Genomic DNA, 144,179 nt, shown 5'->3' with positions numbered 1-144,179 from the left:
GCCTTTGTACTACCTGTCTGGCAGGAAGGCAAACATCCCATCATATCCGTACTGTTTCACAAACTTCGCAAGTACTGCCTTTACGTGTGCAGAATTGGAACAGTAAGATGGGGACATGAAATACACAGAAAGAAAATGAAATAAAATATTTACCAAGGTCAACCCTTGGCAAATATTTTATGTAAGGATTTTGACTAGGATTCTTCTTTGTCGAAGACTATTGTCATTTTAGAATATATATTTAACTGTAAAGTGTAAATTATGTTGAAATCTTTGACTTAAATGAGATGAATATGAATACTATGTTAAAGCACAGAAGGGTAAACTGCTTAATAAAGTGTATGAGTCACCTCTTCTTGATATTTAAGTCAACAACAACGCAGAACAAAAAGGACATATCTGATCCCAAAGGAAAGCGATGACCTTGAATGCTCCAAACCCCCATACGGATACAGATAGATGGAGCACACCTACCCACTACGGAAGAGTATTTATCCTGCAAGCACTGTCAGATAAAGCAGAAGAACAGGCAGTAACATCAGCGGGGCTATAATCAACCAAAGGAAATCTAGGTTGACTGAAATTCTGCTCTGTAACTAATTGATTGGCTGGTAGATGATTTTTTTTTTTTTGCCAGTTATCTTAACTAAACCTATTATGAATAAAAAGGTATTTCTAGTGCACCAAATTATTCTTAACCTAATTAACTGACTTAAATGACTCGAAACCAACCAGCGTGAACCACATTCATATGATTTCCAAAAATAGAACGAGCCCTCAAAGCTGTCACGATGGGATGCGATTCAACCTATATTTCACACAAAACATTTATTATTTTATGAGCCCAAACCACCTCAGACTGACTAACCCCAACACACACCTCAGGTTTCCCCCTTTTTCTTTACGCTGATATACAACTAAGAAGGCTCAAGAACAACATTCTACCTAAAGAACCTCAGAAAACTCCAGAGTACCTCCTGGCCTAACCTCCTAACACCAGAAGAATGAGAACTGAAAGCTTAGAAGCAGAAGACGGACACCGTCAAAAGGTTCACGCGAGACGGCCAGCAGCGGAGATCCTTGGTTACGGCCCTCCGTGCCAGTGGACATAAAGGGAAATAAAATAAGTAAATACATACTGAGATATCATGGTATTGCATTTTTGCAATACAAAAACATGACAATATACATCATGGAGGTTGAAAATAAAACGTGACCTTCTCAGCCATGTGAAATGAGGCACACAGCCCGGTGCTACATCCTAAGCCAACTGCATATAGATGCTAAGTAAATTTGAATATTTAACTTATAACTTTGACTTCTCTTATGTTTCCTCGACTGATTGATTAAATCTGGAGGTGGCAGCGTGCTTCGCTGCCAGAGCTTCTTGAAGGAGTTGCCAAAGTCTGGCATTACCAATTCCTTATAAATAAGCAATTATACATCTTTTACTGACAATGTTAGTTTAGAAGTTTTATCCATTAAAGCCGCAACAAATAAGACATGTTTAATTGTCCCTTTATCTTCAAACATCGCATCCAACTTTAAGCCCTCTAACGTTACAGAGTTTTCTCTGTGTGTGTCTCATTAGTCTCATGTCTCTCTCTGTGTGTGTGTGTTTCCCCTGATTGAACTCTTCCTATTCACCTGCCCCGTCTTACCCAGCTGCCTCCAATGGCCTCATCACCCCACTATATATATATATATATATATATACACTCCCCTGTGTTCCCTGCACCAGTTGTCAGATTGCCATTGGTCTTCCCTTGTGCGTGTCTATCGTGTCAGTGACAGTCTCTTTACACAGTATACAGCGCACAGTCATAATTAACATTGTTTTCTAGACTTCGTTTCCAACCTTTGAACTCATTTTCATCAACTTGCTCAGTGAAGTCTCAGACAATTTGTCCTTCTTGTTAACCTTGCAGGCTTGTTAATGAGTTGCATTTCAGATTATTTGTCCTTTTCGTGGTTAATTAATTCCATTCTGCAGACAATTGTTACTTTTACTTAGCGGAGACATCTTTTAATATAAAACCAAATGAATGAAGGCTTGCTGCACAAGTCTTACTAGTCAAAATCGGATCGTGTAGGAGTTTGTGTGTTTTTCACAAAAACACTCGGGGTGCATATCCGAGAACTCTGTCATCATCCTCATCGTCGCCCTCCCAAACAGCGTGATGTCTGGCCATGTGGCAGAACCGTTCCCACTGACACTTTTGGCCACTGCCCCCCCCCCTTCCCTGCATTCATTTGAATCTATTCATTCAAGAACATCCCTTGCTTAACGTTTGCATATCTTTAAAATGGTAATCCTAAGTAAGGGAAGCACTAAGCTCTGGTGACTTTTTCCCATTTGCTCAACACGGTACCCCTCAAATCATCTGCAGCAGTCTGCCAGCGCACACAGGACCAGTTGCCTCCCCTTGACTTCAGTGGCAGTAGCAATCGATTTGTATGATCCATTCCTTGCTCCATAACCCGTCTTCATCATTCAGAAGTGCATGTTCTGGGTTTTGCCGTGACAGATGGAAACCAGCAACCTCCGGGTTGGAATTGCTGCAGCAATGCACCATGACCACTCCTCTGTTTGAAATGAGGAACTGACAGAGGTGATTCATGAAACAACATAATTGCTGTTCCATTAAGCAAATGATATGCTGCGTCTCCATTTGAATGGTCTCATATTCAATGGGATAAACTATACCATGGTCCTCCGGTTTTAGCTGAGGAAGCTTTGTGGTCGCCCATGTCTTGCAGCATGTTCTCTCTGTAGATGCTCATCTGTGTGTAGAATCACACTTGATACTCAATATACTGCAGGGACTAATAATGTTGAATTAATTGCAGTCCAATTGACCATACGTCAAAAGTAGATAAGTCATAGTCGCATTATGTATTCAAGTTTAAAGTGGTAGAATTCTATGAGGTTGAATGTTATCGTCAATGTTAATGTGTGGGTGGTTGCAAAGGCTCTACTCCCCACTGATTTCTCTCATTGTTTGTGTACAAACTGCATGAAATGCAAGTCTCATTCATTTTATTTAAAAGGGACCATGTACAGTTCAAACATAAATGTCACCATTTGATGCACAGTACCAGATTATGGCTTTAGCTTGTTTTTAACTGTAGTCCCTTGACAGGTTATCAGGAATCAGGAAACGTTTATTGCCATCATATGTTAGACATACATGGAAATTGTCTTGGCGGTTGGTGCATGACGGAAGACAGTACAATAATGACAACATAGTGCAGCAATAAGATAAAAATAAAATAAAAGTATAATAAAATATATGCTATGGATTAGTACGCTAAAGCTAAAGCTATGGGTTAGTTAGTTTTTTTTATGACAAGAATAACACAATAACAAACAAGTACAGGGTGAAAGACATAATACAACATTACAAGCGGTGAAAGGAACGCACAGGACACAATAAAAGTTATAGACCAGCACATTAATTGTAAGTAGTAAAGACCATAATATATTTGCTCTATGAATACAGTGTTGAGCAGCTAATAATAATAGTCTTTTTTTTCATGGTTGCGGATCATTTACTTTTTGAAAATCATCCAGAGCACCCACGAGGCCTCCCAAAAGGCAGAACAGGAGTTGCACCCTTGCATCTGGCACGGAAACAGTGGACCATGTGCTCCATGCTCTCGCCATCTCCACAGCAGAGGACAGGCTGCTGAACATTATGGACGACCAGCATGAATCCCTGGCAGCCATCTACGACTTCCAGAACTGCGGTGCTGGATTTTGACAGGACCACACTCGGGCTGTCCTGCTCAGGGAGGATACGACAGTGTGACGGATGAGTCTCAAGATGGGGGAGGGAGGGGTGGGGAGGGGGATGCCTCCGGGGTTGACAATTTTCCCACATGACCAATCTGTTGGCCAGCCATAATTTCCTTTGTGAAATAAAGTTAATTCCTAATACAGATAGAAGTATAGGTTACTTTATAGATAACTTTTATTTTTTAACACCGGCAGTTTGCCATTCTTTAAACACACCAATGATAAGGAGCTAAAAAAACCAACAACTTGTGACAATAGTTTTTATGTATAAAGATGATCACGCTCACCTTTTCATTGATTGATTGATTTTTGGAAATGGGCTTTAGCACAAGGCAGTTAACCGTCTGGACGACCCCACAGGGGGGGGGGGGGTTTGCTGCACTGCAACGGCATCACACTCTTCATTACGGTCGCTTTTAGGTGTTTGAAGGAAACCCAGGTGTTTCTTTTTCTGGTGCGGACAGTCTAACTCAGGAGGATACACATTTACTGTGTGCAGTTTTTTATGGAAAAATCATGTTGGATTTAGCATCAGTGGGTGCACTTGTTTGGCTGAACCAGAGCTAGAATCACAGCAAACCTTTATTTAACCGCAGCCTCATTTATCCCTACACGTTTATGTGTTGGGATGAATGAAGGATACACGGCCTGTCGTGTTAAAAGACAATGACGCCTTTCACCTTTTGTATCCTCGCATCCTTATGGTTGACATACACTTATTGTAAGTTGATTTGAATAAAGGCATCAGCTAAATGACATGTAATGCAACACACTTACTGAAATTGCATTACCTGATATTGAGATGCTATTTTGATTATGTTGCATAAGCATTTTAGGTAACTAAACAATTTGTTTGTTTCATAGTACCTGTGTAAAAATGCGATAACTAAGTGGGATCATGTGAAATGAATTGCTTTAGTATTGCTATGTTTAACGACTCGATTACAATGCATGTTGTCGGTTTTTCTGTAGGCTATTAGGAACCTACTTAAACATCCCCGACTGTCTCAAAAAATCGTAAAAAAAAAGAGGACAACAAAGCAAATCCGTCCCGTAGACTCTGCTTCAGGCGTGCTTTATGTTTTTGACTAAAACTGTGGAGATTTATTGAGAATATGAATGGTTACGATGAGGGCATGAGGAGGTCGGGGGGGGGGGGGGGGGGTGAGCTCCTAGTTCTTATGGAGTGTGCACGTGTGGGTGGATGCACGAGAGCCAGGACATGTCTGTCTGAATATGAAAAAGCACGTGTAAATATTTGGGTGCTGGCAGCAGAGAAGAATGCATGTTGACAATTGCGAAAGCTTGGGGTATCCCGATGAAGCATTTCCTCCCGACACTCGAGAGAACTTGGATGGTTTTGCGCTTGGCGCAGTAATGCATTTTCATGAGGAGCATCTGTCATAAGCTTTATACCTCACTGCTACTGCGGCCCATTGAGCAACCTACCCCTCTCCTCCCCCCCCCGCATCATGGATGAACCTGGCTGACGGTGACTTCACCAAGGCCTGTATCAAATGCATTAATCTTAAGGTCAGAGAGAAGGGAGTTTTGTTCGGTCCGACATCAGTTTCAAGTAATGAATGGCGTCCAACAGCAAAACAGCTTCTTAAAAAGATGACCTTGCACTTCACGGAAGATGGCGGATTTTAAAAAACGGAACAGTAATGCCATTTGTGGGTCCTAAGTGACATTTCATTATCCCCTTTGAGAAATAACACTTTGTCCTGATGGTGTGGCAGGGCTGGTGCATTTTTAAACACATATACCTTATTATTGGATTTAAGACCATATTCCTATTCTGCATAATTGTCAGGCATAACCTTTAGATAATGCTGAATGACCTTTTAGCATACTGGCAAGCCTTGCTCTCTGGGTAATCTAACCCATCAACATTAAAATCATTTACCAGGTGAGGGGGCTGATAAAACTTCCCCAGCTTTGATAATACCACAAGGGCAGCAGCAATTTGCAGATACAAATCAGAAAATTATTTTGCATTAGCAATCATCTCTAGGTATTTACATTTGCCCACGGGGTTGCAGAGGAAACGTATTATGTTCCATGTACTGCACTTCAGTCAGTGGCTTTTATTTAATAATCGACCAAAAGGAAATTAGTTTTATTGATTTGTTTGCATTGTGACAACATTCATCTATGCGTGTTCAGCTCTGTAGTTCAATTCTCGGCGGGAACAGACATAGACAGAGTTGTTTATCAGCAAATATTGTGGCAAACCTTTTGAAAGTGCCTTCAGGTAAGCGAATGAGGAGCTTGGGAAGGAAATACACTTCATGTCCAAAATACACTTCATGTCCTGATACCCATTAGCACAACCAGACCTTCGAAAATCCTGTTCCTACTGAAAATTAATACAGTTTTGATGTTGCGATTCAGAGGTGACTGAAGGCCAATACTTTTCCTCATATTTCATCATGTCGTTACATGTCTTGAAGTGCAATTTCACATTGCCAAAACAAAATATATAATTTAACATGATTAGAATCTGAGACAGAGGCACGAACAACACATGATGATAACTTCGGTATTGTTGCTGAAATGCGCTCTTGCTGTTCTTCAGCAGCATATACACAAACCACGTGGTCGGCAAAAGCTTTGAAGACTGGAGGTCAGGCAGTCACAGCTATGATACACTGAAGCATCATGATTGGATTCTGTATTTTTTTTAATTCAAATTTCACTCATGCATTTTAAATAGGACTGAGGGGGCAACCTAGCAACAGCGAGAGAAAGAGAAATAGTTGGAGTCCATGAAATATTGCAGATGTCTGTTTTTAAAGCAGCAACATATGGTTATTTGATAGAATTGAAACTGCAAAAGTAAATTGTATTTTCTGTGGCCCACACTGATTACAATAATGACCTATATATAGCGCCTCTTAATTATTATGAATTTCGCTTTTGTTTCTCATTGTGCGTTTTAGATCTAGTGCTAAAATATGACGTGCATCTTGTGCCTTTCATTTACAAATTTGTCAAAATAAAATGAATCCGCATAAAGGGACCGCAAGGTGAGCCAGTCAGCAGCTGCAAGAGTGTGAAGCCAGAGGGCAAAGTTGAGACACAAAATCACAGAATGAAACTGCAGCCTTTCCAGCTGGGCTTTGGGCATAGAACAGTTGTCACGCCAGGAAAAAAAAAAATACTTTTATTGCCTTCTGCACCGTGCCGACAATTTGGGCAGATCGACAAATAGATTTTTGGATTGCTGCATTTCAACACGCACGCTCTTCACAAACTTCTTGTTAGAAGGCTGCTAGGTGGGTGGTTCATTCCAGATCTCCTCACCAGCAGAACTGCGTGGGTGGAAGAGCATGTCTGGAGACATCGAGGGGAATAAAACAGTGCCAAGGTTGTAGCTCATAACACTGTGTAAACACATGGCAGTGACACACACACACACACACACACACAAGCGCTCATCAACACGAATGCACACAAAACACTCAAGTTGGCGCGGTGGCGAGCTGCCGTGGCTCGAAACGAATGGACGAGGGGCATTTTCACCAAACGCCACCCAGCCCCAGGCCTGATCGTTGCAATCGAATGGTTCATCCCTGATTTAATTTATGTTACCGTGCCCCCTGTTTCTGCTCCGTCTGAAGCGCCGGGGCTACGCTGCAGTGTTGGTCGAGGACCAGAACACTGCTGAACTGATAATAATAAACCTCTCAGCGCTTTCTTTCACTTTATTACCTGCGAAATATTTCATCACGTTGAAATGTTGTCTGTTTGAGAAGGATAAGTCGACAACACCCATCGCGTGAGTGAGAATAAACAAAGCAAATTAAAAGTAGACACAAATGACTGATCTCTTGTCTCACTCGTGATGGGTCTTGATCTTGTGTTTGACTGCTGATTAGACTGACAGAGCCACTCTGACTCACTGAACTGGCTTCAAAGCGGTCTGTGTGCGCAGGGTGTATGTATGTGTCTCCTGCTGGTGTGTGTTGATGCTGATGCTTGTGTTTTTATGGATGAGTGTGTGTGTGTGTGTGTGTGTTTGCATACATGAGCAGTCCAGCCATTCATCATGGTTTCATTTCTCAGCTTCATGAATAATGTCAGTGTTTATGCATCTCCTTCAAGTCCCAAAGTATAGGACTGCAGTGCAGCTTCAGCAAACTCCATTCATTGTAAATCAAAATGAATCAATTAAACTGAATCAATTCACTGCACCAACGCCCATGTATACTCGCCTAAACTGTGCATCAAAATAATAAGAACTACAAAGCGTACGCTTGAGCACTGAGACTGCCAGCATTTTTAAACTGTCTTTATTCATGCTCATGTAAGAGTAATGGGCCAGAAAAAAATACTAAAAAGCTGCATTTTAAATATAATTTGAATTGAGGAATCGAATAGTTTTTACACACCAAATAACATTCGAGTCGACAATAAAAACTTTTCGCTTTATGGAAACTATAACATCTAGTGAGATATAATTATCTCTGTAATCCAGATGTGGGCAAAGCACATCAATGACAACCCCTTACAGGGCCACCATTAGAACAAGGCTAAGAATACAACTAATCAACTGATCAATCGGTGGACTGAAATGAACTGCAAGATAGTTTGACTATTCATCTTTTCAATAATTTACTCATGAAACAATATCTCTCGTCTTTCTTGTGCTTTCATTAATTAAGTTAATGAAATGCATATTTAGTTGATGAAATGAAAGCATTCTCAACCCAGTGTTGGCCTTAATAAAACAGTCAGTGTTTTTATATATTGAATTGAAATTTAATAAATTGATTTAACCTAAGTAAGGGAAAAACATCATAATTTTTCTAACCAAAATCAAAATATTACAATTATTTATTAATTTGAGGGACAAAGTATTTTTCAGTGTACTTCTTCCGAGCACTGCTTTCACTTCCACGCTGTTCTACATTCCAGCTCACATACACATCTTAGCATCAGAATAAAAATGTTATTTACAGCGCATCTCCTAGAGGCAAAGAGAAATTGTACGAGAAGTAAAAGAACACTGCTTTCACTTTCAAGTTGTGCTACATTCCTGATAATTATTTTTTTTTTACTCTAAACTGCACCAGCGACATTCAGAAAAGTGTTTAAATGCCGCCGCCATAGGGTGCACAAAGCCATGAAAGCTTGATGGCTCTGCCTGGAAGTTTCAGAGGTTTTGTGCACATTAAGCGACCAAATTGCAGTAGATTACCTACATTAAATCATGGGGAATCCAAAACTAAAGATTGCGATTAATATTTGATTAATTGTGCCGTTCTAAGACAAAAATGGCAACAGAGGAGGAATCCAAACGCTTCCTCCCACCAGCCGAAGACGGCCCTGCACTCAGTCAAGACACGGCTTATCAGATGTCAGCAGTACCCCGGGAAGAACTACCTATTTTTCCTTCAAACACTAAACTCTGTCACCACCGGGGCCCGGATAAAGCTTGAAAGCATATCAAATTGGCAGAGGTTCCATATGTCCTAAGCAGAGAACAATGCCTCACCTTAGAAAACAGCTCTTGCTCAAAGTGAACATCATTTGCTCAAAAGACTGAAAAACAAGACAGGCACCGTCTCCGACTGTCATAGCTGGCTCAAGCTATGCCAAAACATTAGGAGCAGGAGACAGTTTACAAGATGAAAGGAATACATGTTTATTAAATTATAACCCTAACAGAAAGAACTTCAATAATAAACTGAAATCATATATCCAAAAGCCATAAGGATCCTATGAGGTGGGTAGTCAGTAAGTCAGTGTTGTAAGTGTGGATGTGTGACAAAATGGTGTGGTGCGTGTATGCATGAAGAGAATAATTCAACACAACTCAAAACGCATGGAGAATACTGCCGGAGCGAAGGCCGGGGCTGCCTCCTCTCGAGTCCCCCCCTCCAACTGGCAGGAGCCTGGCATATATAGACCTCAGGAGAGACACCGGGCCCAGGTGCTCTCCATTAGCCATCAGGACAATGCCCCACCCAGGCTCACCTGTAGGGAGACAGTTAGGTAGGCACCATCCACACACACTCATTATGTGTGTGGGGCATCACACCCCCCCCCTTAAAGTCGTGGTCTCACTACGAACCACAGTTCCCCACTCAATACTAACAAAAATACCGGAGTGATCACTTCTATTAACATAAAATTAAAAAATAACCAAGTAAGTGCACATCCATCAAATTTACAATGTTAACATTACCTCATACTAAGTTTTAACTAAATCTTAAAATACTTTTAGACGTTCCTAGAAGTTTAACCCTCAGAGTGTAACCACTCTTAGCCCTGCACCACCTGGACTCTCCTCCCCCCTTGACAGCTGGATCCTGATGTTTCAGCTAGCAATAAGGCTGTCAGGAGAAGAACAGGCCAGGGGCCACACCGCCAGTCTCTACAAAAAACAAACAAACAAACAAAAGAACATCAGAGATTAGATAGGGCTCTAAACAGGAGCACGAGACAATGCATCTGCCACCACATTATCCCTCCCTTTAATGTGCCTGATATCCAGAGCAAAGGACTGCAGAAGCAAAGACCACCTAATAAGCCTTTGGTTCGGACACTTAAGTGAATTGAGAAATGTAAGTGGGTTGTGATCTGTATAAACTATAACTGGTACCCCAGACCCAACATACACACTAAAATGCCCCAAAGCCCACACCAGTGCCAATGCTTCCTTCTCAATCACAGAATAATTAAGCTGATGCTTATTAAACTTTTTGGAAAAAAAACAGACCGGCCTGTCCACCCCTCCACCGTCAGCCTGCAACAGTACTGCACCTGCTCCAAAGTGACTCGCATCAACCTGCAGCTTGAACTGTCGATCCATGCGAGGAGCTGCCAACACTGGAGCAGAACACAACAAGATCTTAGCATTTTGGAACGCTTGCTGACAGCGGGAGGACCAGACAAACTTGACCTTGTCCTTTAGAAGATCAGTAAGAGGACAGACAACAGACGAAAAGTTTTTGCAGAAACTTCTATAGTATCCAATTAACCCCAAGAAGCGCATAAGTTCCCTCTTAGTAGTAGGACGAGGGTAAGACTCCACAGCAGCGACCTTTGCCTGTACCGGCCGGACCTCACCCTGACCGACCACATGGCCAAGGTATGTGACTGTTGCACGAGCAAATTCACATTTTGCCAGATTCACTGTCAACCGCGCTTCAGCCAACCGCTGAAAGAGAGCGCGCACACGAGCAATGTGACACTCCCAGGTGTCACTGAAAACTACACAATCATCCAAATAAACGGCCACGCCCTCCAGGTCACCCACGACCCTATTCATGAGGCGTTGAAATGTTGCCGGTGCATTTCTCAACCCAAATGGCATAACTTTATACGAATAAAGACCAGATGGAATAATAAATGATGCAATCTCACGAGCTCTCTTTGAAAGCGGGACTTGCCAATATCCTTTCAACAAATCAAACTTGCTGACAAATCTGGCCGACCCAACCTGATCAATACAATCATCCATTCTAGGCAACGGAAAGGCATCTGGTCGTGTCACGTTGTTAACTTTCCGAAAATCTGTACAGAACCGAAACGACCCATCAGGCTTAGGAACCAAAATGCATGGCGAAGCCCAGCTAGATATTGTCGGCTCCGCAATACCATTCTCCAACATATATCGGCACTCTGCATCCAAAACCCGCTGTTTGTCTACAGAGACCCGATAAAAACGCTGTCGAATGGGTTTTGAATCAGTCAATGCAATATCATGCTCTATGAGATGAGTTTGCGAAGGTGCATCACTAAATAAGGTTGGGAATTCCGCAATCAAATCAACCAACTCTATGCGTTGCGACATGGAGAGATGACACAACAGGTTATCTAACCTGCCCAGGGTCTCAGTGTTTTTCAAACGCCCATACACCAATGTGTCATCAAATGTGGTGGTGTCCTTGCCCTCACCAACCACTTTAGAGACAGGACCCATGCTGGCTGCCAAACACACAGGCAGAATTTCCTCAGACTCACGACCATAGTATGGCTTTAACAGGTTCACATGAAATAAATGAGAAGGTTTACGACGGTTAGGAGTTGCAATGAGATAATTTTCATCTGAAAGTTTCTCAACCACAGTATGTGGACCTGTAAACTTTGCTTGAAATGGTGAGTTGATAATTGGCAAAAGAGCCAGAACCTGATCACCCGGACTGAAGTCCCTTCGTTCAGCCCGCTGATCATAAGAGCGCTTCATTTTCACTTGAGCCCTTGCCAGGTTCTCTTTAGCCATTGAACCCGCCACATACAACTTCTGCCTGAACCCATTGACAAAGTCAATCAGATTTTTGGGAGGGTCGGGCGCCTTAAAATTGTCATGAAGCAGTGCAAGCGGCCCACGAACTAAATGACCAAAGACCAACTGATTTGGACTAAACCCGGTACTCTCCTGCACTACTTCACGAGCAGCCAGCATTAACCATGGCAAGCCATCCCCCCAATCTTTTCCCAACTCTGTACAATATGCCCGCAGCAACGATTTCAAGGTCTGGTGAAACCTCTCTAGCGCCCCCTGACTTTGAGCATGATACGCCGAGGACTTAGCATGTCTTACCCGGAGTTGTTTCAAAATCTGGGCAAACATGTGAGAAGTGAAATTTGAACCCCTGTCGCTCTGGAGAACCCGCGGAATGCCAAATATGGAGATGAACTGTGACAGAGCTTTAACCACAGCTCTAGTTGTAATGGAACGCAACGGATAGGCAGAAGGATACCTAGTCGCCTGGCACATCACAGTTAGCAGATACTTAGCACCAGACGCCGATGGAGGAAGAGGACCAACACAATCAATTATGATATGTTCAAATGGCTGTCCGATAGCAGGTATGGGGTGTAATGGGGCAGGCTTAATCGCTTGATTTGGTTTACCCGTCATTTGACAGATGTGACACGTTTTAATATATGCTGCCACATCCCGTCTTAGCCTAGGCCAAAAAAAATATTGCAAAATGCAGTAGTATGTTTTCCTTACGCCTAAATGCCCTGACTGGTCATGTGAAAGTTTCAAAACCAAATCCCTGTATTTAGCTGGCACCACCACCTGAAACACCGGTTCCCCCACCCCATAATCTCCGCAAGGCACCCACTTCCTCACCAGCAACCCATTATCAAGAAAGTACCCATTAGCACTATCCTGCACCTCACTACCTGTCAGAATTCCTTCAAACAGGCTGTTGATGGATGGATCGGAGAGCTGCTCTGCAACCAGCTCTTCCCGCGACACAGAAATAGGCACATCAGACCAAGAAAATTTTGAACCTGTCTCAACTTCATTACGCTCAATTTCACGAGCCCTGGCGCGCGTCACAGCCGCTGCCGCAAAAACCTGCGGAAAATCCCGCTCGCTCTCATCTGGACCATTGCCGACAACTGGACAAGGACTCACCAGTGGTGCTGGGGGCACATTAGCCCACACGAGGCCACCAGCATGCATATTTCCCAGGAGTACATCAATGCCCGCCATCGGAAACTCCTTGCGCAATGCCACCTCCACCTCACCATGGACCAAGCCACAGTTTAGCTCAATTTTGTGTGTAGGAGAAGAGATTATGGACATGCCCATCCCACGGCTCAACATAGCATCCCCCGTCGCTGATTTAGATGAAAACGGCAGAATAGACTGCAGAACATATGTGCCCAACGCCGCCGTGTCTCGCAGGATGTTCACAGGCACCTTTTCTCCGGACCCGACAAGAGAGACAAAGCCCCTCTCCACAAATGGTCGGTAAGCCACATCTACCCCACCAAGACTATCGCTCGCCTGTAACGGACCCCCAGAACCGACATCAGCCACAGCAGGTGCCACAAATGCTGCCGATTTCACGTTTGTTTTATTTCTCTGTTGGAGTGCATAACAATCAGTTTTGATATGACCTTTCTTCCCACAGAAATGACACGTTTTTCCCCTGTCACGAGCAGCCCAACCTTTCTCATCCTCCGTTTTAACCCTACTGGTGAACGGTGCGTTATTATTATAGCTGGGTGCACTATATTGGCTGGGTGCAGTGTCCCCCCGGTGCGTATTTTGCGCACCTCGCGGTACCCAATCTCGGTGAGTCAAAGCATATTGATCAGCCAAGGCGGCCGCCTCCCCCACAGTTTTAACCTGCTGTTCGGTGAGAAACGTTGCTATGCGATGTGGAATAGCGTTTTTAAACTGTTCTAACAGCACCAAGTCACATAACGTCTCATATGTCGTTCCACCTGCAGCGCCTCGCCAACGGTTAAAGTTGAGCACCAAGTCCCGTGAAAACTCCAAGTACGTTTGTTTTAGGTCTTTTCTGCTATCTCTAAAACGCTGACGGTAGCTCTCGGGCACCATTTCATACATTTTAAGAACAGCAGCTTTAACGGTGGTATAACTTAAACTATCAGTTACCGATAACGCTGAATAAGCCTCTTGCGCCTTCCCAGTAAGGACGCATTGCAGCATGACAGTCCGATCAGCATCAGGCCAACCTCTTGCATCCGCCAATCGTTCGAACAATGAAAAAAACGTTTCCGGCTCTCTCATTGAACTTTGGTATCAAGCGCAAATTTCCCACCAAATCAAAATGCTTGTTCTCTGAATTTGAAGCTCCACCTTCACCACCCAAGAACCTCTGATCCATTTTTCCCACTTTCACGAGTTCTAATTTCTCTCTCTGCAACTTAATATTCAGTTTTTCATTTTCAAGTCTCTCTTTTTCTAGCACAACTTTCTCTCGCTCCATTTCAGTTTGATACCTTACCCTATCCATCTCCAATGTAATAAGCATAAGCTCTTTCTGTTGGTCAAATGTTAACCCTGGATTTGTTTTTACACCTTTAATAGGTAGGCTTAATGGCTCCGCAGCAGCCACCCCACCTCCCGGCGTTTCCTCCAGGGACGGCAAAACATTTAATTCTTCCAAATTAGCAACTAAAATCATCTTTAGTGTTGGTAATTTACGTCTCCTGTCCCCAATGTCAATGTGGTAATGGTCCGCGATTTCCAGCAACTGATCCTTTGTACTGTTATTTAAAAGATCAACTGATGGTGATGCCACAAACTCATCAATATGAGCCATCATTAATTGGTTGGATAATTGGACACCGCTTTGACACACCGATGCAACTTTAAACAAAGGAGTGTCCCCTATCTGCCTAACCAAATCTTCACTAACTCAACCCTAGCTCTTCATGGGGTTCGGCAGGGGTAATTATGCACTGAATATACGCTGGGGACAACGCAACTTTTAAACATCACGCTGTCAGCCACGTACTGTGCTCCCGAGACAACTGCTACTACTGCGTTCCCCCAACACTATCAAAAAAAAAAAAATTATCCACGAAAGTTTAAAAAACTAACGTGGCTCTGCCTGACCTGGGACAAAGAGTAGCTCCCGTACTTATTTAAATACTCAATAACTTAACATCGATGTGTCATCAAACTTAATTGATCCATCCAATTAACTCAACCAATGAAAAGTCTAAGTTATAATAACGGCAACGGAAACCCGCACGCAACGCCAAACAATTTGAATCTTTTGAACAGCATCACATTGCTTAACTGAAATTCAAAACTTGAAAATGTGATACTCACTGATTCTGGACGAGCCCCCATTTGTCATAGCTGGCTCAAGCTATGCCAAAACATTAGGAGCAGGAGACAGTTTACAAGATGAAAGGAATACATGTTTATTAAATTATAACCCTAACAGAAAGAACTTCAATAATAAACTGAAATCATATATCCAAAAGCCATAAGGATCCTATGAGGTGGGTAGTCAGTAAGTCAGTGTTGTAAGTGTGGATGTGTGACAAAATGGTGTGGTGCGTGTATGCATGAAGAGAATAATTCAACACAACTCAAAACGCATGGAGAATACTGCCGGAGCGAAGGCCGGGGCTGCCTCCTCTCGAGTCCCCCCCTCCAACTGGCAGGAGCCTGGCATATATAGACCTCAGGAGAGACACCGGGCCCAGGTGCTCTCCATTAGCCATCAGGACAATGCCCCACCCAGGCTCACCTGTAGGGAGACAGTTAGGTAGGCACCATCCACACACACTCATTATGTGTGTGGGGCATCACACCGACATATCGGGATAAAGAAACGGCAGACGGATGACAGCCTTCAGCTATTTTCAAATCCTGGGTTCATCCTTGGATTGAAATCAAATGAAAAGGGATGGGGAAAAAAAAAGATGGATGGAGTTCAAGGATGTCTGACAGATGGACAGTGGAGATGCAGGGCTCGCCCCTAGCCGTCGTCATTAAGTTGCATAATTGCACAGATAATGATTCAGTCTGCCTTCAAGTGAAAACACTCCGTGACGCACCGCAGAGAAGACTGTGTCATTTGACTGCAGAACTGCAAATGTCATTCTGAGGAAAAGTGTTTAGTAGTGTCTGCGACGGATGAATAAAGACGTTACACAAGCGGTGGCAGGTCTTCATTGTCAGGCTGGTGGGTGATAAAGTCCCCACGGTCTCCGCCGTGGCTTTTCACCAAAAAAATAAAAAATGCAGTCAAAATGCGTTGCAAGTTTGTCCTGTGCTTGTAACTCTTGATTGGAATTAGTGCACAAAGAACAATATAACTAATAAAACAAAACTCCCAGCATGCAGCTGTGGAAAAAGGAAACCACAAACAAACAAAAAAAATAGATTGGTCCCCTTCATTTGCAGCATTGCATTGTGAAACCGACTGCTGACACTTGGCTGATACACGTTGATTCGTCTCTGATTCCCCTGCAGATGCCGAGGCAGGTGAGAGAAAGGATCCGGGGATGAATGGACGCTCTTTAAATCTCTATGATATTGTATTTATGTTAACGTTGTAGTGAAAACGATGATGGATAGAGTTTTTCTTCCAATGGAAAACTGACTGCTGTCAACGATCTCTGTGTTTATACCACTGTGCACTGCAGGCCCACTGCACTCACTGCTTTGTTCCTCATCTTTGTGATGGGGGGCGGGGGGTTAACCACAGAAACACATGAGAACATCTTAAAAGCATTTGGCTGCAGGCACCTCATCACATGTTGCTTGACCAGAAACAGTGCCCCGTCTATTTCAGCCGGCTTAAAAAAAAATAAAAAAATAAAAGGCACTCAGCACAAGTTAAAAGATGAAAGGATATTTGGATGAAGTATCAGTTCAGTTTGATCAGCTTAACTGATCAAACTGAACTGCAAACGTAAACCTTACTTAAAGTTAGCCGGTCTAATTGACGCTTCGTCACTGAAGCTACGCTTTAACTTGACTATTAAGCAGCCAGTTGAAAATTTCACATAATGATGTTAAATTGCATCTGGAACATTATAGAGGAAGAAAAAAAAAATCATTCCTCAGTCTCTAATGTATTGGCATCCTGTGACTTGTTTAGTGTTTGAACTATAAATATATGCGGTGAACTGTTGGTGTTCTTTCATTACTGTGCTCTAACAAGCATTGACTCTGACATCAGTGACAATGGCCATACATCCTCCCTCTCGGTTAAGACAAGGAATGAAATTTAGAGACTCCCCGGAGGACACATTTGTATCCAAGGCTTCAGGCCGAGCGTGTATCATGGGTAAAAAATGACTAGAGTTCCTCAGTCCCTCATCTTGACACTTGTGCAATGAAAGCCGTTCCTGGTTTGTAACACACTGGAGGAAGACAGACACCATGCGTGAGCTTTTAAAAGACCCGTGGCTTCCTCATGGCTTGTTCTTTACTTTGCTTCAACATCTTGATTTTATTTTTTTATTTTTCATTTGATTTATTTAGAAACCTGTGCCCCATCAACAACCTCGATGCTGCGAAAGAAAAGAGAAAACTATCAAATCGGTGACCGTTGCGGCCCCAAGGATTTTATTTGATACGTTCCAGATGAGTCATAAAGTACGACTGTGGAGGACGTACTGTTTAGGGAAGAAAGATCTACAGAGCAAAAAAAAGAAGACCAGGCATCATTAAAACCGTGTTGCTGTTTGCTGTGTCGTCCCACCATGTGGAGGTCTAATTGCATCCCTGTATTCTATTGAAAAACATACAAAGATTTCTTTTGTAGGAACATTTTGATCAGATGCAGTTATACAACCATTCATTGAGCTTTAAAAGGGAATTTTATTGAATTTACAATACAAAAGAGTCAGCCTGATTTCATTAATAAGCACCTACTTGTAGGCCATTTTTAAAAATTGGACTAATATCCCAATTTCTAGTAACACATTTAGACAATAATTTGAATATCTAATTTTGTCTTTTAATGGATTCCAGATTATGAAACCCATGTGAATGTAGTTTACCTGGACCACGAGGGCAGCCTGTTGGCAGCACATGTGATCAGAATAGCCTCTTTTCGCATACTACACCAGATGAAGACACGGATTTGCACACACAACCTCATTGCGTGAACGAAAACACGCGGTATCGGGCTACAACGTGAATGAGTTCTGACATGGGGTGATACTAATGATGCAAGACCTGAGGCATACTGACAGGTCTGCTGTAGGGGGGGGGGGGCAAACCAGAACTCCAGGCTTGTTGATGCTTACCGCCGACACATATTGACTTCTCCCGAAGCAAGGCCTCGCACGCTCGTGCTGGTGATTACCACAAACTTCTTGTTGACACGTCGGGCCTGTCGGGCATATTCAGGGGTTTTGAGGCCCCACTTCGTGATCATCACGACTAGCTGGCGAGACTTAATAAGGAAGGAATAGGTTCCTTTGATCGATTTGATCCCCGATTTGCGTGCCACGACTGGATTACATGTTCTCATTTCCTTCAGAGGTAACAGTAACACCCTCCCAACCCCCCCCCCCCCCCCCCCCTCCCCCTCCCACCCCCCTGAGCTCCTTCGCCGGCTTCTGCTTTCTTTGATTATCCAATTAGTCAAAGTCTCTGTTTTTCCCTGTGTTTATGTCCCTTGGATTCTATGGCATAGCAAACATCCTGAAATGGTGGCAACCTTGTCTCTTTAAAAACGCTGTACTTTTTACATCACCATGCACAGTATTTGCAAAAGGACAACACGCAACTTGGGTAAACTGGTCTGGGTGTTCAGGGACATGATATCAATACAACATTTTAATACAAGTGAGAAACTTTTTTTTCATGCTGTCAAATACGAAAAGGAATTCATAAACTTCAGTCATGAAGCCAACATTTCATCCGACCAACTTCACTACTTGCAAATATCCAATACACATCAAACGACCCCATCAATCGACAACATATCAAACAAATGACATTTTAACTCTTGCACACAGCAATTAGTTAAACAAACAATTGAAGACAGAACATCACTTCCAGAACTTTCATGCACACCATGAGTTTGATGCTAAATGATTACAGGAGGATTGAATTAACTGAGGGCAATCCTTGCAGCTGGCTCGCCCGTAACATCTGTCAGCAGCAGTCGTGTCATCCGACCTGATGGCAGAAGACAAGTGTGCAGAGTATGATTAACGCACAGGATCCTCACCACGATCAGTCTCACCATCACACCCGGCTGCACCGTACCTGCAGACAAAGTATTGGCACACTTTGTGTTTGCATGAACGCGCGTCACGGACCGAACATTCCAGCAGACATTCTTTGTGCGTCGTTCTTGATTTTTTGGAATCAAACCTGACACTTTTCTGAGTCACAACTAAGTCAAGTCAGAGCGAACGTACACCATCAGGAATCAGGAATCAGGAAATGTTTATTCATTGCCATCATATGTCAGACATACATGGAATGTATGACGGAAGGCAGTACAACAATGGACAACAGACAACGTAGTGCAGCAATAAGATAAAAATACTAATATAATAAAATAAATGCTATGGGTTAGTACGCTAACAGAAAGTGACAAGTGAAAGTGAATGTACATGAGAGGGAGAGTCATGCACGCACTACTGAAATCGGCACAACCTACTTTTTCCCAATGATTTTGAATAATCAATGTCAGTAGACAAAACACCTCCATGGATTCGCTTTAAAATTACATGAAAAAATAATTTTTAAGGTAAAATGTTGCCTCAAAAAAAATGAGCAATTAATGATATTTTGGTGGCTCAAAGAAAAGAAATCCCATAATTCTCCTCTTTACTTCCACACGTTGAGTGTGAACAGGTGCCACTGAAAGAGCCCCATAATACGAACTAATAGACTTTAATAGGCTTTGAAAGGGAGGCTTAGTAAGGTCTAGCCAAACGGGTCCAGTCTACGGATTACTTCCTGTTTGCAACCCTTGAAGCATGATGGAAAATGTGGACTGTGACCCAAACTCAAAAGCCTTTCAACATCGATGCTTCCTTGAAACAGACACCTTTTTATGAGATAAATCCCAGACAAAGTCACATTTTCTCTATACTAGTCAAGGGGATTATTTTACTTTAGGTGGATGCTCATTATCCATTAATATTGTTGCTTAACATATTGAAAATTTTTGCTGAATTGTCAATCGTGGTCTCCAAAATATAACACATTATTTAAAAAATATTTTTTTTATACTACAATGGGGCTGTCCTTACAGGCACTTTCCACAGAAGTGCATACTTTAAACTGAATATATATAGTGTAGTAATATTCTAGGAATTCATTCCTTTTTAATGTATTTCACTGTAGATAATACAACATTTCTGGGATGAACATGGCTCCAGTGACTGGATAAATTAATGGGATTTTGTGAAAGATATCCCTTCTGAGAGACATGCACGAAGGTACGTAAGATACAAAGTCTAATACAGAGGTAAGTGGTTAGGTACGCGATAGCCATATTGCATATATATATATATATGTATATATATATATATACATATATATATATATATTTTTTTTTGCATCATATATACATACACTCACCGGCCACTTTATTAGGTACCCCATGCTAGTAACGGGTTGGACCCCCTTTTGCCTTCAGAACTGCCTCAATTCTTCGTGGCATGGATTCAACAAGGTGCTGGAAGCATTCCTCAGGGAGTTTGGTCCATATTGACATGATGGCATCACACAGTTGCCGCAGATTTGTCGGCTGCACATCCATGATGCGAATCTCCCGTTCCACCACATCCCAAAGATGCTCTATTGGATTGAGATCTGGTGATTGTGGAGGCCATTTGAGTACAGCGAACTCATTGTCATGTTCAAGAAACCAGTCTGAGATGATTCCAGCTTTATGACATGGCGCCTTATCCTGCTGAAAGTAGCCATCAGAAGTTGGGTACATTGTGGTCATAAAGGGATGGACATGGTCAGCAACAATACTCAGGTAGGCTGTGGCGTTGCAACGATGCTCAATTGGTACCAAGGGGCCCAAAGTGCCAAGAAAATATTCCCCACACCATGACACCACCACCACCAGCCTGAACCGTTGATACAAGGCAGGATGGATCCATGCTTTCATGTTGTAGACGCCAAATTCTGACCCTACCATCCGAATGTCGCAGCAGAAATCGAGACTCATCAGACCAGGCAACGTTTTTCCAATCTTCTATTGTCCAATTTCGATGAGCTTGTGCAAATTGTAGCCTCAGTTTCCTGTTCTTAGCTGAAAGGAGTGGCACCCGGTGTGGTCTTCTGCTGCTGTAGCCCATCTGCCTCAAAGTTCGACGTACTGTGCGTTCAGAGATGCTCTTATGCCCACCTTGGTTGTAACGGGTGGTTATTTGAGTCACTGTTGCCCTTCCATCAGCTCGAACCAGTCTGGCCATTCTCCTCTGACCTCTGGCATCAACAAGGCATTTCCGCCCACAGAACTGCCGCTCACTGGATGTTTTTTCTTTTTCGGACCATTCTCTGTAAACCCTAGAGATGGTTGTGCGTGAAAATCCCAGTAGATTAGCAGTTTCTGAAATACTCAGACCAGCCCTTCTGGCACCAACAATCATGCCACGTTCAAAGTCACTCAAATCACCTTTCTTCCCCATACTGATGCTCGGTTTGAACTGCAGGAGATTGTCTTGACAATGTCTACATGCCTAAATGCACTGAGTTGCCGCCATGTGATTGGCTGCTTAGAAATTAAGTGTTAACGAGCAGTTGGACAGGTGTACCTAATAAAGTGGCCGGTGAGTGTATACTGACAACATATTTTCTCTGCCTTTATGGTGTATAGCACGTCTGTAATGATGATGCTGTTGTGAAGACATTGTTATACAATTATACACATTTAGAAGTCTGAGTGAAAGGCTGAATTCAGAATACAAGTAACATATACAGTATATATATATTGGTATACTCTGCTGGGAGTAAAGTGGATCCAATGTTCAGCACGGTGTGTGTGACTCCACTGCTCACACTGGAGCTGCACCATCGGGGCAAAAGCTCCAAACACACAGAAACACACATACTGTTTTTTTTTTTATTATTATTATTTCAAGTTCCCACTTCAGAGAGAAATGCGTCTAGCATCTCAGCTCACCTCAGGGATTACAATAGCGCGCAGTTAAAGTAAACAAGTGCAATGTAGCATCTTAGATCCCAGACGGACTGACAGACAGGAAGCAAAGACAGAAGGAAGGACAGTGGGTATGTAGATGGGAAACATAGCACGCATTTCTGCTGCAAGTCACGCTGTCACAACATTGACTAATGTTGGGGTTTGTGTGTGACAGAGTAAGCAGCTAAAACAGATGATAAAAGTCCTCCATAAATCTACGTGGAAAAGGACTGTCTGGGGCTTCAATTTGATATCTGAAACCGAACACGAAGTAAAGAAATTCTGAAGGGTAAATACAGAACTGAATGTAGGACACAGGCAGCAGATAGGAAGCAGTGACAGATAATTGCCAAGCAAGAGCAACCGAGTTGACACATTTATCTTGAATTCATAAGTAAACAAAAGCAGTGGCTTTTAAATGAACCCCCCCGTTTCTCAAACCAGGGCTCATTGGTGCACGACAGTGGGCGAGACGTCCATTTTTCAATCCTCCGGTGAGTCCTCAGTGTGAAGAATGAAGGGCGCTCGTCAGTGAGAGCACGCGGCCCGCTGCCGTCACACAATTTCTCTGTCTTGACGGCCTGATCTGCGGCATCGTCACGTCTCATTATGCCCTGATGTTATCGCTCACCGCAGCTTGAGGACAATACACAACAGTGCAGATTAGCGGAGTTAAAAAAAAAAAAAAAAATTCCAATTAATCAGGAGTTTAGTGGGAAAGTTTCAATTTAATCTCCCAAAGGAGGAGGCTTCATGTACCTCATTGAAGCGTGTCAGAGTTCAGGGGTTTAAGGGATTGTGGCACAGGCTTACCGCGTCTGGACAGGGACAGTTATTGAGTGCACTCGTCCTTGGGGTCGGACAAGGGCTTACGTGCTAGTGATGATAGTGACAGTGGCAGTGTTCCCCCGATTGCGTCCTACAGTGTTTAGTTTTGCAAAAGGAAAGGAATAAGGATGCAGGGAAGGAACATCCATTGAATTCAATTAGTGCCAAAAAGGATTAGTTGAATAATGAGAGGGCCAATCAGCAGTTTGATGAATTCATTCATCTTTTGTGCAAAAAACGCCACAAATCATTGCGGTGTCTTAACTTTTCTGTTATTCTCTGCTGTTGTTCATTAAATATAATAAGCTGTTGTGACAAAAGAATCAATTCAGAAAGGCATCACAACCTTTTCACATTGTGTGGAGAAAATAACAGATCAGTTTGAATAGATGGGCTCATTTGATAAAGGGCCCCTTTTATTTCAAATTCTTTTACTTTGAATGTGTTAATCTTCTGTTTTTGTTTAAACCAAGGTAACAAAGTGCCACATCCAGATTGCAGATTGCAGTGTTCTTTGACTTTTCTTTCCCTTTCTTTCCACCAGGAATAAATTAAGTAATTACGTGAAATGATGAATTTAACATTGATCGATTACAGAATTCATTTTTGCTTTGCAGTAGCACCATCTGGCTGGAACACTGTTTGTGTTGAATAAGTTTCAACATTCATGCATATCTTTGCGGCATTATCTTCTTTTCGAAGGACGCCGTTTTGAATACTTCTTGTCAGTCCTTTGGGTGTCATTTAAGGATGATGGACCTGGAAATGTACAGAAAATATCCAAACATAGTCCAAATTTCCCTCCTTAGATTCACTCTTTATATTGGTGATATAACTGTGATTAAAAAAGGCACGGCGTTCTCTAATTAGTACATTTCATTGGAAAACTATTGAAAATCAATAACAATCAAGTACTGTTTAAAAGTTACCCGTGTTTTTGTAACATTTGGTCAAAATGATCCCACAAAAGTCATTTGTGCTGGATGCGACATCAGTCAACCCGGAGCCAGTCTTTATCTCAGCCACAGCACGAGGTGCTCTGTTACGTTGCTAAATCGCTTTCATCAACTCCTGTGTTCATCGCTCACGTTCTACAGATCAGAATCCCCTTTTTTTGTAGCTTTCCGCTGTTCAATAATTCATTTCCTCTCCTCTTATCATCGTCTTCTTGATTCTCTCTCTTTGGCACTTCACTCTGAGAACTTTGACAGACACACTTAACATGCTAACACGCCCTAAATGATTTGTCCGTATAATGTGCTTCCTCCTGCGTAAGTGATTCACATTTCGCACAACTTTTCAAAGTCACCACATCACTAAGCTGCATTGTTACTAAGTATGTACCCCAAATGATACCTCCTTACTTAGTACTGAACATTGATAGGATATTAGACTAAGAGGGAATCAGCATATGTAGTGTGTGTAAATATATATATATATGCATATATATCGTTGATTTATTGCCTTAAATTCACGCCCCAAACATACATTTCCACGCGTCATTTTGAAGCAGTGCTTGTTTGAAAACCTGCTTTTTGGGGGGGGAGGGGGGGCGCTCTTCGGGTACATTTTCAGCCGAGGCCCTTTTATTTTTTAGATTTTTTTGCTCGCGCTGCTGAAGGCACGCGGTCATGATTGAGGGCCTCTCTTTGAATCGATGATCCTGGACTACGCAGTACCAAGGACAACAACGGATCCCCAGATCTCCGCCTGAATCAAGCCCTTCACGGTGCACACGGACGGGATTCCGCGGGTTGGACGATGGACGCGGATGCGAAGCCGCGATGAGGTGCCCGCGGGCCCCACAGAGTCGAGGCGACGGTGGTGAAAGAAGTTCTCATCAGTCACCCATTGCCTTCTCCATCTCGCCCGGAGCTACTCTGGCTGCACATGCTCTGAATACATTCACCACTCGCGTACGCGCTGGTGCTGATGTTCGAACACGTTCATGTAAAGATGTATTTGATTTTTTTAATGGCATGTTTTTACGAGACTGCTGGACATCTACTGAATAATCATCCAGAGCATGGAACATATTAATGCTTATTTGTTATCTGGCGTGGCGAAGCCCTGAGCTGATCTTCCTGACTAGCTAAGTGGCTGGTTGGGATAGATTTTACTCTATACAAGCAGCGTGGGAGGTTTAGAGATTATTAAACTCCCTACATAGTCTGCTGCTCATCTGCGTGGCTGTTTATCTGCTTATCATTTGCCATTACTGTGATTAGGTCTTTTTTTTTTTTTTTTTGAAGCCACAACAGTCGTAACGCAAGCTCAGAACAGCATGTGAAGATTGAATGATGTTAAATAGGGCAAAAGTAAAATGGACCATGTGAACAGCACAATCTCAGAAGAGAAATGAGTCGGGGCTCGGGTAGAAGTGAATGCTGTGATTGCTCCCTTCAAAGAGCCCCGGTATTACCAGGACACAATGGAATGACCTTTTTGTGATTGCAAACCTCTGTTAACGGTGGACCCCAGTGGTCTCAACCATGGCCTTCTCTTTATTTTTAACGTGCTGCGCTTTTGTCATTCTAATTATGTAATTCACGCTTTTTCACACCGTCTCATTGAGTTTACGGGTAAAGATGTTTGTTATTTCAATTGAAACAATACTCATTTTAGTATGGTTCTTACAGTTTATACTCTGTCCTCGTTTCAGACATATCGGTGAGAAATAAAACATTTCTTGGCTCCGATATTCACCATCTGGCTGCTCTTTGAAAGGGTGACAGCTTACGACACGGTGGTTTGAATTACTCATTTGCTGTGGAAGTCCTCGTGTGACATGAGGGGCCACAGGAAATGCAATTTGAATGCACAACTTTGGCACCCATTGAACGTGAATGTCTTTTGAATGAAATCATGACAGTTTTTCATTGCTTGCAGGTAGTTGTGCCTTAAATAAATGTATTCAGCGTTCCAATGTAATCTTTTTTCATTTCTTAAAGATGAAGGAACCTTAGCAATATTCCTATCAAGGAGAACATGCTCACCAATTGCGTGTGCGCCAGAAATAAATCCCACTCTATTGCTACTAATCAAGTCATCAATGAATAATCCTAATTCATAGAAATCCGTTTTGGTAAAGGAAGGAGCGTGTGCGAAGAAACAACACTTCAACAGGGTTGACACAGTGCTACACATTCATTTTACACCAACAGTTTTATTCTACCAGGGAAAGCAATCAAGAGCCAATATGCTAAGAATGTCGAGCTATTGTGATTGCCAACACGCCTTGGACTACACTGAACACCAGATGTCACCGAGAGGAACTGCTAAATCAATGGCGTGGCGTGGGGAAGGGACCACGTGGGCAAGCCAGCAATGTTTCACAAGTTGTGTGTCTTAAGTGCGTGACTGCCTCGTTCAAAAGTGTACATTTCCAGAGCACATTGTGTGTAACAAGTTAACGAGGCAAAGGCTCCACTTATGGCCTGAGAAATGCAGCCTTCTGTTGCTCTGATCTGAAGAGAAGAAGCAGTGGCAACAGGCTCTACTGTTCATTACTGTTCGTTCTTTACTGGCCATTTTGGTGCTTTTGTACACACAAGAACCAAAAGCTACAGAGATTTGGAGTGTGAAAATAATTGGGAGTATACAGCGTAGGAGGGAGCTTTCTTAGATTTATCAAAGATATGTCGACCTCTTAAATTTAAAGCCAAACCTAAAAAATCTTCCATCAAAATCTTTATCTCGCAAAGGAACACTAGCAACTTGTACTATTTTTAAGGATTCAGATTTGATTTATTTTGTCCCTTTTAAAAGTTTAACTGAATTAAAATGACAAATGTGAATTTTCTTTGGCATTTAAAAAATGTGATACTTCACCCAGTCGTGCATGCTTACGTTTTGTATCTCATTAATGCTGAACCGAACAATTATCCTTTCCTGAGAAAAGCAGGGATGGATGTTCTCTGTCCCAGTCGCTGTAGCAAGGATGATATTCCTGCAATGTAGCAAATAAATACACACTAGACACCTGCCAGATCTCTGGTGCAAAAAAGGATAAAATATGCCGGCATAGACAAAGTTACACACATAAAACTGTGTCATGACAGGTTATAATTCTCTAATCAAATGAATGATTCCTGGGGACCATCTGCGAAACAAGAGATGCGTCTGCGATTTTTTTTTCAAAAAACTAATTAAACAGTCAAGCGCCCGCCACCTCTATCGAACCCGAAATACAAGCTGTCACCAATCACACACCCAAACTCTAAGACATCCTGACACACAGCGGTCAGCAAAGCCTTGATCTCGGTGCCAGAGGAAGCTGTGGGCCGAAACTCCACAACATTAAAAAAAACAAAAGTGATCCTTTGACTACATTTGAAGAGACGCTTTTCAGTTCTGACTTTTTATTTTCTTAAGCCGTAAACCATGCAATTTTCTTGATTGCTGTCGGCCTTACGCAAACCGTAAGTGTGTCTGTTTGAACAACTTTTAGTTCAGCAAATCCACAAAGTGAAGCTCCCTTTGTCACAAACCTTTTGTAAACTTGACAACATAAACATTCTAACTGGGCCCTTTTCTGATACTCGTTGGAATGTTTAGGAACTGACAAGAAGTCAACTTGAACCAAATCTGTTGCCTTAGCAACAGAAAGGCAAGGACAAAATCAATATGGATCAACATAGCCAGCCAACATGGGTCTTTGAGGAAGATCATTATAAAAAAAGTGTTTTTTTTTACAGTTAACAACCCACAAAAATAAACCATGAACTACTTACAGAAACAAAATACAGGGGTATTGCATCAGCCTTGACAGTCTCCAGGGAGAGTATTAGCTACTAAATATCTGTGTTTGGATTGCAATATAAATCCATATAGCATGTGCCTGCATTGGGTCGGCATTCGTTGTGTGTCTTCCTTTTTACCCCCTGCCTCCTGTATGCACTCAGCGCATTGTACATCAGTGGATTTACTCCAAATACCCCGGCTCCCCCCTACTGCCAGTCACCCCCCTCTATTTTCTGCATGTTACGTGAGTAGCATTGATGTAGCATCCCATGACACCGCCCCGGGTTTCTTATTCAGGAGGTATGTGGCTTCTAAGTAGCCATCCATCAGAAAACCGGTGCCCCAAAACCAGTTCTAATTGTGCTCAGGGTCTCAGGCGGCTGCTGCCAATTGCTTCAGATTAGGCGGACGACCAACCCATTAATTTCCAATCCATTGTTTTGTGAGCACTGTAGCACCAGTGAACTTGAGTGTTGTTTGTTCCCTACCCTTCACCCTAGCATGTGTCTTTCTCTCCCCTGCTTTCTGTCTAACTTTGCTGGTCTTCCTGCTCTAACTTTCTTTTTTTTACCCTCATCCCCTTTTTTTTTTCGCCCCCGCTCTGAGCCTGGATACATGAAAGCAGGGCGGCCAGCCAGGCCCAGCCACACTGTAGGACATGCTTGTTTGTCACGGATGCCTCTCAATGGATGAAGAGAAGAGTGGCAGACAGCGTCGCTCCAGGCAACGCATCCATCTTTGGGTACTTTGACATGAGTCACTTGTTACTTCTGTCTTTATGTCGGTTCTGAATGTTTTGTAGTGCATAGAGCCAGCGTGTTTGCACCGACAGATATATCACGCTATCTATTAAACTGCATTAAATTCATAATTAAAAATGCACATTGAGTGGCCAAACATAGCTTGATAGGTCAAGGTCATGTAAAAAAAATTAAAAAATCCTGGTTTTGGCAAAGTGATAAGGAAATTGTGTATGAATTAAATATGAATAATTTCATATAATGGTTCAGTAAAAAGTCCTGTTGGTACTTCTTATACTTTTTTTTAGATGGAAAAAACAGTCACTAAAACTTTGCTCCAGTAATAGTTCAGACATTTCAAGGTCAAATGGCTCAGAGCAACAAAAATATACCACATACCTCAACCAAAACAACATCTCTTTCTAAACTTTGCCCCTCAACTTCTGGTTTGGTCAACCAACTCCTGAGAAAGAAATCTCTGGGTGCTTTGGTTTATTTATCTTTAATTTCACAACTGGGCAGTATGAGACCTGCTTGTTTGCTTGATATGGGGGGGCCTACATCATATAGACGGTCAATAAAACTCAATAGGGTGCAACCATATAACCCGAAGCCGAACAATTAGCTAAACGCTAGATGTGTTGATACTCTGTAGATTTGGCTGTTGCCCACAAAGACCTCTAAACGCTACAGAAAGTTTAATTACAGAGACATTTATGCAATGTTAATATTGCTTAATGGACCTTTTCATTACACCTCTTCTCCACCAATCATTGTTAATCTGTAGCACTTCGAGCTGCCTTCCTCTCCTTCTGTTCCTCTACCTTGATGTCTCTTGGCCTCTGTCGCTCGGCCCCGCTTACCTTCTCTTTTTTGCAGCCCTCCTTCCACTATCGCTCTCTCTTGATCCCTCCAGCAATATTGCACGTCTTCGTAACCCTCACTTTGCATCCTTCAGCCCCCCCCCCCCCCCCCAACCGCCCCCCGCCGCTCTTCTCTTTGAGATGTGGCTGTCATGAGATGAAAAGCACATTTTTGAGTCTCTCCCCCCCCCCCACACCCTCACTCAGTCCATCACCCTGTCTATTTGACTGCCTTTCTCTCTTCTGCTCTCTCTGCCCTCCTAAATCAAGCAGAGGGAGACACAGCCAGGAACTGTTCAAACAAAATGCTAATGGTCTGCTAATGGGTCCGTGCTTTCCAAAGATTTGGCAGGTAGCTGGTAAGGCAAACTAGAGAGTCTTTACAAAGATTTACGCTGTGCAATGAGCACTCATAGCCACCTAGCACACCTGCTTTATTCGGAGTGAATGGTGCTGTTGTTGAACAAAATATTAGATCACACAAGCCGTGTGCTTTGAGGATGATTGTATGATGCCTGCCTCTGATATGGCAGTAACAGCAGATGGTTTGGGGATTTTCAATAATTTCTATTTTCGCTAGGTTTACATAACACAAGGTTGGGTGAAAAAATTAAAGTAAAATCTGTGTAGCCTCTTGCTAAGGTGTTTATGAAACAGGAACCATGCACTAAAGGATCAACATCATGTGAGCTGGGATGATTTAGGTGATATTATCTATAGGCTGATACTCATTTGCAGTCCCTGGACAGGTAGGTTGGACAGAACTATCATCAAGCACCCATTAGATTAGTCTCTGTCACACTGACTGTAAAGACCCGAGTGCGAGAACACATCAGCATATAACTACCAGCACAATAATGCAGTACAACCATAACATGACTGTTCATCAAAAATCCTAATCACCGACATGTTCTACGGTCCACATGATTTTGCACCATGGCAGAATACTGAAAAATGCTCAGCTGTCTGTAAAGCCTAATTCAGTTATTAATGGCGGTAAATGATTTGAAGCAGATCGACAGGTTCTGTTAATTTGCGCAAAGCAGGGGCCCAAAAGTCAGCAAATACTTGATGGAGACTAGAACTGCAAATTATCTTGAATAGCAATCAAAAACAACAATTCCAAGTGACTTTATCCGTCCCTTTGGGGGCAATTATATGCAGAAAAGTTATAGAAAGTTTGGTATGGCTGTTTCAAGCATTTTTACTTCTCACCAACATTCATCTAGCTTATTTTTTCACATAAGGTAATGAATAAAAAAGACAATTTGAAGATATACTTCACTGTTTCCCCAGGGTTTCTACTGCCAAAGATGCCACCAAACCCCTCAGCAAGGAGACTAACTTAATAACGTCTTAGTTGCTTCATGCATTTTCCGTATGTCCTATATTTCACTCCCTTTAATGAAATCTCCACGTGTTCTAATAAAGTCAAATAGGCAGTTGCTTTTAATAGCCTGAAATTCCTGTGCAAAAAAAGCAATGCATCAGCAGCAATTGCACAAACAACCTCTTCTTGCTGAGCCATCGCTTGACTCCAGATCACTGTGTCCTAGACAGTCCTAGAGTGCCTTTCATTGTTGAAACATGGGTCATTTCATTTTTGCAACAACAAATACTGCATAATTACGACTTAATCCTATAATTGAAAATAACAGTAGGATTAGAACAGCTTTAAAAAAATCTAGTAATATGAAAATGAAACATTAGCCGGTTATTTGATAATTATTCAATTTCCAACAAATACAGCAAAACAAAAGAGTTTAAATTTATTCAGAACATGAGTTTAATAATTTGTATTGTGCCGTCTTTTCCATTTGCAGGTGTGTGTCTCACTAGCAAAAAATTCTCATTTCGTGTGCACATGCGCGATAGTGTATACGGTACGTTTGTATGTGGGTACAAACACTTACATTACATGTCATTTAGCTGACGCTTTTATCCAAAGCGACTTAAATTACATTATAACCCATGATTTAGATTTTTGGGTTGGGTGTCTTGCTCAGGGACACTTTCGAACATGGCACATGGGGCACCATCACCCAACACTGTACCTTGTAATTGCTGGAGAGCTAAGACAAACTGTACCAATCTGTCTGCTCAGCTACATTTTGTGAATACCATTCATTACAGAACTAGGGAATGCAAATCTGAAGTCAGATGGAAAACCATTCAAGCAGGTCCGTCACATTGAAAATGCAACCGGGCAGGAAGTTTCCTGAAGTGCTGCACTGTGAACATCACAAGTAGAGACTTCCGGAAATAAGCCGTGGCTACTGTTATTCTTGATTAACCTGTCGTAAAATACATAAGTATGCAGGCCCAGGTTGTGCTGTAAATGGAACAAACCTCTTACCACTAAGGTGGGCACTCAGTCCTTTTTGAAAGTCATTCCTCAGCATTATCGATTCATTCCCTGCTCGGTGAACTGAATTACATTCGATCCAATTTGGTTTCCCACCTTTTCTCCTCTGCAGGACAGGGGGCTTATTTGCATGAGGCTGCAATTGAAGTTCGGCGGGTGGAGACAGGAGGACAAAGGAGAAAAGGGTCGGGACCGCAGGGCCACAAACTGGATCTTGTATATATTCCTGACCATCTACATTTTTTACATTTGTGCACACCCATATATATATTAATCAATCAGAAAAACCTTTCTTAAGTTTCAAGTTGTGTGAGGTAAACACTGAACGAATAATATTCCCCACAGCATGAAAGTAGTTACTGCTTCAGAGTTGCAACTGCCTGTCACACTGCTGGAACCATTAGCGCTGTCCTTGGTCGTCATATTCTGCTAGAGAGAGGGTTGTCTTGGTAACCTTTTGATTTCCAGGCATGTCTGGGTGGAGAAGAAACTCTTTGGAATCCAGTTTCTCACTTAGATAAATCACACATGTATCCAACACCAATCGGAATTTTACGGTTGCACATTCAGTCTGGTTTCTTGTGTCATGAATCACACGACGTAAGCATTGCCGCGCGTGTATGCTCGGGACAGCCGGCATCATAATGATGTGTGGACGGACCCCCCCGCCCCCTCTTGCCACATTTCCCTCCTTTCAGTAGTACACATCTGGTAAAGCCGGGGGCTGCTGACAGGACAGCAGGCTTATTAATGATTACCTTCAGCAGGTGTTCCCCCGTACTCCATCCTCTGACCTTTCCCTTTGAAGAAAACAGTCGATGGACTGCAACAGCGCCCAGTCAGATGCCCTCTCTCCTCCTCCTTCCACTCCTCCTTATGCCCCGTGAAGCTTGTGAGGAGGCCAAGCAGGCTAAAAGAAAGAAAGAAAGAAAGGAAGGAAGGGAAGTGTTTCATCCAAAGCCTTCTTTTTATAATGCGTTTTAAAAGGTGACGGCGTGTTTGCCATTTAAGGAAAACCATAGTGTCTGAAAAAAGCTTATTTTCGGAGCTATAATTCAGGTTGTGGGATTATGCTTTTGTTTCCCTTTCAAATCTGTATCGCCTCCTTTCATTTTTCTTTTCTCTCTCTCTCTGCCCCATTTTGTTACATGCCAAACAATGATGCACAAATATGTGTCAACATTTCCCAAGGACGATAACTTAGGAATTGATTGCATATCTTGATAAGCACTCCAGCTCTGCCATTATGAAATAGGGCCTTATCCCCAAGCAGTGCTTAAAAGGAGATGAATTCACCCTTCATATTTTAAGACAGTCAAAGGGGTTAGCTATCCCCACATCACCCTCTTTTTTTTTCTGCTGACAAAAAACGAATTAGTGACAGGTTTTAACGACGGCTCATCGGTTTTGTACCTGTGTGAAAAGTGAGGTGTTATCTAACTCCCCAGCTCCCCGGTGAAGAGCAAAGCATTAGCCCGAATATCTAATGTTTTATACATCTGCTGTGTGTTCAGAGGAGATATCATGACTGCCGTAATGTTTCTGTCTTTTCTCTTGTTTGAAGCTACTGACAGCTTGTAGCCTTAATCTCCATTCTGGGAAACCAACAGGACTTCCCTCACTTAGACACTATTACAATATAAAGGATGAACCTGGATGTATTTCACTCTGTTAAGCATTTATGGGTCTTAAATTAATTGAATTAAAAAGAGAGAATCTTGTTTTGTAACTTGGAAATTGACATCATTTTGATTGGTGCACCCAATACTATCTTAAACATATAATATGACTAACTACTATTAGTGTGTGTGTGTGTGTATATGTAGTCACAGCAGAAAGGTAAATAAATGGTGGCCCTCCTCTCGAGGAAGATTCATTCAAAATATAAATTTACTTCGACTACTAAATTCTTATCGGGCCTAACAAATTCCCCATTAAAAAAAATTGTATACACGTAATTGAGATGTGTTTTTTTACTATATAGGTAGGCTAGTTCAACGTTTTTTTTTTGCTGGCGTCAGCTAATCATCATTGTCTTCCTCATTTTCGCAATGCAAGGAGTTTCTCAGACATCAATATTGTTGATATTTGTGAACGTGGGAGGAAACCCAACCGGAACACAAGCAGAAACCGTGAGTCCTCAGCTTCAACCAATGAGCCACTGTGGGCCTGCGTTTCACAAGTCTCAGACCTACACCTGTTGGATGTTGTTGTTGTGCGTGCTTCTTGCAGCCATGACCGTGGAGCAGACTCCTTCCTCGTAAGCAGAGCAGGCCGTACCGTCAGGCTGCAGAACCCTCTCCTCAGGACGTCCCCTGCGGGTCTTCCAGAACAGCGCTGCACACTTTCTCGTTGCTCTTGTAGCCGGAGCAGAAGCCTTCAGTGACGGAGACGCTGCTTTAGCGGCCTCTCTTTGTGTGGGAGAAACCACTCTTTCTTGGCTGCGGTTCTGGAGAGCGTCACACTCGGCCGACACGACCGGAGCTGGTTCCTGCCTCTTTTTTTTTTTTTTTCTGTCGTAGCCTCGGAAGCAGAAGGATCGCAGACTCCGTAGGAGTTTGAGGTTGAATCATTGTGATCATAGACAACACAAACACACACATTCTCTTCCAGAAAGATTGATTTGTAAATCTAATAAACCTTATAAACACACTTGCCCAGATAGTTTGTTAAATATGGATACATTAAACCACAATATAATGTTAAGGGGTATGTATTAAGGACAAATCCTTTTCAGAACCCCAAGAGATTCATTAACCTCATTGCAGACCAAACCAACCTTATATTTCCAAGTTTATTATCTAACGGCATACTTTAACAAGATGATGTTTTTATTATTTTCTTTGCTCGGCCATGTTTCTTTCATGCAATTCGTTTTACTTTTTGAAAATGAGTGGCAATGCACTTGTTAAAAATCAGTCAACAGTCAAAACATGACTACAATCAATATTTCCGAAGCAATGTATCAATTGTAAATGTAAGACTAACGTGACAATGCAAAAGGGATGTTCAAGCGTCCCTTGGCCTTACAGAGCTTCATAGTGATATTTTCTTAAAGTATACGTTGTGCGCCAGACGGCAGAATGATGTCAATTTTACCCTGTCAAATTTAGAAAATGACCCTTTGAACAGTGAGTGCTGACCTGACTAGCGCCCCGCTACAAAATCAAATACAAGCCCACAACAAATCCTGCAGAATAAATACTAAACAAGTAAAGACAAGCATAGTCAACTGTAGGTCACTCAACTTAGGAATAAACAAAAAATGTCCAGAAAGGAGTCCAAAGAAGCAAATACAAAAATGCAAATTGGTTGTGTGAGGGGAAGTTGAAGGTGTGTCTGTGGTTGAAAGTGTGTGGTTGGGGTCGAATACGTAGGCGAGGAGGCCCCCCCGATCGTCCACGAGAGTCATTTTCTCGCCACCTCCACCTGGGATCTGATGACCTTCAGCGAAGCCTTGATGGTCACAAAGATTTGTATCTATTGCTATTGTCTTTTGGCACCGAACGTAGAGAAACTGGATGATCAATTCAGTTTCCTTTGTTTCCGTCTCACTCCTCCGTCTCTGCCGTGCAGCCTCTGTCAGTTGAGTGGAAGGTGGAAAAGGGCCAATCCGTGCCTTCTTCTTGTAATGTATTGCCTCTTTAGCTAAATCAGGTCACCATCTGTTAAAAGTGTAATTATTTTAACTTCAACTCTTGCTTAATTACTTCTACTGGCTAAAACAATGTTGCTTTTGGGCACATATTCATCACTTTGATGGAGCCGAGTCCTGAGTGACAGCCTGACATGAAGTCATTCTGACAGCAACCAATTACAGTCTGTTGGATGAGAGAGCGCATATCAATCTAACCTCTCTGTCGTATGTTTAGTAGCAGCTGCATACACCTTTAACTCTGCAGATGTATGTATTTTTTTTGCAAAGAATGCAAAGAAATAACATTTTTAATAATAAGTTTAAAAATTGGGGTTAATATTGTTGCTGCTTGGTCCCGGAGACATTGCCGGAATTCCTTCGCCCCTCAAAAAGATGACTGACACTTTTTATGTGCTACGAACAATTAACCAAATTGACTTGGATTCAAAGAAAGGCCAGAAATGTCAATAGGTATCAACTATCTTGAGTAGGCCAACTTAAACAAACACTTCAAAAGGTCACAGGAAAATAATGTGATTCTTTTAAAGGTGAAAAATGTGAATATATCTTTCAGTATCAGCAGATGGAAGCTGTCTAGGGAAGAAATTTGTGAAAGCGTCCAATGCATCAATATCTTGTAGAATGATCTCTCAGAGGCAGAGTATAAGCTTTTACTATTGCAGACCCTTTGTAAACAGGACATTAAAAAAATGATTAATCGTGGTGCTTCCAGTTATGTTTGATGCTTTTGGGAAGTTCATTTGATTAATAATGCCGAGGGAATTACCGGGCCTTATGTGTGCATGTGTAAAGCATCATGAGGATGAAACCGGCAACGTCTATGTGAAGAAAGTGAAAATTGCCAGATTGTCCAAGGAACCATGTTCCGTGATGGAAATTACCACTTGATACCAGTGGAGCGGATTGATGCAGTGTTTCATGTTTCTGTCTCGGACTTTGTATTGAGAGAAAAAAATACCTCAAAGTGTACAGAATTTCCATTTGCTTCCCAAGATGCTTGTTGAGATTGTTTCGTAGTGCCATTTTGGGGGACTTGGTAGGGCTCGAGATCTGGAACAGATTATTAAGTACTGAAAGAGGGGGCAGCAGTGTGCCTTGCCACGTGTACTCTGCTTTGAGATTCATTTGGAAACAAACAACCAGCGTGGTTCAAGTGCGGATGTGTTTTACATAGAGACTACACCAGCAGTAGATGTTCTTGTTTGGTGAGAGTATTCAGCTCAACGTCTCATTCGTCATTGGCCTGGACTCCACAGCTGCTCCGTCCTGTTTTGACGGAGTTTTGTACCCATGTGAGTGACAAATACACATACTTTCCAGAACCCACCAACACCCAAGTCGACCATGTCAGTACACGAGGCGCTTACAAATAACAATACACTGAATAAGCCAAGCCTCACCATGAGAATCGCAGTTTAGACAAATACGCAGAATCTTTGATGTACGGTAAGATTCAAAGGACAACTGAAATCAAGTTAAAAACATGTGTGAACAGAGTTGTTTGCTTGTAAATAAAACCGTGGCCCATTGCGAGGTCATCTTCAGATTCAGCTGAAGATTTCTGCTTTAAAAGGAGCTCTGGCTGCATTCTTCTTCTTCTTCTTGTTTTTCTTCGTTCTATTTTTCACCCGTACTGTTCTATCACGTTCTGTTTTTTAGGGGCACGGAGAGCTTTCCACTGACTGGATTTTTAAGACTGTCTGTGAGGATTTGCCATCTTAAAAACATGACGAACTGTGACAGCATATTTCTTGGCCGGTCTGTTGCTGCAGAGAAAACGTCTAGAGGTGCTTTCTGATACTTGGGAATTCTAGACAAAGCATTGAGTTTGAAGCCTCAACTTCTTATGAAAATAAGTTGAAAGCCCTGTGTTTGCACAGTGCAATCCTGACATGCCAGAAATAATTTACAATACCGGTGCAAAAGAGCTGAACACATCAGAAATTAAAGACTCAGAGAGATCGGATGGTTTGGGTTACCTTGAAGAAGCTTGTGCTTTAAGACCTGCAAGAACCAGAAGTTTGAATTACACCCTCGCCTTTTTGTCACCGCTTGATGAGTGGGCCTTCAGCGCCATTAATCACACACAGAATGGCAGACGTCCTCCTAGGCATTGGTCAGGCTCTTGCTCTATCTTCTTTCCCTCACCTGGACCAAACCTCCACTCTCCCTTTTTACCGCTAGAAATTACTGTGCAAAAGCAATTTCTGTTAAATCACTTCACACGCTGGTCTATCAATGTGACGGGTTATCAAGGTCAAGCGTGGTAATCAATGCCTTGGCACATCAACAAGAAGTATTGCTAGTTACAAAGCCTTGCTCCTCTTGAAGGCTACTCAAAGGCAGGATTTAGAGTTGCATAATTCCATTCAGCATAAGAGAAAAAAAAATACTCAATCAGAAAGCGGCCCTGTGCAAAATAAAAAAAACCTGTGCAGCCAGAGTTTTGGAAGATGGATGCTTTTTTTTTTTTTTTCAAGGAAAAAGGATATAAAAGTATAATGGAATTCCTGTGAATCTCTTGCCTGAACCCAACCGCGAAAGGTCAACCTGTCCAAGGTGCATTTTCTTCTGGTGAAGCATTGCAAACTCACATCATTTCTAACACCTTTTTTAATACACAAAAGCCTTCATTAATCTTAAAAACGGCCCCAGTGTCCAAATGCCTATTTTCTATTTTTGTACTTTCATGATATCTTACCCTGAACACAGAGAATTTCACAGCGGAATTCTCTGCTGCCGCACATCCCGTAGAACACCAGTCGCTCACCTCATCATGATGACATCTCCTCCCCATCTCATTAAAGAAAAGGAGTATTTTCTTTAATGACCCAGCACTGGTGAGTGGTTCCAGAAATGTAATTGGTGAGGAAATTTGATGACGTTACTTTATTAAATGACTTCTTAACTTTCTCCTCTTGGAGCCCACATCTTTTCTTTTGCTCAACAATGGCCACGATACCACCGTAATATTACAACGACGGCTATGTCAGGATATTGGGCTGAATGTTACCATTAGGAATATTTTTCATGTTAAATATAATGCTCCCAGGTCCCTACAATAAAAAAAACCGTTATAACAAGTGTTGCCTATTGAGATTATTTCATAAAACCCGTGTTTGTGGCAAATGTGACATGTAATACTCTTGGTATTGTTGCCAGGTTGCTTTATATTCGTGTTTCAACATACTTTTTTTGGCACTAGTGGTTGACAAAGGCAATCCGGCTTGTTGACTCGGGATGAAAGGGTTCGGCGAGGAGACGCATATATGCAACAGTTACTCAGACATGGACTAGTCTTGACCTACGTGTCACCCCTGACTTTATCTCATTTAGTGCTTCTGAGAAGAATGCTAAGCTGTTAGAATCCCTCCATTACAGGGTGCTGTGGGTAATATAAATGAAGATGTACCTTATTGATTTTTCTGCTGCAAATGTCTGCAAGAACCTTCGTCTAGGACATCTGTTTCTAACGCAATGGGAAACATCACAAAAAATGCTGTCCAATCAAAGGGTACGTGTACATGTATATGGTTGTTTTCCATTTTTGTCTTATATAATGAATACTAGTGCAAAATATGAACTGTAAACATACGAATCAAAACAGGGCAGTGAACCCAACCTCCACTCCATTATTCTTCATATTCACATTAATGATGTTGAGCTTGGTCAGGAATACATTTCCAAATCAGCTTCATCTCCGTCTTGCTGGAAACCATCTCCCATTGTCACCCGGGGTGTTCCCATGTGCTGTTAGTAGCTTTTACTCTGTAGAGTAATGCTTATAAATCCTTATACATCTCACTGAATCGAGTGTATTTTTGTGTAATCCATGAAGCAGAAAGTGTAACGATCAACAGATGTGTGAGCTAAATAACATAATGCATGCAGTAAATGCAGTTTTTACAACTATTAAGCACTGTTGGCTTAAACGGTGTGTGGATTTTAGCTGAGTGTCTCCTCAGACAAATCTTCCTTGTGTCGCCGGGACCGACTGGTTAATTCTGGCATGAGAAACCCTCCTAACGCTCTCTGCCAAATCAGGATCATCTCAAGGTTTCAATGTGACAACTGTGTTCTATTCACACATCCATAATGTGCTAAAAGGTACGCCATCCCTCGCAGGCTGCAGCTGTATTTTGATTGACGTATCTGGCCTTGTGTACGGTGGCAAAATAAGAATCTCGCCTGTAAATGTGTATCTGAATACAAAGCTGACCCTGGATACACATTGATTATTTTAAAGCGCAACAACATTCCTTTTATGGTCTCATTCTGCTGTTGAACGGGGGTTTCTCAAGACCCACATACACATGTTAGTACTGTTTGTCCAAGCTTTGAAACATTTTGATCTGATCCTCACACCAATCCAACCCGAGCCCTGATCCTCCCGGGTTTCTTCTTCTGCGGTTGTGTAGCACTTTTTAAAGTAATTGCTTTCTCCATTGTTGCGTTTGGGTTCGTATAGTGGGCTCAAAAACCTCTGTTTACGTTTGGATCACAGAGTGCGCGGCGGTGGAGGTGAACAGTTGAGAACGTGTGACATGATGGATGCTCCGGGCAGGTGTTGTGGAAAAAACGTGACTCCACTTCACACCTGACGGAGCGGCGAGCTGTCCCCTAGACGGCTGGAGTTCCTAAATAAAGGCGCTGACAACACTGCCGGCTTTACTATCTATCTCAGTCAGATAAACACTCCCGACGTAAAGTAGGACACCTGCATGGGGGTTTAAATGACAATTGTTTATGTTGAAAAATGATACTTGTATCCTGCAGATATGTAATAACTTCTAAGTCTGAATCTGGCCAAAGCTGCAGAATCTTAAAATGGTTGCAAACAAAATGTCAAGCACACACAGTGTCTTCTTTCTGTTCGGAAATGGCAACATCCAAAAAACTGTAAGCTCTAAACACAGCAACATTGCAAATCTTATCTCTAAGCAGTGAGCTCCACAGAAGCACACATGGGGAGGGGGGGGGGGGGCGAAATGGGACAAAAGAGTGTACTTCCGCTAACCTTTTTCTTAAAGCGCCCCATCTCTTGGTATTTAGGCATCAAAACCACCACGGAGAACGGTGGACAAACAAGGGGACTGCCCCTGTCTGACCCCACTAGAATTGGAATGACTTGATATTCCCCAGGCGCACGACACAGGGTACTCCGATTAAAAGGCTCTTATTCACCGTGACCTTTCCCTCGCCGTCTTCCCTCAGAGGAATCTTCCCTCCTCCTGCTGCCATCTCAGTGACAGGACGTCCAAACCAAAACAAAAGACCAAGTGCTGGAGTGACACAAAGTCAATATGGGTGGTTTGAGCACATCACAGAGTCCTCTGTGTTATTCGTGTTTACAAACCAGATGTGTTGGGGGAGAGCGTGTGACCAGGGATGGGACATGTTGATATATGGCCACTGTTCCGATGCATTTCTGACAGAATGTGCAGTATTCGTTAATGTCATATGTTGAGGTAGTACATTTTTGCATCTTAAAATTACCATTTTTCTGTTTTTTGGGATATTGTTTCAATCGTATACCAGTGCAACCCTGATTGGGTTTCAGTCTCCATCTCTGTCCAAAACAGTGCTGATTATTACCTTTTCTCCCTCTGTCTCTCTACGTGACCCGTCACCTTCAGTATGCCACGTCTTTGAGTTCCTTCCATTCTCTTATTTTGAAGCTTTACAGTGAGGCTTCAGATCCAGCAAGGTTTCGACAGCCCTCCCAAGTCAAAGGTTTGTGAGAGGTACAGTCACTTACAGATATAGAGGTTGCGTGTTAAAGTCACTGAGGTCAAACAAACACAAATTATGACTTTAGGAGAGAAAAAAACAAACGGTGATGCATCATGTGCTGCGTTCGTTTATTTTATCTGCGATTAAATCCCATCGAGTTGTGTTGCACATTCCCACAAATTTAGAGCTGTGATGATGTTTTACTCATCCACAACAAATGAACAAGTGGACACAGCAAAGAGCACATTCAGGCACATATTTCTTTTGCTGAGTATAAGAAAGCTGCGGTTAAAATATGGTGTTTATAGTTTAAAGGTACTCTGCAGGTCATCCAATGCAAGATTAATGAAAATATTACGTTTAGTAAGAGTATGTGGATATGTTCCTCCCTGGAAGTTTCTTTGAAGTGTAGTAAGTAATTTCTGTTTTGTTGCAAATTCTCCATTACACTGGTTCTGAAAGTGAGTTTGAGCAATAATCTCTACCCCTTGCTCCTAAATATCGAACATATGCAAAAACAAATAACAACTGCAAATACTCACTCTCCCTCCAACACAAACACACACACACACACAGTCTCTTTGATGTATGGATGAAACATGGAGAATAATCATAATAATTTGATTTGGACGCACATAAACATGTATGTTGTTCCCCCTAAATTCATTACGGCTGGGCTTTTGGCTGAATGCTTTGTTTGTCATTGTCCAATTGGTCGGTGCCACCCGCTAGTAACTTTATCTCTCAGTCCAGCTTTCCCTCAACCGTGGCCAATTCCTCGCTCCCTCCACCCACAAAAAAAAAAAAAAAACTGTCCTCTTTGCACAAGCCCCCCTCATTCATTCTAATTAAGCCAACTGAAACGAAATAGCAGAAGCTTTGTTTACGAGGAGCTAGCTGTGCTCAGCATTCTGTGCACGGAAGCACTTGTCTTTACAGCCAGTCAGGGATTTATCTCGAGCTACACTTACTGCTTACACTCATTTACATTTGTGTTTTCCTTTCCACCTATTTACATATCTTCCACTGTGGGTAAAAGCTTGCCTTCACAGAGCAAATTTATCAATTACCTTTTAAACCCTAACTAACACCGGCAGTTCCAAAAGGATTGTTTGCGCACGCGGATTTGGAGAGATGCACGAACGTCGTCACGTGCACGAAAGGCAGCGATGCCAGACGTTCTGACTTTGACCGAAATAGGCAAAATAACCTGGCAGACAAATTCAAAGTAAATCCTGAAAATATACTTGAGCTGATACGAGATCAAACACCCACCAGCATGGCACAATGCAATCTGTGAAAGCTTACTTTTCAAAGAGCTACAAAAATATAGAAAATTGAGATGAGATATCATCATCTCGCTCATTTCTTTGACAACAAACAACACAAACAAAACTGTCAGAAGCAAAATATATCTTCATTTAATTGATCATTGAAATCGAGCGTGAATGCTTGGCTTCAAAACATAATTATCCCTGGTGTCCCGGGAAAAAACTAGTATTTACAGTACATATACTGTATTTACTAGTGTTTTTTAAATACTGTATTGCATTTTGCTGTGCTAAATTGAACTTATATTATACAATATGGAACTCTACATAAAAGCTATACAGTCATTGTGCTGAAATAACCTTTATAGTGTACTGGTTTGCCAGTAGGGTTGGTCAGCTCTGATCGAGGAAGCAATTTTCATGTTACTCTGTTGTGCCAGTAAGAGAAAACCTACCAGAGGAAAATAAAGTGCTACCTGTTAAGCATTCCATTGTGGCCCATCACACATCACATCTCCAGGAAAGAAGCTGAAGGAGAAAACACTCGCCTCTTACTTTGGAGAAGCTGAAATTGGAGCACCACCGACGACCTGCTTATCTAGAATCAGGATGCAAACAAGGGGTGTGTGTGTGGGGGGGGGTGCAAAACCGATCCAAAAAGTGTTGTTGGTTCTCTCCGACTACAAAGAAATAGATATTGAAAACACTCCATCTGGAATGAGGCTCGATCGAGAGGTGTAAGTATGCTTTTGAAACACGCCAAAAATGAACATGCCAACCCGGTTTGCATTGATTATTCCTATTTATGTGATGTGCAAACCAAACCACAAAAAGGAAACATGAAAGAAAACAATCCACTTGCTGCTCAGTAAAATCCCTTTTTCCAGATCGATAATACCTGTAATTGTTGCTGAGGTGCAACTCGCTACATCGTTTCCTCCATGACAAATCTGCATTGCCTTAATGTTGGTTATGTAGTGCAGTGTGAGTTGTGCACATCAGAACCAACAGCCAAATACACATTCAGCCTGTAAAAAAGCAAATGTTAAAATAAGAAGTAATTGCAGACTGTTTCTTTTTTTTTGCTGGAGCGAACAGAGAAAACATAAGAAGAGTCAAAGCCACGTCGTGTTTGGACCGTAGCTCCAGAGGTGTGTGTGTGCATGTTTAAAGAAGTGGATCACACAGCACTGCCTATAAGTCAGAGGATTACCCCGTGGTCCAGGCCCCGCGGATGCTCGGCGAGGTGTGGGCAAGTTGCACGGCTGCTTGTGAGCGAGTGAATGTCTGCGCGTGGGTGAGAAACGGGGAGGGGAGGCACAGCCCTGGACACGGTGTCGGTGCCTGTAAACAACCCTGTGTGCGGCACATCGCCTCGGGGTGTGAGAGTCTGAGGGAGAAGGCGGCTTACTGCGAGTGTGGCTTCGGGTTCATGCTCTCGTGTAGCTGCCTGAATTTCCACATGCCCCAGAGGCTTTATAGGCTTCATGTCAGGATCACTGGCAGATTTGTTAACATGGTTCTAGCACGGGGTTTTAAATATAGATACATGTTCATTTGAAATGCAAACAAGGTGTGGAAATAGAATTGTACAGTCCAAGTCAGTTCATTTCTGTGCCTCTCCCCATGTGTGGCAGCCTAAGTGTATTTATTTTAAAAGGCAGCGGCATGTTTCCTAAGTGCTTTATTGCTTCCGAAACGGCACAGCTTCATTAAAGTCATTGCTGGTTTCATTACAATTATTTTGAAAGTTGCTTTACAATGTGAGTCTCAATCTTCTTCGGTTCAAAGGCAAAACAGTCCGTGTATTCAGAGAAAATAAAGATACCACCATCTGGTGGTGGTCAACGGTAAGCCATTCGTTAGAGTAATTAAATGTAGTGGGACGTTTCCCTGCAGCCACTCGTTACACGGCGTTAGCGGCACATCTAACACTATAAGGAAAACTATGCTGGCTTAGTTTATCTTTTTAGTTTAATTCTAGGCACAGGTCAGCTGTAGACAATTGCCAGTTGGTAGAATACTCACGTAGTGCTCAGGGAGATTCAATTAAACAATTTATCTTTTATGGTCTATAAACATATTAAGATCATTATTAAACTCCAAAAATGTTCTCCTGTTTGCAGGTAATTTATTCTATTTCTAAAGGATAGTATTGCACTGAATGCCAAAAAACACATTAAATAATAACTACATTACTATGAAATTGTAATAATCTGTTTCTGTAGTTGTGAACTGCAAAAGATCTGTCTGTGTTAACAGTTGAGATAATCTCATTTAATCTCATTCTGTAGCATCTTAACTCTTGATGTAAATATTTTAGCCATTTCACATGTTGCAGCATGTTTACATTACATGTTTGTCGTAACTCTTTACGGATGCAACAAAGGATCAAAGTATTCTGAACCTGTCCTAAAAGTTAGCCAGAACATCAAGAGGACATTTTTCTGTTTGTTTGTTGTTATTTTACAATAATTGAGATTTGAACACACAAGGAATGGATTTATTCAACATGGATTTATTTAATAAGGGTTATATTACCCTTCCCAAAGTGTTCACAAGACACAGCACTAGTTGTTTCCTAGCTCCATACGACGTGATCACGTTTTACGTTTGTGAATAGATTAATAGAGAAACAAAATGCAGTACGCTCGACAATCTCAGTCTGCAGAATAAATTAACTTGATTATTGAGCAATGCACGTAGGAAATGAAAGATGCACTCTCATTTGAAAATGAATAAAGCAATAAGCAGTAAGGTTATAAATCTTAAGAGAAAAAAGGAGCCGTTCTTTGTTACAATTTCCAGTCCTGCAGTAAAATCAGTTAGTTATTAGCAGATAATGCTCCAGCCAACACTAACATGCTGATGTAATGAGAGCCGAGAGCTGACACACCATCACGTGTATGGAAGCAATTTCCTGACAACAAAAAACATAAATACATTTCTTTTTACATTCAATCTGCAAAGGCAGCCAGATTTATAGAATATATACCCTTAAAGTTACATATGATTCTGGCATTTCTTTCTTAGTAAAAGTAAAAGATTGAATTCATATATTTCAATTTTACACTATAAACATCTATTCCATTTGAGCCATTTACACATTAATTTTTATAGAACAGAGCTGCAAAGAGTGTTTTTTCCCCCCAGGTGATTGTTACATGCACAATTTTGTTGAAAAGAACTGGGTTTTTTTTTTTTCCTGAGACGCAAACAACCTGTAAAGACATTCAGGCAGCCCCACACAGACCCACTCGCCACATTACGAATCCTTTGTGAGTCCAAATGGCTCCATGGTCATATTTGGAGATGATGGCAACCCATAAACATACATTGTGTGCTCTGGCTCCTTTTCTGAAAACAAAATTGAATTTGTGCGTTAGAAACCACAGGAAAGGCCACAGATGGAAGAAAACAGCACTATTTTCATCATTTTGCCCAGCAATAAAGGTTATGTATGACTCATAACATCATTATAGTATGATGTCTTCGATTATTTTGGCTTATGGTGTTTCAGGTCAGCCATAAGACAAGCTCTGCTGAATCAGATGGAAGTAGTAATGTACAAAAATAGCATTTTCTGTGTTTTTCGTTTAAAAAAATAGAAGCGGCCACATTCGATTTTTACCAACTATTCTGAGATTATATATAATGTTTATTCTGTTAACTATTAATACAAGTATTTCCATTTGATTCTACTTTTTACTACTATTAGGATCACGTTTTTAGTCACTCTGCTACATAATATTAAGCTGTCAACAACAGTCAAATGATTGTGCATGTTCACTAATGCATAGAGCACGTTCAACAACATTGGAATTAAACTCAAATTCAGCTAAAACACAGAATATCCTTGTGTGTTATATATTTCATGGTTTTTAATGAGAGTGTTCTGCCAAGTGGGTTGAATAAATATCCAAAATGACTGGTCCTCAGTGATTGCTGTAGGTTGTGTATTCCAACACTCAATAATAACAGCAACAATGCCAAAAGGCTGTTTGTTATAAAGGGACCAGACAACACAAAGAGCAATTGTTATTTCTTCTTTATTAAGATAATTTCTGACAAAACATATATTTCTGCAGAGACTACATACATTTGATTAGTAGTATCTCAAGAAATAGAACCATTTGAAATGGCACAAAGACTTGCATTACAAACATTGCATTCTATACTTGATTGAATCAAAGGAGACACGCTGACATGTTGACGCTTCAGCTTTGGGTAAAAATTCAGAACGTGGACATTGTTAAGAGACTGGAGCAAGGATCCATTCACATAAATGTAGGCAGTTTCTATTGTACACCCACACAGAGACAGATATTGTGTGCACACACACGCGCACGGTGTGTTTACTGTGTGTGGACTGTCTGTGGGTGAGGAAGCTGTTGTCAGAGGTAATGAATCTGCAGGGTTAACAAGTGAATTGACTGGTAGCCTGTCGGATTTTACTGTCAGCGCTCAAACAGAATCAGTCAGAGTGGCAGCTTTCAGCTGCACGTTGTACGATTAATTGATGAAAGTTATCAATAACCACGACATTTTTCACTGTTTTAAGTTTGAATGTTCCCTGCGGGTGTTGAATATTTTGCTGAGATCCTCCTGTGTGGCGAGACATTCTGTCTATCAGAATGCACTTCCCCATCAAACCCACTGAAGATAGCACAATGAATGCAATACAATGTCAGGATGTCAGTATCGGCAGAGATATTCCATGTTTTTTGAACAGCAGGGGAATCTTGGAGTCGGAGCAAAAGTCAAACAAGGGTGAAAAAAACTACTTTCTGTCTCTGACATGTGCTGTGACATGCACAGTCTGTGACTACATTGTAATCAAAACTCAAATCTATATGAAATATAAAAACACAAAACAAATGTTTGCATTTGACAAGTGCCTTGATTAGGAATTGTCCCAGTTCTTCAAACACATAAAATAAAAAAGCCCACTAATAAAAAAAAAAAAAGGTTCAGAGTGAGAACATCATACATACAACATTTGCACAAAAATAAATTGTAAAAAAAAAAAAAAACTACACGTAGATAAACAAAGTTTACCTCATCATATTGCACATATACTCAAGTTGCAATTTGTACTGGCCCTCTTTTGTCCTCGCACATGCAGACACACACTGAGCTACAGGGGTGTAAGAGCATCACGTACAGTGAGGAGACAGATTACAAACTGGCGTTTTGGAATACACCGAAGAGAGGGGTAGTCTATTTCATTGTGTCAAATCTATAAAAGGAATTGTTTTAACATCAGATTTGTCTCAAATTACTGTGGATACCAATTGCTTACTTATACATACATGGGGGATATTTGTTAAGAGGTAACAGAGTGGATGAAAAAAAAAAAATCAAAGTTACATTTACATTTGTACATTGAAATGAAAGTAGTGGGTTCCCGGATCAACCGTCACTCCACAGTTGCAGCCCTCACCAGTCCTTATTATGCACGTATGCAGCTCTGTCTAGCATTAGCACTGCAGCGGCTGATGCAGCCTATCAAATGTAGAGAGCAGAAGTAAATCACTTGAATGAGAAATCCATGCCTCTCCAATGACACGTCATCACTAGGCACGTCATGTGACAGCTGTAAATCATGCTAAGGTTGAATTTGTGGGGTTAAAGCAAAATCATTAATAACACAACGGGGTCCAATAAAGGCTGTATTCGGAGCTGGTGACTTTAAAAATGAGGGGGAAGTGGGCTTGTCCAACTTGACCATATAGATTTATGCACCAAATGACCTCTGTTCAGTTCACGTGTTTTCACCTAGAATTTAGGTTTTCTATCCCATTCTTTTGTTGTTCATTATGAAATCCTATTTTAGGTACCAAAAGATCCCACACAAGGGATGCAGGTTTCTCGTAGTGTGGTTACGTCCATAAGAGGTCTGAAAGGGAAATCTTGTTTGTGTGGTCATCTTACAGTGTGATGGCATTACTATCAAAGTCTTTAAAAATGGAAAAACAAGTAGGAGACTTTATACACTTTAAAAAGTCTTGATCTTCGAATATTGGAGGAGCATTATGGTTTATACACTATAATCATTGGTCAATGTAATTCAAAAGGGGAAGGATTCCATCAGTCTAAAAATAATTGATATATATATGTATATGATACATGATTTATATATATATTTACTAAAATGTTTTTTTGTATTTATGAGTTAACGTATGTTACAGTTGTAATGGAGAAAAAATGCATATTGGGAAAAGGAAAAGTACTGAAATTTCACCTCTAGAAGGACTATTTTTTTTAAACTTCGCCCTGTGGGTTTAGCTGTATGAAAATTGATGTGAGTTTTGGTATCAACTTCTCATTAATGACACATAACTCAGCTGTGCTGTAATGTACATTACAAAATTGATTATTTCTCAGTTCACAAGAAGTACTTTTTTTCTTAATGGTCCATTATTTATTGTGTCCTTTGGGCCATAAATATAACTTATGACTGGTTTTGTTGAGTGATTGGAAATCGTGTATGTATTCTCTTAAATTATAAATGGACTGGAAGGAAAAAAAACTGACTTTAATATGAAGGCCCTGATACGGCTATTGCATAGTATGAAAAAATGGCACAAGAGCTACAAGGTTACCGGATAGTAACATAAATTTAAACAAAAATTGAAAAAAGCAAGATAAATTCAACAGTGAAATCTAGCAATAACTTTACACTTAACTCTAAATATTAGGAGGTAGCTGTTAACTATTGACCTTTCACTCCAATTAAGACAAATGCTCCCTTTAGGTGAGCATTTCATCATCAGGTTGAGCTTTTCAGTCTCACGTTGTTAATAACTTTTCTAGACATGGCCACAAAGCCCTTTCGTATTTTCATTGCTTAGATGTGAAAGCAAAACAATGTTTCATCTACTTTTCAAAGTATGTCTTTAGACTAGCCTGTCTCCTGTCTAACCATTATTGTGCTGCCATCACACAAGCACAATTCATTGAAAGGAATGCAGGGAATTTCCTGTTAGCTCTTGGGGGGGATATGGTTTGTTTTTCCTGTTGCTGGAAGCCAATTCTTTTTTTTTTTTTCTTCTCTTGCCCTTTTTAACTTCCTGTCTAGGAGCTTGACTTTACCGAGAGGCCGCAGAGGTGAGCGTCAGAGGCCATTGATTAGACTTCTGTCATCTGTCACCCAGCTACCCGCCCCTCCCGCCTCCGATCCTCCAAAACGCCCAGGTCACATCCACTCCCGGCTTCGGCTAGTGCTTTTAAATGAGGACTTTGAAAAGGGGGCAGGGAACGGCAGAAAATGCTTTATGAGCATTAATTATTAAAGAAAAGAGAAAGCACAAAACCCATATAGGTGACTTTGAAAGGGAGGCGGTGGCTCTGCTGCTGTGGTGGAGATCACCATAATCTCATGCCATGCTGCTGGTCGGCGTGCTTTGGGTGCTTCCGATGCTGGCGTTGGCGCTGCTGTCCTCAGAGGGGGAAGGGTTGGTGGAGACGGGTTGTCGTTTTGCTCCTGAGCAGGGACACCCTGAGGAGAGGTGACAGGAGAAGCCAATGAGAACCTGATAAACATTACAAAACAAAAACAGAGAGAGAGAGAGAACCTTACCAGGTAGATTCGCTGCAGTTGAGCTTATATCCAGTCCAGTCGGGTACCCTGAAATAAGCAGAATAAGACAAATCCAGACAAATATCTACACCAAAGCAAAAAACACGTTACTGTTGGTCAAACATTTACCTGTTTTAATCTTGATAAACCACAGTGCTCCAATGAGTAACACTCCAATCAGGAACCCTCCAAACGCGATGCCCAGAACGCCCGGTAAGCCGAAATGAAAGCACGGTGGGGCTGAAACATCAATGAAAAACAACGTATGCAAGCTTCAGTTAAACAGCAACAATCAGAACAATCCTGATGGTTAATCATTAACGCCAACGCAATGAGAAACACATCGGCAGAAGTTACAGTGGGTGAACGGATGAATATTGCCTTTGTCTTTCCCTGCATGTGATGGTGCAAGTTGTCCAAGTAACAGAGGGGAGATTTTACTCGGTAAGTACAAAAAAAACGAAAGGTTTCACATGGGAACAGCAGGGAGTTCAAGGATCAGATCGGCTGATTTCTCAAGAGAATCGTAGCAAGCACGATGCACCAGTTGCCAGCACCAACCCTTGCAGTGTTACACCCACACATTATACTCGCATGTCTAGTGAAATATTTATTTTCAGCCAACAAAATGTAATTCAAAATGGAGTTTCCTGGCATTTTTCTTTTTTTTTTAAATCCTAGTTTCAGATCCAGCGGCAATGCCGGTGTCTTTTTTCATTGAGAAAGTCAACACGCAAGTTTTAAGTCTCTGCGGGTTGATTTTCGTTGTCGCACGAGCCAAAAGCAACAGCTGCCTCACAGTTGGCTTTAAGGGTTGATTGTGTCCAAACCGCCTAATCGTGAGTAAAAACATGAAATCTGTCACCGCTACAGCGTGGTACTTTAACGCCACGCTTTCCCACTCCTAGTTTCTATGGCAATAAAAGCAAAGCCCTTGCAGTGGCAAACTGATCTCTCTGCTCTAATTAATAATACAAACTCTACACCCACATGCAGTTGCCCATTGGTGATGTTCTTTGTGCTTCCAATACATCCAGATCGGAGCCAGCAGCTGTGGCATAAGATGTTCCCTCAAAAACAGACCTTGAAAGAACAGGCAAAGAATAAAACTCACTCAAGCCAACGACACTGCGGCACCGACATCCGTTACTAACCTGACAAAATCATTTCAATTTTGCCTCGCTCATTGTGGTCTGGCAAGGTCATGAATTGATTAACTTAAGAATAACAGATAAGGCATTACCTCAAGTTCTACTACCAATTTCAGTGGGAAGATCAATTTTTAATTAATATTTCACAAAAAGCCGTTTGAGCGTTTGGTATTTTGCTGAATTGATTATATTAATTATTAGTTGACTTATTGTTTTAATGAGTTAGAATTAAGTTTGGATCCTGCAACCTGATAAATAACACCCATATGTGTCCATGATACTAGTCGCATTTCAAGAAAAAACAGTGCACAAACACTTGCTCGCCCTCCTCCCTTTTTCTTCTGCTACCTGCAGAGATCCTCCCACAAGAACATTTGGAAGAAGCTAATCATCACCTTTGCGCGAGATTGTCTCACCTCCTGCCTCCTGGTGGAATGTGCCTGGTGCAATGCTCTTCCTACAACACGGCTCCCCTTTTCCCCCCGAGACGCTAGGTCTGTTTTCTAGAAACTTTCCCTCTGCTCCGCGGTCACGTGTGGACGTGTGTGTGTGTGTGTGTGTGTGTGTGTGTGTGTGTGTGTGCTGGACAACGTGCGCTGCAAGTGATGAGCCCGGATGCACGCGACACCGACACCAGAACACATTAACATTAGCAAAGTACAAAGTCTGATGTTTTACACGTGACACCAGAAGGTTTCCTCAGTTTGCTTTCTTTATAATAAAATACAATTGAGGAGAACTACATGAACGGCTATCATTGTGATCGTAACAATGATAGAATAACAAATAAGAACTGACTCTTCGACCGTGACCCAGATTGTTTAAACAGTGACATCTTGTGGCCAGTCGGGGGCGACTGCGAGGAACGTTGCTCGACGACGCCAGAAACATCACGGCGACTTGAGCCGGCTTTCTCTTGAGACTTGAGACGACCCCCCCCCCCCCCCCCCACCCCCACACACACACACACACACACACAGACACACTTTAATCAGTTGCTGTGCTAGTGTCAGCAAAGCTGAATAAACAAGAGCAGGAAGCAGAAGCTCCAGTGCAGGTGGAGAGGAGGAGGCAGACTGCGGGGAGCCCTCTGAATGAAAAACGTACCACGGCGGAGTGATTGGCGAGTGGCGCACTCGGCCCGGGGCCCAGCGAGGGTTCGTGACAGAACGCAGGCGCCTCGTCCGGGCTGATATGACCCTTGTATCTCTGACACTGGCAAATGAATGGAACACACCTAACAAAACCGACAACTGGCTTTTATACTCCCCTTGTGTTCAGAAAAAAAAGAATTGTAATTGCAGACGCTAAAGCAAAAAACAGCAGAGAGGACAATAGGATGAGTCCGCTGCTGACATAACACGCTTTATCTTTCTCCTCTAGAAGGAAATGGAGGATGAGGGAAGCCTGAAGAATAAATATATCTATTATCAGGCTTACAAAAGAAGTCTGACAAACTTCGGGTCACGCGCCATTTAATCACGTCGACTTCCTTGTGTCTTTTTAAAATGAAATAATTTTGTCATTGTCCTGGAAATGAATCATCCGTCGAGGGAACACTTTTTTTTTTTTTGTTGTTGAAGGAAAACATCTTTCTTTGCTCGGGTGAGCTGTGTGTTTGGACAGCAACACAGTCAGACCCCCTTGGAAACAAAGGATTTCGCCTGCGTCCCCGGGGGGGGGAGGGGGGAGGGGGGGCATTGCTTCTGATTGTGGCCACAAGGTCAGGCCGCAGAGCTTCCTAAAGGACGAGGCCCAGCCGGGAAACCTCTTGCTTTGCTGCATATCCTGAGTTCACTGCTATGACAACCGCTGAGCTCTGGAAATGTACTGGCCAAGCACCACAGTAGCTACTCACCTGAGAGCTTATTGCCCCATCAAATAATTTTGGAAACTTTTTTTTTTGTCCCCAAAGGATGTTCTTATTTAATGTATTTGTGATTTTTTTTATTTTTATGTAACTGTAACGAGTACATTATTTTAGGAAAAGGAGAAAAGTCAAAATCAGACAACTAGACGGACACATGTCTGGCTTAAGATGCCTCTTATCTGGACTCAAGATCAAAACAAGTCTACTGATTCATATTTTGGATTTTATACTGGACTCACTTGGTGGTTGCAAAGACGGTTGGGTAACCTCCAGATTCCTCTTCACTCTTCCTTCGTGTACACATTTCTATCAAGGTAGGATGAAGAACAAAAACCCACAAGGTCACTTTGCGTGTCAAAACAACATTCAAGCCTCACTTTTCTCCTCTGGTGCGACAGTCCTATTGAAACGCTCCCACCATGAACATCCACGCTAAAGATTTTATATCTTTATATGCCGTGTTAAATTGCGCTGTAAAAGGAGTTGACAGACTTCAGTACCTCACTGTGATAAAGTTTGACGGAGCATTCCAAGTCCCACGTGGTGGACGTCAGCTCCTGGAGCTGTTCTAAGGTAAAGCTGAGCCGGGTGCTGTTGGGACAAGAATTTGAGGGGCAGGCCTCTGGCTTGAAGGACAGCGGTTTCATTATTACGGGACATGAGCCCATGGATCGCACGGAGCAGCTGATCACCCTGATGGTCAGGATGATGTTTGAGTGCATTGAGATCTACGGGAGACAGAGAAAAGATTCAAAGAAAATGAATAGAGCACCCGAATGGGCATCAGCTGGGTGTGGTAACGTATTACATGTGTAGTGAGTATAAAACTGCCCAACAGCTGTGTTTCCATCAACAACAAAAAAAAAAACATCAGAGTGAATTTGAATATGACCATATGTTGATTAAGCTGTCTTTGTGTACGAGTTTTATTGAGAGATGGGGACAAAAACTGCCAAATGAGAGAATCGTTTCTTACCTCGGCATAGATTCTCTTGTCGCTCTGCACCTTGGTGGCAGGGTCCAAGGGAGAACGGTAGTCTGGAGAGGTGTGCAGCTGCATCAGCAGAGGCACAGGGGCATTGGTTGCAAGGGGAGTCACTGGTGCTGGAGACGTTTCTACGACTGGAAGAAAAATGGGTTGCAATGAGAAATAAACCATGCACATCCATCTGATCAATTTCTATGTAACTTAGTAAGGGGGTAGTTGTTCTTTAATGTGCACATTATGCTATTTTGCCTCTTTTCTTTTGGTCCTTAGCCTACTTAGGACAAAACGTTCTATCAAATTCAGCAAGAAAGGCTTAGACAACGGATCAAAAAAATAACTAAAAAGAAACTCAGGGTCATTCAAATTTCACCATAGCCCATTGTGTATGTAAAATAATACACTGAATGTAATAATGATGATTGTGAATATTACAGCAGTCATTATCCTGCAAATCTTCCCTCAGTGCTAACATTATATATTAATATCATGCGTGGGCTTGTGGCCTTTTTGCAGCACTCCATCTACTCTTTGTAGAAAATGCATCAAAGCTGAAAGCAATTTTAAATTCCTTTTTTTTTTTTTTTCTCCCTCGTTGTCTTACCTGCAGGCTTTTCTTTCATTCCAAGGACCAGTTGAACCCTAGAGCGCTGTGGTCCGAGCTCAGTGTAGCTGGTGAAAGTGGTTGCACTGAAATAACTTAACGCCTTCCTTTGCACGTCCTGTGCACTGTCGCTGTCCAGCTGAACTGACGGCGGCATTGTATGGTTCAACGTGAGCAGCAGGACGGCGTTGTTGGACTGTCGAGAAAGGAGACGGGTTCAAACGAATCTCACACTATCGACAGGTTCACCTCACATGTGGTTGTGAGAGAATAAATGTGTCAACTCGCCACGTGTAAAGCTTACACCAAATTGGGTCTGCTGCGGGTTGATGAGGGTCCACGTGGTGCCCCGAGGACCTCTCAAGAACACGCTGGTGCTTTTGGTGTCAATGCGAACTGATACATCGCTGCGATATGATCGAAAAAAAAATCATTAGCATTCAAAAAAACACATTCATTAAAATGCCATGTCCACGAATCTAAAAGTTTTTACCGAGCGGTGGAAGTTTCCAAGACGTTTATGATGTGAAGCTCTTTTTCAATATTGGGGATCGTTGGCTGCGGGGAGCACGATTCGACCAAAGAAGCCTTGGTTTCTGCGTGAATTTCCATAAAGTGCTTCTGGGACACATCTTCACTTCGGAGTATGCAGGAACTAGGGCCGGATTTGGTTCCTGTAAAATCCACAACTTTTCATTTAAAGAAGAATTACATTCATGGGTAAATTTTGAGTCATCTTATTATAAAAAGAATGACATCGTGTCATTAACATTTATTCAACATCTAGATTCAACATCTCTGTTCACTGGTGCTGACAACAGAAATGCAGTTTAGTGTGTTCTGTAGCCAGAGCCCAATCTGCAAGACCAAACCGTGGAGGCCGGACGCGCCTTCTTCCCGCTACGGGAGATGTTCCATGAGCAGTCTACCGAGAGCAGGCGATGCTCAGTCTTTGACCAAGTAATGGTGACTGATGGTTTACGGCTGCACCCTGGGGCAGCGCCCACATATCGCTACACACAATCTGTTTCAAAACGCCGTGCTTGGAACAGAGGCGATGTATCCCACAGCACCTCGTATACCTTGTAACTAATAGCTGGAGCAATAGCTGGAGCCATAGCTGGTGAAAGACACAATCATCTCATCTGGGCCAACCACTGACAGGACTATGACTACTTCAAAACACAGGTCAAGCCCCGTATTATGCTAAATTATGTGTATTTTTTATTTTTATTTTCCATTATGAAACCGATTCACAAATAGCGTGTATTGAGTTTTAAACACTGCTGAACAAGCCTCATATTTTTCACTAGCATTACATTTCAAATCAGATTGAGAGATTAAAAAAAAGCTGAGGAACCTTTTAATTTAATTTGGAATGCTGCTTTATAGACAACATCTGATCCTCCATACTGACAAACTTCGTCTCCAGTTAGAATTGATTTCTTTTCATCTATCTGTAGCCAAGGTAATGAAGAAAAGTATTCTGAGGTCCTCTGGCTTGTGTTCGCACAACTTGACGTGGGCACATTTGGGATCAGCGTGTTGATGTCATACTGTACAGAAAAATAATAAGTCTTCATTGAAAAAGCTTTTAAAAGCTATTTATCTTTAGAAAGCGATTTCACAGGATTAAAAAAAAAAAGGTTAGCGACTCATTTCATCGAAAGAGCTCAGGAACCAAATCTCACCCTTTGTTGCATTCGCTGTTATGGAATGCAGATTACTGATGGTGGTGAATGAGGTCACGCCCCCAAACCTCTGTGTTGCCCACTTGACCAGCTCCTTGGGTTGAGTCGGGAAGCTTTGGTTGTGGATGTTGTTGGGATGGTTGCATGAGGGAAAACTAACCGTGGAGGGTGTGTTAATCTGCAAAAGTGGAGCCCAAGTCGTGGCAATTAGTTTCGTTGAAATCCCATTTCAAGAAAGCACAAAGTCAGAAATGACGTACAGCGTGTCCCAAGATGGCACAAGACCCTCCTGCTACAACAACACAGAATTCAGTGAGTCAGCTTTACATCTATTTATATTCACCTTGGAGCTTCTCGCATTTTGTCGAATCAAACACTTTTTCCCGCCCCTCTCACTCTCCACCACAACTTTTTCTTACACTCCACCCAACTGCCCCTCTATTCTTTGACCAGGGTGCTGTTAAGAAAAAATGTTTATTATGGTTAAGTGTCCACGAGCCTAGTTGCACAACCCCGATGGAGCCATGGTCTTTCCTTCGCTTCCTGACTGGGGCCAGGAAATGGGACCTTTTTTAGCTTTGTGCGTCACCACAGTCGGCTGGAATCTGGCTCCATACAAGGTATAAATATATACATCCATCCCAGCGACGAGACGCGTCCGTTTCCTCGTCTGGGCCAATGGGAAATAATGGAGTTTACGTTAAGCTTTACGTGGATAAGAATGCAAAAGAGGGCTTGGGAAATATAGAAGTATGGATTGTCTGAAGTAGGCTTTCAGACATTTACACATAATGAACTCAATAAATAAGATTTTGTCAAACCATTTTTGGCCCTCTCTTTCTTTCAAAGGCTAACGGGGAGGAATATCTGTCTATGCACTTCACCACTTCTGGAGTATAAGCATGCTTGTTTAAATAATAAAAAACCCTCTCCCAGCCTGTCAGGGGTGAATGACTACTTGTGTGTGTGTGTGTGTGTGTGTGTATTTGCATCCCGAAGCGAAACAGAAACATATTGTCAAAAGCCAAGTAAGCCTTAGGGAACCATTGGTCTTTCTACATGAATATTTGATTGACGTGACATCAAAAACAGAGTGAAGGAAAACAACGGAAATAAAAGATGGGAAACCAGACACAACAGAATCCGGATTACAGTAGAATTTGAATCAGATTAGTCCCTGTGAAAATCTATTTGATAATAAAAACCTGGGCTTGTTCCATAAAATACTACAGTACGTATTTATTTGATGTTAGTATATCTGAAGAAAGTATATTATAGTGCATAATGCAATAAAAAATGTTCTGGTTAAACAAATAAGTAACAAAGGATCACATGACTCATACAAATCATGTGACTACAATACAGACTTTTTTTTTTTCTTCATTCCTTTTCAACAACTGTGTACTGAGGCGAGCTTTTCAAGGCTAAAGAGAGCTGGGATTGTGACACTGAGCCAAGCTGTCAAGCCGGTGACGTACTTTCCAGTCCGTCACTTTCTGCAATCTTCAGTAAACCACTATTACCCCCCAGTGATACTGCTCATCCCAGCAACACATCCTGTGGTCAAAGGCCCTCAGCAGGACATGACACAGCGTGTGGTCTCACGCTGCTGTCAGCATATCAGTAACCAGTGACATCCTGTAAATATTTCATCCCCCTGACTGGTCAACTAGGATTTTTTTAATATAATTTATTTATGCGTTTTAAGGAGTAGCCCGTTATCTTTATTCGCTATTAACCTACGATACTTTTGACCGATTTTACAAAAATATAGTTTTTTTAAATATTTTGCCTGCCCAGGAGTTTAAAATTAGCACATGTTGAAGCTCTTACATGCAGCTGCCAAACTCATGGTTTTAAAGCATGGAAGTCAAACGATCAGCTACAATTTAATGTTGGAGACCGTCTGAATGTAAGAGCTTTTGTAAGATTAAGGTTTTCTGTCAAATAGTGTTCCTAAGACAACTTTAATTGACTGGTGAGAGAATTTTGAGTCTTCTTAGTCTCAACTGCCCTGCTGTACTAATGTGAACTTACACCAGTGCCTGCCTCAACAATAAGAACCTCGTATTTATCAGAGTATAAGTTTGAATCGGAAAATATGTCTGAAGTGATTTGTAATTGCGTTCTTCAACTAAGTTAGATGCAAAATAGTTTAAATGTCTGTGGAATCAAAGTCAACCTTCCATAAGAATAACGTTCTTTATCTATAATCAATGTTTTTCATATGACCAGTAAAATCTGTTGAATTAACGTTCCAGTTTTTGGCAATGCTGTTTCTTTTTACACTTCTTTGACACGTCCCTTTTAATATTGTTTCCCGTCTGGCTCACTTTGGTACTACAAGAATGTGACAAATCCCAAGAAGGCTTTTCTGTCAAAATCCAATTAAAGCCATCAGTGGTTTGTTTTAATAACAACATTTTTCTGATTGATCACCTTGTTACGTTCAGCACCAATACTAATTTAAATACCAAAATTGTTTGACACAATTCAATGACCAAACAGTGACAACGGCTGCAACATTTCCTCCCTTTATAGTAGTACTCCTCAAATTGATTCGACACTCAAGAGGGTGAACTAAAATTGTTTCCTAGCCTCCCCGGATTTGACTCGAAGATTTAAAAAAAAAAATTGTTTTCGTCCAATTTCCTTGGAGCATTCATTTTACAGCCGAAACCGTCGGCCCCACTCGTTTCCGGCCACTTGTCATACTGAACAAAAAAACTGCGTGGTGAAGAGCAGCAACGGGTAAATATATGCATGGAAACCAACCGGGCTCATTCTCACTCTTAAACTGCACAGCTGGGGAAGTTTGGAGACATTTTAAAACAATGCAAAACAGAAACACAATTTTTTTTTTAGGCTTACTTAGCACTGGGTAACATGAATGAAAGATGCATGTAATGTAGCGGTGCCGTTGCTCGATCAGCATTATGTTTTTTCCATCACACATCCACCCAACAGTGAGCACAACCTTACGGATGCAGAGAAACAAAAGACTTCACTCACGTAAACGTTGACGTCGGGGTTGAGCCCGCATGCAGCGTAGGCCGTGTCCTGGGAGGTGATGATGAGGTTCATCGGCCTGGCATTGGTCATCTCCAGAGAGAACAAATTGTAGTCCTGAGAGTAAAAGATAGCAACATATTCCAACTGAGTTACTTTTAAAGTAATCCCAATCCACTCCACACCTCGAATGCTTACAATACCACTCAATTAGCTCCAAATCCAATGCTGCTTGAGCACAATAATGAGATCATTACTCCTAGTTCTGAGGGAAAGGCAGTACTTTGGATAGTGTCGGATTGTGCAGTGGTGTTAATCTCCAGGTGGTACCCTGGGATTGATCAGAAGACAAAGAGTTGAAGTGGCGTGAATATTGACTCACAGTGCGTTGCAATCCATATGTGAACTACTACACTGCCTATAATGAGTTTTTTACATGTTTTGCAGAACAAAAAAAACAAAAAACTTTATAAATGTTCTTCAGACTCTTGTTCCTGTTACATAATTGTTAAAGGTGTTATCATACAGCACAGTGCTGGATTCAACTACAAACACATGACAGGCCCCAGACAGGTTATTTTTGTATATAATTGACAAAACCTTACTGCCAAGGAAAAAAAGACACAGAATGTAGGATTCATGTGAAAGTATCCCTATACCAACCTTAAAAATAGTTCCAACTGCAGTTTAAATCTACTCAAGTTTGATTCCATTGCCGTCCTATTGGAACAATCAGTTGAGAATATGGCAACTAATCATGTTTTTGCCACTTCTAAACACATGCATCCCTCCAGAACAAGCAGTGGTAATCACATGGACAGGCAGCCGTCTTGGCTGTCTGCCCTTGTGTTGACACAGACATTGATGAGGTTATGCTGCTTTGTTCTATTCATACAAAAAAAACCTATTAAAATCAATAAATATACCTTCACTTTTTTCTATTTTCTTTAAAAAATAAAATCTGTGTATCATTAAAACTGTGGAAATTGTGATACCCTTAAGTAATGATACAAATTCAAGTAATGCCATAACATGAATCATATTAATTATTCATACAGTGTCACTCAAAGTGATTGTACATTGGTCCTATTAGCAATTTGTGCATTTCTTAGAACTTGCGACCTATTGTCCTCTCACACGTGGTAGCTCATACACTGTATACAGTACCTCATTATAATGTAACACATAATGTAATACCTAATTACCTTTACTTTCAGCTGAGGGTAAGACAATGGCAATGTGATTTGCTAATCACCAGCAGAGTCGCTCTGTGAATCAGCCTTAATTACCATGCTCCACATGTGCATAGGGTAAAGCAGCTACTGCTAAGTTTTATTGATGTAATTGGTGCTGGGTAAACCTTCTCTCCTTGGAATAATAGGTCTCACTTTAAAGGTTTTTTTTTCCCCCAACACTGACTTAATTCCAATAAATCCTGGTTCTAATTACTTTTACATCTATAATGGCCCCCTAGACAATTGGGTTTAGTAAAGTGAAAGAGTCATGGATTTGAATTCAGTTCAATATTTTTGACGAAATGCATTACAAATAAACAACAGATTTAAAAAAAAAACTTGGAGAGATCTCTTTGGTGTGGGGCTCTTGTGGGAATATAATATTCATAAATACAATAGTTTGCTTTCATCAACGTGGAATGCCTCTTTGCCTCGCTCTGTTTATCTGAAGGTGGATTGTTTCAAGCGCTTGCCCTGCTGTGGGGACAATGAGCATGCTGGGGAAACAGTGTGAATCCTAATATTAAATTAATTTACTTGCTAGCTGCTGTTTGTTTGAGCCAAAATCATTTCTGATGATTTCAGGCTGGAGCTATGGGCATTTTCAGACCCGTACATTACAAACTAGACCATCAACAAATTGCATATTAGCAAAGCCCGACTGCTCGCATACGGCAGTGCGTGCAGATATCTGTCATTTTATACTCAGATTATTTTTTGATTGGCCAAAGGGGGGAATGTAATAGAGGTCAGGACCATCTGCAGTTATCTTGCTTTTTTGGGGGGCGGGTGTGGGGCACATGACCGGTGAGACAAGGTGGCGTTACTTTATCAGAGGCGTAAGAGGTGATTAAAAAAGGCACAGAAGCTGCTAAGTCTAATCTGATGGCCTCGAAAGATCATAGGAGGGAGTGTTATTGTACCACGTATCACGGATGGAGTCGGAGACTTTGAATTGTTGTAACAAAATGTCTTCCCAGAAAGAGAAACTTCCCTCGTACCTGAATCGCGTGGCCCGTACATGGAGAAAGAATGAGAGGCATTTCCTGCAGAGATCATTGTGCCTCATACAGAGATAACTCAGCGGTGCTTTCCTTAAATACTGCTTTCTAATGAGCTTCATTGTCTCTGTCTAGTTTCCCCTCCACCATCCTTTTGTGACTTCTATTCTTTTATTCTGAACCCTGAATCATGACTGTTGCTGACCTTGATCGCTCACCTTTTCTACTCTTTCAAGATACCATTGTTTTCCTTTTTGGGTGTTTTCTATTTTTTTCTCGAGAGCATTTTTTTAATTTTTTTTGTTAGGGGCCTTTGCTCGTGCGGTTTCCAGTTATTCTTTTGGCTCACTCCCTTAACTTGAATCGGCTCCATTGGTGTAGCCTCGGCCTCGTGCCAAGACCCCGACTGCCCCAGCCAGTGTGTGACATCAATTGGTCCCGTGCAAGCAGCTCCTCCCAAAGAATTGGCCTGGCCTGTGCAGCCCCTCGATGCTCCCTCTATAATTCTCCGTGCTGTCAAACTGTGAGAGTCAACTGAACCTGGCAGGTTGTAAATCAGTATGAAACACAAAAGCGATGGGGGAAGATGGCGATAAGAATATTGAAAAGGACAAAGAAACAGGGCGGGGGGGGGGGGGGGGGGCAGAGGCAAGCCTCTCATCTGACTGGACAGTTTGGCAGAGGGTGAAGATGTCCTCCATCCTCTGTTTACAAGAATAATCGGTTTTAAACAGACAGTCGAGAGCAGATAAGGGGTCTGTGTTAGTAGTTCATGTTTCCACTTTCTAATTACGTGTCCACTCGTCGTCCCACGAGAGAGACGCTAACTCTGGACAACGTTCATGGCCTCACACAGATCCAGAGCCAAATCGCAACATTACTTTTACCAATAACTTTCTGCATTGATGTATCGCTTACATGTATTATGACGCTGGTTACGGGTCACTCTTCAGGCTAAATCCGAGGACAGAGAAATACTTTTATGCTTTAAATCTGTTTTGTGATGAAACTGATTTTACAGTACTTCGAATATGCTGCGATCCTGTAGTCCACTAAATACTTGTCAAAACAGTTTAGCAACATTTAAGTCAATATACCTGTAACTTAAGCAAAGACCATCTTTTTTTTTGCGCAATGTCAGCTCATTTACAAAACAAAACTAAGTAGAGAATCAGCCCTTGTGCTGAATAAATCAGCTTATCCTACTGTTGAAGGTGTCCTTTAGGAAAATAATTATGACATGATTCTCTGAAGCTTTCCTTGAATCGACTGACGAAAGGACCTTGAGGGCGTTTATTCATTTTATCGAGGTGATGGATCCAGGCAGGCATTGTATTGCCTGAACATACTGTAGAACTTCTGCTTCCCTTCTCATACTCGCCATCAAATAAAAAAGCACACATGTTAAGTGTAGGTACTTCTCAAAAGAACTCTGAGAACCAGCAGAAGAAGCAAACAAACTGATAAAGAAATGACTAATGCTGGCCGACAACGTTGGACAGTGAAAAATGGAGCCTGGCACAGCAATAACAACATATAGATTAAAAGTGTGGTGTAGTTGCTTTCTGGTGTCATTGCCTGTAGCTAAAGGTTTTTAAAATTACATAATGCACCATTTGCAATTATGGTGTGTGAAATTGTTTGAACACACAGTTGAACTCGCAACTCGGGGTTGTGATTAAAGTCTGTTTAGTGTAAAAAAAAAAAAAAAAGAAAAAAGGAAAGGAAAGGGAAAACTGTGGCATGTTGCAAAAAAAACCCAATCTTTCCGACGTGTCTGGCATCCGTCAACGGGTAGTCACTTATTTGGCTGTTAAAATGTGGACGTGGAGTGTGTGTTTACATGTCAAAGTGTGGGAAGAACATTTTGGGAGTTATCTATCGAAGGGTTAGAGTTTGTACAGTTTCTTTGCTTTCGGGGAGTGAGTGGAAAACGGACCACTTAAAGCACTTTGCTAAGCTAGCCGCTAGGCTAAGCTAGCTGCAAGAGTTGCTAGTTCAACATGTTGCACCGGGTGGAATTCTACCTCCAAGATGATCAAATGTGTGTAGTTTTGGCTTTAAAATAACATTAACAATTAACAATCTTGTAAGATTTAGTCTTCCGAAGAAAAACAAACATTCATTAAAAACATTGTAACAACAACAACATTCATTTAATCGATATTAATGAATTTCAAAATGTGTGATTAATTAGTCACTTAATCAAGTCAATTAATTAATTATTTTTAATCTATTGACAGCTCTACTAAAAACGCATGTGACGTGTGCATTGCTTGGATCCGCACAACGCTTCATTTTACTGTATTTGCGACTGGACTAATTGGATTGTTGGCTCTAAGCGATGATTAAATAGTGACTGATGGCATACAGGACGGGCCTCGGTATTGGACTTCAATGACAAGGCAGCAGTGTTGTCACTTGACAGATAGACAGGCGTGATTTGTGTAACCTTTTTAAATTGTTACGTTATCTTGCAGTCAAGCTTTTCCATTGTTATCTGGTCTAAAAGGGCAAGTTTTGTTTGCCTGCTGAATTTTACTCTTCATATACAAATTACATCACAGTATTTATCGCCTTTAAAACTGCAATTTTGAAAGCATTGCCTTAAGATTTACCTCAATGCTAAGCAAATATTTCCACACCTTATTTGTATAACCATGACATGCTTACATTGCCGGCAAAGTTGAGGTTAAGGATGTGGACCTCTGCCTTGTCCTCTGTGACGAAGCTGGTCCAGCAGTCTATTAGAACGTCACTCACGTGGACCCAAGTCTTGTTAGAAGCCTTTGTTGGATCACACGTTTGACTTGAGGCTGAAAAAAAATCAAATACAAATGGTTAAGCATTGTCAGGTGTATATAATCACATTCCACGTAGACTCAGATTATGGCTTCATCCGCAACACAGTCCTGTCATATTTGGACATGAACAGCGCAGAAATCAAGAACATTATTTACAGGATGGATGAACGGAGCAATGTAACAGATTACTTGTCACAGGTTTGTCATTAGTCATTCTGAAAGCCTGCTCCTGGAGTACAGATGTTAAAGGTGTGGGAAGAACTACATTGTTTAAGAACAAATCTGCCGAGTCACGTTTATCAAGGGTGTCAGGACGCCGCTCTGCAGCCATTCATCAAGCCTCCTCACTGTGCGACGTGCCGGCTGTCTGACCTGGGCATCCGTGTCTCTGGAGGCTGAATTAATCGAGCAGAGGCTGTGCGGTCATGGATGACGCGGTGTGTGTAAATGCCTGGTGTTAGCGTATTCTATTGTGTGTGTGTGTGTGTGTGTGTGTGTGTGTGCGCGCACACTCAAGCAGGTGCAACATATTATCCAACGAACTTCCTCTTTCCTTTGGAAGAGGCCTTTACTGGCCTCCCTCCTTATCCCTCATGCAATGGTCTCCCTGGGACACCATGGGAGGTCAACAACACATCCTGACAGTCTCCAAACTCAGATTTACTTTTAGCCTTAAAGCCATCCAACATCGCGATGTAATGGATCAGTCAGCACTACTCTATCCTGCGCCTAAGCAGTAGATAAGCGTATCTTCAGTAAGATGAATGCGAGCAGTAGACGTTTAAGCATCCGCGGCGCATGCCTCAATCACACCCAAAACAGCTGGCGCTGAAGCATAGAGGCGAGCAAGACTGATATCGTAACAGATACAACTAATTTAGTAAGCAAATGCCGCATGACATAGCGCCCCACTGACTTCCATGATGTATTTGGTCTGTTAACCCGGGCAAGCCTCAATCCCTCAGAGAGGAGATGTGGGAGCAAGTGAGATGAGGAAGAAAAAGGAATCAAGGGGGCGGGGGGGGGGGGGGGGGGAGGGAAAGGAAATTGCAACGTTCAGAAGGTCAACGGGATGTGCCTTTTTTAGAAGCAGTGCTAATCAAAGAGCCAGGTGGAGACAACGTCATCACCAGTGGTGAAGGAGAATGGACAGAAATAGAAATAAAATGGGATAGAAAGTGATGAATGGAAAAGAAAAGAACGAAACAAGAACGAATACAAGTAAAATAATCAGCTCTCTCTCCTGTTTTTTGTTGCACCCACATGGAAATTAGGTTAGTATTATACACTCTTACTCATTTATTCAATCCATTAATTATTCCGGAACATCTCTGACCCATAATACCCTTGATGGGATAAGAGCAGCTGATGAGATATCATTTCTACGTGATTGCCTTGTGTAATTTTTCAAATTAGCTGTCGAGAAGCTTCTTATTGTCGAACCTTTCGGAAATGACACATCTTTTGTTTGTGTGGCATTAAAATCCAATAATTTTTTGGGGGGTTGAGTAATACGTCGTATCACTGCTCTTTATGTCATGGTCAAATCAAGGCCGCATTTGGCGCCATCCAGGGATGGATGGATGGAGGGAGGGGGCGGGGGGGCTTTTAAAGTTTGCTCAGCTTTCGACCGCAGCTTCTAACAAATCAAAATGGAGAGCCATCCATGTTCACCTCCCGTCCCTCTATCACTCCCTCACCCCCAGAGGTCAAAGCCGGTTTCCTGTTATTCTGGCCCTCCGTGTTTGTGTCCGTGGCTCCACATCCTCATCCATAAAGTTATTTCTCACTCGTTCTGCTGTGACCGAGTCAGCGGCCCGTGACTGTCGCCCATTTGTATAAATCACACTGAATGCGTATGGCTGTGCGCGTGAGTGTTCATGCATGCATGTGACACTGGTCTCTTTTTCTTTCTTTTTTTTTAACAAGTCACCGTAGGACATGAAGATCATTCGTTTTCCCTTCTTGACCCCGGAAATGCCGATGGCCTTGCTAAGCGGTTTGCTGGTAAATGAGGTATAGAAGAACCATTCCATTCCCTGTCGTCTTCATCTACTTATATCAGTCCCCCCCCCCCTCCCCCCCCCCCCCCCACACCCCCCTTACCCCCCGTTTCCCATTCCATGAGAAGACATGTTTATGGATGTTGATGATTTCCATTTAGATGTTAGGTATGAGGGGAGGATGTGAGTGGAGAACCATTAGAGAGCATTAGGGAGGACAGGAAATGGCCTAATTCCATGAAAAGTGCTTATAATCACATTTGACCTTCAATTTGCTTTTATTCTTGATGCAAATTGCATAACATATAGGTATCAATGAATGTGTCCGCCTGAACAGACTGCTGCCAATTCACATAATAACAACACTAGGTGGCCAAAATAATAGACTTAATGTGTATTTAATAAATGTAACCAGAAACATTATCGTGGCAAACTGACCCAATGCATATCAAATTAAGACCAACGATTGTGAAGCCAAAATCGATGATGGCCAATTTGCTAATAGTGCAGCATCTTTGGGAGAAGGCACAAGACTGTGCCAATATCTGAGATAAATTAATAACATACTAATATGATGCACATTAAGTTGCTCTCAGCATTCCCCTGGTTGTCCGTCTAACAAGAATATAGATTAAAAGTTAGCAGGACAACAAAAACTCCCATCAAGTAGCTTCTCGTGATCACATGAGCCCCCTGCTCTCTAATACTAGGTATTCCAGAAAAACACAAAATACCACTTCCCTAAATCACAGACATCTGTTTTCCATGTGCTCGGTTGTGTAATCCAGCATTAAGACATTTTTTAAATGATATGCATTGCGCATATTTGCCACACATGTGAGAAGACAGACACACACGCAGAGCGGGGGCAGCGCGAGGTCAGCTCAGTACAAAGCTACAGAGGGCCCGAAACGCTTGCTGCCTCGTATGGAGAAATGCGCTTCTGGTTTGAACAGCGGGGGGGGGGGGGGGGGGCTACTGCCGGCGCAGCAATCAACTCGGAGCGCCGCTTCCGCGTCCATTGTGAACCCCGCCGCTACGGACGAGGAGTAAAGTTCCAGCTCGGAGAGTGCGGCAGAGAGTCCAGACGGGAGGCTGAAAGGTTGTGAAACATGAAACACTTTGTAGATGGCAGCTATCCTGCAGCTAGCCAAAGTCAAAAGTTCAGGTGTTTCCATTTGCAGCATTAAAGCACACCTGGTGAGCCTTGAAAGTTGAAATAAGTTGTCCTAATGTAGGCGGTTAATGAGGCATTAGCGAGGCCCAAAAGGCCTGGCGGGGGAAGTGTGGGGACTCACGGCTCCCGCCCACAGCACGACTTTAGGGTAGCCTTCACTTCATTGTTGCACAGATTCCATCAGTTTAAACCCATTCAGGGACAGAAGTCTTGAAGAACACTATTTCACAAAGCAAGCCACCTAACATAACAAAATAAGAAAAAAATAATACAGGGCTCATACTTTATTTCTTGCAAATAACTTACTGTGGCTCGGGAAAAGAAGAAGCACCAACCTTAGATTATCACTTCTTGTTTCTAACATGTAGCAGAAATAAGATTGACCTTACACAACTTAAGAAATAATAGCTCAATGCTACTAGATCAATGCTATTAGATGTAATAACTGAAGGGAAGAAGAAAATGCCCTCAATGGAAAAGAAAACTAAATGCCAAGAAATTTGATGTAATGGATTCAGATAAAAAAACATTTGGGGGCCATGATTTTTTAAAATATTTATAGCATAGTGTTTTTTTTTTAAATACAGCATACTTGTAAATGGTGGACACGGTTTTCTTGATAGTGCCACTGGCAGAGTTGTTAATGTTAGCGAGCTACTTGGGTCTGCAGGCAACACAGTTGCGTCCGCTTTGAGCATCCTCACTGCGGCGACATAGCGGACAACGTCAAGACCAAGCGTCTCCCCCGCTCCCTCGGGGCGAGGTGAAACTGTGTGTGTCCAGGGTCACTTGTGACGGGGGAAAGGGGAGGGAGGAGTCAGCCGTCCTATCGGAGAGGGAAAGGGGAGCTTCAAGGCCACGCACGCACACACACACACACACACACACCTATTGTCCCGGCGTTTCCGCAACTGCAGATCGAGGCCTGACCATCCACAGGAAGGTAAACAACCCCTTATCAGAGCTCTGCAGGGGCCTGCACTGTCCCCTGGCCTCTCACCCCTGCATACTGCACGTTGAACGGCGCGTAGGACACACACACACACACACACACACACACACGTGCGCGCATCTCACCTCGCTCTCCAAAAAGTAAAAGAAATTCTATCCCCCAAAATAATGCGCTGATTGCCAAAATACACGTGGTGTGCGGCGAGTGGCTGCGTCCGATGTTTGATAAGCGGCTCCTGGAGACAGCCTGTCTTCACACTGGCCCTGTTTACAACCTCTTGGGAGCCATTCGTCCCGCCGTCTCATCGCTGTCTGAAGCCAGCGGAACAACAAGTCCAGCGGCGGCGTACGGGGGACGTCTACGGCTCACTTCCTCCGTTGTTCACTCGCTCACTTTGAGTCCTGTCTGCTGCTGGTAATTACACATTCCTTATTCTTTGATGCACACCAATCTGATCGAGAGTTAGTCGGTTAGTCTAAGCGAGCAGCAGCTGCAGACATGGACATATTTATGTTAATATTCTCTCAGGTGATCTGCTACATTTCCAGACATCATCATTTACCGGAAGGGCCACGTCTCTTCCGTTCATTTATATATTTATCGTCCACCCACCCCCAAGACGTTCCCTAAAAGAGCGCCAGCAAAACACAATTAATCACCCGGGTGTTAATTGGTGGATAGACAGGCTAATTTAGAAAGTTTCATGCTAACTGCGGGCAGCCAGAGCAGATTGAAGCTTTGGAGATTCATTGCACAGTTGTTGCCCCCAATCATTCAAGATTGATGTTGCTTTGCACAACATATGCTTGGTGGAGACCAACGGAGATAAGCTTGTTTTTCTTGACTAATTTTTGCCAGGAAATATTAATGCTTTCCAATACGACGGCGGCATATTAATGCAATTGTTGGTTATTTTTTTTTCAGTATATCAAAAGTAAGGGCAGTTAAGAGCATAATCCATGATCCTGAATAAAAGAACCACAACAACCAACCTCTAAATTTCATTACATATGACCAGTGTGGCTTTTGCGGATGAAGGTCATCTACAGTAATACCATCACGTCAGACAATTCTGATCATGTGGTTTGATGACGTCAGTGAAGAAGGCTCCTTTCTTTTGATATTTTAGTCTAAAACAGGCTATTGGGCCTCAAGACACAAAGGTTTTAAATTATCTAAACGAGATCTGAGATGGCTTCAAGTTTATGATAATGTTCACTCTATAAATAATGGAAGTGTCCCGACTCGGGAAAGATGTTAAACAAGTTTAACTTTATACCCTTCGGCGTCTGAGAAAAGATTAAGCATCCAGAGTTTTACTTTGGAGATTTGTTGTAGTTATAGTATGTGAGCAGATTAAAATAATCTGTCAGATGTCCCGGGGCTTTTGCTTTGAGGCGCGTAGTCGGTTTTCTAACATATTACAGAAATGTGAGCAAATGACAAAATCCAGTCTCCAAATCCTGAGAGGATTCTCCCATCACAGCAACCAGCAGCTCTCTAAATACAGGTCGACCGGTGTGGCACCTGAAAACAGGAAAACTGCCAGGGAAGTGCTTGAAATCAAGAGGTTCTGTACAACACAGTGCTAAACTCTTGAGAGATTAAGGTATGCATGGATATAGAATACCCTGACAAAAACATGCCATGTACAGCAAGTACAGCGAGATTGCCGAATGTCCTTCAGGCCAAGAGAAAAGGTTAAAAGCCAAGGCCCTTCATCCGTGCAAAAAACATGTCGTGGAGCACTTGAGCTGAGAACATTTTGTCCCGGGCTATTCAGATTAAGGCCCTGACTGCTGAGCGTAACAACACCGTCGTTCGGGTTGACTCGTTAATTCCTTTAAGTCGCTGGCGAATGACGTAGGCATTCGATCGCGTACATGGCACAGCTGTGCACTGCAGGTACATTCCGTGTGCAGATCCCGTGGTCGGCCGGCCGTTGGTAGCCAGGCCCAAGAGACAAGAGCACATACTTATCCGTGCCTTATCGGGACAGACAAGCGAGCATGTTGATGCGCTAACAAGCCGCGCCGCCGCGCTGACGAGGCGTTTATCTCTCGCCGGCCGCTAATGAGCCGCTCGGCGCCCGCGCGAGAGGAAAGAGCGTCGGGCGAGGGGCCGCAAGTCAGCGTTGTCCAACAGTAACCCCCCCCCCCCCCCTCGGAGATCTATAACGATTAGCGCTGTAGGCCTCTAACCTCGCTGTGCACACTCAACTCAACTCTGCTTTACAAAGCAGGGCCGAAACTGCTAAAGCGATGGCGGAGGGCCATTTAGAACAGGAGCGACTCTCACACTGTATTTCCAAAACAGAGGAAAAGCGAGGCAGTCGGGGGGGAGAAGGATTGTTATTTGGGCGGGGCGTAAAATTGGAGGAGATTGAAATCGGTCCGAGGCAGCGACAAGCGGTCGCCTCTCCCTGCCACCCAGTCTGACGGCAGGCCGGGCTGGCTCGCCGCACTCAAATGGGGGAAGTGGACTGTTTTGAACTTTCAACGGCGTATTTAACATGACTTTTTTTTTTGTCCCCCCTCTTCGAGTTCGTTCCCCTATTGCACGCCTTCCGAGAAACCTAGGTCTTTTTTCTTTTTTTTGTTTGTTAAGTATTTTTCTACATCCTGATTTAGCCTCTTATTTCCCCTTTCCTAACATATCATTACACTGCGTCTCCATATCTCCATGTCTTTTATCTCTGTTTATCTCCTCTTTTTTTTTAATCCCCTAGATACTTACTTCTATTTCCCCACATCGTTCCTCTAAACCACTTATCTGCTCTTTTGACATTCACATAAATGTGACCCCCCCCCCCCCCCCTACACCCCACTCCCTTACTGTCTCCATGAATCAGTCTTCATGAATTCCGTTATCTCTGTTTGTCTGTCCGTCCGTCCGTCCGTCTGTCTCGCTCTCCTTCCTTCTTCCTCGCGGGTTCATTTTTTGGAGACGGCCCTCCCTTCTTCTCCAGCGGCTCGCTAATCGCTTTTGTGCTTTTCCTTTAGCCCGTGGAGGGAGACTCTAGGGTAGGCAGAAATGCAGCAGGAGGTCTGCTAGTTAACATCATGAAGCCTGGCTCCCGCTGGGAAAGTTGTTGCAGATAGAGGCATATTCAAAAACACTTCCCTGCCAGGAAACGGCGGGGACACAGCGGATAAAAATCAAATAACACAAAGACTTCAGTCGGACGCATAGATCATTGTTTGTTTCCAACTGCTACGGGCCGCTTAAGTGGTAGCGGGTATTGTGCTCGCGATTCGAAATTGGCCCGAAAATGTGAAATTGGAAAAAAATCTTCTCATTAACAGATCTTAATAAAACTAGCTCCCGCGTGACAAACCAGCTGGCGCCGACCAAGTCAGAGAACTTTCTTGATGTCGCTTTAAAAGAGGTGCAATATGTTCGACGTGACCAGAAGATTGTGTCACAACCCTACAGTGTTGTAGGGTTCACGCCCGTGAACATTAGGGTTCACGGCCTTTGCTCCCTTCTTTACATCTGTTCCCCAGTTGTATCCATGGTAAATACTATCAGTATCAGCAGTCACCCTTTGTGAGGTGAGTTCAAAGCCGGACGGGCGGAAATGTTCGCGTTTTATCGTAAAACGTGGAGGGAGGATTAATTCCACCGCTTCAAAGGCATCTTCCACCTGTATGATCTCGGGCACAAACAAACACCACGGCTCAAATGACTAACTGGATTCGGAGAAATGGTGGTACCGTGTGCGCTGGCAGATAAACCCGGACGCTGGACCAAAACAAACGGCTGACTTTTTAACACAATTAACCTCACGGGGGAGGCGGCGTGGTGAAACTAAGCCCGGTGTGATGTTGTCCGCTTTAAACGGCGCCTGACAGAAGCCTTTCCCCGAGACTATGGATAAGCTGTAGACGAGAGAGAGAGAGAGAGAGAGAGAGAGAGAGAGAGAGAGAGAGGCCTGACTGCTCGCAGCACATAAGGGAATTTTAATATTTAAGGTGCAAGGTGAAAGAAAGGGTGAGCTTTTCAAGGTTTAAAAGAGAAACGCTGTGGGCGATTTTGATGAATTATCCACAGCCGGTGAAAAGAAGGCACTGATGTCAAATTCCAGGGAAGAATTAGGAGCTGTGCGCTCTCCAGCCTGTGGGTTTTATAAGCATGCAGGTACTGACACTCGCTTAACATTGTCCCACAAATTAAGCTAAGACTAGTTCCAAGTGATCTGGCAGCACCCGTTGCTTCATTTAATCGACCGCTCGTGAAACACAATCTCTCCAAAAATAAATAAATGCATGTATGACAGCAGAACACCGGCTAATGGGGCGCTCTGAGGAGGAGTTGAGGTTCCAATTTCAAGAAAGGAGTCTCAGGGTTAGGCATCGTCTTCTGGTTTTTCTGGACCCTTTGGCGAGGTGTTCGGATATTACGAGACAGTAGTTATGGCCGATAAGTGTTCCCTACATTGTGAGCGCAGTGGCTGCTCTACATTCAAAACCTTGCCTCAGACATCACAAAAGGATTTAATAACCCTGTTATCAAAGAGCTGGGTAACAAAGATCAAGCCGAAGTAAGACACACAACCATTGCCTGCAAACTGGCAAAGAGAGACATGGGATTTGTTGCAGGCTGCAGGCTATTTTTGATTTACTTTGACTCTTTCTGTGTTCACGTCTTCTTCTGAGAAACTCTCACATCGCGTCTGCCAGCACACTGATTTGCAACTGGCGAGGACTCTAATAAACAAACAAACCTCAAATGGAGGTGGATTGTGCAGCACCTTACTCGCTCTGGGAGCCTTCCGATCTGATGCGGTGTGGAGCACCATGGATTCCTGGCCGCAGTGAGTCACACCTGACGTCTGTGCGTCATTTGTTCAACAATGGTAGCAACCCCCCGGGAGATGATGTCAGAGAAAATGACGAATTCATGTGACAAACATGAACTACATGATCGCGAATACGCAATGCCTGAGACGGAGGAGTGTGTACGTGTCACGGCGATATTCAGATTAGCGCTTCAACACTCGCGGGGTCAGAGGCCGCAGCATCTTCCTCTGGAGATGATTTTGGGGCCCGAGAATTGAGAGGAAAGGAAGAGTGAAAGAGTAAAATAAAATGACTGCAGCCCGCAGGTGTGTGTTTGTTTGCCTGTGGCCACGTCGCGCCTCGGCGCCGGAGCAGGATCGGGCGCCGAGGACGACTGTTTCAGCGAACTGGGGCAGGTTTGTCTGGCGCGTGAGGGCAGATGGGGCGGCGAATGCCTGCCAGGGCCAATTTGCCTCGGCTAAAATGCAAGTTTGAAATGCCAGTTGATGTTGATAAACACAGGGGTGTGAAAACGGTTATTTGGCCCTGAAGTGTTCGTTCCAGCTGCAAGTGCATCACTGGGAAGTGAACGCGGAGATGCTTTATTTCGCTGACAGCTCGTGTCAAAACTAGATGACGTAACAGTAGCGCTCATTTAGCTGTCGTTTACGGTACATATAGTTAATAATTGTTTTTCTACACATTTTCTCACCAAATAAAAGAGCTACAATGTGAATATTTATTCATAATTTCATTCATAATTGACACGTGGTGCAGTTTGTCTGAAACAAAATAGTTAAAAGATGTCGACGGTACAAAAGATGGTTAACAACAAAAAAAAAAACGTATTTACCAAACATATTAAAAAACGAAATGATCAAATACATTAATTAGCATTGTTTCATTTATTGAAGCCCTGTGACCGCCCCAGATGCCAGATTACCGCAGTGAAGTGAGACCCAAACCCCCCGAAAGCTGCAGTGCAGAGCGGTGTTAAAGAGTGCGAGGCAGGATTATGGCCTGAGGGCACAGAGATAGTTTCAGATCCCTTTGCCCCGTCATAGGGATTACAGGTTTGAATTTGATATGGATAGCCACAGGCATATAGTGGTGGGGGCCGGGAGAGGGGGGCCAACGGAGCGGGATCATATGAAACATGTACGCGTCCTTTCAATGAAATATTCTTCTTTGACATCTGAAAAACTACACAAACAATTGCTCCCCAAAATCAATCAGATGTTCAATAGTCTGAGACCGATTTGGAGTTGTTGTTTTTTTTTTTATTATTCAGTTTGTGTCATCGCATTTATATCCCTAATTTATCAAAAATATAGTTTACTATATAATCTCTGAGCTGTCGGAAGTATAATACATCATCCAAACAACTATTTTGCATACAACCTCTCTACAGATAATCAGTCAAATCCAACTTAGAGTGCAAGAAAAAATAAGATAAGTCTTCAGTATGAAATTAAGTAAGAACAGAGGACAGGGTAAGATTACCACGTGACTTTGGGCTTTGGGTTGACGGGAATATGCCCCCGCCCGGAGGCCTGGGTGGCTGAGCATGTTTTAAATCCCAGTGACACATCACATCTGAACGTTTACAACACAAAATATCAGCTAGTGCACTCACCACAGGCTGCAGCCGTGATGCACAGAAGAAGCGCAAGTCGCACCACGTGACCTCCCATCATCTTTCCAGGCAATGTCGGACGAGTCGGTGGAGGCCGGGTCGCCGCGGTGTGAAGCTTCTCCGGGCAGATGCTGAAGAGTCCTCTAAGTGGCGGAACAGCAGAGACTGTAGTCTTTAGATGCAGAAAGGCCAGGTGAGAGGGGGGGGGCAAGAATCAATGAGGAGATGCTTGGGCTGATTAGGATGCGTCCCAGCACAGCCAATCTCACGCATGTCACCACTTTCTAACGCAGCCTGCCAAGGTCAAAGCAAATCTCTCTCATGTTATCAGCCGCACAGATGATACGCCATAAGGTTTGGGCATAAGTAAGGAACATTATTAGAGAAAAAAAAGGCAAGATAGTTGATTACTGTCATTGATACAACGCGGAGAGCGGAAGGGATGTTGCTTTAATGTTTTAGATTCCTTCGGTGGTTTTTCTCGGTGAGACCATCCCATAATAATTCCGCTGCACAATGAGGGTCTGAAGCCAGGGGTTATCTGGTGGTCACTAGCTTCTGGCGCGGTGTTTGCAGGAAGCGCCACGGCATCGCTTTCTTTAAATAAAACCACAATGCCGAGATCAGATAAGGAGGAGACTGCTCTTGTTGTATGATTCATATGGAGGGAAAGGAAGAGCCTGTGTAAACTGTTTATGCGCCTCCAAAGGAAAACAGTCACGTTATGGAGCCGCACGTCTCACTGCGAGAGAGAGACGAAAACTGTCTTTAAATAGAAAGCATCACCTCTGAAAGTGCGTTAACAAAAAGAAATTTAAGAGAGAAGTAACAGGTGAAACGTGAATGTGAGTCCGCCAATAATCACCTCTGGACGGCTCAGGATGGAGTTAAACGGTCGCGTGGAAGTTAGATCCGTTGCACACGAAAAGCGGCGTTTTGAACAGAACTTGGCAAGAATTTAAAAACATCTCATATTAACCACTGCCGTGCCGTCATTTGACTTTAAGCACCCGCTAATCTGTGCAAAACAGACATATTCCGGACTACGTGGTGAAGGGACGCGCATGGATACACAACTGCCCTCCCGGCTACAGCAGAAATAACAGCAACAATCAAAAAAACAGAGCGCACATCCAAGTTATGAACCAGCCAACTTACTTACTTCTCGGGTTTAAGGGGGGGCTTTTCTGAATAAAGTCGGCTTTATAATCCACGGGCGGCCGATGTGACGATGTCCGGACTTTCCCAAAGTTTGAGCCGGCTGGGCGGCGCGCGCTGACTTTTGTACCCCTCCCATCGGAGGCTTTTTCCTCTCCTCTTCCTGCGGACATTAGTGGCGCTGCTCCTTTCATTGTGTTATCTGCTTAAACATGGCTGTGATAGTAATGCTACGTGGAATGTAATGCTGTTTTCATTGTGTCCCTCGCGTATTAATCCCTTACTTTGGTGTCCTTTCGTTGCACACGTTTCTATGACAACAACGAATCCTTCAAGGTGATGCTGCCAAGTCAACATTAGTTCACGCTGTTTAACAGCTCTTATGTCCTATTGAGCAATACAACATGTGCTGCCTCATAATTAACTTCTATGAGTACCTAGTGATAAGAGGCCTCTTCGTTGGAGGTCTTTTTAGATCTACAGATCACTTTGTATTTATTTAAATGCAAAAAGGTAAATACTTTACACACTTTTACTTCAAAGAAAATCTGAAAAGAAAAAAATAATTAAAATTTGAGATTTGAACTTTGATATGTGCTCAATTAAAAAACAACTGATGTTGTCTTATTTTCTTTTACCCTTTAGTGTAACGAAATGCCTTAAATGTAAAGTACAATACTGCAGTGGTCAAGCACCAGCCCAAAACTAATTGCAATAAAAAGGCCAGAGCAATGTTCTCGCAGGTATACCTGCTTTTATTGCATTACTATAAAGCCCAACCAATTATATTTTTACAATGTGCTGCATCATTGGTTGATTCTCGTTAAACTTGAAAAAAATGACAACAAGCAAACATTTCCTTTGAAGGAACATCATTTTACATACAGTAGCACACACCACTAGTACTTTGTGAGGAAGGATTGAGTTGAAACAAAGAGTAGACATAACATCCTTTCTGTACTGAACAGACTCAGAGGAGTCATCATCCCGTGAAATCAAGTCTCCACACAAAGTCTATTGGCAGAATCAAGGAGTGGGAGGGGAAAAATGGATGGACTATAGTGTTCAACAATGCCACTAAAGCATTTAGAATAAAACCTGTGTCTCAAACCAAACTCTGTTGCCCCTCAACTTCCATTCTATATTCAGTAAAAACAAACAGGAATTCGCTTCAATTTGGTCCTAATCCTGATACTGGAAGGGGAAAACTGTTGAAAGGATTGTTTGAAGTCTCCTTTACTATGTATGGGATGTGTGATTCAGGAAGAAACTCAAATTGAAGAAGTGCTGTTGCAGGACAAAACAAAAACAGCGCGTGTCAGATTCTGTGAAATATGGGGAGTCACAAAGGTGCAAAGTAATTTATATTGTAGTCCCAGCTAGTGTCATGCCTCCAATTCCAACTGTTTATTGGAAGAAAAACCGTGTGTAACCGTGGGCAAAATAAAATAAAATCAATATTATTTTGTTGCAGATATTTAGGAAGGTTTCCAGTGAATTAATTCCCACTTGATTTAAGCACTAAACGGCTCACTATTAGCAAGTAATTCCCATGTACATGATGCTGTTAAAAGAATATATATCCGCCACAATCATTTTTAAATGGATCTCAATGGGCACTCCATCTGCAGACACTCGACAATCTAGTTATTCCATGATTGCAAATCACGAGTGCTTAACAACTAATTGGGCTAAATGTACATGTTAAAGTGCTGAAATCCCATGGTGCATTGCAACAGTCGAGCACTGAACGTCTGGCTTTTCTGAGACGGCTTGATATTCCGCCCGCGGCCTCGGTGACCTCGCCTCGACCTCGCTCCCCCCCCCCCACGACCCTCCCCAGGGCAGGTGAAGCCGTAGCGGTGCGAACCGCGATTCCCCCCCCAAACAGTCGGCGTGTGGCCGCGTCGAGTCGGCGAGGCCACACGCCGCGAGCTGGCGGCCATCCAGGGTAATTCACGGCACTTCATCACATCTGAGGCTGACACTTTTACAGTAGCCCTCTCTTTCACCGGCTTCCCCGTTTTTTTTCGTTTTTTCTTTCTTACTGGAGCCTCCCCTCCCCTCCCTCCCCTCCCTTCCCCCCCCCCCCCTCCTGGACCAGTGTTTCAATAACAGGAAACAATCGGCCATCGTCTTTCATCACAGGTTTGACGTTGGTTCCCAACGCCGGTGCCACCGGGTTTCTTTGGTGCCAGCCGGCCGGCCGGCCAGCCAGTCGGCCTGCCGGCCTGCCGGCCCTCCTCCGTCTGCGGCAGAGGAGGGACAGAGGAATAAAGAGCATGTGCCAGATGACTCGTTTCCTTAGCGTCCTCCGGGGAGGGGAGGGGAGGGGAGGGGAGGGGAGGGGAGGGGGGGGGATCTGACGCATTCACTTGCAGCTGTAATATTAGAGAGCGAAATCTGGAATGAACGCAGGCCTGTCGGCCCCACGGAGTCATTTGCGGCCTGCTAATTGGCCGGGCCCGAGAAACACGCCGTCTGCGCGTTTAACTAAAAGACGTCGGGCGACTGGCCCCGGCTCATCTTACAGTCGGAGCCACAGCGCCTGAATGTGCCCCCCCCCCCCTCCCCCTCTTTGGATGGATGGCTCGCTGGTAGCCCAGATCATTCCCATAAGACACTGCATAAACAAGTACAATTATTCCTAGCAGCCTTTGTTACTCATAAATATTTCAAGACGCTGTTTTTTTTTTAATTTTTGTACGCTCCTCATAGAGCAGAAACCAAAGCACCGTGTGTGTGTGTGTGTGTGTGTATGTTGTGTAACCGTAACACCGAAGTAATTATCTCAGACTCTGCAGCTACAGTAAGTGCACACATTTCCATAGGTTCTACATTTCTTTAGGTTACTATTATCAGCCTCCAAGCTTCTCATGGAGCGTTACATTTTCACATGTCCTTTTAAACAAATTTAAAAGATTTAACCTTTCACTCTGAAAAATAGGTGAAAAGTGAATTCATTTGTTGTAACTTATTTATATAAAGTGTAATAATAAATGTGCCAGACAAATAAAGTCGATAGTTCCTTTAAAAAAAGTGAAATGCGTTGATCATTTACTATTTATGAAAGATCGAGAAGTTATAACACTGTCCCAACCCTTTATTGTTCTTCCATTATTCCTTCATATTTCAGCTGTGTTTTGATTTAACAATGCTCAGGTGAGTATTCGGTTTGAGAGGAGAATTTGCTACTAATTTGAAAGTGCAGCAGGTATAATTTAACACACAGTGATACGTCACAGCCCCCCCCCCCCCCCCCCCAGTTTTCTTTCTCTCTCTGCTACGTGACCGCCGTCTCCTCTCTTCCTCTGTGTGTTGTACCTTTTTATGAGGTAAACGCGGCATTCCTAGCATTCGAGCAGCATCCTCTAAGGCTTTAGGAAAGTGCTCACGGACGCCTTTGCTTGATTGACTTTCCGATGGACACATCCTGTCCCCCTTTCAGAAGCAGTCTTCCTCTTCCTCGTCCCCACAGCGCAGCAACGAGCAGAGCTCTCCTTTGAGGATACACCGGATACCTGTTGCCGTGTTTGCTTGGCTAGCAGAGAGTCTGTGTGTGTGTGTGTGTGTGTGTGTGAGGAAGGTGATAGGTAAAGGAAGACATGTTGGTCATCACAGGCTCAAAGGAAATGTTATTTTAACAGAGGTGAACTGTAGATTTTGCAGCGTGTCCTGCATCCTGTTGTGTCTACTTGCTGCAGCACCTCGGCCGCGTAGGGTGAACACAGCCTTTGATGTGTCGGTGTCTGTGTTTGTGTACGTGTTTGCCCGGGATTACTTCTATTGTCAGTCGCCCCGCAGTGAAATAGTGTAGAAATATGGACTGCCTGGGGAGAGAGAGAAAAGCCATCTTTTACAAAACATGGTAGCAGCTAATAAACTATTTCCGGTATCATTGTTTTTTCATGTCTTTTAATTTTCTTTGTACCTTTTTTCTTACATATACCACATTATACACCACTATGTTACATGTGTGCATCTCGATGAAAAATATATATTTATCTGCTTTGAATATAGCTATAAATGGATTAATAGAAGAAGAAAAAAAATGCATGACGTCAGTGGTGTTTGAGAAAAGCATATTTCCAATTTCTGCCAACGTAAATGTATACTTTTGTCCCACAGTGGTTGATCTCTGCTGCTGTTGAATGACTATTGCTCCCCCCCCCCCCCCCCCCCCCAATGAGCTCTGCCTCTATCGGGGGTGTCTTTGCGGCCCGGGCGGGGATGGTCCACCCCTCCTGTATACAGGGTCCTCTGAGATGCCACGTGGCCCTTTGGCACGGAGCAGAACGCGTACTTACAGGTAGACACAAATGGATTTGCTGATGCTGCTCTAAGTAGATTAATTCCTCAATTAGTGTTACGGCGTCTTTGATCTTCAACCACCCTCCGTTTTCTTTCCTTTTGACCAAGAAGAGCGGTTAAGTGTATTAAATTAGTTTTGCTCTTGATGAGCCGTTAGTTAATTAGTTGAAGTTTCTACTGATAAAAAAAACAAAAAAACAACAACAAGACACGGCTCATCTAGTTAATGTTGCTTTACTACAGTGCATCAATAGCCTTGGAGACTTGGTTGAAGACCTCATCCACTGGGAGCTCAGAGTCAACCTAGAGATCAACAGAACGCCACGTTAGATGTTCCAAAACAAACTCCCGTTTCACAGGTCAACCTGCGGCGGGCGTAACGCACCTTCCTGACGATGCCGCGGCTCTCGTAGAAGGCGATGACCGGCTCGGTGGCCTTGTAGTACAGGTCCAGGCGCTTCTTGATGGTCTCCTCGTTGTCGTCGGCGCGCCCGCTGGTCTCGCCGCGCTTCACGAGCCTCTTCACCATGGTCTCGCCTTTGGCGTCGACGTACAGCAGCAGGCAGGGTTTGCCAATCTGGGATTGGATTTTTTTTTTTTTTTTTTCATTTGTTCTGAGGGGGACGAATTATAGAGCAGAACCTCCTGCCACCTTCTGGGCCTACCTTCTTCTCGAACTCCTCGCCCTGCTTCACCTCGCGGGGGTAGCCATCAATAAGGTAGCCCTTGGACACATCAGCCTTGGCGATCATGGCGTCCTTAATCATGTCTAACACCGTGTCCTGAAAGCACAGCGTTGTGATCGACCTTCGAAATAACAGGGCCCTTCTGATAGGAAACACACCTGCTTGTTTGTTATAGTGCCTCCCGATTAAAATCAAGGAGAGAACGCTAAAGGACAAAAAGCACCTCCCTGTGCGTTACAGTTAAACAGCACCACAATCTACATCCTCCTAGAGGATCACACGTCAAGTTGACAGATCGCCTCTATAACATATCAACTTTTTGAAGTTAATGTAGGAGTGTTGTATCAGATCACATGCCCCCCCCCCCCCCCCCTCCTCCTCCTCTCCTACCAGGGGCACCAGCTCTCCCTTCTGCATGATGGCCTGGAGCTGCTTTCCCCTCTCGGAGCCCGAAGCCACTTCAGCACGGAGCAGGTCCCCGGACGACAGGTGGGTGTAGCCGTACTTTGCCACTACCTTCTCACACTGGGTGCCCTTTCCGGAGCCGGGCCCACCTGGAGGAGACAGACAATTAGCCGCGGTATAGCACGAGGGAGAGCAGTATTTCAATGTGTTTTGCTGGTAAATGTGGTATACAGTAAGGCTACTCACCCACAACAAAGATGATCTTTGCATCTTTAATTTTGTCTGAAACAAGCAAATACAACAAAAAAAAATCTGAGTTCATACAAGTTTTTTTTTCTCCAAACAAAACAAAATTTACAAGTAATTCATTTTGGAACAAACCATCTCGACGGTAAAATGTGGAGGCCTGGACTTGAGTTGAACCGGCAGTACATATAGAACCCATTCTGAGTTGAATTACAGTGTTTTCTCGGGTCCTGTAGCCTGCTTTGACTGTGCTAGAATGCTACTTACCCAAACAGTGTTGCTATGGTAACTGTTGTCCCCCGATAATGCTATTCAATCGTGTAACTGTCTACAAGGAACAGGGAATGTGTGACTTATAAATTTAAACTGAAACTGAAAAGAAACAAGAAAGGTTGAATATGTTCTGAACTATACATGATAGTGTGTGCAGCTATGTGGCTACGTAGCTATCATAGTTATACAACGTCTGTTTATTAATTAAATGCATTGTCATAGCAAATTTTTCAAACAAATATCACATCTAAGTGGAGTGTCATAAAATGCTAAACCTCAAAGACCAGACCTACACTGTAATGTAAAAAAAAAACACAAGAGGGCAGTAGAGTCTAAGAGATTACAAAAAGTCTGAAACTCATCACACACATTCATCTACATCACTCAGCTTCCTACAAGACGTATTAATTACCTGCCATTTTGTCGCGTTGGGTGAATATTTTCCTTCAACTAAAAGACAGAAAAGGACAAAGAACAGCAAATAAGTTCTATGCAGCAGATATTTATTTTTAAACTTCATTCAGATTCCATTGCTGTACAGATTAACTTACATTCTGTATTTTTGGGGAAAAGCTTGGGTTCCATGTTACTAAGTCAGAAAGCCCGAAGGCACTTTGCATCGTGTAACACTAAAGCGCTAACACAACAACTTCCAACGTACAAACATACATTTAGAAATGGAGCCGTGAGTAATTGTTTTATTAATAGAGACTCAGCTTACAGACAGCACATTAATACTAGGTGGCATTTCCAACGTGTCTCATCACTGATTAAACGCTCCAGTCCCTCTAAATCCGATTGAGGCAGGAGATGCCTGTTAATTCCGCGTGGACAGCACTGAACTTGTATCTCAGGGAGACAAATGCGCCGTGATTTCCTCTTTCCTGAGGAAGGAGGCGACCGAGGGAGTCTTCAGGGGCCGGCATGTGTAAATAGAAACCTTCACCAAACGCTTGCCATGTGCCCCCCCCCCCCCCCCCCCCCCCCGGGGGTTGATAATGAGAGCGTATGAAAGAAGTGACTTTAAATAACTTTTAAGATTTGGCCTCAACAGGTGGTGCCTATATTCCAAAATAAGCACCACCCTAGGCCTCCGCCTGCGGCGACTACACGAGACGTCCCGCAGGCCAAATATGACGACGCCTCAGTGGACGTTCCGCTCTCAATTTTGCATGTATTTTAAATGCGTTTGTTATCTTCAATACCGCCACCTTGGTCCGACATTTTGAATTTCACCATGTGCCACCTGCAAATTTAAAATGTGCGGATTGTACACTAGTCCTGTAGCTATATTATCTGAATCTATTACTATGTTACAAGCTCATTCACCCTTCAGTAACCGCTTGCTCGTTACATAAATCTTGAAAGACGTGTTCATCAAGTAACCCGAGAAGTTGCTGGTCTGAGTTGTGTGAATCCAGATTTGTGACAGTTGGGGGGAAAGGACTGACGTCTTGGGTTACACGGTCACCAGGCAGGAAAAAAAAAACATACTGCAAGCAGTTTTAATTATGTGTGCAGTATTAAAGCAAATTAAGCATCATAGTGGAATTTTTTAGACTCACTCTCAGAGTTTTTTCTACACCCATCATCTTTGTCTTAGTCCTGCTTAACGATAGGAACAAACAAGGAGTGTGACAATAGATTGAATTTGGCCTGGCAACAGCGTGGCTGTTTGCTCACTGCCACTTGCTTGCTATTTCAACAGATCCGTCACATGCCGGGCACACAGGCGATCAGGAATGCACGGCACTAAATAGGTGAGTTATTTCACCGCAGCCTGACCGCAGCGGAGGGAAAATGAAGTTATAATACAGCGAGCATGGTCCAGATGACTTCCACGTTTACAATAAAGCTATTTTTTTTAAGCATAGTTCACCAGATGCTGGCAGCTTGTTCTCTGATTCGCACATGCAACACTCCCCAGCGCCGGTGCTGCTGCGTCTCGTGTGTCCAGTTTAATGTCCCGAGGCCTTTGACCCTCTGGTCCGTGTAAATGTCACAGAGAAGATGACATCCGAGTTGGCGCCGACCCTGATTGGGAGTCCCTCTATGGCCTATTATGGTACCGTCTTGTGGGTCCCCCTTTTTCTGTGCCGCATATGTGTGTGTGTGTGTGTGTGTGTGTGTGTGTGTGTGTGCACTCAAATCTGCATTAAGTTGTCGAGCGAACATCTACTATGCAGAGGCCTCTAACTTGAGAGGCTGTAGAGGATCAGTACTGGAGTTCCATGTGGCAAGATGTTTGAACTCAACTTCTTTATTCTTTATGTTTGCTGTAATATCCATGTTATATCCAGTTCCATGTTGTTTCCATTTCCAGTAATCAATTTAGGAATCTCTTACTTGTAGATTTAACGTAGTATCATGGGACTGAGCGCGCTTTTCGTGCACAATAAAACCTTAATAAATATGGAAGGCATTTGAACATGTGATTACTGTAATTCTACCCTTGACTTGAACTGTGGAGACCCCCGACTCACCCCCCCATCTCCCCATCAAAATGCCAGCACCCCCCCCCCATGTCTTTTTACTATTGTATAACATTTGGACCTGCTAAATAAAGCCTCAGCTGTTAAAACCAAAAACTCAAGTAACGAGCACGTGATCAATTAGTTTCTGCAAACGAACCGAGCGCACTGTCCCTTTAACGGAGAACAGGGGACCCTGTGACGTCAGTGCAGTCGGAGGTATTCCATTATGTCCGTGCAAGGATGGAGCGAGTGTCTCTGGTAGCTGTGGCTGTTGTGGACTTTTAATGTGTCCCATCCACTGACAAGAATCAATAGCACTCAGCCCCTAATCCGTCGTTAACGACCCGGTACCGGGACTGTGGAATGAACACGCTGGCTGCAGGCAAACAGCGGAGGAGAAATCAACATGTTATTGGAGGCGAAACCGTCTGCAATGAAATGTCCTCAGGAACACAGCAAAGGACCAATTGTTTTTAGCGAAATGACGGTGTCCCTCACAGAGGAGAGCCCTCGTCCCTCTTTTGGACAACGTCAACCATTTTACACAGCCTCCAGACCCCCCCGATGACAGTTTAGTTACAATCTGATAATGTCTGCCCACAGACACACACACACACTCCCTCCCTCACACACACACGCACGTCTCTGTGTGTCGCTCCCCCGTGACAGTCGGACTCAGTCCCTGTCCCTCCGCGTCTCCCTTTGTCCTCTAGTACTGACCTCTCCGTCGCGATGTGGCTCTGGATCCCAGTGAGGGGCCGCTGTCCCTGGATCCCCCGTGTGCGTGCGTGCGCGTGTGTGTGCGTGTGTGTGTGTGTGTGCGCGCGCGTCTGCACAGATCCTACTGCACGGCAGCCCTCCCACCCCCTTGCGATGCCTTTTTATAGCTCAGCTGAGCCTGCTCAGCTGGCGTTGCATTCTGGGTAAGAGAGAGCGAGGTGGGGACATGGTGATGGACAAGAGGAGGCGGGAGGACAGAATTCCAGCAGAATAATGGGGAGATATTATGTAATGGCACGTTTTTACTCATTCCCGGAGCCAGTAGTGACTGTAAATAAACTGTAGACTATAAATACATACACAACACAACTTAACAAGAGACTGTATCTTCATGGAGAATAAGGAAAGTGTTAATATAACAATAAAAAGGCTGATTACATATTTTTTTGCATTTTAATAAATGACCAAACTGGACTTAAAGTAACATGTTTGGTCAGCCCCTCGTGCTTTGTTCTACGGATTAGAGTTAATCAAGGGCAAATCCATTCATTTTCCAAAGTTCCAAATGTGCTGATATGACCGTGATATAGAGGTCAGTGTTGCTCTCATGTCGTTTCCCTGAGTTTGAAAAGATGAATAGAAAGATTGTAGTGATGCTGTAATTGCACTGTTCATTACTATACACACAAATAAATAGAATGCAAATAAACATCTGAAACATTTTATTTTAAAAGCATGAGGGGACATATTCATGTCCTCATATGGAACATAAATACAAAATATATTTATATGTACAAATTATGGCAAAGACAAATATAAGCGTACCAATTAATTTCTAAAAAATGTTAATTCACAACAAACAAAAAACAATTGAAAAAGAAAATATTTACTTAATATTACGTTTCCAATGCATTATTTATCAAAGCTAGATGAATCAAACACAATTACTGTAAACTTAGTACATGGTGCATTCTGGTTCAGAACTCAACATCTCAGTTCATGAGCTTTCAGGTACAAAACGTGAGAAAAAAAACAAAGAAAAGGCCCATCGGCAAGTGTCAACCTCTTTTTATACCATTACACAGATGCTTTTCACAGCAAAGGGTTTCAAACTCTAATCCGGTTTGTACCTCTCCGGCTCATTGGGGAACTTGCATGGTGAAGAATATGTAGAAATACACACTTATTTGAGATGATTGGGAAATATCTCCGCATGGCGCAAGGTGGCAAACACTGCTGCTGAAATAAGAGGAACGTGTTCAGAATCATCTCACTTGCACTCTGTGGCAATAATCCTATGCTAACGTTGCCCCTGTATCTCACAGAGGGAGGCGGCACACTAGTAGTGCTTCATTGTTGTTTATGCGATTAGACCAATAAAAAAAAACGACACATCTGTTGTATCCACCCGCGTCTGTATCTATGTTAAGTGAAGATAACAATGGCAGTAAGAAGCCGTCTGTTTTCAGGCGTTACGGGCAGCGGATTGCATAACTTTCAGAGCTAAGCAGAAACACACAACTGGAGCTTGGGACCATCGCACGACTCTATTCGCGATAAAATTGAAGCGGCTATGTCACATTGTTTGCTCGGTAACCGTGGTTACCGCATACCGTGTGAGAAAAGGCATATTTATATTGCTAAAGCAGAAATACACATAAATAAAATTCGTGTGGGAAATCATATTTCACTCAAGTCTGCCAATATAAAAGGAATCATATTACTTAAAAAAAAGTAATCAATCAGTGGAAGGTTTAAACTGACAGTTTCACTGGATGATAATCCCTAATACTGTAACTGCAACACCAGTTATCTATGAGCAGTGGGAACCACAACAATGGAATGAAAAAGCACCATTGATCAGAGGTCAACTAGTTTGATAAAGATAGTTGGCATATGAACAATATTTCATCTCTTTATGAAATTAGTTGAGATTTCCGAGCAAATCTGTGATTTCTCTGATGTTGTCATCAACACCGTTACTATCATTAAATCTTCTGTGATTCCCACGACTCACGCTGCTCATTAATCGTCCATATTAAACTGTAGGCGCCTCTACGGAACACATCTGACAGCAGGGAATACAATCTTGAGTCTGAAAAAAAATGCTGATTAAGGCAATAGATCGAGTTCATTACTTCATTTTTTTTCTCATGTTAATCCCAAACGTATTCACCTCTCAAACCCTGCTTGTTCCCCCCTAATAGCGACACACATTCAGTTCGCCCTTTGGTTCCCGTCTTTAAACGGTTGCCTCGTCCCTCTTTCGATTTTCTTTGAGGTGAAATTATGCAGCACAGTCCCCCCCCCCCCCCCCCCCCGGAGTCCTAGCTGGGAAAACCGGCGGGCGGCTCGGCGTCGGGGGGCTGAGGCTCGTCCTGGTCGTCTGAGGGCAGCTGCACGCGCTGCTCGTCCATGCGCTTGGCCTGCACCCTCTGGATTAGGCTGAAGAAGTCCTCGTCAGGCACTGTCGGGGCGTGAGGGCCCGCTTCTGGCGGGGAGCACCGCTGATCGTCAATCCTGGAGGACTACAGCCGGAGAGACGGAGCCATTTCAGACCTTCGATTCCCCCGGACAACTATCTCATTTATGGGAGCTTCACCGTGGCCTCACCTGGCACTTGATGAGCATGTTGAAGAAGTCGTCGCTGGGCTCTTGATGGTCCCCCTCGCCCACCAGGTGTCCCAGATTGTTGTGCGTGATCCTCAGTCCCGGCAGGTTGCCGACATTGACCCGCTGGTCGTCGAGGCGGCGGCTCTGGGAGCTGGCGATCAAATCGAACAGCTCCTCGGTCTGGGGGGAGGTGGTGATCGCCGGGTCTGGGGAGAAAAAGAGAGGGGAGTCCGTTGCGTCCCACGCGAGGAGAACCCCCCCCCCCGATACGTGCGAGAATGCCGTTGGCCACCGACCTATTATTTCGTTCAGGGAGGGCACGGAGTTGGCGGCGCCTTCTCCGCCGTCTCCGTTGTGCGGCTCGTCGAGGTGGCAGCGCTGGTCGTCCATGCGGCTGCTCTGGAACTTGCTGAGGAGGTCAAAGAAGCAGTCTTCATCGGACGGGTCACGGCCCAGCTTCTGGAAGGAAAAAAGAAAGACAGAAAAATGACACGTGGGTAAAACATTCTTCGTCGTCTAGGCAGCACGAGAGTGAGAAATGGATTTTGAAGGAGAAATTCGGGCCACATTCCCGAGCTGGTCCCTGATCATTCCTCAGACTAGCGGGGTGCGTTGAACCATCCCTAGACAGCGGTGATGGGACGCGCTCGGTCTGCCTGGTGGCGATGAGGGTGTTTTTTCGAGGCGGCCGGCACGTGGGCAACACAAATGATCTCATTAACTCACATGGCCGGCTTTGTCCTAGATACTCAAGGTGGTGCAATGTCGTCAAATGTCATGTAAAAATAAACAAACCGTTTGTAGTGAAGTCGAATGGCCCACATAGTGACACCCTGCAGATGCAGATGTTACAGATACAGCTGTGGCGGCAAATTAGCATGTTAATCAGTCACTCAGTAACTTGCATGGGATAGAATATTTATGCATGTAGTGTCACATTATTATAGTTGTACAGTTTCTTGTTCTATTTTCTTGTCTATTTTTTTAATTTTGTCTACAAACCAAGACACACAGATGTCATAGGTTAAAACTTTCCCACAAACGCTGTGATTGTTAGAGACCAACTAACTTGGCAGTGCTGGAAATGAACATTTAGCTCGAATCGATGATCCGACAGTGAATAATTCAATCCCCGAGTGACGGAACACTATTAACATCCCCACAGCCAGCCTGCGACACGACGACCTGTCGGCTGGCTGATGAGTTTAACCTTTGCAACAACACACGCATTCAAAATAAAAAAAAAGAATAAGAAGAGGATGAAATCTGGATGAATAATCATCAATAAAAGGCCATTTTAAATAGCTATTTTCTACCTCAAGCATCTCAGTTGTGAGCAAAACTCTAGACTAAAACAATAATATCTGAACACTATGTAATAATATTACACGCATGAAAAGCTTCATAAGCTGAAAGTCCGAGGTAACAGCATACCGGTTAAGCATCAAGCATTAGTTACTATATACATATATATATATATATATATATACATATACATATACATATATATATATATATATATATATATATATATATATATATCTCTCAAATGTTGAAATGATGGACATGATGTTAAAAATATGTACAACTTAAATTAGTCATTACTGAAGACCAACAAAACATTGAAGGGAATTATTCAGGTGAGTTTGTAAATAATTCTGTAATTAAATGAATTCTGTTCTTAAACTGACTAAATGTGAATGAACAAAACTGGCGACGGATGAGGACTTAAACTTAACTAAACTTAACAATCACTCCATTGTAGAAGTGAAAAATGCCTCCAGCAGGTTACCGGGAGACGAGGGGGAAGCTTTATGAATATACTACGTCTACGAGACGAGCCAGAAGGAAATTGCGGCATCTTTAACACTCACTCACGGACAGAACAAAGTTAAATTCACTTTCCCCCACAGCGACATGGGAAGTAGGTCAGCATCGGCAAAACAGCTGATCTCACCCACCGCTATATTTTCTCCCCCCGTTTCTCTTTTTCTATTGGAAATGAAAAATCTTCAAATACAACTGAGCATTTACTGAAAGTAGAAGAACATATATATATATGTGTGTATACACAATCATGTGGGGCCAAGATCTAAAAGGAAAGTCAATAACCTCTTTTACATCGTTATTTTGTTCAAGCTATGAATGAAACATCTTACCAGAAGCACTTTTTCCTTCTCCCTCTTGTTCCTCTCTGAGCTCCCTTTCACCTCTCGCCTCTGCCTCCCCTACTTTCTTTCACCCACCACTTCTCTCTTTGCTCCCTCGCCGCACTCGTCCACCGTCCTCAAAATCTCCTCTCCTCTAGTGTCCCTCTGTTCCAGCCTCCCTTTAATCTCAAACATCCAATTTGTCACCCTCTCTCTCTCTCTCTCTCTCTCTCTCTCTTTCTCTCTCCTCCCTCTCTGCAGCCCTCCTGCAGGACATTTTCTATCCTGTTCACCCACTGTGGGAAAACAACTCATTATGGGAATCGGGGGGGGGGGGGGGGGGGGGAGGTGTAGGGAGAGGGGGGGGTTGTTGACCCTGTGGAGAGAGTTGCAGCCCTGTGATGAAGGTCACGTTATCGCCATAGGGGTGAGCTGGGGGGGAACAAATGGGAGGAGGGGAGAAAGGGACGGGGGTGAGGGGCTGGATAGATGGGTGCACGGGTACAGTCATGAGGAAATTGATGCCAACAGTGGCAGCCAGCAGAGATCCAATGACATGAACCAACAATCTCAGCACTGTGGTAAACGTGCACACTCAAATCTCCCGTGGGATTGATATTTATTCGCTCTTTGCACACTAATCCGCTGTGACTTGTGGCAGCTTCTGTCTCTTCCCCCACGGTCTCTGTACGGATCTCTTCACATTTCTCTGTAATGTCCAATTAATCATTGTGCATTGTAGTGGTCCAACTATGTGTCTTGGTTGCTGCACCGGGACATGGTTTTAACTGGCGCTTATGAAGACATACAGAATGTGAACTTCATTCTGAGAAATTAAAAGAATCATTTGATGGTTTCCCATTAAGTTGGCGCCCTCCAAAAATCCTGAAAATAAAATCCTGAATTCTAGGTTAAAGAGAGAGAGTTCACAAACGCACAGCTGGCTTTAAAGGATTAAAAAGCGCTATGCTTTAAAGTCAGTGGGATTACCAGCATTTAGCTTCTCAGTCCCTTCTGATGAACTATCATCAGTCATCCCAGTAATTTGCACTCCTTTCTAGGATGTCAGCTTGCTGATTACAACCATTAGCATTGTCACAGAAGCAAGGCATTATTAGGATTGGGAAGATCCAACAGCTGGGAAACGGCTTATTCATTAAGAATCTATTTTAGAGCAAATGGAGCGCTGCTGACATTTAATGAGAAGAAACCTTTTACATACTGTATCTGACTTCAAACATAATACCGTAGAACCTCATGGGAAATTAAGGGAAGTGTTCCCATTTTAATCATAATTTCTCTCATTTTCTCTTTAAAGTAGAAGCCCTGAAGACATTTTGGACAGGGGATGAACAGACAAGAAGGGAAAAGGTCTTTAGGTGGATTCTTCAGTCAGCATTTCAGTCCCCTTGATGCTTTCCAGGAGAAGAATTAAACCCATCTTTTCTCAGGTGGGCCCTCAGTGATTGAATTAAAACACTTAAATATACTGCAGATGGGAACTAGCGCCTGTTATGGCTCATCTTAGAAATAAAATGTGGAGCCTGGGCATTCTTCTGATGTTGTCTTTAAAAAAATAAAAAGGAAAATGCATTCGGTTTGCTCCATCCACAGGCTTTTTACCCAAGTCTCAAAAATCAAGATTTTTTGCATTTTACTAATTCTGGAAACTTGACACTGGGTTACGAGTGCGGTGATGTGTGGTGTCGGGAAAATGCAAAAACTTAGATTTAATAATCGCGGTTTCAATTATACATCAGTTGCAAATTATTAAACAATGTGAAAAGCAAACTCGGGTCAGAGTAAGAAGCTAATAATAAAATAAACCGCAGCGACTCACTGCCACAGGAGGCGGGACTTGCACAGTGATGTCATCGGCGTCTAGCGGAGAGTCCAACCACGGCCTGTCGTCTGATGACTGACTGTCCGGGTAGCCTTTTCTTTTGCCCGGCTGTGACACGTGACTCTTGGATCTCCTGGGTATACGCTCCAAGTCTTGGTTCTCTTCATTCTGCGGTGAAAGGACACATTGTAAGAGCGGGATTGATGATAAGTCGTCGGGGTGGAGATGTTTGAGCCGCATCGACACATGTGAAGGGAGATATTCACCTTATCTGAAGAGTACTTCCACAGCTCCACGCTGTCCATGCTGTTTCGCTTGGTGAATTTGGGTCTTGCTCCTACAGTAAAAATAAATGAATGAGCATATTAAATAACATTAAAGCAAGCTTTTAACTGAGGAATCCTTCAAAGTGCCATTAAAAGGATATGAAGCATGAAAGATGCTCTTTGTTTTATTCCTGGATCAACCGCGGCCCTGTGATGCTCGGTGTGGAGATGAGGTTTAGATGGACAACCAAAGAAATCTGAATAGGAGTCTGTTTGCCAGCCCCCCCCCCCCCCCCCCACCACAAGGAGCAGGGTGCATGCTTGTAAACATGAAACATGAAAACCAGGCAGTTCGGATGAAGACCGGACCGTTTCTACGCGCTCTATTTTATATGAATCCAACGCTCCCTATAAAGATGGTAGTAATTTATAATAACAATAATAATTATAACATATAATGTTGACAACAAACACATCAAAGTCGAAAATGTTTATCTCGGTGAAATGTTGGATTTGGTCACATCACCAGAGGTTGGATTTACATTTTAATGGCCGCCTTGTGCACACATCAAGTATTCTGGTTAGCTTGTTCAGGCACACACACGTTATTTTTGTCCAAAATAGTTAAAAGTGCAGAAACTAAAAACTATTTGTAAATGCATTTTAAAGTCTCCTAAGTGCAGTTTTAGGATAATGTATTAATGTTCAACCCTCCATCACGTTTTAATATAAACGTTGAGCTTGAAAGGTATTGTTTTTTGTTTGTATTTCTGCGAGATGGGAGAGCGAGAAAAGCTTCAGGACATCTTCGTCTAGCTTCAGTTTGCAGAGCGCAAATAGACTTTTACATTCAAATTCAAACACACATACACCAATACATGCACACACACACACACACTAAGCAGCACACAGAGGTCGGCTTTCTTTGACTGAGGAAACAGTCACAGAAAAAGTGCTAAAAGCTTAGCATAAAGACCGGAAACAGTGGGAGAAAAGCTAGCATGACATCTGCTCTGTGAGCGTTAAAGGTTTAAAGCTCACCGTTTACCACGTTATGTCTTGTATAACAAGATAAAAATAATCTTTGGTGTTACCTTGCATCTCAAATTCTGAACTAGAAGGCGAAAGGTCGCTCTCATTGACCCCCAAAGCCTCCATCAGCTGCTCCACATTCATCCTGGCTGTCAGTTCTCCATTTCTGTCTCCAATCTGGGGAAGAAATTAAGAGCCAGATGAGTCAAATTAGTTTGAATGAAAGACTACATTAAAAGAACTGATGGGAGTCTCACCTCTTTAGATATGTCCAGATGCTTCCGGGCATAATGGAGAGCTAGTTTGTGGTTCTGTAGAGACACGTATGCGTTCCCCAGACTCCAGCAGGCACGGCCCTCGCCAACTCTAATGAGACATGAACAAATGTTGAAAACAAACAAATCCTTCGCACACCTGCACGTCGTTGTGTAGATGGAGTTATTGCTCGTCATACCTATCAGTGAGCTCCTGGGCTATGTACAGGTGTTTTAGGTGGTAGTCTATGGCCCTATCATACTGCTGCAAAAGGGTGTAGGTGTTTCCGAGACTGTAACAGGCCTGAGCCTCCATCACCTGGTCCCTCAGCTGCCTCGACAGCTGCAAAGTTTTCCTTTGGGAAAATAAAGAGCGAAATAAATTGATGAGTAAGAGAGTTTGGAAGGTGAAAGAGAAAGAAAATACACTCTTATGGAAATGTTGATTCATGTATCAGAACGTTTTTCTATTTTTACATTTTCCGAAATTGCTTCATTCCACCTTCTCGCCACTAGATGGCAGACTCCCCTCTTTCCTCACCTGTAGTATTCAGTGGCCGTGTTGAACTGGCTAAGGAATATCAGGGCATTGCCGAGGTTACTGTAGGCTCGCCTCTCGGCCGCTTTGTCCCCAAATTCTTTGGCTATGGATAATCGCTGTGAACGACAGAGCAGAGAGGTCAAGTCAAACTAAATCTGCACAACAACATGCCCCTTATTTGTAAATTGACTACTCAAGTGATTCCACCTTAATTTGCCCTGTGTTCTCTTTCTATCAATGTACAAGCAGAGGCAGAGATTTCCTGTTGAAAGCGAGAAAGCTCCTCTGAAACCGCCTAAAACCAAGCGCGCCCTCCTCCATGGCACATTGAAACACATTTGAAATGGCGATGAGACGAGAGGCCGGCTTCTCCCACGAGGAAACAAGTGGTTTACAATGAAGAGCGACAGAAAGCCGTATTCTTTTCCGATAGGAGGTCATCAGTCTCTTCACACTGCACTGTTTAAGGGTGAGGTGGATAGTGACCAACTGGAAAGCTTACTTATTATCTACCTATTTAGGTGTTGTTTACTGTCTTTAGCCTCCATCACTGTCCACTGCTACCCACGCAGTCTCCACAACTGAGACTTGTACTAGAAGGTAATAGGTACAATGCAAAGTCCATGCTTCACTCTCAACCCGACCGTGTGCTTGAGTCGGCCTTTTTGCATGCAAAACCTTCGTCAGACTAAAGTCTCTGCAAAGCAAAGTAGGTAAAGATCTTTAATCAACGAGAGGCAAATGCTCAACGGGTCGCTTCTTCACCGGGGGAGGCCCATTACTCGTATCTGGTGTTGTTGAAGCCATGATGCCGCTCAACGTCCCGAGCTTCGTACCTGCCGGTGGAACTTGATAGCTTCGACAAAGTTTCCCAGCAGATAGTGGGTGTTGCCCAGGTTCCCGTAGGCCCTCCCCTGAGCAGCGCGGTCCCCGACTTCTTTGACCAGGCACAGGTTCATCCTAAAGGCAGAGGTACACAACGATTTAGTGCCGTCATGTAAATCATATTGAAATATTGAAAATATAAAATACTAGAATAGACTTACTGTTGGTAAACAAGGGTGGATTTGCATTTTGATTAGTTATTCAACACGATGAACGCTTTCTGCGTTTTGATTTGCTCAAAGGACTCATTCAGCCTGCAATATGTATCGTGTATTTACATATGAGTCTTCTCCTTCACCTTTTACAGTTTCTGTTTGATGTTATCAGCTCCATCGTTACTAAACGGCTGTTTTTCAGAACCACCCTTTTACAATTTACATCGGAACGTCTTTGACACTTGTTTTGAATCTTTTAGCTTTAACACAAAACGTGTTGCATCTTAACACTCAACATGGTACACAACATGTTTGTTGCTCTTATTAACTGACATAATCTAGTCGGAAATGTATTCCCTCTTTTGCAGCTGCCATTACCTGCATCCGAGGAGAGTCTACATGTGATTCAACTGGTTATTATGAGCATTTTAAATTGCGATATAATATTTTTGCAGCGTTAAGGGTGAAAGAACACTTCACAAAAGGCTTTTGTCCACCGAATGCGGAATCCCAAGGACAGATCGGACAAAACTGCAGCGCTCTACGTCTGTGAGGGAGGATCTTGTCAAAGGAATGTGTAGCGTTTCTTTGGAGCAGGTCGGCCTGATGGAGCCGCTCTTTGAGCGCAGAGGCGTGCATGAACCCGGCGTTGGACTGAAGGCGTTCGTGACACCGAGAGCAGGGAGAAAATTCTCCGGTCTGCTGAAATATAAAGAACTGAAATTCCATTCTTCCTATCAATTAACACGGCATCCTCGAAGGGGAAGGATTCTGTGGGTTTGCTTTTCAAGCATCAAGGACTGAGGGCATTGAGAAAATAAATATGAATAATATTGGCAAATTCAAGATCATTTTTTTATGGGCTTTTAAATCATTTCTGACAACACACACTGCAGTGACACTCACGCCTGAGCTAAGAGTGGGATTTGTGTTTTCTGTCTAATACATTTATCTGTGTATGAGTTCACTGCTCGACCATACATACTCATAAAAACCAGTAGCCCTTTGCAGAGTGTCTCTGACATCCGGAGGCAGGTCCCCTGGTTCTTGTGTGCAGCCCCATAACTGTTGTTTCCCCTTCGCGTGAAACACGTTGCCTATGTTGTAGAGCGCTCTGGCCTCTCCCACCTGCAATCAGACGACACAAAAATTAAAGATCCACCTCTAGATATCAAGGAAATATGTGTGTCTTTAAGGGAAAATGTTTTCCTGTGATTGATACATTTACTTTTGTTTCTAGACGATTGTGTGCGCTTGAAAATGATTCGTAGCTATGAGACATTTAACCTCTCATGATGCTCAGAAATAAACAAAAAAAGGTATAAAAAACTGCATATAAAGCAAATAATCTCAAATAATAGTTCAGTTTTGATGAGGTCTGATGAACAAATCAACAATTAATGAAAGCAAACTGAATGTGACGTTTGTAGACTTTTAACAATAATGAATGATGATGAAAACATGTGCGTTACCTTGTCTCTCTGCTCTTGAGAAATGTCCAGGTGTCTCTGACAGCAAACCACAGCCTCATCGAAACGCCCCAACACTTTCAACGTGTTCCCGAGGTTGCCGCTCGCTTTCCCTTCTCCAATTCTGTCTCCTATCGTTCTGGGGAAAAGGCAAAACATCACATTTTCTGATATTCAGTGTTGGGAGCTACAGTCTTTTGTTACATAGTAAATGTCCCTTGGTGAAATAAAATCCATTCGGGTTGGGTTAAAGATTTAATCAGCATGTGCTATTAGTTGCTTACTTATTGGTGCGGGCCCCAGGGGCCCCGGTGAGACTGTAATGTAACAAAGTGAATTCTCCTGGGGTCTTTGTTTAGCTCCCCGCTAAAGAACCAGCTGCGCTCCCTGCAGGGGACCACTTTACTCACAAAGGCTTAATATCCGGCCGGTATTGTTGCTTTTAGAAAGTCTACTCATTTCCCCTTGAAATTTCCATTGTCTATGTTAATATACTAAAAATCCTTGAAGCTCTTCATGCATCTGGTCTGAACAAATAGCTCGGATATATAGGATTACTCTTATGTAATTAGCTCTGAATGCATAAATGGAACGACTCAGGGAGTGAGTAGCTGTAACCCGGCTTCAAAGTTGTCGTTATTGGTAATGTCATCAGACATATACTAAGAGGATTCATTTTTTCCCATTGAATTGCAAACAGGATACAGAGCTGGCCACTCTGTTTTAGTGCATGTTAAGTGCTTTAACAACAAGCACCAACATGTATGCGTTCAAGCCACGAAAACTTGATTTTCCTTATGGGTTTCATGGGGGTTGGATTGCCGGCTTTTCTCCAACGAAGGAGTTTTTTAAAGACCAAATACACGTGTTTAATGTTGATCGTGTAGAGTAACATTACAGGCAAAAATTCAGGTCAAATTTCAAACAAACACCTGATATCAAACTGGAGGAAAATGCCTCTTTCACAATGAAATTAAAAGAGAAACTGTGCATATTTTCTATCAGCTTTGTGGTTACTTTTAACACAATGGTTTGTAAAATGCACACCTCACTTTCTCATATATATACTAAGGTTTATGTGGCAGCATTAATTGTCACAATATTCTTCAAAATCCAACTCACTGGTTGGAATGTGTATCGCTCCATAAACAGACAGAGCAGGTTGCAGAATAATATCTAATTCCACGGGCCGATTAACAAGGCAGTTAACATAGACACAAAGAATGAGAGAACTCACCCATGACCACAGGTTACATATTACAGGCTGCAAAAAGAAATACAGGAATTCATACTAGTGGGCACTCAACCAACTTGTACCTTGCAGTAAGTAGCAGCTACAAAAATAGCAAGGCTCACCTGGCCAAAGTAAGGTCATGTTTGTGGTATTCCAGGGCTTTGCCGTACTCTTTGAGGTAGAAGTAGGCATTGCCCAGCTGGCTGTAGATGGCACTGAGAGTCTTCAGGTCTTCTGTGCCGACCTGTACGGCTGCCTCAAAGAACGCTGTCCCCCCTTTAAAGTCCCCGGCCTTGCACAGCCGCTCTCCTTCCAACGCCAACTCCAAGCAGGAGGCCTCCATCCTTAAAGTTGTACACAGACAAACACATCAGGACAAGTAAAGACGAGAATACATTCTTACATTCAGGGAAAGACAGAAAACATTGTCAACATTTGAGCATTATGAGAGGAACAATTTGTGTTATTTTCTTTTTTTCTCCCAAACCAATGGGGCAGGGGGGGGTGGGGGGCGTTTTAAAAGCCCACGGCCTCTTGACCCCTCCGCCCCTGCATAAGACTGCTGTCTTCAGGGGGAGTTGAGGGAAAGGCTGATAAGGCTGATAAGACTGCTGTCTTATGAGTGGGCGAGTAAAACAAAAAGATTGTAACAGTTGTATAGTGATGTTGATACTTTGTGGCAGTGCAATATCTTCTGGGGGTGAGAGACAAATTGCCAGTATCACCATGACAACAAGGTCCGTAGCCAAATCAATGGACGGTTGCCGTAGCAACTGAGTCCAAGGCTGAGGGATGAGCACCTTGAAAAAGGTGTTGCACTTTTCACTCGTTACTGCTCATATCCGCTTGTTTTGTAGAGTTGGATTTAAAAATAGTTTGTCTTTTGGGCGGACTATTTCAGGCTGACTGCACAAATGAAATGTTAAAAGAAAAGATATTAAAAATAATCAATTAAATGATATTGCTCGTCGCTCATGTGATTGTGGATGAAAAACATTGAGTCCAAACACATAAGTGTAATTCTGCTCTCATCATACACTGCTAGGCTGAAAAAATAATAGCAACAATTTCCCCAAAAAATATCTTCCTTCCACCTCTACAATAACTTGGTCACCATGGCAACTGCATGATCAATGACTCTAACGATAGGAGACATTTCAATAAAAAAAACAACCATCATCATTCAATCGTATAAACAAAGATAACATAAACATGTTGCCAATAAATCAGAAATACGGCGTTATGTGAGAGAAAAACATATATACTGTATATTGATGTATGCCAAAAATGTGTGATAAACATAAAACCTGTACTGTGTGTCCACACACACATTCAGAACGACGCCTCGTTGTCCAAAAAGTATACACCACTAATTCTTTGCATAATCCAGGATAAAGTAAAGGCCAGCCGACTTGGCCGAAGCTCTAAATTCCAGATACGGTACTAGAATTTAGAGTAAAGCAAGGATTATCCTCAAATCTAATCTGTTTTACAAACGGCACTATTTGTTTCATGTGCGCATTGAAGAAACACCGCTTTACACTCCTGTATAAATCTCTACTGGCCAGAGCCAAATCTTAATGCTCATGTCAATTTGCAAGGGACGGTGGGACGTTTACATCATTTAAGTTGCACTCAAACTACTAATTATAATTCCATGTAACCGTCGGCCATCTTAAAGTGAATTAAGCACCTTTTGCCTTTGGTTGCCCTTTTGTAGTCAAAGCAAAATGTAAATACACACACGTCTCCTCTGTCTCACTCCTTGCCAAACACATGTCTGTGAGAGCGACGGTACGATCCTTTCAAAGCCTAAAGGCGTTTGTTTATTCAACAGCTATTTACACTACCAACATGATCTCCTGGTTCAACCTTTCCCTCAACTCGCCCTGATCTAGCTATCAACGTGCACTGGGGTCAACCGTGCACAGCCAAGCCCCCGAAAAAAGAAAAAATCCCCACGTGTTTGCGGTCTGCAAGCAGCACCTGTGTTTTTGCCTGCTTCGCGTTTTCTCCACGTACACCCGCAGCTCCAAGTGCAGCGGCCTCAGCGCGGCTCGGGGCCGCGGCCCACAGTGCACCAGTCTACACATGGCTCGCTCTGCCCCGGTAAGAGGGCGGGGCTCGGATGCCATGGGGGGGGCAGATGAGGGTGACCTAATAGTCACGTTGGAAAAAAATTAAACGTCAGCAGTGTTGCAGCAGAGCTGGACACAATCCGACGGGAATTCCTAGACGCAGTCCAGCGCCAGCCCAATAAAAAAAGAGAAAATCACATCTGCTTCTTCGAGGCTTCCAAAAAGCGATGAACTCTCTGATCCCAGAGCCGAGCCGCTCAACGGGGAACTGTGGGAAAAAAAGAAGCACTTCCGGTCTCACTTGTGGTTATTAGCTAAAAACCATTTCAACAGTTCAGATTTCATTCCTTTTTCATTTGCTGTGATGTCCATCGGTTCTCACAATCCCCAACAGAGACACGTCCTCCCTTGTCCTCCTCTTCCACCCGTCCTCGGCTGAGGCCACTACGAGGCTTTGAAAGAGCGGTGCCAGCGGGGATACGGTTTTCGGAGGGTTAGGACGACGAAGCCAGCGAGATACTTCTAAGCTGGACCACTGCTCCAATGAGAGACGGAGGGGACGGATGAGAGAGAGCGAGACAATTGCTAATCCAGTGATCTGCACTTCCTTGGTAGTGACAACTCAGTGAGCCGATTGGCCCGGTCTAATCCAACTATGTGCTGACTCTGGCAGGAACATTAGTAGGTCACCGACCACGGCAAATGAGACTGTGAGTGAAGAGGTCAAGGACTGATGAACACAAAGAACCAGTGCGCACATTAGAAAAAAGGGAGTATTAATACTCTGAATAAACAGATGTAACAATGAGACATTTTGTTGGATTTTCTTTTGTTTTTGTTCATCTGTTGTCTTGAACAAGATAATGCAACAGCTGCTACAACAAGACACACGGCCTACTTAATGTTAAAGTAATTGGTAAGTAATGGAAAACTCCAAAAGCTTTAAAGAACGCAATACGCACATTAACGCATCCTGAAGCATATTTTATACGTTGCCAAATTGTGGTCACTGCACCTGAACGCATCGTGTTTTTGTTCTGTGCAGCTGATGACCGGCCCCCCCTGCACACAGTGTCAGGCCGCTGAGGCGTCATGAGAGCTCACCAGAGAAGTGACCAATAACATTAATGGCACTCCATTCAGGTACATCAGTAAGCTGTGACCAGCAGGCACAATGGCCAGTTTCTTCCTCAAAAAAATAATTTATTTTCAGAGAAATAATCAAAATTGCTGCAATTTAGTCCCTTTTTGTTGATATCCTCCTTCCTTTGTCAGATGAAACCAAATGTGTGACCAGCAAAGAAGATGAAGGGAACATGTCCCGTACTTGCAGTACATCCCTTGGCAATAAGACCCATTCCATCTGGTACTCTTAGTATTCTAAACATCTTTTCGGTGGGCAGACCAAAACCGATGAGTAATCACTACAAAAAGCTGAACTGGAGCCCCTGTGGAGAACAGTCCTTCAAATGTCCTCGACTCAAAATAGCAACAATTACATCTGGAGCGGTGAAGGGAAAACCCCTCCAGCTCTAAAACCGCTCAGCGGGTAAAAAGGACAGAAATGTTGATAGCTCCTAGCAAGTCATCGAAGGAGGGCCCACGGAGCGGAGGCGAGGCCCCTTCAGTGACAACGGGAAAGTGGAGCAGGCCCCTCGCAGCAGTAGCCACGAGGGGACAAACGGTACGAGGTCATCGAAATCCCAGGAAACATGTTCCTGATTAATCCATCCTAACGACGCTGTAGAAGACAACAAATGGACTTAACCATCAGCTGGAGGCTCCTTTCAACTCGCCCCGTTTTCTCAGGGTTTCAGCAAGAAGCCACCGGAAAGCGCTGCATGTAAGGGACACGTTTCATCCCTTCATCTCCTTTGCTTGTCACACAATTGGTTTCGTCCGACAAAGATAGGAGGATATCAACAACAAAGGGACTGAATTGCACGTTCGCGATTGGCGAGTCCAGCGTGGACACTGCACACAATGCAAGAGGGGACTGAGCCGTTAGCATAGCATGGAGGGACATGTGTGTTCACGGGAGCGTGGGAGCGATAGGAGTTAACGCTGAGGCAGGTAACCAGGCGCTGGTAGAAAGGGAAGATGAGGAGGAAGACACAAGGTTACCGAGTCCAGCTGCAGATGGTGCGGGGGGGGGGGCCCTCTGTAAACCACGGCCGGGTTGTAAAGCAGATTGTGGAAAATGGGAGTATTTTTGGGGGTAGTTTAGCCATTTTTAGTTGAAGGCCAACACGTCATCCCTCGTCCTGATCAGTGAACATAAAGTGCTACGTGGGAGCTAGCTCGAGGGCTAACTAACCGACAGACGGAGAGACAGAGAGAGAGAGACGAAAAGAAAAAAAACATAGAAAGACATTCACAGGCGTGTAAAGAAAGGCGAATGGAGGACGAGACAAACACAGACAAAGACAGAGTCCTCTCTGTGGTGGGAGTGAGAATGGATCCGTGCAGTGTAGTCGGATACCACTCTGGTTGGTGTGTTTGGGAGACAATCATCTCTCAGTAGCCTGCCTGTGGTCAGCAGAGAGCACGTTGGAGGGGTCTCAGGGAGGCAGTTTGGGAGGTAGAAGTTGAACTGTGACAGGGCTACGGTCTCCTCCTCTGCTGAATAGTCCATGCAGAGTCTTTGGGGTTTGGACTGTTGGTCAAACAAGCTATTAAAAATAAAGTTATCTTAACAGACAAAACCATTGATAAATGAACGAACTACATTTTGATTACTATTGTGCCGCCCTTGGCTTATCGGATCTGTATCCGTATTGTGCTTTACATCATTGTAAACTAAATATATATGGTCTGAACAAAACGAGAAAATGTAAAACCGGCACTTAAGTTCGAGGAAGTAGCTGAAGGGCCATTGAAAAGAAAATGCTTTAAACAGCAGATGAATAGATCGTGAAACAATAATAGTTGCAGCGCTAGATATTTTACAGCTAGCAGTGTTTCCCCTGGCTCTACGGCTTTTGAGGGGCGGGGGGTCAAATGTTGAACACTGTTGAACAGTTTCAATATGCAGCTACAATCTGAATATGAGGTATGTACCAATTAAATCCTGACCAAGGAATTTCAATGGAATTCATTTCCTCTGAAAAACAATTTTGGGGCTTTTTTAATCGGTCCTTATTCCATATTTATTCATGGTTCAACATTACACTTCCCATTATTCTTGGCTTAGCTAAGAAACTCTGTGCTCAGAGTAGTAATCCAGCCATAATTACAGAGTGCAACGGCCAGTTGTCAGGGCAACCAAAGAGAAACTCTCCAGGAATGTTTTTTCCTCCTGCAGCACATGTCTCTTTCAGTAAAAGCAGAGCTTTGTCTTACTTTACTCCTTTGTCTCATGAACCTAAATTTTGTTTTTATTTTTTGATGTATTCAGTTTGTCTCAACGCTGTTTAGTCTGTAGCAATGTCAATGTGTCAAAAATATGTAATATGGACCCATTGAAATTAAATGTCCTAACATAAGCAGCAATTCCCATCATACTTGGTCCCCTTGAAGAACACCACGCTGTAATGGGATCCTGCATTTATCCTTTAAATAATGAGATGATGTAATCACCCTTTTGTTAATTAAGACTCTGCAAATGATCAATAGCTGATTTAAGACTGGATATCACAGTGTATTTTGCTCTTCGCAGCCAAGATGAATGATATTAAAAAAATAAGCATGTCTACAGCCTCAGTCCACACACTGGATTCTAATTTAAAGAATCAGTAGCTGTGATTTCATAGTTGCTTTTATTCCTATCAAGTTATTATATTATGGGAATATACACAGAATAATCAACCATACTGCAGCGTTTCAAAGTACTTTGTCATTGTTCACAAAGACTATGCACATGATATCCTTCTGTATATTTCATTACCTGCTAAAGAAAAAAGACATACAAACACAGACATACAAACACAGACACACACACATCCCTCATTGCAGAAAGGTCATCTATTGTGTCTACGGGTTGAGAAAGCAGTCACTGAGGGTGACCTGGTCATATGAACACAACCAGCACTGTGATTCACTCTGTGTGTGTGTGTGTGTGTGTGTGTTTGGACATGAACAATCTTGAGGGTTTTATGAAAGTCAAAGCTCTCAAGTCTTATGAACATTCCCAGCCGTCCACTTTGTGTCACACTCTGGGATTTGCATTTTCCTTAAAAAGGTTTGCAATGAACATCTGTTCTGTTATATGGTTATTTTAGTAATGCACGTTTTAGCACAGAAGATGTGCTCGCTCAAAGTATGTTATGCAGTTACACACATCCTGTATCACCTATAGTTTGACACGTAGCAACAGCACTCCCCTCCAACCATACCTTGGAGAACGCTTCCATTGCTTTTATGTCAAGGTGATCAATTCAATTGCAATGCATTGACAATCACAAATAAACAGCTTCTTAACTGGCAATGTTATAAAGCCGTTATAAGACAGATAGAGAGGAGCGAAACTTTACAAATGAGCAGGAACCTCTTCATGGCATAAAGTAAGTGATCCTGCAAAACAACTCTATTTCCCCACTAAACGCGTGCGTCAGCGTCCAGGTGTCTTCCATCTCATCTCCTGGCTGTTTATAGGTTTGTGCCACGGTCCCTGCATCCACATGGCACGTTTCAACCTTCGTTAGCCTTCGTAACTGCGAAAGTGTCCGACCACACACACACACACACACACACACACACACATTTCTCCAAAGTCCACATCTGACGAGGCTCCTTTCAGTCTGCACATTCCAGCCACAGCAGCTCAATGACCCGAGCCAGGAACGAGGCTTGGAACCGGGCTCGGGGCTGCTGCCGAGGCTCGGTTCTCGAGCTCTAAACTAAAATCAGCCAAAAGCTGGTCGGTCGAGACTCAGCAAAGCCCCTGTTACCCACCCCCCCCCCCCCTCTCTCTCTCTCTCTCTCTCTCCACTTCCCTGTCCCTTTGGCCGCACCACTCCCCTCTTTCTCCTGACAGCCATCGAAGGACAGACACAGCTGACCCGGGGTCCTACCTTGAGGGCAGCCTCTTGCTGCCGGCCGGGTCCTGGTCCACACCGTTAGCAGCCGACTGAGCCATTAGCGCCATTAGCTAGCCCGCCGACAGCCTCCTAGCTTGCTTCCTCGCGCAATGAGGCCCCCCCTCAAAATAATTTCCTCCAGAGACAGCGAACCCTTTTCTTCTTTCCGTCGTTCCGCTTCCCTGTCACTCCCTCCCTCCCTCCCTCCCTCCCTTCCTCCATCCCATCCCCGTCCCCCTCAGCACCACCAGCACCACCCCTTCGCTTCGTGGTCTCCAGCACTGTTTCTTTCTCCCGCCCCTCTTCCCACATTCACCGCAGCAATAAAGGCTGCCCAGGAAGTGAGCACTCGTGTGCACACATGAAACCGGGCGAGCACACGGCCCCGCCCACCTAGGTGACGTCACAGGCTGGACAGTCGCCCATGCGTAAGAGCCCTGAATGTGCCGGCTACTGAGCGAGGGCAGACCGCGTGTGTGTGTGTGTGTGTGTGTGTGTGTGTGTGTGTTTGTTTTAACCAGTGGAAACAAATGTCATGCACAGACGTTTTCAGAGTAATCCGTGTCTTTATTCGTTTTCTTATTTTGTGGTTGTGGCCGAGCAAACGGATGATGTAGGTTGCGGCCGGTTGTTTTACCTGCAGCCCGCCCTCCGCAGTGACGTCACTGAGTCCCCCGGGGGTAGACCTCGGTGTCACAGCGAGGGCGGGAAGTATAATCTGAAACAACTTCATTGTTTTGTATTAAGTTTTAAAATGGAGTCTTGAGGTTGCTAAAATCTTTGGATTTCCAGAGGAAAAGTGTCAAATCTCCCAGACAGTTATTAAACTTGATTTATTGATGTAGCCTGTCTGAAGCTGCCTGCCTGCTTCTTTGCCAACTTGGATCGATCTCCGTTTCTTACATTTGACGGTCCATATGTGGTGCCTTTGGTTTAAGGTTTGTTCTGAGCCACAATCCTTACAGTACCTGCAACATGACTCGTATTGTGTGCTCTCACTACCGTCTTGATCCTTCTGAAAATTGCCAGCAGTGATCCAAAAAACGTGTTCTACATCCATTCAGAAGCTTGGTATGATTGGTATGATTGGTATAGTCCTTTTCCACACATATGTTTACATGTTTTAGACAAAATGCATATGATGCTTTCATCATTTAAAAAAACCAATAATTATACTTTATTAATTATTTTAATATTCATTATTGAAATTACTTTTTTTATAAGATATTTACTTTTAGCATTGCCACAAGGAGTTACTTTTACTACTACTATACTTTAAATGAAAAGTTCCAGTTTACAAAAGACTTTGCAGTATCAAATGTTGACCACATGAGGGCAGCCTTGCATTAGTGTACAACAATCCTAGAACAGTGATATCGACAATAGCTACAATTGGTGGACACAATAACAAGAACACTTATTAACTAATTTAATGGCAAACCAAAATTACAATCTTTGCATTTCTCATAATTTTAAGGCTCATTCTATTGAATCATTTAGGCATTTCAAATTTAAATGAGATACAATGTTCAAAATTTAAAATCTATATTTTTAATATTGGCTGTTGCATTCATTGTTATTTTAAACTGTTAATTGGCACTAGGTTTTCAGTTTTGATGGTATATTGTCTTTGTGTACTTACTGCTGTTTAATACCAGGGGTAAGTATTCCTCTTTTCACTTGTGATTGGATTTATTTCAATACCTGAACATTTTTTATTTTTTATAACTGCTCTATATCATCGGTCTACTTGCCTGAATTTTCCATATTGTTAACCTTTAAGCCCTTATCATGTATATCTGTGGTGGCACACGTGGCTGCATGTACAATAACTAGCATGTACATTTTTTTCCACAATAAAACGAATTATATTTGTAATATTAATATAATTATTATAACATATGTAATTATATTGGATAATTTGTATTTATTTTCATATTAATGTATGTACATATGTGCAACACGGTAATGTGTACAATGACATTCATGGTTATTCATGGTTCTGTATATGTATTATTCAATTTCCAAATTATTGTTTAGAGTTTCTACTTTTATAAACTAAGGATTATGAAATGCTCCTCGAGCACGAACTGCCAGCCAGTAGTATTCAGAGTACTGTATGTTCATACTGTATTTGTTGATGGTATTTTTGCATTATTGCAATAGAAACCACTTACTTTAATGAAACCCGACTTGTACATTTGACATAATAAGCTCCTCAAATCGGCTACTTCATACTCTTATATGCTGTTGTTTTGTATAAAAAATGTTTTTGTTCTCCTGCGCTGCGTTTTGTTGTGTTTTCGCCTTAATCCTCTGGCCGTATATCTCTTTTGGATCTTGTGCATGGCAGCGGCTCATTACACACAACAAGGAGCAACAAAAGCAAAATGAGATCGAGGTAAGCTGATTGCAGATTTAAACTGAGCAACTCAAATTTGGTTCTTCTATGTGAGGCCATCTTACAAAAACAAAACCATATGCCTACATTTGATTGGATTGGCCTTGGATCCAGATTCTCACCTCGCAAACATCAAAGATGAGTTATTTTTTTTCCGCAGTTCTTCGTATTGTCACCATCAGGAGCCGTAGGTGGTGTTGGGCAGCATGGGATCAGCGTGTGCCAGCTTCTCATCTGTCCTCGAGGGACCGGTCAATCCTCACTGTGCCGACACAGCGGAGGTGGAAACATCCTTATCGCGACTTGAGCTGCACAAGCTCTGATCGTAGCAGTAACAGTGCACTAACACAACCAGGAAGGAACACGTTTGTGTTTTTGATGCAGTTGATCATGCCCTGAACACCTTTTGCCATAATAAAAAATGTAGCAGAGACCAGAGGAACAGGCGCACCAATCAGTGGGGAAATGCCCCCTGACGATTTACAGTGCTGCCATTATCAGCCACAAAGGAAATAAAGAATATATATAATAAACACATGAAGGTGGAAAAATCAAACACTGATTTGTTTAAGCAGCGAGCTATTGGGGAATTCTTTCTGAGAACATGTGTGCCCTAATCCTAAAAAAACTGATAGTGGGCAGCCTTTGGGCAGGATTATGGCCATTGGCATACGCCCCTGATTATAGGATGACCCCCTAATGAAGTAAAAAAAAAAAGCACCATTTATTCGGACCTCTCCGCTGTCGGCCATGTCGATGAATGTCAATCTGTGACGCCACTCGTTGCACCATGTGACCCAGGTTCTGGTTATTTCAGCTCTGGCAAGTCTTTGTCAGGCAGTTGCAGGTCAACATTAAGTTTATGACGGAATAAATTGAAGGTCCAAGCAAAAAGTGAAGCAAATGTGAAATACTTGCCTGGTTTAAAAAGAGTGTATTTTTAAATGGGAGAAAGGTAAACATAAAAAAAAAAGTTGAATAGACATAGAGTGTCATACCTAATATTTTAAGACAACAAACCAAAGAATCACACAATCGGGCTGTGATCGGGCCGGGATAAACAGATGAAGATAAAAGATAAATTATGATTGTAAACAAGGAGTAAGGCGTTTATGAAGGCATGTTGATAAAAAATTTAAAAAAAAACACACTTACACACAATAGGTCTATTGTGCTTTTAAGTTTTACTCTGCTCCAGTAAATTCAAAACACACTTTATTTCACAGCAGGTGGAAAGTCTCACCGACTGCAGACTGCTAAACATCTAACACTATATATATATATATATATATATATATGAATATAGATGGAGGGAGAGAGAGAGAGAGAGAGAGAGGGAGAGAGAGAGATTAAGCCTGTTTAAGACCACCTAACCTCTTATGTGAGGCAGTCTGAAGATTACTTTCAATCTGTGCCCTCATTGATTTAATCAGTGGGATTTACAGTATTTCCAAGACATGCATATAAACCTTTTAACTATATATACATTTTATTTTTTTAATTAATTAATTTGTTTTGGGGTTACCATGGTTACAATGGTGATTAAATCAATAGTAAACTACCACTTTGGATTTACTTGAGTGCTCCTTATTTAAGGATTATCCAATTAATTCCCATTTCTCCACATGTAGAAACAAACAGGAGTGGAAAGTCATGGAAATCCATGATTTTTTTTGCATGAAATGACATCAGTGATGAATGCATTTTCTTACAGTGTTGTTTCTTGGGACAATACAATTTTCTAACATCTAGGCTCTCTAATTTATGAAGGCAAAGAAACAGGCTCGTTATAATCCACGTTGCTAAAACCTGGCTATTTTATGTGCATTTTGGTAAAAATGGTAAAGCAATCTCTCAATATTGCTAAGTGACGCGTGGGGGGCGTGTGGAGGAGGGGGCTGGGAAGGAGAAATAATCTGCATAATGGAAAATCAGACCTGATCTACTGCAGAAGTCCTGCATGAGAGCGTGGAGAGACGGCGGAGAGAGGGACGGTGGGAAGGAGAGAAGCAGTGGATGAGCCTTTAAATCGGAGAATCCAACTGCAGCTCAAGTCTCTCAATCCTTAAACCTCTCTGAATGCCCGTCATCTTGAAACAACCCCCCCCAAGACAATGCTTCGGCCTCCCATAATCCCCTCTGTATGGAAGCATTGCTTTCAGGTCTGCATCGTTTTTTTTTAATAATGTTAAGCAGACATATGTGATTTTCAGCAAATCCTGTACCGCGACCTGTAACCTCGACATATAGCGGTGGATGTTCCCCCAGTAACCAAAAGGGGGCAGTGTTGGGTACTTCTCTCTGTCATGGGTTTGTCCTGATGGACATTTGTCAAGCTGAAGTACATCAACAGCATATGAAAAAATAGCAATAAATTAAGGTGTAAAACAAAAATTCTGTTCTTAATGGACTTTAAAAAAACCAATATATAATCATAATGACATTCATTTGTGATAAAATCCCCATTTACGTAATATTGATATCGAGGATTGTTGAAGGATAGAAAAGCAAAGAAAAGAGAATGTTGAGAATTCTTTAATTTTGGAGGAGGATGTGTCATACATCTCATTTGCAATTTCTGAACTAAGAAATGCTATTTTACGTCAACAATGTGATATGATTTTAGTCCATAAGTTCTTAAAGTAGAGTGTAATCGCATATAGAAGAGATCAATTCACTACAGAGATTGTAGTTTGAAAACCTTTTGCATGCTAAATTAGAAATACAAGTTGTCCTGTCTGATCGATTTATTGATAAAGAACGTTAGAATGTTTAACTGGTTTAGAAAGTTGTCAACGTTCACCTGACCAACTGTTTGTCCTCTTGACTTCAAGGGAAGGATTTATTTCGGTGTGGCCTTCCTGTAATGGGAGGTTACCACAGTACACATGTCTGGATCCCACATGACCACGGCTGACATGTCTTTAGTTACACCTGTCAGCATGGCAACCACTGTTTCCATGGATACGATCCCTGTCGCTGAACGCACTTCAGCCCTCTCCGCCGTCACCGCTGAAACTTTTCCATTTCCCCGGCCATCTCCACGTATTTTGGGTCGATGGGTGTTTTCTACACCAGTTTGATGGCAACCGCATATGGGGGGGGGGGATGCGATTTTGAAAAGTATTGATTTGTGTTCCCAGCTTAAACTCCGACAGCCCCTCCTGTCACGCTGGAAACGGGGCATTATCTCCCTCTAAGCTGCCGCGTTCTCAAGGAAAGTTATCAAACCACCACAAGTGACCGAGGATGAACAGAGAGCAGCGCAGCGGTTCGGTTCTCTCCTCCGGGGCAGGGGGGGGGGGGGTTCGGGTCCAACGCGGAGAGGCACGACTGCTGAACAACAGGGGGTAGGGGGGTGGGGGGCGAGGAGGCCGTGGCTGAGGACAAAAGTACTGCAGGATTTTCTGTGTGTTACCGTGGGCTTTGGGAGGAAAATGTGTGTCTGAGGTTAAGCATCTGTGTGCTAGCCCGTGTCAGCTTGCGCACACCGTACTGGTGTGTACCAGCTTACACGTCATCTGTCCACGCGTCCGTCTGTGTCTCCCTGCCGACGTGTGGGTGGGTTTGTGTGTGTGTGTGTGTGTGTGTCACTCTCGTCTGTCTGTCCGTCTGGCAGCGTTTACAACGCTGAGCCCTCGTGAAGCCGCTTGCATCTCTGTTGTGGCTCCTTGTTCTTGGCCTACTTTGGGAGAGGTGAATTTAGGGCAATTCGAGTCTATGGGTAAGGGGATTAGGTGTCCAAACACGCTCCTCTCCAGTTTGGGATTTTGCCCCGATGCCAGACACTTAAAGTCTGCCAGGGATTAAGATAAAGAGAGAAGTAAGAGCAGCGTGCATTGTGGTGTGGTGGGCGTGGGGAGATGTTTTCAACAACAAAAAAATGCAAGAGGAGGGGCAGGTGGTGATTAATAAATGAATAAGATTTATCCTGGTGATATGATCTCCCACATCAAGGCATCGTTTGTTGACCTATTTGGATGTGGCTCGTGCCGTGATGCCGGTCAGTATGTTTGGGATAAGACACAATAAAGAAAAAGCTGTTCTTTTCATTTCCTTTGTATTAATGGATGATCTCTGCTTAATTCAGTGCTTTAATTAGGAAATGGCTCGAATCTTTGCTTAATATCACTGGTCTACTAGTTTCCTGATTCAGCAGTAAAACGTCTTTGCATTTGAAAAGAGCATCCAATGTTAAGATGTTAAACATCCCAAGAAGAATCAAAGTCCATCTGACCTGAGGGTCAAACTCACTGAAGACCTGTTTGAGCCAATTGGTTCTGCCATATTTTCAAATTTAACACTATCGGCATATTATATTCTTCTTAGTCAAAGGTTTGATGAAATGGCACAGCATATGTATGTAAGCTCGAGCCTAATATCAGGGGCGATGACTCCTAAAAGAAGCCTCCAACTAGCACATATTTCCCACCAAGAGCAAAGTGGCACGCTTTCTGAATTATTTATTAGAATGATAAGAGCATCAAGTTGAGGTATTAGTGTTCCTGAACCTCTTATTTGGCTTTCAGAAGAGTCTGTCTTTTCCTTTGTCTTGACAGGATAGGGGGGGGGGGGGTGTATGGGCGGGGGGGGTCTGTCGACCCCTCCACCCTGTGTCTGGAGGCTCCTCCAGGGTAAGAAGCTGCTGCTCCATCAAGCTTCTCCAAGAAAGTGGGTCATGAGTCTGAGACTGTGGGATTACCGACGGTCAGGCAGGCGTGTGCCGGGCCGCCTCTTATCCGTAATGTTTAGACCCCCCCCACTCACACCCCCTCCTTTCAGGGGAAAAGAAAGGCAAACACATGTCCTCCACCGGCCCCTGGTACAAAAACATCCATCTTTATCCATAAGCCTGTTAGCCCGAGACAATTGAGAGCTGACTCCCAATGCGGCACGGCCATCACTGATGGGGTACTTGAGACGTTGCAACTTCTCAACTCTTAAAAGGTCACGCAAAAAACACATTGTCAACAATAACAACGGGGTAGTGTCCCGTGAAAATGTAAACAAAGAGAAGAAAAAAAACATTGGCATGTCACCGCAGGATTATGTGATGATCTGTACAATGTTCCCAATAAACTGTTTTCTAATTTACCAGATTCCAACCAGCTCAGCAATAACGACACCTAATAGCGACGCCGTGATGGATGCCAGCTTTTAAACAGCGAGTCTGTGATGCTAATGGCAGGCGGGGGGGGGGGGGGGGGCTGCTGTGCTCTGACACGGAGCATTAATCAGCAAAATAATTACTAATAACAAATACATTCATTTTAAAAACATCACTCTACGTGACAGTTTCCCTGTACAGTAGCTGACCCGAGTCCATCTCAGGACTTTCCAAATATGATGTCAAAAGGGAAAAAAGGGGACACGTCAAGGAGGGGTTAGGAAACGGAAGCCGAGGTTTTGGTGGATGAGAGAGAAGAAACTCCAATTCATATACTCCTCCCATTGCTTTGGTCCAGATTGGGTGGCCAGCTCCCTCCTGACCAGTTCATTTGAGAGAGAGAGAGAGAGAGGGAGAGAGGGGGAGGGAGGGAGGGAGGGAGGGAGGGAGGGAGGGAGGGAGGGAGGGAGGGGGGCAGGATAGAGATTTCAATTGAAATTCAATAACAAGCATTAACTGCAACACATAACCTTCTTAAAAATCCAAACACTACATTAATGTAGAAAGAATTATTTTCTACAGATTTCTGCAGTTTATTGTTAGGCCTTAAATGGATAAGAAATTATATAAAAAATAGATATGGACATACAGAATTATATTATGATATGGTACCAATTATAAAAAATGTAAATTAATTTTCTATGGCACAATGGGTCAAATGATCCCAGGGCCCACTGAACAGTACAACATAAGACATATATATCATGCTCTGTTGAAAAATAATATTATAACTCTTTGTTTCTTATTAAACCTGATTAAATCAGTGATTTTCACAGCACTAGACAATTAGGAGAAGTCCCAAATGTACATTGCATTATGAAATAATGATCATCATCAAAATAATCATAATTCTATGTTGTTATATTGTATTCACTTAATTGACTTGTTACAATGTATTTACAGTAAATCAGATTTCCCAAAACCTGTTACCAAAGAATTTATGAAGGAAAACACACAATTCAAGTTTTTTTATTCCCAGAGAGAATGCAGACGGTTTCGCTACATTTTCCTGGTAACTTAAAGACAACTAGGTAGGTTTGAGTAAATATTACGTTGTGTTAAATTTGTATTCTGTTTTATTATAATCCTCAAACCCTTGGTCACGCATCCTTGACGCTGTTGTTGCCTCTTTTGGATCAAAACATGCTTCATGCAACAGCATAACAAATATCTTCTCAAGCCTTCCCAAGCTGATTAGCTCTCTGTATCTTTAAACCAGTCCATGTAAAGTTTATATCCCTGGTAAGCTCTTCAGAAATACTTATTTCCCATATTTGTACCAAAATATGCCACCTGCTATCCAGAGAGACCCCACAGTGGGACAACATCTGTAATTTGCTGAGGCAAAATCAAGCCTCAGCTGTGCTTGAAAGGTTTGAACTCTGACCTCCCTGCTTATCATTGCTCTGAAAAGCTGATATTTCCCACCCAGAACAATGATGGTTGAAACACAACGCAACCGGTCGGGTCCCCAGACAGTGCATCGGGACTGAGTAACAGCATCCCCCATATAAAAGGATGCACAGTCGTTGGCCTTTATTGTCTGTGCTATGATACCAGGGACACATGTTGGGTGGTAAAAGTGTCAAGGCCTGACTGAAGGGCTATTGTATTGGTTTCCAGGAGTAGAAGTCAGGCTTTGTTCCCTGGGTTGTTGATCATTAGCATATCTATATTCAAAAGGAATGGCGCTGTGCAGAGGTGGCAGCCTTTTTAGCCCAGAGTAGACCCTCATGCCCGAATAATGAAACCTGCGTTTGACTCTTAAAGGCCAGCTGTTGAGTTGAGCCCATAATGTTAAGAAGTGTGATGAATTGTAGAGCTGATTTTTAAGTCACAACTGACTGGATTTCTACCATTTAGTGAATTTCCCAAGCATCATTTAAAACGTTTTCAAACAATTCTTTGGTTATCTTGGGTGAATAACAAAGGGTTAAATAGTGTCACCCACTCCAACCCACAGTACCTCCCTCCCCTTCCTTGACTCAGGGCCATCTGACCCTAAGACTGGCTGGCCGGGGGGACAGTTAACCTTGTGTGTTGTTGTGTGTGTTGGAGTGTGCTGGAGGGGCAAAGCCACCAGAGTGTCGGTTACTCCGAGGGCCAAGCGTAAAAGCGGTTGGGCAGTTTAGCCAGCTGCCGGGGGAGCGAGCCGCGGCTGGTCCGGTCAGTGAAACCTTGCCAGATGGAGCCATTTTTAAACAATGAGCTCCAATGGTTGAAAACTGGAGGCTGGTTGCTCAGAGGGACGCAGAAGGAGGGACTTCCGCAACCGGTGGTTGAGCGTGGGATGTAAAAACGTATTTCCTTGAAGTTTTTCAGTTCCAAATACCATTGTCCACTTATTTATCTCGCAGCCACTGAATTCAGACCTGATCTGAAAAATGGACGTTCAACACGTGGGGGTCAACAACTTTATTATCCCTCTATTATCTTCGCACGTCGCTGCAGTCATTCTCCCGCCGTCTTTGACACTCTCTTGCTAACTATTTCTTCCTCGCGCACGTTTGACATAAACTTGCTCTCTTCCTCTTTTTCTCCAGACAGCAACAGGCTGAGGTGTCCTGGGACCACTCCGCTTAGGAGTAACCAAGCCTGGGTAATGAGGCGTGTGATTGGTCCCCTCCCTCTTGAACAAGGCCAGTCTTTGGAGGACATGATTGATCATGACGGCAGCACAATGGCCGCCTGGTGTCAGAGGGGTGGCATGGGCGCACATGGACCCCCCGCGGTAACAGTCAGTCACCCAGCTCAGCTGTGCAAAAACAGTTACAAACATACATGGCATGTATGCACATGCATGTGCACATTTCTCCATTTATTTTCATTTTTGCAAATCTCAGATACAATTTTAAAAAGATGGCTATTAGAAGAATTTGTTTAATAAAACGTTGAAGATGAGCCTATGTGTTTATGTGTGCTATTGTTAGCATGTTTTTTTTCTTTAAAATTAGTCTGAATTGGACTGTAAAATGCAATGAAGTTTACTCTAAGGTCTTTTATTTTGATTTACTCATGCGGAGCAAAAGTTTGTGTGCTCCATTGGAAAAAGTATAATTTGTATAAAAATAAATTGCAGATTAGGAATTTCGGAATTTTCTATCATATGAAACACAACAGATCTTAGCAAAGATTTGTTGTCTTAAAACTATATTCCACTCTCTTTTCCGCAACGTTCTCTCACTGCAAACAGAGATTCCATGTGCAGCAAAACCGTTTGTTCTTTTCAAGTACTCCTTAAGGGCCGAGGCTTTTCTAATCCACTTGTGCGCCTGTTGACCCTGCACATATTCAACATCAAAATCAACTTCTGTAGAAGCAAAAGGCAGGGACTTTATGGAGGACCCTTAATGACTGATTGCAGTGCTATCTCAAGAAGGGCCCAGGTGTGTTAACACTCTCAGCAATTTCCTGTGATGATCCTTGAGGTTTCGCATAGAACAAGCAAAACAGGATAAAAGTCTGTTTTCTTTCTGGAGCGGATCTCCATGATATTGAGGTAAGTGACCCGGGGATGCCAGAAAACAAAAACGCTTGCGGTGGCTTCAAAAAGAAAAGGCATTAGAACTTATTTCATTTGCTGTATTCCTCAAATACTGTCATTTAATTAATTAATAGAGGAAAATGATGTATTTATATATTAAAGGTTCTCATTCGATATTTGACAGCTATGGTTTTAAAGGGTCACACATGTCCCCATGCGCTGCGTTCCAAATGGAAAAGCAAAGACTCTCTTCTCACAGTGGATGAAAGGAAAAGCAAAGCAGTCCTGTTGTTGTTCTTGTAGTCTAATCTCTTGTGATTCCACGTTGGCTTTAGGTTACTGTGTTCAGCTCCTTCCAGATTCACAAACACTTCTCATCTAATCTGCATAAAGATCCTGTGTTGACCAGAGATTACTGCCCTTGAAAACACCCCAAAAATGTGCTCCTCATCCCATGAAAACAAACGCCCGCTAGATTTTGTTTTGATTTTTATCCCAACATTATGTGAATGTATGCTGGGTGGATGTGAAGTTGGTGAGGTAGAATGAGAAATGAAGTGAGAATGAAAGGTGGTGGATTCGGAGGCTAATTGCCCCGAGTGGACTAATGAACAGCATAGATCTAATTGGCTTACACTACTAGCGGGCTGGCGTGCTGGGCGACCGAAATTGAATCAAAGCTGTAGGACTACGTCAGAGTAGTTTTGTGCGTTGTGGTGGTAATTGGCACAGCGTCAAAGGCATGACGCATGGCACTGAGCCAAATAGACGCGCAACGCTGCGCAGGCGTCTGCATTTTATTTCTTACATGAAAGCATACATTAAGGAAAATAATTTTCATGGAATAATGAAAGAAAGCAAACAACGTGTTTGTAACGAACATACATTGAACTGCATGCATTTTAAGATTCTAACTCGTTGTTGTTCTAGCTGCCCTGCTGTAATATATTTGTATTTATTTATTTAAAGCCACGTTTAAAACTAATATGTCAATCACTTTGCTCCCTCTTTGGTACAAACCAACTTGAAAAAACTAACCTAACGGTATGCAGCCGTCCACTTAATTAACGCGATGCGCTCCAACCAACAAAAGATAGACGCAGTGAACAGCATGACAACAACGTCCCGAGCAGACAGACACGTGCACAGCAACATAGCTAAGGAGGAAGATGGGAGGGCAAGTGTGTGTGTGTGTGTGTGTGTGTGTGTGTGTGTGTGTGTGTGTGTGTGTGTGTGTGTGTGTGTGTGTGTGTGTGTGTGTGTGTGTGTGTGTGTTGTGCGTGTGTGGGGGTGGGTGTGTGCGCACGCGTGTGTGTGCGTGTGTCCAAGCGCGCTTAAAGATAGGCTCGGGGGGGACAGGCACGACACACACACCTCCAGTCCGTTTGTGGGAACTCCCCCTTCAGCACCCTGGAGAGCGCCGAGCCGACCGCTTTAGTACTTGAGTGAAGTCGCAGGCTGCCGGGCTCACAGTCAGGTCATCCGACGCCGCTAGACACTTTTCATATTTTTTCATATTTGTCTTTTCCCGGCCCTCGCTTCCACCTCAGCACGAGCTCATCGAACGCGGAATCAAAGAGCAACTTGATGAATATTCAAAGGGTTGCGTCTACGGCGGCTGACCAAAGGAGACGGCTCGACGGGCGTCCTTTTTAACAACACTTCCAGCTGCTCAACTCACCTTCGACAGGATAACATCTCCAGGACAGTGCGGGTTTTGAATCCACACCTCCATACGGCAGTATCGTGGGGGTTCGTGGGGGAGGGGGGTTCGCACGCGTTTCGGCGCAGCTTTCTTCCTTTGGAACAACGGGAAATCTTCGAAATGTTGCTTGAGCACCCGGGGTCAAGCTGTCAAAACGCCGGAAATTTCTCCCGGTACAATTCAGGCCAAGGTAAGAGCCACGTTTAACCAATTGCACTGTCCATGCGAGCATTATCATTTGGCTGGGTTTTAATTGGTGTCCCGGGGTCAGCTAATGAGTTACAATTAGGTGTGAAATAGTGGAAAATACAGCGAATGGGCACAGCGGGACTAGGGCGGGGGGGGCTCTTGTTTTGCTGTGTGAACTCTGACAAGCGTGAAATGGGCCTTAGAAACTGCTCTATTTTTATTGTGAAAAGCAAGGACAATGACTTTCCAATGATGTAATGTTTCATCGTTCGAATGTTCGATGCGCCTTAAACGCAACATATTGTAGCCACCGCTCAGTCACACAAAAGCTAAACGGCAGTTGCCGAAAAACGCACTTATTACTCACCGAGCCATGTTGATGTGTACGGACTGTTGGGAGGGCGCTTCTTCTGCGGCGCGTGTGGGAGACGTTATGAATCCGTAATGAGGCCTTCATTGTTGGAGGATCGCGTCAACAGATGTTACGCGCGTGCTGTCATCTCACACCGCCGCCCGCGCTTGTAACGAGAGCGCAGGGCTCAAGACGCGGAGATGGCAGAGGCCGGGACCCACTCGGGGTGATAAGCAGCTTCTCTTGCGGCCGCAGGACAGCCTGCAAGCGGGGGCGGAGAAGCTGCTTCTTCCCCCCCCCCCCCCCCCCCCCCCCGCAGGACACCGACTCGGTGAGCTCAACAGGTGACATTCCTGCCCCCGACAGGTGGGACCCCCGAGGTTGCAGGATATTTGCAATGGTGGGGGGATTCAAAGGCTCTCAAAGGCTATATTAAATTATTTGTGGCTGGCTTAAATATTGAGTGAGATCTAAAGATGTGGGACTTTGTTACGCCTGTTTTGTCTTGTAGGGGCTGCATTAAATGTGACGATTCAACAACAACAACACGAAAACGACTATTTCGATTTATTTTGAAATAAATGGTGGAATTATGAGGAACAAAAAAAGAAAAGAAAACATGATTTTCAATCGCGTCACACTTTCTCTCACTGACTGACCATTATTCTGATGTCATATTTTCGCTTTGTCGTCGGATTACTGTCGGGCTTATACCCCCTCACCAGCGAGCGATCAATGAATGACATCAAATTATTACAAAGCCGAAAAGTAGGAGAGGCATCTATGAATCCCACAGCTTTCTCCAAAACGTATCCCATGTACTTCTAAAATACAGCACAAAATGGGACATTGATCTTGGATTCATTAGCGGCCCGGCTGGCTGCGGCACTACTCGTGATTTCCCAAGGCGCTCTTTTGTGCCAAAGATCAGTGTCAATAAAATTCATTGGGGTGTTGGCCCGATCAACATGTTATTGAACAGCCAATCTCTCCTCTAAATAAACACTTGTCTTTGAGCACTCATCACACACGAGAAGGAGATTGTAGGCGTGTGTGCGTGCGCGCGCGTGTGTGTGTGTGTGTGCGTGCGTGTGTGTTGGGAAAACAACGTATGTTTCGCCCAAAATGTACACTAACAATGACAGCAGCAAACCAAACCATGTAATTCTTTATATTGTCCCATGTGTAAAAAAAAAAGACCGATTGCAGTATTTGACACTAAAAAAGACCTGGCGACTGTTATATTTCCTTTATGCAGCAAAACTAAATTAACTAATTCATTCATTAAAAAGCACCGCATGACGATGGGTCCTTTGCATTACGCATGGTAGATTAATCTGAATTTTAAAAAGGATGCAAATCCTAGAGAAAAAAAACACTGCTGTTGATTTATCAACAACATGATGGTGTCCAGTTTTCTGTATTTTTCTTTCATTTTTTTTAAGGTTTTGGATCTAGTTCGTTCTGTTGTTCTTCAATACTCATGGCATCAATCGAATGTACAGGCTGCGACGTTGTAATGGTAAATGCATGGACTTCTTACTCGAGACAAAATTATATTACACGTAAACTCTCCAATAAGAAATATAGTTACGGCATAATTCCCAATCACTTATTTTCAAAAGAAAAATAAAAGTCACTATTGTCGCAAAACTGTAATAACATGCACACTACTTTTTTAATTTTACTCTCACGTCTGATTTAGCAAAAAACATTTAGCTTTTTATAGAAAGCGCTTCCTGTTATTTAGACAAATGGGCGATGGGCTAATTGACGGATATTTGAGTTACCACCCAACACTGTACCTCCTGCTTATTCCTCTCTGCTCTCAGTGGGTGATGTTAATCCATCTCCCTGTCGCCCAGGAAACGGTGCAGCGTAATCCTGCACAGGCTCCAACGGAGTGATGCATATAAAAAAAAAGAAGACAACTCTCGTGTTCGCCATTGGGGCTTCGGATACACACATTTGACTACACGTGCCTGGTGTGAATAAACTGCGCAACACAAACAGGATTTGCATCGATGTAAACGTAAATCGTGAGCAATGGATTGACATGGTGAGCGCAACTTTCTAAAAAAAAAAGGCACCAAATAACACGGAGGTGCTCCTTGATGTCGCAGAGCTGCAGAAAGCGAATAAGGCTAAAACACGCTCCATGCATTGGTGTATGCACCGATGATGTTACACATATTTGTGTATCATGTGATCACATCCGGCCTGTTTTGTGTCTTGAAGCAGTTGTTAAACGGTGTATCAGAAGCGCTACATGATACAGCTGTGCAGTCGTTTTAATGCCCATTTCCGTTGCTGGCAGATGATTTATATGAATGGTCGTTTATATATATATTTATTTATATTTATGTTTTTTTAAATAAACTTTCATAATTCAGTGCACTGGTTTGGAGGATAAAGCTGATGTAACTCAGTCCAAGCACGGTTTATATTAGATTTGCTGTCACACTTGTTTAAGTCAGAAACAAACGTTGTTATAACATTTGGAAAATTTAAGATGTTGAAGAATACAGTTTTACAGTCAGGGGTAAACGATGTAAACGTTTTTCTACGGAATTTTGTTGGACGGTTTAATGTTAATTATTCACCATGCAATAATAATGAATGAAAATAAACACTTTTAATGAAGGAGGATGCTTATTCGAACTCCTCCTGCTCCAAAGCTGTGAATTAACGCAGGAGCTTTCCATGGATTTGCAAGCGTCTTCATTTTCAATATTTCAATATATTGTGAATAAGTGGGCCCCATAAAACAAGCAATTTGCTTTGACGCCTCCTTGGTTTGCACCGTGACACTATAGGCCGCAGCTCTCTAGTTTTACAGAGCGCATTGAATTAATGATGACCTGGATACACCTGTTCCTGACGTGGCTCCCACTACCACCACTTGCGCAGCTTCGCTGGTGATGGCTGAAGAAATAGTTCATTAATGTTTCATGAATTGCCCCCAGCAGAACAATAGGAATGCGATTCGTTGCACGGGTGAAATATGAAGTGTTTGGACCTCTTTTAATTATTAACGATGAGATGACGTCCTACTTAGGATTTCAGTTGGTTTTTATTTGTACTGTTTGTTTTTAAATCTCTTAAAAAGTTGTTTAATTAAATCGGTCACTGTTTCTTTGAGGGAACATTGTTAATAAAATAACTGAAATGGGGTGCGCGCGTGCTGTGGGCCCGTCTGTACGAAATTGACCGTGCGTAAAAGTGGCTGCTGCTCGTTATAAGTAATTACACGTGACTAAATCATAAGAAGCCGACCACTGTTCGACGACGAGCTATTAATTACCTAGACGATATATTATCTTAAAACTATGCCTTAATTATAATTTGCATTTAAGCATTTACTGGCATTTGTTTCATTCAGAATAATCTATTGTCAATCCTTTGAAGTAGTTTAATCGACGTTTCAGATATTCCTATTTATTTGATATCATTGTAATAGAAGGTTTTATCAATTCAACATTTTATAAAGTTCCTGCAATTACTTGAGGGAATTATCAGTCCCATGTCGGTAATTTTGGAACTGTTTATGTAAATTATACATGTAATGATGTTCAATGCTATTCTGTTATTTGTGCTATTTCGTTTATTTACTCTATTTAGGAATACATTGAATTTATATGAAACAGAAAGGGTCATGATAGTGATGGTTGGAATGTACAACAGGTCCAACATGCCATTTTATGAAAACCAAGTCAACATAATTAGATCTCCTCTTAAAAAAAAGACCAAAAGTCAACTGTGAAATAAAAAAAAAAGAAATAGAAAAAAAGGGAACAATTGTAATCACGCTATTGATCTTTGTTGCTATAGTGACGTCTCCTTGAGTCAATGCAACGTGTGCAGTCGACTAAAATGTTTTTGGTGATTCCATCATGTCTCCCGCAGAAATCCCATTATGTGCAGGCTGCAATCAACACATCGTGGACCGCTTCATCCTCAAGGTGCTGGATCGCCACTGGCACAGCAAGTGCCTCAAATGCAACGACTGCCAGGCGCAATTGTCTGAGAAGTGCTTCAGCAGGGGCGACAGCGTCTACTGCAAAGAAGATTTCTTTAAGTGAGTACATACACCCCAGCGCCAATTCAAGCATTTCCCTTGGTCCTGTGCTGTATTTAGCTGTACTTAAACTATATTCCAAAAATAACAGTGTTTCGAAAGTTATTATGGATTGATGGAAACCGTCTGATTTCCCAAAAGGAGATTCGGGACCAAATGCGCAGCCTGTCAGCAGGGAATCCCGCCCACGCAGGTGGTGAGGAGAGCGCAGGACTTTGTGTACCACCTGCACTGCTTTGCCTGCATCGTGTGCAAAAGGCAACTGGCTACAGGGGACGAGTACTATCTGATGGAGGACAGCAGGCTGGTGTGCAAGGCCGACTACGAGACCGCCAAACAGAGAGGTGAGCAGCACAATGACTGCCTCGACATTTCTATTGTTGGCCCGCGAGTGGATCCTCGCTCGGTTTTACATTTGCCTTTTGACGTGACAATGAGGTCACCCATAAACTCTGACCCGCCTTGCGCTAATTGCGTCGTTGCCCGCAACCCAATCGATCGCAAACTGCGTAAAGCGGAGCCCCGGATGCTTCCAGTTGCACTGCGCGGCTTGAAGGAATCAGCTTCCCATAACTCTTGTTGCCGTGCGTGCCTTCCTGGAGACAGAAAGACAGATGTGTGTGTGTGTGTGTGTGCGTGTGTGTGTGTGTGTGTGTGTGTGTGTGTGTGTGTGTGTGTGTGTGTGTGTGTGTGTGTGTGTGTGTGTGTGTGAGAAAGAGAGAGAGAGAGAGAGAGAGAGGGAGAGAAAACAATTTATTGTGTAATTAGGTGACAGTTGCAAGCAATGTTCAGCTGTAATATCTAAGTTAGCTGTCTAAATGGTTTTAAATGCATGCGCACAGTCTTGAATTTTGTGGTATTTTCGTTCAATTTGTAATAGATTTACACTCTATGGTTTTCCCGCATTTAAGGCAGCAGCAAAGGGTGGAGATAAAAATCAAACTTTTCAAACTGAAGGCTACTCAAAAACATTGTTTTACAAATTATTACATTTTTGAGTCACATCGTTGAAAATGAAACCTGAGCAGTTAAACTATATTATATGTATATACATAACTGTACTAGGGATATTACATTTTATTCACAGTTTTATTATCAGATAAAAATGTCAAATCCAGCAATGTTATCAAAAACATAATGCTACCAAAAAAATATATAAATACATAATTCCCAGCTTGGTAACTTTTTTATACTTATACAACATATGTTGTGGTTGCATTTCTTACTATATTTCCCCCAAACCTGTTGTATGCACTAAATAGATTCCCTGATTACATCAACCAATTCCATAAAAAAAACTGCATGCTCTGCTCCCAATATGGTACAGTCAAGTTTTATCTCCCCATCTGTTTGTTTGAATTTACTGGCCGGCATGTGTTGATTTACGCAGCGACTTAACTCCAGTTTTCGCTAAAAACACACAAGTTTATTTTACTAATGAGAGGTCGCAATTACTTGGTCAGCATCCATTTGGATGATGGTTTTGCATTTTCTGGCCAACAGATGTCCAGACATAAATGCATTTATGCACAGGATGCCAGCTTTCGGTTTATAGGGCAGAGAAGAATTTATCCATTTATGGTAAATTTAAAAAGGCTGTGTATTCTAAAAGCTTATTATTTGTTTCTATCAAAGATTAATATTTTTCTGTGTTTAATTGTTGGACACGGAAATTAATTGAAAACTTTACAAGCAGGCGAATTTTATTATTTGATTACATTTAGGTGCAACCTCTAATTTACCTTATTTATTATTAATTTAAGTAGCAAAATGTAACTTTCCTTTTTGAGACTCAGAACTTTAAAAAATGTGCAGCCTTGTGACAAAATAACTGCCCTGCAGTGGCTTACATTTTGTCATCACTTCATCTCTTTTTTTTTTTTTTTCCAGAGGCTGACTCGACCGCAAAAAGGCCCCGAACCACCATCACTGCTAAACAGCTGGAAACGCTGAAGAACGCCTACAACAACTCCCCCAAACCTGCACGCCACGTCCGGGAGCAGCTGTCCTCGGAGACGGGCCTGGACATGCGGGTTGTGCAGGTAAAGGTTATCATCATCCATCAAAGGGCTATTCCATTAGTGTCCTCACTTCATTATTGAGGGACAATTGTGGCCGAACTGGCACAAGCCCACTGTACGCATAAGTGTGTTTGGGAGGGGGGGGGGGATTTATGGCTGGATGGAGTGAAATGAAGTCCACGTGAAAGTCAGCACGGTTTAAGTGCAAGCTCGTTAACAATGCTCAGAGGGCCCCTCGCATATTGTGCGCTGCTTGAGGAGCCTCGCGCCGGTTGCTAGGCGCTGGTCATATATATTGTTTTATTTGCAAGGACAAAAGTGGGGACGGAAGCCACTAAAATGCTGCTCATTATTCAGTGGAAGGGAAGGGGGTGACGAGGGTTCACTTGGGGCGGAATATCATTAAGGGGAATGTGAAACTGCTTTTTGTGCTCTGTGGCTGAGACGGATTCACTTTGTGGGTAAGAAGACAAATATCGATGGCAGAAGGGGACGTTTGTTTTGCTTTGTGCTCGATTTCAAGCAAGTGATCTGTTTATGTTTACTGAAGGTAACACTTACACATACTTTGAATAATGCGCCCCGGTGACACTCCAACCTGTCTGCTCCCCCCCCCCCCCCCCCCCCTCCCCCGGAGTAATGACGACGCGGAGTTCATTAACTGCCTAATGAAAGGGAACTGCTCCCAGGATCACACCGCTCGGTGTTTCGGTCCGTTGCATTAACGGAGGTGGGAAGCCGCGACCACACAGGCCTTCAGCGTTTATTATGGTTGTAAAGCATAAGCATAACGCGTGAATTAAGGAAAGAGCCGAGGACTTTGTAGGGGAGGGGAGATTGACCTGGACATGACAAAAAAAACTATGGTGCTATCGACGCTAAGAAGAATATGAAAATAAGCCTAAAAAACCCTTCTTCGATTTGGTCACAACTGTCTCCAAGACATATTTATTCATTTGATGTCACTCAAATTGTTCTGTGGTACTCAAACACATTTCTAAAAAGTCACCAAAGCCATCTTGTCTGTTTTGCCCCCCCTCCAGGTCTGGTTTCAGAATAGGCGAGCTAAAGAGAAAAGGCTGAAGAAAGACGCCGGCCGGCAGAGGTGGGGGCAGTATTTCCGCAACATGAAGAGGTCGCGAGGGAGCTCCAAATCCGACAAGGACAGCATTCAGGAGGAGGGCATGGACAGTGACGCCGAGGTGTCATTTACAGGTACGGAGCCAACGGCACATTGGCACATTTCACAGGACACACTTCACTTGTCAGGGCCCTGAGACTGAAGCACGCGTGCTATTGACTATTATACTTTTTTTTTTTTTTAAAGGACTACATTCCATTTAGTTTTAACTCCTGACATTAAGACATATTTACAATTGTTCCAAGCTGAGCCGGGCAGTTTGGACTTAAAAAGCCATTCAGCCATTCATGCCTGTGTGAAATATGTTGTTTCAGACGTTTAGTGACTTCTCAAAGAATCAGTCCATGGATGTTGTGCTGGTTATTTATTGCAGCTGATGAGTTAACTGCACATTAACCCCTCCGGGATCAAGTCACAGTATTTCTTCAAACATCTGAACTGTTTGTTTTACACCAATTTGACATTTTGCAACTGGCTTTGTTCATTATTTTATTCAATCAAAGGGATGTCGAGGAACGGATGGACCTGTCACGCCTATCAAAGCAAGCATATAAGCCCAGTTGCAAAAGCTGTAGTTCACTTTTCATAGAAAACCAATGCTATGAAATGAATATATGTGAACATATATATATATAGAACAACAAAGCTCACCTTTTATTTGCATCATGTCCTTTTTTTTTGCACAGACGAACCACCCATGTCAGAGCTCGGCCTCACCAATGGCATCTACAGCAGCCTGAGCGAGTCCTCTCCGGTGATGGGGGGCCGCCAAGGGGGCAACAACCACGGCTCCTTCCCCCTGGAGCACGGCGGTCTTCCCCCTCAAGACCAGTTCCGCGACATCCGCTCCAACAGCCCCTACGGCCTCCCTCAGTCGCCGGGGTCGCTCCAGGCGCTACCCAGACACCAGCCTCTCATCTCCAGCTTGGTCTACCCCGACTCCGCCCTCTCCATCATGAGCCAGGGCGGCGGGCCCGGGGTCAACCCCGGCGCCAGGGGCTCCATGAGCGCCGCCAACGGCCCCAGCTCGGACCTGTCGACCGGCAGCAGCGGAGGGTATCCGGACTTTCCGACCAGTCCTGCGTCCTGGTTGGATGAGGTGGACCACGCGCAGTTTTGATTGGCCAAGACAAGAGATTTGAATTTTTTTTCCAGGGCGTGGGGGAGGTTTTGGATTTTGGGGATTTGAAATTAGTCACAAATGACAGTGATTGAGCGAAAGGCAGAGGCCGCTGTCCTTGGATCTCACAGATCTGGGATCTGGACGGAAGGAGGTGGTGAAAATGTCCTTTATTATAAGCACTAGACCGAACAACTTGGGTCAAATTGTCCTCCAGTCGGAAAAAAGTGTACGTAAAGTAAGAACTGTGTCTAAAGATGTTCAATTTCCAGGTACCACTATAAGCTTTTTAAAACATGGAGACTCAATCATTTGGATTTTCAAATTCTCCCCCACTGTTTGGTCATCTCTTTGTTTTCTACAGTGTTCAGAATCCAGATTCTTTAAATGTTTGGTTGTTGCCAAATGTCTATATATATGTATATATATTTATATATACATACATATACACATACATAGAAATGTATGTATATGTTTATAATGGTTCATCATTGTGGAGACTTTATTTTTATACAAACCCCTTCCCGGACAAATATGAGAACCAGATATGAGGACTTTGTACATTCTAAAACAGGGAAATAGGCAAAAATGTAGATGTTGTCTTAAATGGCACATAGGGTTCCAATTACTTCTATGCATTCGTGTGTTCTCAGATGTATCTTGTTCGTTTTGTTCTCCCAAAAACAACCCCAGGACGAACTCGCTGTAGCACCCGGGGTCTGATGTACATGTTTGTTTATGTGGAAATGTTTTATGTCTTATTTATTCCTTCTGGTCATGATGACGATGATTCCTGATTAAATGACAGGACTTTAATAAATTTGTCACCCAAATCAACAACGGAGTATTATCCTTTTTGGTTGGACAATTGTGGACAGTGGTTAAAGAACCATGATTAATTGAAATATAGTTTCCACAATTAGAAATGTCTGTTTCTCTTATGTCTTACATGTGGCAAATCTATAGCACAGCGCTTCGATTGGAACCAAACTAACCCCAAAGTTCTGGCTGTATCTGCAAATTGAGTATCTGGCTAGCCACCAACACTGTATCAACGGTTCAGATGGGATGCAGACAGAGAGTCAACTCATCAATTCACAGATTACTGGGTCTTGTTTGCCCAAATGCTCCTATGGGAAAGGAATCTCCAATCCATTAGCCGAGAAGGGATCAAGTGCCCCTTGTGAATTTCCTCATTTGTTTAGTTATTCAAAGTCAGGTTCAATTAAGTAGATTAAACAGTGTATGTGTAGGGTAAGTGCATGGTTGTTTGTGTGTCTGTGCGTGTGCATGTGTGTGTGTGCAATTGAATGTTGATGTGTTTGCTTCTATGGTTTGTGTTCTCCTGCATGACTGCAGGTCATTTTCAAGTGATACATTTTAAACCTTTTACTTTATTCAAAATGCGTTTTTTTTTATTTGTAGAGTTTATTCTAAGCCAACACTCAAGACTGTTTGTGGGACTACATTTTCCTCTGAATCTTCCAAAATGTCAAATGTGTCGATTCAACAAATGTAAAGAAATAACAGACAACACTCACCCAAGTGCCTACTACGTGCACTTTTGAAGTACTTGATGTTTATTAGTTTTTATCATTAGATTGCACTCAAAAAAATCCCAACGTTAACATAAAGTACATTAGTCTAGATGAAACTATCTTAAGTATTCATAGTATATAAAATGTGCCTAAATCCACTATCATAATCTAACACTCTGAAAGATTATCATCATTATTAGAATTCAAACCGTTGTACTTTATTTGGAGTATATTAGCCAATAGTCCTGTTTCTGTTCATTTACTAACTAATATAAATCTCAAAATAACAAAAGTTCAAAATCAGACAACTATGAAATAAACAAATTGTTGTTCATCTCATGACAGTCTTATACAAGGTCTCCAGTAAACGTATGCTGTTTGATGCGTATAGTATTTTGTTATGCATGATTATTGGTCAGCATGATTGTGCAGCCGCGTGAAGTTGGAAAAGCAACGAAGGCGACCGCCGGCTGTCCTGGAACCTTTTGTTTTGGCCTCCCGGCTCAAACTTCCTGCACCGTCAATGGCTGCCCGCGTCTGCTCCTCAGGTTCCCAGAACAAGAAAAGGAACACCAGGCAAGGATATCCAGCTGAATCCTCCCAGCTGAGTGGCAGGTATCATTGTTGCCTCGCAAAAAGCGACAGGTGTGTAACTTGACCCGAGGAGAGTTAGGCCAAGACAGCGAGGGGATGAGAGTGAAAGTGTCAAAGTTAATCTCTTACATACCCAGCTTGTTCACTGCGCTAAACTGTTGGTGTTTTTTTGGGGGGGGGGTCAGAGGGGTTGATTTTATTTTTTACTAAAGCTTCTTGTATTTGTTGACAGCGTGGGATTAGCATGGGACAGCAGGTGTGAGATTTTGGTGACCAACTGATGAACCCTTCTAAGCAAACACCTGGGATTACGCCGCCCCACTCTTTCAGATTGAGTCGGAAATCCACCGTTTTCTGGGTAAGGAATTCGATTAAGTCGGAGAGAGCGCAATTTGTCAGATTGTGTGAGAAGGAGGTGAGAAAAGGACAACCACACGAATGTTTCCGACGGTTCACAACAATTACGTAAATGGTGGGAAAACCGCGTGAGAAAAAAAGCTGTCGGTGAGGAGTAAAGCTGCTGAAGATGACGATGCTGAGAGAATACACGACACGAGAGGGATCCGAATGGCACCTGAACAGGTTATTGGAAGCTATTACATGTGCACGGAGAAAGTTGAGTACAAAGTAAAACAACGTGATGATCAGGGGTCTGAATTAAAAAGCATTTGAAGGCCTCTTGGCGTAAAGACCTGAGAATGAACTTTTTCACATCCGAGAAATTAGAACGCGATAATAAATGAGCAATCGAATGAAGACAGGCAACCCAGTCTCCAAAAAAAGCGTGAAATGGCTACGTTGGTCCACCGTGATAAACGTAGTCATGTTACGTTTTCCCCCAAAATAACGTTACTATGTTACGTTTCTTTTGGCCCATTCATTTACATTGCTTTGCAAATAGGTCACGTGACTATCAAGTTTCCCGGTAGCGAAAAGAAAAACATGGCGGACGGTCAGCATAATCTCCGTGAAAAACACAATATTTTAAGAAAGCATCAGCATTTGTATGCATTTCGATGGCATTTCTAGCGAGAAGTATGCGTTATTCTTTCATAATCTTCTATCAGAGACTGTAGAAGACCTTCCGTTTATTCGTTTCTGCGAAGATTTGAGTGTCCCTTTGGCAAAGCGTGGCTACGCAACGCCTTTAACGGCGCATTATTAAAAAAACACTTCCAGTGGGGGCGTAAAGAGGCGTTCAGCCTTAAAGCCACTAATCGCCAAACAAAACAAACTCAAAGCACTCGAATCACATTATGACTTTTTAAACATAAATTCCGTTATTTTTATGAGTTTTCAATGAAAGAATGCATCATTTCCGGGGGTAGGCATGCCCGGGACATCCCGAATTATGGGCAATTTTGATTTGTCCAGCTTTTTGACAGCTCCAGTCCCGACTTCCAATCACAGCCTCCTAAATCAATGACGCGCCTAAAACTCTCGGTTCGAACATTACGTCTTGTTTACATGGGAAAGGGGAGCGGGGCTTCGCCCTCAGAGCGGAGCGTCATTTCTCGCTCCACACGTCTCCTCTTTTTACTGGCCAGGAAAACGGGCGATCTATCCCACGTGGGTCTGGCTCCATTCCATTGGCTCTGACGAATCCATAGAGAGGCGGGACTTATCATTTTCCCGGCAAACGGAGAGATTTGAGCTGCATTGCTTCCACTGTGCGTGAAGTGGCCGTGAGGCCTCCACTAAAGTCTCTCTCTATTTGTTCTGCTTTACTCAATAAAAGTAAAACCTTTACAGATATACTGTCCACACACTAGGCTAACATAATGGAGACTTCCAGGCTTCGTCCTTTATGTTTTATGGGGATAAAGCCCCTGTAAGTAGTTTTTTCCCAAGCAAATCTGAGTTTCTTCTTTTTTTGTGTGTCCCATACAAATATCAAAATATATATACTGATTTTCACATCCAAACACACTCACTTATGTTCCCTTTTATCATGACAACAAGAAATTTCAAGATATACCTTTTGCTTTCATAAATCATACAGTTTTAGTGTGTAAATGCCCAGCAGTGTACGGTCCGAGGGCCCCTATCGGGCCACTTGTTAGATGGGTTTGATGGGTTACCGACTAAAATATATGCCCCCACCCCCTAACTTGATTTAGGTCTGTTGCCTCAGGGTAACTTGTAAATATAATAAGTCAAACAAGCAATGTAATCATTAAGAAAGTAGTGCATTTTGAGCACATTAACCACAAATGGATTCAAACATAAATTCAAAAATATTAAACAAAGAAATGAAATGACCAACACTGTATGTACAAAATCCACATACAAAACATGTAAACTTAAAGGGCTTGTTTGTGTCAAATTTTATGGCATACACATTCAACTGGCCTACAATAACCTGAAGAATGTCTTAAAATACTGAAGGGGGGGACATGATATCATTAGAAATGTTATGCCAGAGGGAGCACAGAATGTATTGTGGGGTGTTCAACAAGGAGGATTTTCAACCTCTACTATGTCTCCATCCTCATCTTGATCGACAGACTCACTGTCACTATCATCAGACATGCGTTATCCTAGTTTTAGTGTGTAAATGCAATTTCCAGCATGAGACCTAAAAAACGCCTACAGGAATAAAAGGGTTAAACCAGATACAACTTGCTTGTTTGACTTATTTGACTTATTATATTTACAAGTTTCCCTGAGGCAGTTAGGGGGTGGGGGCATAAATTTTAGTCAGTAACCCATCCAACCCATCTTAAAACTCAGTCGAAGGAGTCTAACGCCGGAGTCACAGGGTGCAACAAAACTCTGTAGTGAAAAAAGTGAAGGCCGAGGCATGCTGGGTGAGGTGCGATCCCGGCCCTTTTGGGACAGTGTTGTGCCTGAACGCGTTCATAAACTTGTTGATATTTTGGGCGAACGTGAACTCAACGTACTGTATTAATGCCCGATGAACGTCACTGTTCTCGTTCATTCTGGTGTCTATGAACGGCGCGTTCGTTCAGCTTAACATCGTTCAATGGGGTACCAGATTTCTATAGAAAACACACCATAAACGCGCATTAATAAGTGTAGCAAAGAGGCGGCGTATAATAATTTTAAAGAGTTTATGAAGTTACTGACAAGGTCGGTGAGGATGGGAGGAATCTGACCTTTCTTTGCAAACATTTGCACCTTAATGATTACTGTCCTGTTTTTCTTTTAATAATTCCTTATTTAAAAAAGACCATTTAAGCAGCATGTGTTTGAGAATGTAGTGTAGGGGTGAACTCTGCAACTGCTGCTAGTGTGGAGTGAATGACAGCAACATTAAAGCAACAAAGGGGAAATGCTGTCCCCTCAATGCTAATGTAAACCCTGGTTGGATAAGGATTCAAATTGGATAAGAAGATTAAATCTGATGCATCGCTTCAGTGTTAAAACTGATAAAATAATTGCTGTCTGTGGTTCTGGGCTGTGGCAATAATTTAAAAAAAAAATAGCTCGCAGCAACGTATGGAAAAAAAGAACTGAACTAGTTCATTTTTTGGAACCGTGAACTTAGTTCAAATATTTTGAATTATGAACTGAACTAGTTCCTTTTTAAAATTTGTAAACTAAACTTTGAACTAGTTAATGTAGAAAGTAAACTTTCCCAACACTGGCTATAGGACCCCGGAAGATGATGAACTATGCCTGGGAAGGGCGAAGCCATGCCGGTACGAGCATGATGTGCAAATTAGTCGTCAGATCAAAGTATAGTAGTGATAGACTAATCGAACCATCTAACAAGTGGCCCGATAGGGGCCCCCGGACCGTACACTGCTGGGCATTTACACACTAAAACTGTCATATTTATGAAAGCAAAAGGTATATCTTGAAATTTCTTGTTGTCATGATAAAAGGGAACATAAGTGAGTGTGTTTGGATGTGAAAATCAGTATATATATTTTGATATTTGTATGGGACACACAAAAAAAGAAGAAACTCAGATTTGCTTGGGAAAAAACTACTTACAGGGGCTTTATCCCCATAAAACATAAAGGACGAAGCCTGGAAGTCTCCATTATGTTAGCCTAGTGTGTGGACAGTATATCTGTAAAGGTTTTACTTTTATTGAGTAAAGCAGAACAAATAGAGAGAGACTTTAGTGGAGGCCTCACGGCCACTTCACGCACAGTGGAAGCAATGCAGCTCAAATCTCTCCGTTTGCCGGGAAAATGATAAGTCCCGCCTCTCTATGGATTCGTCAGAGCCAATGGAATGGAGCCAGACCCACGTGGGATAGATCGCCCGTTTTCCTGGCCAGTAAAAAGAGGAGACGTGTGGAGCGAGAAATGACGCTCCGCTCTGAGGGCGAAGCCCCGCCCCCCTTTCCCATGTAAACAAGACGTAATGTTCGAACCGAGAGTTTTAGGCGCGTCATTGATTTAGGAGGCTGTGATTGGAAGTCGGGACTGGAGCTGTCAAAAAGCTGGACAAATCAAAATTGCCCATAATTCGGGATGTCCCGGGCATGCCTACCCCCGGAAATGATGCATTCTTTCATTGAAAACTCATAAAAATAACGGAATTTATGTTTAAAAAGTCATAATGTGATTCGAGTGCTTTGAGTTTGTTTTGTTTGGCGATTAGTGGCTTTAAGGCTGAACGCCTCTTTACGCCCCCACTGGAAGTGTTTTTTTAATAATGCGCCGTTAAAGGCGTTGCGTAGCCACGCTTTGCCAAAGGGACACTCAAATCTTCGCAGAAACGAATAAACGGAAGGTCTTCTACAGTCTCTGATAGAAGATTATGAAAGAATAACGCATACTTCTCGCTAGAAATGCCATCGAAATGCATACAAATGCTGATGCTTTCTTAAAATATTGTGTTTTTCACGGAGATTATGCTGACCGTCCGCCATGTTTTTCTTTTCGCTACCGGGAAACTTGATAGTCACGTGACCTATTTGCAAAGCAATGTAAATGAATGGGCCAAAAGAAACGTAACATAGTAACGTTATTTTGGGGGAAAACGTAACATGACTACGTTTATCACGGTGGACCAACGTAGCCATTTCACGCTTTTTTTGGAGACTGGGTTGAGACAGGACTATCTGAAAATCTTTGAATTAAATAACTAATATATGATAATGCTACTTGTGTATGATGGCATAATCTCTGTTACATTGGTTAACAAACTACTCTCAGTCCTCATGGATTTCAGAACAATTGTTTTCCAATATTAAACATTCCCACAGTCCCATTTACACTGTGCATCGTGTCATTAGAAAATTGGATACTTTTAGTTGGGCCAAATGAAGTTGTCCTCAGGCTGAGACACGCAAGCAAAACATTTAGGTGTTTATTTTATTACAGTTTGGCAATTTGTGTCTAGCGGCATTTTCTATAAAAAAAAACTTTATTCCTAAAAGCGTGGCAATTTATTTATATGACGATAATATTATTCGCTTTATGAAGTACGGATGTAGAGGATGAATACAAAAAAGTTATAAAAACTTTTCGGTTCTGCATTCCATGTAATAAGAGATGTCCCAATTTGCATTATTTAACACAACATTTTGAAACTCAGGTAGAGAAGTTACATTTTAGTTTTGAACTCAACTTAAGGGTCACCCCTGGACTCCTTTTTTATGTGTCGAGACTTCATGCTCGTAGAAATTGTATATTTTCAGTTTAAATTATTTTAGAAAACAGAAAAACACAATCTGTCTGTACTAAAATGAGATGTGAATTATGAAATATGAATTCCGAATCCCAATGACTGCTAGGGTTTCCTTTTGCTTTGCAGCTACTGTTAAACTGTTGCTTGTTGACTGTTTCTGTGGAGGACTTTTAGCCGGGCAGTATGCCTGTTGTCTCTTCTAGGCACACACACACACACACACACACACAAGCCCCCCAGCCCCATGTCAGATGGTGCTGAGTAAATCAGGTCTGACAATAACACCTCCCTTGGGTCCAACACATCACAGCTACAATTCAGACCTAATGGAGCGGCAAAAGAGGGGAGGCTGCTTGGTGCGTGAATATGTATGTGTGTGTGTGTGTGTGTGTGTGTGTGTGTGTGTGTGTGTGTGTGTGTGTATTTGAGCAATTGTATGCACAAGCATCGCTTCATTTTGGGATCTCTGGAGGAGGGAAGGGATGTAGGGAAGAGACGAAGAGGAGCCCACCGGGTTATTTCAAATATCAATCAATAATGGCATTGCGTTGATGAATACGATGCTGCAGTGGTTGGGCCTTTCTGGTTATTTATAGAGGTAGAAATGGGCAAAGAATTGTTTTTTAATAGAATATATGAATTGGGTTTTTATTTGTCCATGAAGGGGTCAGAAAAAGGTTACCTTGTCCTAACAACACAAACGATAAACTTAAAAGTGGATTCAAACTAGATGTAAACGACTGGAAGAAAATACACAACATGGTGTCACCAAGGTGGTGCACACACACACTTACACACACACACACACACACAGAGGCTTATGTTGTAGATTAATGGCAGCAGCAGCAGCAGCATTAAAGCAATCCAACTAATCAACATGGTCATTAGCGTGTGTTTTTACTGACAACTTTAATCAAATCTATCACGGCTCCACCTCGCCATTACCCGCCGGCCGTGTAATTATCTCTTCATTTCTTTCTTAGACGGGAATGGAATATCTGGTAATCTGTCTGCAACGGACTGACTGAAATGCATCCAGGGACATTCATATTAGAAATGTATCGGCTAATGAGTCACTCAGCGCCTCTTCTCACTGCCGGGCATGTAGATGTGTGTCATTTTTTAAATGCAATCTTCACAACATTTAATCCGGGCCTTGAGCTGGAAGTGGCCATGAGAAGCAAACTGAATTTCAGATTGCACACGTGTCATTATTACCAGCTGCTCTACAGTACGATTTGATCTGTATGTGCACCCAGTGATATTTATGTGAGGTGTGGACATGATTTAAACAATGATATTTTTTCACCACTACTCATATTATGGAGGGGATGAAACCATGATGCAAATAGCTTTGTATGTGCCTAATGTTTATGTTTTGTTTCACTTTCTGTGAAATAAATAAGCAGTACATGTTGAATTTAAAAAGAAAAGAAATCCTTTGCATGTCCACGTTTGATAAATGACTAAAACAAATGACTATCCAATCTAGATTTAATTAATTTTCCATGGATCAACAGGATAATTGAGTAATCATTTCAGAATTAATTGTTTTTTTTATAGGTGATACATTTTCCTGCAACAGTTCTTTCGATTCATCTTAAATACAAAAAGATTCAGCAGCTTAAAATGAACAAACCTGTATTTTTACAATGGCAGACATTTTCTTGAAAAAAAATAAAAATAAATACTGATGCTTTAAAAAAAAAATTGATTAATAAAAATGTTGCCTTCTTATTACTGTTTACATTTTCCTCGCACCGGGATAATCACCCATTTTTCTCATTAGGAGCCTAGCCTCCGCAAAAGGGCCACCTTGGGCCCTTTCCACATCCATGAGGCGTTAACAGCTCCCCACGGGAGGCTGTCTGGCTCTCGCATAACCCTCGACCTCCCCCCCCCCCGCCTCCCGCCCACGAATGCAACACTCGCCAAACCACTCAGACTCACAGATGGTCGCCATACCGGCAGCCATCGCGCTTTTTCAATTATCGCTCCTCCCCGGGAAAAAGGCCATTGCTCAGCTGTCGGCGCCATCGGGAGGAGGAGCGAGATTGAGAATTCCTGCATCCACGGGGTTGGAAAACCCAAAGAACACAAATCTAGCCGGGCGCTGAATGACAGAGATCATCAAAAGAGGTTCCTGCCGGCACGCCGTCTGCTCTGATCTCCAGAGGAGACGGTAAATCACTTAGTATAATTGTTGTTTTGAAGCCGGCGGTTGGAAGTGTCAAAGGAAGGAGGGGGGGGGGGGGTCGTCGAAACGCTGGTGGGTGACTCTCGTTGGCTTCACGTTTGCTCGCTCTCATGTTATTATCGCCATGTAAGACGCTCAGGGATTTCGGTGTTGTTTTTCCCGGGTGGCAGGTTTTTTTTAGACGGACATATTTGTATTGGATATTCGCTACGAATCACTCCAACCAATGTTCTTTCTCGTCATCACAGAGTTCATTTCTCAGAGGGACTAAACTGTAGCTGTTCACATCGAATGGATACAATCTAAATGCCTGCATGAAAGCCATTGGCTTCATAAATGACCTTCGGCATTTCTTTCACCTTTTTGCCCTGTTTAAGGTGACGCTATGATGCTCCTGTATCCCTCCCATGTTCTTCACTATGTTCCTAATGTTTATACCTAGTAAAACAAGTGCACGTTCACTTTACAAATGAGAAAGTCCATTTGGAGTTTTCTCCTTACATTTTCCCAACTGTGTCCACCAATTAGAGCTCACCTTACCCCTCCCCTGTTTATCCCTGTCGGGTGCAGTGTTTGAGAGGGAAAATCAATGGGGGGGCCAGAAACATGTGGCAGGAGCCAGGTCTTCTCTCATTAGGCCTGACAAAACAGGAAGATATCTGTCACAATATAAAGCAGCTGCAGGACCACAGTTTACCTGTGCTGTTATCCCGATTAGACTTTATGGATTTATCTGTCCGTTTGTCACGGTTCGAGCAGTCTTTAGGTGCAGGGGGGGAGTTCCTTTATGTGATCATACACAATTGCAGCAGGCTTTTCACTTCATATCTAATCAATAAGGTGTGATATAGAGTTTGTCACAGAGTGCTGTTGTATTTTGAAGATGTTCCTGAGCTGTAACTGAAATGTTTATCGGATTTTTCTACACTACAGGGTTGTTGTCCGTGTTATAACTGATTCTGTAAATAAACACGGGTGAACAGGTTCCCATTTCCCAGGTAATTCTGCTTCTTTTTTTCCGAGCGCCTCCCCCTCATGGCGCCGGGTTGGAACATTTGTCATCCCGGTGGATTTCTTTCTTCTTTTTTTTAAATCATAATTCATGTCAAAGCATCTCTGGAGAGATGAGTGAGGGTGGTGTGCTGGAGAGTGGGGGGGGGGGCGGGCGATGGGTGGAGAGGACAAGGGGGTGGAGAGGGCACACACTTAATCCCTGGGTCAAGATGTATTTATTGAAGATTAATAACCGAGCAGCAATCTCATCATGCTCTCGATGATTTTATAATTTGGTTTCTGGGTGGGTGGGATGGGGGGGCGGGGAGAGGGGGGGGGGGGGATCAGGGACAAAAGGAAGAGGGAGACAGAAAACTATTGTTAAAACACGAGCAGAATACAGTAAAGTGCTTGTGATTTAACATTGGAATATTACGTGAAGAGGTTCATGCAAAAGCATTCATACCGAGCTCATATGAGATATGGTGTCCTCAAAAGAACCTGGGTTTGTTGTAACCAAACCGTAAAGGTGTCTGCATACATGAAACAACGTAGATTGTAATCAACATTGTATTCATCCACAATGTGGATTCATCCTTGTTGCCTTTTTTAAGATGATATCCCAACTGAGAACAGACAGCTTTTAAACCTTCACGTCTGATACCACCTCCTTTTGAGGGGAGGGTAAAATGGGTTTGAAGATTGATGTTAATCTTATTTCATTTCAGTGTGAATAACTTTAAATGTAGATTATTATTTCTTTAAAAATAAAATCATATCACTCTGTTAATAACCATTATTACATCCTACATCCGTCTAACTCTACGGTGGAACAATACATGCTGCATGTGTGATGTGCATATGTAGAGTGGCAGCATCTTATTCAGTTAATGGATTTGTTGCACACTTACACCACGGACCACCGGAGAGCCAGCTGGTGAGAGGTTGCGGAAGAGACACCTTTTGTCACCAGGCAACAGGGAAAAAAAATGGAAAAAAGATCAATTTCAGCTCGAGGTAAAGGTTCAAGGTTCAAGGTGCAGTCTCCCAACCAAATGTATTTATACCCCTAATAATAATGAGTGGATTGAATAGATTGTTCGTCCCTGACCTCGGTGATCAGGCAAACCTTATGCCACTATATCAAAGCAGACAAGTCTGCGCCCTGTGAAGGCTGCCACAGTCCTGTATGATGGAAGGAAGGAAGTAAGGAATGAAGGAATGAAGGAAGGAGAGGTGGAAGCAGGGAGGTATGTAAAGCAGCAAAGTGATGCGAGGTGAAGGGCCCCGTGTTTGCATTTTGTCTGGAACGAGGGGAGTGCGTGAAGGGCACCGGGGAAGGACGAATACGCTTTCTGTTTTTATTTTTGCATGCATGCATTTGGATGAGTATGAACGTGTGTATGTGTGTATGTGTGTGTGTGTGTGTGTGTGTGTGTGTGTGTGTGTGTGTGTGTGTGCATTCGATGGTTTTACAAGATGCAGAAGAAGGACACTTGGAAATTCTTTGTTGGCTGTGTTGATTATCCCATGAACACAATGCAGTCCAAATGTGTGTTGCATAAGAAAATAGGTCTTAGACTTTGGTTCCCTTGATGGTGATTAAGAACACATACACAACCCGTAGCTCAGCCAACCGACCTATACGGTATGAATTGAATGGTTCAGTGTAAAAAAGGAGACTCCCTTTTGCGTCTTCAAGTGCAAATTCCAGTAAGAACACGCTTTTACTACACAGCATCCCATTCATTTCAGCATCAATACCCCAAAACTCCAACTTCCTTCTCCCATAAACGCAGTTGCCGTCCCTCAGCACGTCCCTCCTGAGACATCACCGTCTCTCTCCGGATCTCTGAACATTAGCCATCAAAGGGCCATCCCCGGCTACATTAAATGTATTTAGATCTTACAAAGTGCTCCCCCTTGAGTCCATCGGTTCTTCCAATGACTTAAAAAGGTGGCTGAGGGGGTGGCGAACGGGAGAAAGGGGAGCGCAGGGATTTACGGTGACAAAATGCTGGGGTCAGGCAGGGTGTGTGTCGGAGGTATTGATCAGCGAGGCATGCAGCGCACACGTGGTCCGAACCCTGACCCTTAAATAGCGAATGAATCTCAAACCAATAGACTGGAGTGTCTGGTACAGCTTACACACACACACACACACACACACACATAAAACACCCACCACACTTTTGTACAAATACACTCATGGTCTCGCTGCGATTGCTACGAAATGACACACCACCCCGATCAATATCAGCACAGCATGATTTCCACATTTAGAGATTGACAGCTCCTGAATAAAAGACAAGGTCTGCATTCTGTGTACGTGCATTGATGTTTACATTTGTTGTGTGCAATGTGTACTTGCTTTTGTTAGGAGAGGGGAGACAGGCCACATTTGCAGTTAAAAGCAGGGCCTTTTTCTTCACACGGGTATGATTTTTGGAATGTTTAACAAAATCCCAAAAGGGCAATCGGGGCCCAAAATACTCAATTCAGCTAAAACTCTAATTACAATAATTGAATGCAATCGACACGGGACATGAGGTGTGCAGGGATATTAACCTGTATGCACACTCCCAGACTCACACACTGAGAGAGGCACACACACTGCATGTATCTCAATTAGTCAATTATATCACATTTTTATTGGAAAGAACAGAGAACGTGATTGAGATACATTATCCATCACAAATGAAAATCAATTCATAGTATGTTGTTTTTTAGCTGAAATGATGAAAACGGGGAACACAAATTATTGAATTTATTTATCTGATGAAATCAGTTTTTTGTTAATAACACATAGTTGTTTTATATAGCATGCTTTAAGTATTATATATGTATATATGCAGCCTCTTTGTTTTGACATTCAGCACAATAGATGTCATGATCATAAGCAAAAACATACAACACATGGTTTTGAAAAGGCCCATTCATACATTTTACAATATCCATAATTGAATGGGACTATTTGTATATTTAAGTGCTGTTTTTAAACAACGTCATAAATTATACTAAACAAAATAAAGCATATTTATAGTCTTCATTCATATATTCCTCCTGAGGTTTATTGAAGTTGAGATCAGCCTCGGTTTTGCATTACTTAGAATATTACAAATTATTTGGATCTGACCTTTTCGATTTAGTCCCATATGTAGATTGCCTACCCACATAAGTGTTTGGTCAAATCTCCGGACTAAAAACTGTTTGGATTATTCTAATGTCAATAAAAGGCTCTCCTCTTTATTTAATGCCTCAGCCCACTTTGCATTTCTGTGATCTTGATGCTGACACACACTCAACCTCGACCCTGCACAATACGCACAAGCATGACACAAATAAGGCTTTACTCATAATCACGTCTTCTATCTTCTTAACCCCCCGACCACAAACAGTACACATGCCATGCCCCCCCCCCCTCCACACACCCACCCACATACACACACACACACACACACACATGTGCATACCCTCCACCCACCAACAAACACAAGAACCCTTTCACGTAATGAAATTACGAAGAGTCGTATGTTCCACCGTCGACTAGAGTTATGGGTGCGTTTTACATAAAATTCACATCGGTGGCATTGTGCGGGATGCATGTGCGCATGCGGATGCGGATTTAGATTTCAGAGGGTATTAAAGAAATGAGCGGGGTGCCGTGGAAAAAAAAAGAAAGGAAGGGCAAAAATGAAAAAGCGGCACCAATTTCCGGTTTGTGCGACTGAAAATCCTGGCAGCCATAAATAAAATGAGCACACACAATACTCGTTGTCCCTTGGTCACCCTTAGAGACACACAAAATCAAAGCAGACATTGAGGAAAAGGTGATAGTTGAATATTGTACGCGGCGTGCATGAATATATTATTATTTCCGAAAACAAATAGCTTGTTTCAGAAATTAAAAAAGGGTCATCCTGTTGATTTATGCACAGATTTGTTGCATATCGAGTATTTAAGACAAAGACACCTTGTCATTTTTGTGCTTTTACACTCAAACTTTGTGCTTTTCACACGTCTCTCCGTCGCGATCACCACGGGGCTCAGAGACAACGCCTGTGGGTCAGCCTGGGCCATCTTTAATCCAACGTGGCTCGTTGGATTCCAACAAGCAAATCTGATATTTCTAAACACTGGATTATGCTTTTCTTTTATTACTGCTGGATCTGGAGGAGGGTTGTGGGGTTAGGGGTTAAGGCCGAACTGATAGGATTACCAGAAAAGCCTGTGGACTTAAATATGAAGGGAAGAATAATAATAATAAAAAATACATGTATGTGTTCATTAAGATGATGACTAGATGAAAAATCGGCATAAAAGAAGCCTTAAAAATACAGATAAAAAGCAAAAGTAGGTCCGAGGGCATGATAATCCCACGATAAACCCAGAAGCGGTTCAAAAATGACACAGAAGAGCACATTTCACGTAGGCTCCAAAAACAAAGGAACATGCATAGCAGGCAAAAAAAACCAAATGGAAGAAAAAGTACACGCAGACAGCACAAATCAACAATTACCCGGAGGGCAGCAATGCTACACATAACCATGTCACGGTGAGGGCCTGTGCACGTGCATGCGCTCACACCTTTTTGGGCACAACAACACCATCATGCCTCGGGTGCACCAACAACCCCCGAGGAGCGGCTGAGACAGAGAGAGGGCGGCCGCGTAGGCTGTAAGATGCAGCCGAAGGCGGTAAAAATGACCTTGCTGGAAGTAACAACAGCAGCTCTTAATGTGTTGCATTACAAGATATGTGATAAAACACTTTTATGGGGAGGGCAGTAAATGCTGCAGGTCTCATCCCACCCTGTGCCCACTAAACGGCCCGTGCTGTGTGTGCAGTTGTGAGTGCAGGGGGCCGGTGGTGGTGTGGTGTGGTGTGGTGGGGGTGGTATCCAGTGTCCAGATCCAGTGATACTGAAGTGAAGGGAAGGAGGTCCGGGGGGGGGGGACAGCAGTGACTAATTGTCTTTGTTCTCACCTTGGTCCGGGTTCATTGCAGGTAAATTAATTTGTTGCTTCTCTAAAGTCATGCAAACACTTACTTTTATGAGAATCTGATTTCTCCTGAAGCATCTCGGGGGGGGGGGGGGGGCTTCATTTTGCTGCACGGAGAGATTGAGCATTCATGGAGTTTCTCAAGTTGGCTTGAAGAGGTCATTTCCATGTTTTCCTTTACTTCTGTGTGTGTGTGTGTGTGTGTGTGTGTGTGTGTGGAGAGGGGGGGGCGGCGGGGGCTGATGGAGGAGCTCTGTGACTGTGGACTCACACTCAGCATTGCCCCCTGATGGATGGATCACTGAATAACAGCACATTAAACAAAACCATCACAAAAAAAAAATCACCTGTTTTGCCCAAGCAAACATTCTTTTTACAACAACGTAATACACAAAATCTCGAAATGGAGGAGACCATTTAATGTTACTCTTTCTTTGGCTTCAATCAATAAATAGAAAGAGGTTATTGTTAACAAAATACATTGTTTTTATGCAGCACTTTGCCTTAAACGCATCCACTGAAATTTACAAATAAAATCTGCTACACAACAGTGATTCATTGCTTCATTTCCTTTTTATCACGTCATATTTCCAAATCAGCAGCTACAGGTGCTCGAGAATTGGAGTTGTTCAAAGGCTGAAAGGCTTTTGGCTCCGACATTAGAGCCAAACTAATCTCACCTCTGCCGTTCTTTCACTCATTCATCAATGATTTTATTCATCTTTTAGCTCTCTTAACGCTCTTGACCGTCATTCTTCCCTTTCCTCCCCTCTCAACATGATGTCGCGTCCTGTTATTTTCATTATGTTTTTAGTCACCTTCTTTGCCCCGTTTGTGGACCCTGACACTCCTTTCCGACCCTCATGTCCAGGCAGTGTAGATGTTCGGCCGGGACTTATCGATCAGACAATAAATTACCCATGCATCACCTCTCCTCATTGCGTGTCCCACATGCCGTCCCGAGACCTTATAGAGAGAAGAAGAGAGGGGAGGGGATGGGGTACAGAGCAAGGAGGGAGAGAGAGACTCTGCAGCAAATTGTTAATTAAATACAAATCAATCCTCTGCCATTTATCAGGCCATGCATCCACCTCACCTTTAAGAGGGGGTTGAGAGAGCTGGGCAGAAAAGAAGGACGGGTAAAATCAATAAGGCGGACTGAGGGGAGGGATAAGTGTTTAATCCACCAATCAAACTATATCATGGCTATTATAGAGAGACAATTACACATTATGGGGTGAACAAGGTGGCTCCACGTTTTAGCTTCTTTTAGCACACTGAGGCAAGAAGCATCCCAAAAAATGGCCACTGAATTGTGGTGTGTGTGAAAAAGAATGATATATTTTACCTTCAGAGCTCTGATCGGGCTTTAAAAGAATAGTTGGTAATTACATTACATGTCATTTAGCTGACGCTTTTATCCAAAGCGACTTACAATAAGTGTATTTTCACATAGAGATACAAACTCAGAAGAACAATACAAACTCAGAACTAAGAACTGCAGTAATTGCAGTCAAACTAAAATCCATGTGAAGTGAGAGTCGAACCAGTGAAGACGCGGGCTTTATTATTACAATACACACGTACAGTGAATTGTGAAATAAGTTTTAGGAGTTTTAGTTTACATTGACTGAATATCTGAGGTCATTCTGTGGTTTTGAAAACAGCTGACAAATGTCAAGTTGGATCTGACGTGGCAGCGGTTTTTTGTTCCTACCTGAACTTCACTGTGACCTTTGCCTGTTACAAAATGTACGCTGTGACTTTTGTTCAGACTTAATTAATCAATAAACAACATGATATTATTTTAATTAAGCCATAAACAGCTCATGGTTTTTAGGATCATAGATGCATAAAACTGACTCCAAGCTGTTGGTGTTCTTAACCTGCCGTTCTTTTTCTTATAAT

The 144,179-nt window shown here is 42.9% G+C and overlaps 4 protein-coding genes across 8 annotated transcripts; 1 reads left to right on the top strand and 3 right to left on the bottom strand.

The window, feature by feature from the left end:
* Positions 1-46,415: 46,415 nt before the first annotated feature.
* On the bottom strand, positions 46,416-76,110 carry eng (endoglin). 4 transcript variants are annotated; one of them, XM_037484388.2, is made up of 14 exons: positions 76,027-76,110; positions 74,865-75,036; positions 64,185-64,327; positions 59,279-59,392; positions 56,267-56,444; positions 55,069-55,249; positions 54,880-54,982; positions 54,576-54,771; positions 53,963-54,108; positions 53,487-53,714; positions 53,226-53,292; positions 50,095-50,205; positions 49,966-50,013; positions 46,416-49,884 (listed from the first exon to the last, which is right to left on the bottom strand). In XM_037484388.2, exons 2-14 carry the CDS (start codon positions 74,923-74,925, stop codon positions 49,763-49,765), a joined length of 1,698 nt encoding a protein of 565 aa, XP_037340285.2. In that variant the 5' UTR covers positions 74,926-75,036; positions 76,027-76,110; the 3' UTR covers positions 46,416-49,762. The 4 variants fall into 4 exon arrangements, with proteins under 4 accessions (XP_037340285.2, XP_037340288.2, XP_037340289.2 ...); XM_037484391.2 differs by having other exon boundaries at positions 76,023-76,104; XM_037484392.2 differs by having other exon boundaries at positions 74,865-75,007; positions 76,023-76,104.
* A 4,441-nt stretch (positions 76,111-80,551) lies between these two features.
* On the bottom strand, positions 80,552-85,301 carry ak1 (adenylate kinase 1). Of its 2 annotated transcripts, none has more exons than XM_037485264.2 (7): positions 85,138-85,301; positions 82,356-82,393; positions 81,671-81,706; positions 81,410-81,573; positions 80,999-81,115; positions 80,719-80,910; positions 80,552-80,636 (listed from the first exon to the last, which is right to left on the bottom strand). In XM_037485264.2, exons 2-7 carry the CDS (start codon positions 82,360-82,362, stop codon positions 80,571-80,573), a joined length of 582 nt encoding a protein of 193 aa, XP_037341161.1. In that variant the 5' UTR covers positions 82,363-82,393; positions 85,138-85,301; the 3' UTR covers positions 80,552-80,570. The 2 variants fall into 2 exon arrangements, with proteins under 2 accessions (XP_037341161.1, XP_037341163.1); XM_037485266.2 differs by lacking the exon at positions 85,138-85,301 and adding an exon at positions 85,059-85,116.
* Positions 85,302-87,452: 2,151 nt separating this feature from the next.
* gpsm1b (G protein signaling modulator 1b) lies at positions 87,453-104,879 on the bottom strand. Its single transcript, XM_037485147.2, has 14 exons — positions 104,670-104,879; positions 97,702-97,923; positions 96,349-96,484; positions 95,862-96,004; positions 94,673-94,796; positions 93,837-93,952; positions 93,496-93,651; positions 93,299-93,407; positions 93,104-93,218; positions 92,010-92,080; positions 91,741-91,911; positions 88,047-88,209; positions 87,751-87,956; positions 87,453-87,665 (listed from the first exon to the last, which is right to left on the bottom strand). The coding sequence occupies exons 1-14, from the start codon at positions 104,741-104,743 to the stop codon at positions 87,465-87,467; spliced, it is 2,007 nt and encodes a 668-aa protein (XP_037341044.2). The 5' UTR covers positions 104,744-104,879; the 3' UTR covers positions 87,453-87,464.
* A 12,236-nt stretch (positions 104,880-117,115) lies between these two features.
* On the top strand, positions 117,116-127,158 carry lhx3 (LIM homeobox 3). Its single transcript, XM_037485022.2, has 6 exons — positions 117,116-117,622; positions 121,880-122,051; positions 122,193-122,395; positions 123,942-124,093; positions 125,116-125,287; positions 125,900-127,158. The coding sequence occupies exons 1-6, from the start codon at positions 117,553-117,555 to the stop codon at positions 126,331-126,333; spliced, it is 1,203 nt and encodes a 400-aa protein (XP_037340919.1). The 5' UTR covers positions 117,116-117,552; the 3' UTR covers positions 126,334-127,158.
* The last annotated feature ends 17,021 nt before the right edge of the window (positions 127,159-144,179 follow it).

Source organism: Pungitius pungitius, chromosome 18, assembly GCF_949316345.1.
Source record: "Pungitius pungitius chromosome 18, fPunPun2.1, whole genome shotgun sequence".
NCBI classification, from domain to species: Eukaryota; Metazoa; Chordata; class Actinopteri; order Perciformes; family Gasterosteidae; genus Pungitius; species Pungitius pungitius.
Note: the sequence above shows the minus strand (reverse complement) of the source record. Positions and strands in the feature narration are given on the sequence as shown.

Excerpts from the sequence above, each read along its gene's own strand:
- eng (XM_037484388.2), bottom strand. The coding sequence starts at position 74,925 with ATGATGGGAGGTCACGTGGTGCGACTTGCGCTTCTTCTGTGCATCACG. Across the intron at positions 55,250-56,266 it reads AACAGCGAATGCAACAAAGG|GAACCAAATCCGGCCCTAGT; the intron begins GTGAGATTTGGT and ends TGGATTTTACAG. Across the intron at positions 54,109-54,575 it reads AATGAAAGAAAAGCCTGCAG|TCGTAGAAACGTCTCCAGCA; the intron begins GTAAGACAACGA and ends TTTTTCTTCCAG.
- ak1 (XM_037485264.2), bottom strand. Across the intron at positions 81,574-81,670 it reads AAAGATCATCTTTGTTGTGG|GTGGGCCCGGCTCCGGAAAG; the intron begins GTGAGTAGCCTT and ends TGTCTCCTCCAG. Across the intron at positions 80,637-80,718 it reads GCCGCGGCATCGTCAGGAAG|GTTGACTCTGAGCTCCCAGT; the intron begins GTGCGTTACGCC and ends GTTGATCTCTAG.
- gpsm1b (XM_037485147.2), bottom strand. The coding sequence starts at position 104,743 with ATGGCGCTAATGGCTCAGTCGGCTGCTAACGGTGTGGACCAGGACCCG. Across the intron at positions 93,652-93,836 it reads ACGGCCACTGAATACTACAG|GAAAACTTTGCAGCTGTCGA; the intron begins GTGAGGAAAGAG and ends ATTTTCCCAAAG. Across the intron at positions 87,957-88,046 it reads CTCCCTGAACGAAATAATAG|ACCCGGCGATCACCACCTCC; the intron begins GTCGGTGGCCAA and ends TTTTCTCCCCAG.
- lhx3 (XM_037485022.2), top strand. The coding sequence starts at position 117,553 with ATGTTGCTTGAGCACCCGGGGTCAAGCTGTCAAAACGCCGGAAATTTC. Across the intron at positions 117,623-121,879 it reads CCGGTACAATTCAGGCCAAG|AAATCCCATTATGTGCAGGC; the intron begins GTAAGAGCCACG and ends TGTCTCCCGCAG. Across the intron at positions 122,052-122,192 it reads TGCAAAGAAGATTTCTTTAA|GAGATTCGGGACCAAATGCG; the intron begins GTGAGTACATAC and ends ATTTCCCAAAAG.